A 126,106-nucleotide genomic window follows, 5' to 3' on the forward strand; every position below is an offset into this window, starting at 1 on the left:
TGATCCGTAATTTTTTGTAATTATTGCCCTATTTCCGTACTTTTTTTTTAGGATTTTCACTATAAAGAAATTTCTAAATTAATGAAAAGGAGGATCATGTAAGCACCAACATACGGGGACTCTATCTTCGTTCTGATAAAAAGGGGTCTCTTTCCCACCCCTTTTTAAGAATCACACGTGTTTAATAATTACTTTTAGCTGCATTTGTGATCCGTAATTTCCAGTAAATGATGCCCTCATTCCGTACTTTTTTCAGATTTTCTCTTCAAAGAAAATACTAAAATGATGAAAAGGAGAATCACGTAAGCACCAACATTGGAGGACACTATCTTCATTCTTGTAATGTCATTAGGGTATTGGGGTCTCTTTCCCTCCCGTTTTTGAAGAATCAACAGTGTTTAATAAATACTTTAATAGGCACCTGTGATTCGTAATTTTTCGTAATTAATGAACTCATTCTGTAATTTTTCAGGATATCTCTAGAAATAAAATACTAAAATAATGAAAAGGTGAATAATCTAAGCACCAACATAGGATGACTCTTTCTTCGTTATGATAATGTTGAATGGTTATTAGGGTCCTTTTCCCGCCCGTTTTTTTAATAATCACCCTTGTTTAATGATTACTTTTTTGGGTCACCTGTGATCCGTAATTTCCTGTAACTATTGCCTTCATTCCGTACTTTTTTGAAAATACTAAAATAATAAGGTGGAGAATCATGTAAGCACTAACATAGGAAGAGTCTATGTTCGTTCTGATAATGTCCTAAGGTTGTAGGGGTATTTTTCCCACCCTTTTTAAGAATCACCCGTGTTTAATAATTACTTTTAGGGGTACCTGTGATCCGTAATTTTCCTTAAATAATTCCCTCATTCCGTAATTTTTCAGAGTTTTTTCTACAAAGAAAATACCAAAACAATGAAAAGGAGAATCACGTAAGCACCTACGTAGGAGGATACTATCTTCATTCTTGTAATCTCATAAGGGTATTGAGGTCTTTATCCCTCCCATTTTTGAAGAATCACACGTGTTTAATAATTGCTATAATGGGCACCTGTGACTCGTAATTTTTCGTAATTAATGCCCTCATTCCGTAATTTTTCAGGATTTTCACTAGAAATAAAATACTAAAATAGTGAAAAGGTGAATAATGTAAGCACCCACATAGAAGGACATTTTCTTCGTTCTAATAATGTCGTAAGGTTGTAGGGGTCTCTTTCTCACCCCTTTTTAAGAATCACCCGTGTTTAATAGTTACTTTTAGGTGCACATGTGATCCGTAATTTCCCGTAAATAAGGCCTTCATTCCGTACTTTTTCGAATTTTCTCTACAAAGAAAATACTAAAATAATGAAAAGGAGAATAATGTTAGCACCAACATTGGAGGACAATATCTTCATTCTTGTAATGTCATAAGGGTATTGGGGTATCTTTCCCTCCCGTTTTTTAAGAATCACAAGTGTTTAATAATTAATTTTAGAGGCACCCGTGATTCGTAATTTCTCGTAAATAATGCCCTCATTCCGTAATTTTCAGCGTTTTCTCTACAATGAAAATACTAAAATATCAAAAAGGAGAATCACGTAAGCACCAACAAAAGAGGACGTTATCTTCATTCTTGTAATGTCATAAGGGTATTGGGGTCACTTTCCCTCCCGTTTTTTAAGAATCACAAGCGTTTAATAGTTGCTTTAATGGGCACCTGTGATTCTTAATTTTTCGTAATTAATGCTCTCATTCCATAATTTTTCCGAATTTTCTCTTGAAATAAAATACTAAAATAATGAAAAGGTGAATAATGTAAGCACCCACATAGGATGACTCTTTTTTCGTTCTGATAATGTTGAAATGTTATTGGAGTATATGTAGAACATAGGAGGAGATTGTTGGGTATATAATATAACCCTATTATGTTTTAATATAAGCACAATAAGATAATGGACTGGTGTAGTGGGCTTATTTGGGCTAGAGCTCATTAACCTATTAAAACCCTAGTGTATCTCTATATATAGGGGCTGGAGGCAACAAACTTGGTATTCGAAACTAGATACCTTGGGTGTAATGCTTCAACCAACCTCTTGCTTGACCTAATTTCCTCTAACATGGAATTGGTCGTCTCAGCTCACAACTAAAGTGGCTTTTAAGAACCTATCCATGTGGTCACATACTCACATGGGACCTGGATCTCCCTAATGCCATTATGTCAACATGTTTGTGGGTTTTGCCACCGAGTCTGACAACCAAGGGGTCCACATGAAATCATACATTAAATTTATTTATTTGGTAGTGGCACTTGTAAAATGCATGGGCTCCTATGAATTTTTTTTTATATTAAGAAAATAACTTAGATGGAGATTATGAGCACGATAAAAAAAAAACGCTTACTCGATTCATATATGTATCAACCTTTAGGCCATGTGTTGGCAACCATGAAAAAAAAATCCATGGAATACTTGTGGGGCCAATTGTGAGATGGGGAGAGACATCTTCAACTCGCAACCTATTCACGCAAACATATGGACTAAATACTTAAGCATCCTTTCATGCTTCTTATGTTCTCATATTTGAAAAATATGTACATACATCAGTAGGCCCCAGCATAATTGGCTACACAGAGAGAGAGAGAGAGAGAGAGAGAGAGAGAGAGAGATGTGACTTATCCTAATTTGGGATAACTGACAGGCTAATGGGGTAAGTCATGTACCCCTCACAAGGGGTAAGTCGTGCAACTTATGGCCACCGGAACAACTAACATATTTTTTCGAAGGGAGTAAATGACTCTTTTACCAACAATTTTCCCCAATGTAACATACCCTAAGGACCATTCTGGTTGCTTGCCGGAATTTTCATGAGAAGTTTGGAAAGGAAAAATATTTCAAATGTTCCTACTTATTTTACATTCTAAAATGGTAACTCGAACCAACCCTATTCAATTTTTTCTTACACGGCCTACAACTTATGTTAATATCCCTCTAACTTAATCATAATCATATCATTTCTTTATAAATTATGGAAAGAAAAAAATTTCCCAAGCAAAATTTTCCGTCAGACAAATTTTTCTTACAATCCAAACCGGACCTAAAATAGTCCACCGTTAGGCCTTTAAAATTGGAGGATCTCAAACCCTTTAAAATGGGAAAGGATACATGACTCCTTTTTTTTTACTTGGGACAGCCCTCTCGAGTGTAAAAGAGTAGTACTACAAGTCTACTACTAACTACTAACTACTAAATAGCCTGGAAGGGGCTGTCCGAAGTTAGTAGTAGACTTGTAGTACTACTCTTTTACACTCTTTCATTCTTATCAATTTCATATGTCAATACATCATATCAAAAAGGAAATAACATTTGTTTTATACTTACTATCTCGGTACATAATCTCATGTCAATAAAAAAAGAAGCAATAATGGCATACTCATATTGAATTTTGAGTTGTCATGGTTGTATTACTTATTAGCCATATTTCATATGACGAGAGTAGTCTTTTTTCTCAAATAAAAGCAGATTAAATCAACCATCAAATGAAGAATCAAGCCAAAAATTAAGATACATTATGGGAAAATGGAACTTCCATGGAAGAGAAGCACATGTAACACTTTCGAGGAGGAATTTTGCTTATAAAACCTTTCTAAAGCATAAGTGTTTGACAACCATTAAGAAAGTGGATTTAGCAGTTAAAGTATACGGTGTAAGGGCTTACAACAATAAGGCCTTTGTACGGTGGAAGTACCATCCTTGATATCTGATCCAACAACAGCTCCTCAAAAAATGAGCTGCTGTTGGATCAAATATCAAGGGCGGTGCCCCTACTGTTTTGTTGTAAGCCCCTACACCATATAAAATCTCTTTTCTAATTAAAAGATCGTGAATTTGCCGAATGCGATTCTATTGTCAAGAGCACTCAAAAAAATACAATCCAATTCTTGATTCCAGGACGAGAATAATCCATAAATAGCTTTTTACATTCTTAAAGATGTCATTTTTTACAAAAAAAACTCCCACCCAGTCCCATATCAATCAAAGGCGGTGTTACGGTCCACATTGGGGCCCGCCTAGATGTGGGACTGGGGTGGGAGCTTTTGGTGTATTGCTAATGGAGATTTTATACTGTGTAAGCCCTTATAGTCCCTTATTTTTCAAAAAAGGACTCTACGGACCACACTATAGGATGTTCCAAACCGTCCATATGATGATGGGTCATAACGTAAATAGGTTGTGCCCAAAAAAATCATTTCCACAGGATGATCCCAACCCTCCGATCTATAGATGAACTGCATATTTTGGAAACCTCTATAGCTCAGAGGGCTAGGCTCATCCTATGGAAATGATTTTTTAGGCACAACCTATTTAAGTTATGGCCCATCATATGGATGGTTTGGATCATCATAGTATTGTCCGTACAGTACTTTTTTGAAGAAAAATAAAATAAGGGACTATCAGAGCTTACTCCGTATAAAATCTAAGGATGATCCAAACCGTCCATAAGATACTAACAGATGTAAATTATGTGTGATGGCAATTCTGTAGTTTAATTTTTCCGGAAGGGTTAATTTGATAGACTGGTTTTAAGTAAAACCCTGGATTTCTACTCTCTCAATGTAGATTGTAAAGAGGTAGAAGGAAAATGGGGTTTGGAAGGGAAGTAGTGATAACATTGGAGGGTGTTCGAGACAAGAATCTGATGCAACTGAAGAAACTCAACACTGCCCTTTTCCCCGTTCGCTACAACGACAAATATTACACCGATGCCCTTTCTTCTGGAGATTTTACTAAGCTAGGTTTGATTGCTTTCCTGGGTTTTTTTTTCCCTCTTTCTCTTGATTCATCTAGGGTTTTCCTTATTTCATTTTTTTCTTGCTATTGAGTATGGGTTTTGTTTCTGTTATCTTGGTTTTGGTTCTGTGCGTTGGAAGATAAAATTACAGGCTTATTGTGAATTTTTTTAGGAAGGTTTGATTTGGCATAGAAAGAAAAAATTTTCCCAAGTAAAATTTTCCGTCAGACAAATTTTTCTTACTATCCAAACCGGACCTAAAATAGTCCACCGTTAGGCCTTTAAAATGGGAGGATCTCAAACCCTTTAAAATGGGAAAGGATACATTAGTCCCTTTTTTAACTTGGGACAGCCCTCTCGAGTGTAAAAGAGTAGTACTACAAGTCTACTAGTAACTACTAAATAGACTAGAAGGGGCTGTCCGAAGTAAAAAAAAAAATGGGGCGAATTTTGTTTGCCAATGGTAGAAATGAAGTGTTTTGGACACAAACGTGGTACACTCTGCACCAAACAAAGCAAAGCCTCTGTTCTAAGATAAGATATCAAAGAAATATTATTCAAGAAAGAAAGGAAACCAAGCATCACCAAATAGGCAAATACCCATAAATCCTAACAAATGGCAACATTTTCCGGCCAGCTTTTCCGGTCAATTCCCGACTTGAGTGTCAGTTTCCGACGACATGTCACCCCAAAGCCCTCCATACTTTCTTTACCTCCGTTCAAAATTTCCAGAAATGGAAACATGACCGTTAAAAACGGTCGGAATTTAATGTGGGCTATTCGACTAAGCTTAGTGGAACAGAGCCCACAAAAATCGACCGTTGATTTAAATGGGTTCGTGGATTTCTTGTATATGGATCTCCCCCATCTCTTTGACGAACAAGGGATTGACCGTACAATGTATGACGATCGTGTCACATTCCGGGATCCAATCACAAAATACGACACCATTGATGGGTATCTTTTTAATATAGGGCTCTTGAAACAAATTTTCCGGCCTGATTTTCAGTTGCACAACGTGAAACAGGTGATCTTTACTATTTTCTCACAAACCCATGTGAAAATTTTGATTTGATTAGTACAGAAGTTTCTATTCTAACTGAATTATTTATTAGATATTGGTTTGGAGAAATTTACATAGGCAAGAGAATTCCAAGTTATGTATCAATCCACCACCATAGGAAAGGTTATCAATGGATTTTTCATCATAAAATGGAGATTAGTATTGTAAATTTGGTTCAATTTGCTGCCATTTTCTAATCTTAGGATATGGATTTTCTTGTGAATGCCCAAAATGCTTTCAATTCCAATTATATAGGGGCAATATTCCATGGATTATTAGTTGTATTTCCCATTAAAAAGCACAAGGAAATAGTTGATGAGGGAGATATTTTAGTTTACACCTAATAAAACCACCATATTTAAGTGTCCTTAAGTCACTTTCTTTTTCATGAGTGATGCCTTCACTTCCATGTTAAACCCCACTATTGGACTTGTTCATACTAGGAGTAGCTTAATGAGGAATGTAGTCTATTTCTAGCATTGCGTTCTGATTTTCTCTTGGTTTGGTTCAGATTTGTTCATTCCCATATATGATCTTCCAACTTTTTGATAGGGCAAGTTTTTTGGCTTTAGTTGATTGATTTGTTATAGACAGGACCTTATGAGATAACAACAAGGTGGACTATGGTAATGAAGTTTCTTCTTCTACCTTGGAAACCAGAGTTGGTCTTCACAGGAACTTCAATCATGGGAATCAACCCAGAGACTCAAAAGTTCTGCAGCCATGTGGTAAGATGCATTTTCTTGCTACAAACAAATGTTTTTTTTTTATTGCTAAAAATACGTGATTTATTTGTTGAACCTTAAATAATGTATATGGTTTTGGACTACTTATTATTTTGAATTAAAATAGCTTTTTTCTTGCAATTCGGAACAAACTGCCTTTATGTATAAACATGCCTACCCTTCCACTGTCTCTTCATAGGATTTCTGGGACTCCATAAAGGAAAATGAATATTTTTCACTTGAGGGTTTTTTGGATGTTCTAAAGCAGGTAACAAATATTGTGTTAACAATCTATTTTAATTCATACATTTGGTTGGATTTTACAAGATTTAATTGTTCTGATGCATAACTTGTAATTCCTCACAGTTGCGCATTTACAAAACTCCGGACTTGGAATCACCAAAGTACCAAATATTGAAAAGAACTTCAGATTATGAGGTAAGTTTGTCCTCCCCCGTAAACATTTTCCTAATTTCCTGCCATTGCCCATTCTCTTAAATCATGAATGAATTCATTGTATTGTTTTCATGATTGCAATCAAAATGAATCATTTTAGTAATAATAGGTTATGTGTTATTGTGTTTTTAAAGGTTACAGGATTACCTTTTTTTGTTTCTACTGGTATGAAAGTGCAAAATTGAATGTTTTTCTAGGTTTTCATGTAATGAGTCTCTGTTTATACACATTATATTTGTTATTTTATGGGTATTTATTTTTGCATTATGTGAAAATGTTTTAATAGCCCAAATTTCTTAGCTATATAAAGAACTCATAGGCTACTTATTTTGCAAGTCTATGTATCCAAACTTTAGTTTCTGCTAGTTGTTGGTATTTCTTCTTCTACAAGGGTGCCTAACATCAATTTTATTGATTTGTTGGGTCCCTAAATAATACTGACTTCCTTCTAACTTGGAGGAGACTATATGATCTTGATTAGTTACTGTATTCAATTAAAGGTACGGAAGTATGCTTCTTTCTTGGTGGTAGAGACGAAAGGAGACAAGCTCTCAGGGTCGGCTGGTTTCAATGATGTTACTGGGTAAGTTACTTCCTATACACTTTAGTTGAGTATTATTTTGTTTTGCTTGTTTGCTAGACAGTTTGTATGAAGCAGAAATGGTTTTGAGAGATAATGATATTTCTCTAGGTATATATTTGGGAAGAACTCCACGATGGAAAAAATCCCAATGACTACCCCTGTCTTCACTCAGGCCCCTGATGCTGAATTATCCACCATTTCAATCCAGATAGTTCTACCATCGGAGAAAGACTTAGACAAGTAAGATCACCCTGATATTCGATCAACTTTGACCAATTTATTTAAATGAAGTAATTGTGAATGTGACAGTAAAACTAGAAGGATTAACAAATATTTTGTATTTAATTTAGAAATAGTGTAATATTTTATAGTGAAAAACTGAATGCTAAACAAAAATATATAATTTAATTTTGTGAATTCTGTATCTATCATGCTCAGTACTAATTTGTGAATTCACTATATCTTCATCAGCTTGCCAGCTCCAAATAAAGAGACAGTTACGGTGAGAAAGGTGGAAGGAGGAACTGTTGCTGCAGTGAGATTCAGTGGAAGACCCACTGAGGACATTGTTCTTGAGAAAGAGAAATCCCTGCGGTCTGCACTTCTTAGAGATGGTCTCAAGCCTAAGGAGGGTTGTTTGCTCGCTCGCTACAATGATCCAGGCCGGACATGGGCCTTTTTAATGGTACGTTATCAATAATGCATGTATTTATCTGATAGTTCTACTGTCTTACTACTTGGTACTATTGGAAATTTCATGGGAAAGCAATATTTTCTTCAACTATATTAAGTATACCGAATTCATTTTATCACCATTACTTTTGCTTGGAAACTAGCCAATCACCATTTCCAAGAGCTCAAGCACCCCATTCTATGATTTTGCGACCCCCGAGTATGGAAAACCCATCTTGCCTTTGCTTATCATGTTTACCAATTCCCTTTTTTTTTCAAATCTTCATGGTTTTAAATATGGTTTGTTCTCTTATTTATTTATTTTTGGGTAGGTATGTTGGGCTTTGGTGGGATCCCTATCATTTTACTAGTAAAAATGTCATTACATCAATGTGTATTCTTTTCCACTAAAATCCACTACGGTAATTGGGGTTGAATAACGACTCGGAACGTTTTCTGTGTCACAACCATGAGTTGTGGGTTCAAGCCCAGTTTTCCTATAAAAAAGTGAAAAAATAAAAAATCATCTTAAATAATTGACTCAAGGTCATCAAGAGAAAGAATCTGATCATCAGTAGAAGAATGATGAGGAAAATATTGGTTAGAGAGTTGATTTGGAACTGGAATTATCTCTCCCCGAGTGGATGATTCTCCATAAATGATACTTTCTTAAAAGATTTTGAATATTATTCAGTACAACCAATGCCATCACAAATAAACATTTTCCTTTATTTTATTGAACTAATAGTATCTTTATAGGTCAACATAATCTATCTGTGTGCATGTGAATGCATTTGTGATGCTATTTTGAACCTTGATACTTGCAAAAGCTGAGATTCAACTGCATTTTCTTTATTTATTTTAGCTTGGATTTCTAGCTTGCAGAATATTGAAACTGTTCTCTTCCTTTGTCTTTTGGATTCATGATTGCTTTGACATTAAAGAGGAATGAGGTCCTGATATGGCTTGAAGAGTTCACACTTGATTAGAAAAATGCAAATCATGAAGACCCTTTCTTCCCTTAACGCTACTTGAGTGGATGTGGTGACAGATCAAATTCAGAAGAACAACATGGTTGCACCTCTAGAGTTTTGTTTTTAACTGTGCTATTTGTGAGGAGTTGTAGATTATTATTTTACTTGCCATAGCATGGTGTGCATCATTCAAAGTTTATTTATACGTGGTACAGAAAAATCTTGTGATCTTATCTTCTTCTTTTCCCAAAACAAACAACAACCCTTTCAACATGCGGCACCCATTTCCCGATATTCCCTTTTAACCACTAATCTTTCATGTTGGTTTGAAATTTGTTTATTCTGGCGTATTATCATGAATCATCCGCATATTGGTTTGCAATTTGGTATTGCACCGAACAAATCAAGTAACCTAGGTTTGGGCTAGAATTAAGAGGAAATATAGTTATTTTTAAGAGAAAAGTGTTCCTGAGCAGCTGCGCAGGGAGCTTCCTGCGCTTAAGTGGCTTATAAAGCCTCCCATTGGTCACTTTTTGTCGACCCGCAAAGGTGGACCTGCTGTACAAACCAATGGGAGGCTTTTTAAGCCACTTAAGCACAAGGAAGCTCCCTGCGCAGGGACACTTTCCTCGGGCTTGAATATGGGTTTACATGGGTTGCTCAAAGAAATACCATATTACAAAGTGGTTTGTTAGCGTGACACCAAAAGGGGGACGCTAGGCCAGGACGTGCTTATGGGCTAGATGATGCAGGTGTTCTTGCCGACATGAACTGATTCAAATATAACTCATTATAATTTGCCAAAACTAGTGAGTTATGAATTAACATGAATGGCAGGCAACTCAACATCAAATTTTGACATTCGACTTTCAATCTTTACTCTTCACCTTTGAGTCTCTAAATCTCAGTTCTCACCTTCCATACAATTTTGTAGGGATTTTAGGAGGATTTAAATGGTTTTGATAAGTATACGAAGCGACAATGTCAAAGTAAACCAAAGAAGTTTCGCCATACTGAGTTCATGTAAAAGTTGTAAACCCCGAACCTAAACTCTGTGGAAGTATAAATGATTAAATAACACCAACTCTAAGAGCTTAAGCTTTTGGAGTAATTGGTTGTTTCTTAAAAATTCGGTTCTTTCACACCCTCGAACCTAGTGAAATGATGAACAAGTTATATAAATGAGCCAGTTTTGTACGAAAGTTGCTACTCGAGAACTTGAACCAACCTAATTGATGAACTGGTTAACATAGGTTTAGATCATTGAACAAGTGATTGTGATGCAGGAGCATTTGGTCATTGGAACTGTGTTCCGTGAAGAGAATTTGCTCTCACATTTACCCATTGGTGGAGTTTCCCTCCAAAACGTGAGTTGGCTACCTAGCCTCACGATTGTTCTTAGCATTCTATTGTTTGTTTTCTTCTTCTTTGATTGTCTGTGGTTACGACGTTAGATTGTCTCCTGTAATTTTATACTATCATATGGAGTCATTATATAAAAAAAAAAAAATTATTATGAAGTTACCACAAAATTGACTAAAAAAAAATTGCTGTGCAAAACAGGCAAAAAAATAATAATCTGAGCTGATCAAATCAATCTATATGTTACCCAGGTTGACTTCACAATCAAAATGGAACAAACAATACAAAGCAAAAACGTATTTTGCTCCAAAAGGATTCCCTTCTTTGGGATGGTACATTCCTGGACTTATGAAAGAGAATGATTTTGACAATAAGAAGATTCTTTGGTCTCATTCTTATCCATTTCATATGTCAATACATCATATCAAAAAGGAAATAACGTTTGTTTTATACTACTATCTCGGTACATAATCTCATGTCAATAAAAAAAGAAGCAATAATGGAATACTCATATTGAATTTTGAGTTGTCATGGTTGTATTGCTTATGGGGTTGATGTTTCTAGTCGGCCGACTAGAAAAGTTTTCTAGTCCGTCCGCCAAAAAATCAGTGTGGACCCACAATTTTTGTGTGATCCGAAGCATTCATTTAATAGGCCCTGACATGGATAGGGTGTGCCCAAAAAATCAGCTCCATAGGATCATCTCAACCCTACGATTTGTGGAGGTTAAATGGGTATAAAACTTCACTAATTTGTCCAATTTTTAGCTCCACAAATCGAAGGGTTAAGATGATCCTATGGAACTGATTTTTTGGGCACACCCTATCTATGTCAGGGCCTATCAAATGAATGCTTTGGATCATCCAAACATTGTGGGCCCACTGTGTTTTGGGTCGGCGGACTAGAGAAGGTTCTCTAGTCGGCCGACTAGAGACACTTTTCTCATTACTTATTAGCCATATTTCATATGGCGAGAGTATTCTTTTTTCTCAAATAAAAGCAGATTAAATCAACCATCAAATGAAGAATCAAGCCAAAAATCAAGATACATTATGGGAAAATGGAACTTCCATGGAAGAGAAGCACATGTAACACTTTCGAGGAGGAATTTTGCTTATAAAACCTTTGTAAAGCATAAGTGTTTGACAACCATTAAGAAAATGCATTTAGCAGTTAAATTATACGGTGTAAGGGCTTACAACAATAAGGCCTTTGTACGGTGGAAGTACCATCCTTGATATATGATCCAACAGCAGCTCCTCAAAAAATGAGCTGCTGTTGGATCAATTATCAAGGGCGGTGCCTCTACCGTTTTGTTGTAAGCCCTTACACCATATAAAATCTCTTTTCTAATTAAAAGATCGTGAATTTGCCGAATGCGATTCTATTGTCAAGAGCACTAAAAAAAAATACAATCCAATTCTTGATTCCAGGACGAGAATGATCCATAAATAGCTTTTTACATTCTTAAAGATGTCATTTTTACAAAAAAAACTCCCACCCAGTCCCATATCATTCAAAGGCGGTGTTACGGTCCACATTGGGGCCCGCCTAGATGTGGGACTGGCGTGGGAGCTTTTGGTGTATTGCTAATGGAGATTTTATACTGTGTAAGCCCTTATAGTCCCTTATTTTTCAAAAAAGGACCACACTATAGGATGTTCCAAACCGTCCATATGATGATGGGTCATAACGTAAATAGGTTGTGCCCAAAAAAATCATTTCAACGGGATGATCCCAACCCTCCGATCTATAGATGAACTGCATATTATGGAAACCTCTATAGCTCAGAGGGCTAGGCTCATCCTATGGAAATGATTTTTTAGGCACGACCTATTTAAGTTATGGCCCATCATATGGACGGTTTGGATCATCATAGTATTGTCCGTACGGTACTTTTTTGAAGAAAAAAAAAGGGGACTATCAGAGCTAACTCCGTATAAAATCTAAGGATGATCCAAACCGTCCATAAGATACTAACGGATGTAAATTATGTGTGATGGCAATTCTGTAGTTTAATTTTTCCGGAAGGGTTAATTTGATAGACTGGTTCTGTTTTAAGTAAAACCCTGGATGTCTACTCTCTCAATGTAGATTGTAAAGAGGTATAAGGAAAATGGGGTTTGGAAGGGAAGTAGTGATAACATTGGAGGGCGTTCGAGACAAGAATCTGATGCAACTGAAGAAACTCAACACTGCCCTTTTCCCCGTTCGTTACAACGACAAATATTACACCGATGCCCTTTCTTCTGGAGATTTTACTAAGCTAGGTTTGATTGCTTTCCTGGGTTTTTTTTCCCCTCTTTCTCTTGATTCATCTAGGGTTTTTCTTATTTCATTTTTTTCTTGCTATTGAGTATGTGTAGAAAGTGAGAAACTATTGTTAAACGTATATATTTTCTATTCCAATAAACAGATGTATATATACATATTACAAATAATATCAAATCCCTTGATTATGGGATTGACGAGGAAAGAATGGCTATACATAGAAACTTGGAATATACATGAGAAACGAATCTTGTGAGGCTAAATGGAAACCCATATTGCCATAAGGCATGTGAAGATAAATGGAAACCCACATTGCTAAATTAAGAGATTGTCATATGGGATGTTGCTGTACGAATGCTTGAGAATCTAATCACGTGATTTCCGGATTGCTATGGCAACGGTAATACTCCCCCTCAAGGTGGTGCATGTATGTCGATCATGCCCTGCTTGCGTATTAGGCGATGAAAATGGTCCTTGCCAAGTGGCTTAGTAAAAACATCGGCCCGTTGTAGAACTGAAGGAGTGAATTCAGTTTTGAGCTGTCCAGACTGAACCTTTTCACGAACGAGATGACAATCAATTTCGATGTGTTTGGTTCGTTCATGAAAGACAGGATTAGCGGCAATATGTAAAGCAGCCTGGTTATCACAGTGAAGAAGAGACGGCTGGGGATGAGGAACGCCTAAGTCACGTAGTAAATAGCGCAGCCAAGATAATTCACATGTGGTGTTTTGGCCATTGAGTGATATTCTGCTTCAGCCGACGAGAGTGAAACAACTTGTTGTTTTTTTGGTCTTCCAAGAGATTGGACTGTCACCAAGAAAGATACAGAACCCAGTAGTAGAACGACAGGTGTTAGGATAGCTCGCCCAATCAGCGTCACAGTAGGCTATGAGTTGAAGAGTTCCATTAGAAGGGAAAAATATGCCTTTACCAGAAGAGTTCTTCAAGTATCGCAAAACACGCATGGCAGCATCAAGATGGGGTCGACGAGGCATGTGCATATATTGACTCAACCGATTAACGGAATATGTAATGTCCGGCCTCGTTACGGTGAGGTAAATTAGACGACCAACTAATCGTCTGTAAGATGAAGGATCTGAAAGAAGCTCGCCATCAGAATCACTCAATTTCAAGTTTTGCTCCATCGGAAAATCGCATGTGCGTGCTCCAAGATAGCCAGCATCGTCTAAGATTTCGAGCGTGTATTTCCGTTGATTGAGAGAAATACCTTTTCTTGAGCGTGCGACCTCAATGCCCAAAAAATATTTAAGCGCGCCAAGATCCTTTAAATGAAACTTGGCATGTAGAAATGATTTAAGGTCGGAAATGGCAGCGCTATTATTCCCCGTGACAATAATGTCATCAACATAGACCAAAACAAAGGCGACCTGACCCTTTGACTTTCATGAATAAGGAGTAATCAGCTGTAGATTGGCAATATCCTGCTTCTTGCAGGGCACTTGATAATTTGGCAAACCAATTTCGGGAAGCTTGTTTGAGCCCGTATATGGATTTATTAAGTTTGCAAACACGATACTCCCCCTTACGAGAAAAATCCGGTGGAAGTTTCATATACACTTCCTCATGGAGGTCTCCATGAAGGAAGGCATTATTTACATCAAGTTGATGTAGAGGCCATCCTTTGTTGGCGGCAAGAGCCAAAAGGCAACGGACAGTGACTAATTTGGCCACTGGGGCGAATGTTTCATGATAATCCAGGCCCTCCTGTTGTGTGTATCCTTTAGCTACAAGGCGGGCTTTGTATCATTCAATAGTGCCATCTGCTCGATACTTAATCTTGTATACCCATTTGCAACCTATGGGTTGTTTGTGAGGGGGAAGTGCAGCTAAGGTCCATGTATGATTATCTTCCAACGCCTTGATTTCAGCAGCCATGGCATCTCTCCAATGGGGTTCTTTGATTGCTTGGCTGAAAGACCGGGGTTCAAGGTTAGAGGAAATGGTGGAAATGAAAGCAACATGGGAAGGCAAAATTTTGTCATAAGATAAGTAATTGGAAAGCGGATAAACCGTACCTGAAGAAGGCGATCTAGAGGGGTCAGTGACAGCAGTGGAGCATTCATAATCTGCCAGATACTTAGGCTGGATGTGAGCACGTTGGGGCCGACGCAAAGTAGAAGGTGGAGCATCATGAACATGGTAATCAACAGTGGGAGAAGTTGACCTAAGTGGTGGTGGTGGTGGTGGGGAATAAGATGGTGATGTGGGTTGAGGGGATGAGGATACAGAGGTAAGGGGTGGGCTAGAAGGCGTGGTGTTTGGAGAGCTAACAATTGGGGTTTCAGGATCAAGGACGGGTAATGGGATGACAGCATGCGAGTCATTATCAATGCCTTGCTTGTAAGGAAATATGTGTTCATGAAACTTGACATCTCTACTATTCATGAAACTTGACATCTCTACTAACAAAGATAGTGTGAGTGTCAAGGTCATAGAGTCTATATCCTTTTTGGCCATATGGGTAGCCAACAAAAATGCAACGCCGAGCGCGGTTATCAAACTTGTGCCGGTGATGGATATTATGAGCAAAGCACAAGTAACCAAATGTACGAAGGAGGGTGTAGTTGGGCGGCTTTTGCATTAATATTTCATGAGGACTTTTATTATGTAAAATTTTGGAGGGCATGCGGTTAATGAGATGAGTGGCAGTGAGAATACACTCGCCCCAAAAAGATAATGGCAAATTTGCTTGAAGCCGCAGGGCACGCGCAACTTCAAGTAAATGCCTATGTTTCCGTTCTACCACCCCATTTTGTTGGGGGGTTCCAACACAACTATGTTGATGTAATATCCCATGTTCATGAAAAAACTTGCGCATTTTATCACTAAAGAATTCGGAACCATTATCACTTCGAATTTGTTGAACAGAACGATTAAATTGGTTGTGAATCAAAGCAATAAAGGTTGTTAAAATGGAAAAAGTTTCAGACTTGTAGCGCATAAAAAAAACTCAAGTGCTTCGTGAAAAATCATCAACAATAGTTAAAAAGTATTGAGCACCAGAAATAGAAGGTATGGAAAAGGCACCCCAAATATCACTATGCAATAACTGAAAAGGAACACTAGATGAAATAGAACTATTAGGGAATGGAAGTCGAGATTGTTTAGCCAAAGGACAAACAGTGCATAAGCACTTATTAGAAAAAGAAATAGCATCAAAATTTCTAGCTAGAAATTGTAAACGTTGAAGTGATGGATGTCCAAGACGCCAATGCCAGAGATCAAATGACGGTGATGATGAAACAGAGAAGGCAACCGCGTCTGGATGAAGCAGATATAAACCTCCATGCCGTTTAGCCACTCCAATCGTCCTCTTCATGTGCCGGTCCTGAAAACGACAATGATCAGAAGAGAAGATAACATCACAATTATGAGAAGATGTGAGAGCACTAACAGAGAGTAAATTGTGAGTAAATGTGGGGACACAGAGAACATTTTCAAGATGTAAACCATTTGGGAAAACAATATTACCAACATGCGAGACAGGTAATAAAGTGCCATTGGGTAGTCGGACAGGTTTCAAGGAAGAAGAGGCATGAGATTTAGAAAAAGCAATAGGAGAGCAAGTCATATGATCGGTGGCTCCAGTATCGACAATCCAAGGAATTGAAAAAAATGATGATGTGGAAGCCTTACCAGCCAAGTTTGCAGAGTGTGTACCATGATCTATGAGAGAACCTGAAGTTGGGTCCAAGGGGTTGGAAGACGATGAATTTGCTTCTCGTGTAGGATATCCATGCAGACCATAGCAAGTGTCGATCGTGTGGCCAAGTTTGCCACAGTGGCGACAACGTGGATGGTTCCGGCGAGCACTATTGTTAGGGTTTGGGCGTGGGGGATTACACACGGTGTTAGTTGGTACGGTCCGTGCACGTCCAACAACAGCTGCAACAGTATCTAGCTGTGGAGAAATCTGCAGAGCACGCTGATGCTCTTCTTGAAGAACCAGAGAGTAGGCCTTTGCAACTGTAGGGAGAGGGTCCATCATGAGAATCTGACTTCTCACGGCAACAAAAGAGTCATTTAATCCCGTCAAGAATTGCATAAGGCGTTCTTGCTGATGCAAATCAGCGATAAGTTTCATGGCACCACACGAACAGGTGGGGAGGGTGGTGTAGGAGGAGAGTTCGTCCCATAAAGCTTTCAGCCGGTTGAAATATGAAAGAACGGAATGCTGGTCTTACTGCAGGTTAATGAGTGTGCGCCGCAGCTGAAAAATCTTCGCAGCATTTCCTTGAAAAAAACGGTCATGGAGTTCTTGCCAAACGTTTGACGCAACGTCAGAGTAGATGATGGTATCGGCTAGATCACGAGTAATGGCATTGATAAGCCAAGAAAGAACCATGGTGTTGCATCGTGTCCAGGATGTGAAAGAAGAATCTGAAGGCGCTGGTTTTGTTATGGTACCGTTGACAAAACCAATTTTGTTCTTTGCTGTAAGTGCAATAGACATGGCACGCCGCCATGTGGAGTAATTCTCACCATTGAAAAGATTGGAAACAAGGATGTTTCCAGGATTGTCAGAAGGATGAAGGCAGGAAGGATCATTGAAGGTGAGGGCAGGAACCATGTCAACAACTGAGGTTGAATTCGATCCATGAGATTCATCAACGATATGAGAAATGAGGTTTTTGTTTCCATCGCTGGCCATATTGAATGATGTAAGAGGAGATGAAAAATGAACAAAACTTAAGGAAGAATTCAGAGAAACAAAACGAACAGAACTTGCAGGCCTAGAAGAGATGGATCTTCTTTGGCTCTGATACCATGTAGAAAGTGAGAAACTATTGTTAAACGTATATATTTTCTATTCCAATAAACAGATGTATATATACATATTACAAATAATATCAAATCCCTTGATTATGGGATTGACGAGGAAAGAATGGCTATACATAGAAACTTGGAATATACATGAGAAACGAATCGTGTGAGGCTAAATGGAAACCCATATTGCCATAAGGCATGTGAAGATAAATGGAAACCAACATTGCTAAATTAAGAGATTGTCATATGGGATGTTGCTATACGAATGCTTGAGAATCTAATCACGTGATTTCCGGATTGCTATGGCAACGGTAATAGTATGGGTTTTGTTTCTGATATCTTGGTTTTGGTTCTGTGCGTTGGAAGATAAAATTACAGGCTTATTGTGACTTTTTTTAGGAAGGTTTGATTTGGCATAGTTGATTAGTTTTATTTTCCTTTTAACTAATATGATTTTTGTTTTGGGATTTTGGTTGTACGTTTTGGGTTTGATTTTTTTTTTTTATCGAACTAGTTTAACAGACGTTTGGTTTCTGTGCGGTTGGGGGATGAAGCTCAAGGTTTAGAGTGGTTTGTTGGATGGTTTGGTTTTGATCTGTTGATGGGCCTTTTCTCATATGTTTGTTACATAATTTTTGGGTCTTACCATTTGAGTTTTGGTTCTGCTTTTTGGGGCATGCTATTGATGAATTCTGAGTGGGATTTGAGGCATCTTGAAATAGTTTTGATAATTTGACATTTCCTCAATGATGTTCTATTTTCCTTTGTAAATTTAGTTCTGATTTTGGTTCTGATTTTTATTCGTTCACATTTCTGTGATTCCAATTATGTGTTCATGATCATTAATCTTTTGAACTATATATATATATATAGAGAGAGAGAGAGAGAGAGAGAGAGAGAGAACATTTCCTACACACTTGTGTAGGTAAGTTACCTACACACTACCTTAAAATACAGTACAGTGGGGGCCCACATTGTTTGGGTGATCCAAACCGTTCATTTGAATGATCCTCACATAGATAGGGTGTCCACAAAAAATCAGATCCATAGGATCATCCTAACCATTCAAACTATGGAGGCAAAAAATGGACTAATTTGTGAAGGTTTATACACGTCCATTTTACCTCCACAAATTGTAGGGTTGAGATGATCCTATGGATCTGATTTTTTGTGGACACCCTATCTATGTGAGGACCATTCAAATGAATTGTTTGGATCACCCAAACAATGTGGGCCCCCACTGTATTTTAAGGTAGTGTGTAGGTAACTTACCTACACAAGTGTGTAGGAAATGTTCTCTCATATATATATATATGAGGAAAAGGATTGTACGCTCGAGCGTACCAAGCTTATGGTACTCTCGAGTGCCCCAATCACATGGGTCGCACATTTTTTGTGGTGATCCAAAGCATTCATTTGCAAGGCCCTATCATAGATAGGGTGTGTACCAAAAATCAGCTCCATTGAATCATCCTAACCCCTCCAAAAGTGGAGGGCAAAAATGGGCAGATTTGTGGTCTGTCCATTTTGCCCTCCACAAATGGATAGGTTAGGATGATCCTATGGAGCTGATTTTTGGTACACACCCTATCTATGATAGGGACTTTCAAATGAATGCTTTGGATCATCCTAACAAAGTGGGCCCATACGTGATTGGGCACTCGAGCGTACCATAAGCTTGGTACACTCGAGTGTACAATCCTTTTCCTCTCTCTCTCTCTCTCTCTCTATATATATATATATATATATATAGAGAGAGAGAGAGAGAGAGAGAGAGAGAGAGTTTCAAATGAATGCTTTGGATCATCCTAACAAAGTGGGCCCATAAGTGATTGGGCACTCGAACGTACCATAAGCTTGGTACGCTCGAGTGTACAATCCTTGTCCTCTCTCTCTCTCTCTATATATATATATATATATATATATATATATATATATATATAGAGAGAGAGAGAGAGAGAGAGAGAGAGAGAGAGAGGGAGGAAAGTGAAGCTACACACTCGTGTAGCTAACTTAGCTACACCGACCGCTTAAAATACTATGGGCCCACATTGTTTGGGTGATCCAAACCATTCATTTCATAGGCCCTCACATTGATAGGGTGTGCCCAAAAAATCAGCTCCATAGGATCATCCCAACCCTTAAAAATGTGGAGGCAAAAATGGACAGATTTGTGAAGGTTTTTACACGTCCATTTTTGCCTCCACAAATCGTAGGGTTGGGAATTTGGGATGATCCTATGGAGCTGATTTTTTGGGCACAACCTATCTATGTGAGGGCTCCTCAAATGAATGGTTTGCATCACCCAAACAATATGGGGCCCACTGTATTTTAAGCACGAGTGTGTAGCTACACTTTTCTCATATATATATATATATATATATATATATATATATATATGAGAAAACGGTTTCTACACACATGTGTAGATAAGTTATCTACACACTAGCTTAAAATACAGTGGAGGACATATTGTTTGGATGATCCAAATCATTCATTTGATTGGCCCTCACATAGATAGGGTGTCCATAAAAATCAGCTCCATAGGATCATCCCAACCCTATGATTTGTGGAGGTAAAATGGACGTGCATAAACCTTAACAAATCTGTCCATTTTTTGCCTCCACGGTTCGAAGGGTTAGGATGATCCTATGGAGCTGATTTTTTGTGGACATCCTATCTATGTGAGGGCCAATCAAATGAATGGTTTGGATCACCCAAACAATGTGGGCCTCCACTGTATTTTAAGCTAGTGTGTAGAAACCGTTCTCTCTCTCTCTCTCTCTCTATATATATATATATATATATATATATGAGGAAACTGTTGGTGCGCTTAAGCTCACCAAGCTTATGGTGCGCTTAAGCTCACCAAGCTTATGGTGCGCTTAAGCGCCCAATCACATGGGTCCCACATTTTCTGTGGTCATCCAAACCATTCATTTGCAAGGCCCTATCGTAGATAGGGGGTGTACCAAAAATCAGCTCCATAGGATCATCCTAACCCCTCCATTTGTGGAGGACAAAAATGGGCAGATTTGTGGACAAACAATGTCTGTCCATTTTGACCTCCACAAATGGCTGGGTTAGGATGATTCTATGGAGCTGATTTTTGGTACATCCCCCATCTATGTAAGGGCCTTTCAAATGAATGCTTTGGATCATCCTAACAAAGAGGGCCCCCATGTGATTGGGCGCTTAAGCGCACCATAAGCTTGGTGAGCATAAGCGCACCAACAGTTTCCTCTCTCTCTCTCTCTCTATATATATATATATATATATGTTTCATCATGTTAACTGGAAATAACTCAACTCAACTGAACTAAGCCTTTGTCCCAAACGGCCAAGCTAGTTGGGGTCGGCTAATGAATCCTTTAGAAAATTTTTAAGAAGAAAGTGAACGGATCTACCTGGTTCAAATTGACTAAGTCTAATCCTGACACTAGTTGGGTTTGTCTACATGGATCATTTTCTTCCATTCTATCCTATCCAAGGTCATGTTCTCTACTTCTCTGTTATGTTCCTAGCCCTCAAGTCTTTCCTCACCGTTTCTACCCAAGTTAACTGGAAATGACCTTGAAAATTGTGCAACCCAGCTATATCTGGTAACGATGGCAAGTGATATCATGCCATTGAGGGCCGTAGAATTGAGTTGGTTTGGTTCATTCACTTAGCATTGTAGAAGTAAACCTCAAGATACCTTTGCTGGCATTTGGGGTCCTTTTTGACATTTGGAGCCTTATATGGTGGAAGGAAATTGTTTGAGAAGTCTTTCAAGTCATTTTTTGTCATATTAAGGATCCATTTCCCTTCAGAATGGAAGGTTAATTAGATTAGCAGAGATCATTGTTTGTGATTTGTAGAAGACATCGTTATTTGGTCTGTCTTAATAGCTTTTACCTTCAGCCAGTGATTTCTTGGCACTACTTTATAAAATGTTAAAATTGAACTGCCGGCTTCTTATCTGGTCACTTTATAGAGGGCCCAAGATATTTGTCGTTAGAATCTGGAGTCTTTGTAAATGGACTGAAGTATTGTTTAGAGAAAACTTTCCAAAATGTTGGATCTTGTTTTGTCCTCGTAGGGATTTATTGATTTTAGAATTGAAGGCTAATTGGAATAACAGAGATGTGTAGTCAATAAATTTAGGATCACTTGCTGAAATATAGGATAACTTTCAACTAACCCGGTCTAAAGTTACGCCCTTTCCTCTCCAAACCTCCATAACCATTTACCCAACAAGGCTTTATTAACGCTTCTCAGTCAATAGATCCCAAGGCCACCAGCTTCAATAGGTTTGCACATCTCCTTCCAACAAACAAGATGCAACTTCTTCTTTATCCACGGAGCTACCCCACGGGAAGTTCCATTGAATCTGCTCGATACGCTTGGCGATTCCTATCAAACATCTGAACAGAGACATGTGATAAATAGGGATATTGGCAGGCACACCGACTTGATAAGAGTGATCCTTCCCCCTAAAGACGCTAGGTTCCGCTTCCACGTGGATATACTTCTTTTCACTCTTTTCACTATTAGATCTCAAGCCCTCTTCTTAGGATGGCCATCAAGTGACTGGCCTAAATAAGTAGGAAACTTTTCCAGAGAACTCCCTAGAAAAAAGACCAGCCGACATGATTTTTTCTTCGTCAGGGAGATGAATACCAAGGAGCTTGGATTTCCAAAAATTAGAGCTTTGACCCGTCACTTCCTCGTAACATCGAAGAACGGCATTTAATTTCAAAATTTGGCATCGTCAGCCTTGCTAAAACTCAGAGGCTACCACCTCATAACATCGAAGCACACTGAAGCATGGTTTTAAATTTCGGCTAAAATACCGAAATTACTGAAATTTAATAATTTCAGCCGAAATTATAAGATTTTCACTGAAATTTCCACCGAAACCGAAATTGCCATCCTTGCTCCGAAGGTGAGATATTTCCAAACCCTGAGCCCCAATATTACCCTTGGATGAGACCACATCTTCTACCTTTATCTAACATTCTATTGAGAGTTTCCGCTACGACCACAAAAAAAAGGGATAAGTCTCGAGAGGACATAAAGAACCCCTGGGGGATCCTTTTACATGCTTGCTGATCTTAGAGAAAGAAGGAAGTTGAATTGGTTGTAATTTTTTGTACAAGGATGGATCATTTTTTTCTTGAAATGTTCATTGTACTAGGATGGATCGTTGCTAACATAAATGCTAATTGCTAAAAATGGGAGTGGATTATTTTCTTTCACTTTTCAGTTCTGGGGTTTATTTTCTGTGTTCCTACTTTGTTAGGAAGAGTATAAAAAACTGCTTATTTAATTCATTTGATTCCCTCTGTGTTTCTTAGAAATTTCTTCTTTTAATTCGTTTAATTGAAAGATTACATGCCTTGGAAGATGTGTCTAGGCACTGCATTGTTTTATTTGAATGCCTCGTGCGTATATCCTATGGGACAGAGCTGAGTAGTGTTGTTCACTACTTAGTACTCCCCTTGAGTTAGTCAGCTTGTGGAACTTTGATAGGGTGCCTGTGCAAATGTTCTACTCAGACAATAAAAAAATCCCTTTAAAAATGGCTGAAACCTCTAACAGTGGCATCTTGATAATATTCTAGTAATAGCTATTCTGAAACTTGGGGTTGAACCCTGGTGGCCATGTCAGGATGCAGTTCATTTAACAGAGCTGATTTACTTGTGGAGTTAGGATCTGAGTGTGTCAATATTAAGTCTCGTGATTGATTTATATTTTACTATGACATATTCAAGTCTTATAAACTATTGTTCCACATCCATTGTGAAGTAGTTAATGGACATCTGCATGTCAATATCATGATGGGAAAGTCTGAACGCACTTATCCTATGGATGCCTCATTGTCAAACTGTACTAATTATTGCAATGCTCAAATCATGGACTCTAAATAACCTGGTCTAGTAAAAAAAATCATACTGAGTGGTAACAATTTCTGGAGATACTTTTGCCACATCGGTTAGAAGCTTTTATATTTCTTTTAAAATATTGCAAATGTATTGGCATTCTATCCATTTCCAATAATATAATGCAATTTCAATAATATCAGAGTTTGTTTTTTGCATAGCTCATGATAAATGCCAAAGTTGACAGCTGTGTTTGTAATCAATGCTTACTTCCGTTTTCTATGGGTCATAATTTCTCAAGCATCTTTTGTCCTTTTGCAGCGTATTATAGTGACATTTGTGTTGGTTCAATTGCATGCCGTCTTGAGAAGAAGGAAGGTGGGGCTGTTCGTGTTTATATTATGACACTGGGTGTTTTAGCTCCATACCGTGGACTAGGAATAGGTGAGCCTATGGATTATTTTGAGCTTATTCAAGCCGCTTTGATAATGGTGTATCCTATTCTTGCTACAATTTTGTAGATTTACAAAACTGTGTTCATGCTCCTTTCTTAGCTGATATTGGTTCCCATATATTCAAAAGCACTCCATGTTTTCCCTTTTGACAGCATCGTAAGTTCTGTTATTGCAGTCATGGTTTGAAATTTCGGTTTCGGCATAAATTTCAGACCTAGCCAAAACCGAAATTCGGGAAAGACACAAAATGTCGATTTTTTGGGCCGAAATTTTCGGCCCAAATTTGGGAAAGGATTAAAATATTAAATTTTTTTTTTTCAAATTCTGCCGAAATTGATCGACCGAAATTTGGTACGTTTCGCCAATTTCGGTTTTGGTCTTGATCGAAATCGGTTGGACGAAATTTAAAACCATGCTTGCAGTAGACAATAGAAGCGTATGTCCCTAACATATCATAGCTTTCAGGATCTGGTTTCTTTTGTTCCCTGCTGCTATTGTACGCAACGATGGAGTTAAAGCACTTTTTTGGCTGCTAAATGTATTATTGGAATTGATTATTTGGGGAGAAAACTTGGTATAGAATTTCAAAACAAGCAGTAAGGAATAGAGACCTTGATTTCACACACATTTTTCATTCTAGCGGATACTGGCAATATATTCAATAAAGAAACAACATTCCAACGTAGAGATCTCCTACACTCATTACATCCCTATTTGCACTCATTTCGTTAATAAGTCTGCCAAAATTGTAGCTTCTCTACGAACATGAAAGAAAGAAAGAGGTGACAAGGAATCGTCATTCAAAAAACAAAAACAAACAAACAGGGGTGACAAGTCCTTTAGATATACACCGTTGTTGTCATCTATGATGTCAGCAAGACGCCAAGGATCTTGATTTTGCACTGTCTTGGTGTTTCTATATTTTCTAAAGTGAGATTGATTATCTGCATGGTAACCATGGTTACCAGAAGCTCACTAGAAGGCTCGGAAGATCGCTTCCTATGTAAGTGATTACTTTTTTCTAGATGGATTGCTTTTCTCCTCTTGGTAATGCCAAAAGGTGTATTTTCTTATTTAAAACTTGAAATAATCCTTTTATATACAGTTTAACATCAAATTTAAAGATCGCTTCCTATGTAAGTGATTACTTTTTTCTAGATGGATTGCTTTTCTCCTCTTGGTAATGCCAAAAGGTGTATTTAAAACTTGAAATTATCCTTTATATACAGTTTAACTTCAAATTTAAATGACTAAAAATCCAAAATTGTAAAACTTTAAAAATTTGTAACTCTAATTGACCTTGAAGTGCTCCTTAACTTGTACCCTAATCTACTTTAACCCTCCCTGTGTAAACTACTGTAGTCTTGTCTCTTTCTCTACTGTTCTTGTTTAATTCATATTCTTCAAAAAAAAAAAAAAAAGATGGGTAATTTTGCCCGTTCAGATGAGTTGCCTGCAGTAATTGATATGGGGCCGGTCTTCTTATTCTGTAAACCAAACTCAGGCTGTGCTTTTCCTATCTTTCGGGGGTGGGGTGGGGGTGGCTATAACCTCTAATTAAGGCTGCCTTCGCAAACTTACCCATCGACTTAATTTCTCTGTTTTTAATCCCAAAAGAGGTGGCAAAAGAGATTGCAGAGGGGTTTCTATGGGAAGGCAGGGAGGTTGACAAGAAGGTGAAACGTTTGGTGAGATAGGAGGAAGTCTGCAAATCATTGGAATAGGGTGTCCCTGGCTTGGGATATATCGGGTTAAGTAATAAATATATGTTAGGGGAAGTAGGTTTGTAGTTTTGGTGAGGAGCAACAACAAGTAGCCCTTTCTAGGAAGGTTACTGCGGAAAAGTATGAGAAGGGTGGATATTGGAATGTTAGGTAGAGGTTTGAGGATCAGGCGTTTGGTAGTCCACCTGTCAAGCTAGCAAGGATTTTTCTTAGAGATAAAGAGATTAAAATTGTAAAATGTTACGAGTAGATTGAAAGATGATGAGGTGCTGCTTTACTGAAACTTCTTTCCCTATTGAAAGATATTTTCACTTTTTATATGCCAGGTTGAGGAAGACACATATGTTTGGGAAGCTGATTCGATTGGTCAGTTTTTAGCCATGACCTTTTTTGCGTTTTCTAAAAGCGGTTGTGTCTGAAATGTGTGTTGAACATATGCATGTCAAAACACACGCAGACATGTAAAACATAAGGACAGTGGCTTATCTCTTTTTCTTCTAATATGCTGTTTACATCGATTTAATCTATGGTTCTGTTCATCTAGCTATTCATAGATTAAATCTATATTTATATTCATCTAGATATAAGTCCTTCATCATCGAATTTTATAAGCTAATATTTCCGAAATAAGGTGTGGAACTTGGTGCGTAAGTGGTTTGGGAATGTGTTGGTTTTCCCATCGCTGCCTTGGTGACAAACTGACAATCATTGCATTCCTTGCTTGATTTTAATTTCTGCAGTTCTATGGAAGATTAAATAGCAGGATTATTCAGGAGAGCTATATTTGGTGGAATTAGAAACCACATCTTTAGATGGGTGTTGCTAAACAAGGTTTCAAGTTTTGGTTTCGGTATGCCTTTTAGTTGTGATGGAAATGGAAACATGTCGGTATCATATGTAAATGTTGTTAGAAATCCTATAAAATTACCAATCTGTATGGAAACATATGCAAATAATAGACATTTAAGATTAAACTTTAGGAAATGCTAGAATAAGTACAAATACGCATTAAAGCCATCACATAATAAAAAACACCCACGGTGTAACAACATCGAACATCTCTTAGGGGATCCTAGGCCTATGGGATGAATGGGGTGTTAAAGATAATAAAATCTGAATGCCTACCCGTAATTGTTAAACAACATCGAACATCTCTTGTTAGTGTGTGTGTGTGTTTTTTTTTCTGGGGGAGGGGTGGTGTCCTAGGCCTATGGGATGGATGGGGTTTTAAAGATAATAAAATTTGGATGTTTTTTAATGTTTTTCTTTTGTACTTTACGTTCGAAGGATTCAAATGAAGCGAAAAGTGGGAGCTTTGCTCTCCACTGTCCATACTCCATTATAAGGAGATTGGGGGTTGGGGCGTTTGAGGGTGTCTGTTCTAATGCAATTGTATGCATTGTCTCTTTGTGGATTTTTGGGTTCTGGTCTATTAGCTCACATATTAGACGAGATTGAGACAATTTGTGGGTGGATGTTTTCTTTCTGGTCATGTTAAAGAGAAGGTAATGAGATTGTGGATTCTTAAGGTATTATGCGAGGGGCGTCTCTACTCCTTTGCAAATTGCCCCTTTGTCTTTTTATTATAGTTTTGCTATCATTAGAAATAATCTCATATTTCTATTATAGTAAATTTTCCAATATTAACATCTACTGTACACTGTACAGATGTTTCACTATGTTGGGCTATCTTGCGTTGCTATGCCCTACACCTCTGATCTGTGTTCAAATTTGATATACTCGTAAGGATGCGCTACATTGTTAGATTTCAGTGCCATTTATAACATGTCATGAAACCATCGTCTTTTTTCTACATGTTGGGCTGGTGAGCTTGGATCAAACAAGAGACACTGTTGCAAAGAGCATTATCCAAGGCTAGACCCAAATCTCTCATGAACATCCCCATTCTGTTAACGCCTGTGAATGCAAACCACACCGAAATCACATTTCCCATCTTCTTGTAAGATAGATATATCTTTCTTGCACAGTGTAATGCATTAAACTTTACTGGTATTTAGAAAGCATTTACTTTTGATATGATAAATTTCAAATTATGCTGGAATGACCTCAGAAAGAATTTCAGTCCCCGGTGACTGAAAGCTAATGGTTACTATGCTTTACAGGTACTAAGCTGTTGAATCATGTTCTGGACCTATGCTCGAAGCAGAATATCCCAGAGATTTACTTGCATGTGCAGACGAACAATGAAGACGCCATCAATTTCTATAAGAAGTTCGGGTTTGAAATTACAGATACCATTCAGAACTATTATCTGAACATTACTCCGCCCGACTGCTATGTTCTTACTAAGTTTGTCACCCAAGCCCATCCAAGGAAATGAGTTCCAATACCCTTTTTCTTCCAAAACCCATAAGCTTCTTCTGCATCAGTTTAGGTTGGAAGAGATCCAAAGGTCTAGTTTTGAGGGTATATAAATTTTAAAATTTATGAAAGTTATGGTTCAATATTTATCGTTGTCATTGATTTCCATGTGTCTTTTGCACTCGATTCTAAACATGTTTGCTGGTCTGCAGATTGATCAAGTGTTTAAATATCATGAACACGTCGCTTTATTCATCCAAAATTTCTTTGATTATGTTTCTAATAAATGAAACAAAGTATATGACACCTCTAATAAGATATAGTTGATGAAGGCTACCATATATCTACATAATCGCTGGTACTGATCCTTCCCCTGCTGCATTTCTTATTATTATCTTTATAACTTGCCAATCTAATGGTTTTTATCACTACCAGAGCTCCCTTTGAGAGTTCAAGAACTGTCTCCTTATCCACTGAATCTAAAAACAAAGAAAAATCAAGAATTTCTTTAGTTCGGCCCATGTGGAACATTTTCAAGTGCATGAACCACTGCTTTTAAGCGTGATCGACACAAAACCATTGTCAGAAACCTTATATGTCTTAAAGCATGTCGACACCAAACAATCATCGCATACGTAAATGCCCTGTTTGTTTTGGGTTTTGACTCCAAAACTGATTGTTTACCTCCTACGCTTTTTCAAGTGATTGTAAGCTCGGCAGACGGGGAATAGGGACTAGGAAAACGGAGGTGAGAAAATGGGTTTAATCTTTAGAACTAGGGTAAAGCTGCAACTTCATAAAATAACAAACTAGAAACTGAGGGAAGCTGATTTTAGGAATGCTTTGGGAATCACTATTTAAAATACTTACGGGCCGCTTGGATATGCGGATTTTAGAATCCAGGTTTTTAGTTTGAAAACAGTGTAAAAGAGGGTTCATGATCAAGCTGATGTATGCTGTCCTGACAGCGTTTTTTGGATTTTAAGTTAGAAATTCAGGTTTTTAAAATCTCTCTTGCATCCTGAGATTTCTAGAAACTTGGAAATATGGGAGGATCTGCTACTCTCTTGCTGACGGAAAAAACGGTGAGAAGTTAAAAACGAGTCCAAAATGACTGCTGGTCCGCTTCTTCTCCTGTCTCTTAGCTACAACTTTGAAGAAATCCTATATTCTAAAATCCACGTATCCAAACGGCCCATTATCTATTTTTTTAGGGATTAATTGCAAATTAAGGGCTATTGGCAAAAGTCCTCCTAATTGTGTCTGACAATAGCTATCACGCTCACTGTTCCAATGCAAAAACAAGATTTGAGTCGTGCGAAGAAACCAGAGGCAATCCGATGGTAATAAAATTGAGGGACATCTTTTATAAGTATTGAGCACAACCCTTAGTTCACCCAAACCACATAGATAATAAGCTCTATTTTAGACCTACAATGACCCCTAAAATCATATATAAATCGGACACTCCTAATATCCAAATATAGGTTTTTGATCCTTGAATGTGTACCGTTTCAGATTAGTTTTTGGCTGGCCAGAAATACATTTAATTGGATGTTAAAATTGTCAAAATAGGGCCGATAACTGAAGGCAAGGTCAACATGCAATAGCCAAGTGCTGTAAATATTTGGGAATCGATGTTGTAAAAAGGTTACACTTACGAAATCCAATGGCTGTGGCAATGTGAAAATAAACGAAAGGCATAAATAAGGAAACACAAGTGAAAACAAAAGTTCCATGCTTACAATGCCTCTCGGGTATTTGCAATCAGCCCTAATAAATGCACAAATACACATGATATTTTCCAATTGAGGAAAATAACAATGCTCAGTAGAACAAACATTACAGTAAAAATAAAATGGTAGGAAGATTAAAAAAAATAAAAATAAATAAATAAATATGTGGAGCTCTAAGACCCTGAGAAATAGGGTCAGGCTCCAAAACCCACACATCTCAACCCCTCCCCACAAATTATCAAAGCAGAGAAGTGAGAGGTTAGGCTCAACCCTGACATTAATATTCATTTTTCCTAATGAAAAAAAAAAACCCAAAGAAGTAGGAAAGAAAAAAACTGAATATATTATAGTCTTTGCAAGCTCTCAGGATGGTTTGGTGATGATACCAATCTGGTTATGAAGGGTGAGAGTGCCGCAAGTAATGCCTTGGGGCACTCCTCATGTGGAAGATGCCCGCATCCAGATATTGCAACTAGCCTCTGCGATAAAAACAAAACATTAGAAACTAAATTAAACAAAAAAGCCTTGACTACTGACCTGCAAGATTTAAGTTCAAGCTTGTTTGGAAGTTTGTAATTCACAGGCATGTAATGAACTCGGTTCATCTAGTTCTGTGTGTCATTCATTCGTTCAGTTCGTGACATTAGTTTGCTATGCTCGCACACTTCAACAGTTGGAGGGATGATAATATGTTTACAGATGATTTGTCTAAATTTCTTCAGTGTAATCCTGTGTTTCAAAGCTTGAACTCGGTCGAGAAGTCGTTCAAGGTAAAAGGGAATCCAAGTAGTCCAACTCCCACGAGTCGACAATTGACACGGGGAGTTTTTAAAGGCCGTAAAGTCATTTGTCAAGATAACAGATGTATTTTTCTAAAGTTTACAGTTGTCTTAAATTAAAACTTCCAAACCCTATTTTAGTATCTAGTTCTCATAGAAAACAGATTCAGGAAATGAATACAAAATTTTGGAAGATAACCAAAAATGGCTAAAGTCGCAACAAGGTAGTGAATTGTTCACTCTACACAATCTTGGGACTATATGTCATTCACATTTATAAACTTGGGCTTCAGATGAACTGTATACCGGGCGAACTATGGTTGTGGTTTTTAACTTTTATAGCTTCATCTCTGTTCACCATACACAATCTTGGGACTATATGTCATTCACATTTATAAACTTGGGCTTCAGATGAACTGTATACCGGGCGAACTATGGTTGTGGTTTTTAACTTTTATAGCTTCATCCCTTGTAGAGGAGAAATAACTGAATGGTACAAAGGAATACTTACAGAATTTACAAGATTTGAAGCCATAGCTTGAGCAGACTTCAGCGAGACAAGCGCATCCTCAGCACCTGTGACTACTAAAATTGGAAGGTCGTCGACTGATTTCAGCAATGCTGCTGCATTTTGCGATGAGAGAACTGTTGAAAATGACAACCTCCCTATCTCATGAAGTGCTTCATCCCAACCTTCCACACATAATGGTGCCTGATTGCACAATGGATGAGTTTAAGATCGCAAGTGAAAAATGGAGGTGCATTTCAGAACCTAAAAGATGGAAGTAATCAAGTAAAATCTAGTGTAGTTCACATTTCACATGCATGCATGAACATCTAGGAAGAAATACAAAGATAATGGACAAACCAACCAAAAGATTTGAGGAATATATTCATGTGATGAACAGAGGTGAAAAAAAGAGGTTAGATAATTTGGATTTTCATTAAGGGCCCGTTTGGATGCCGAGAAGATTTTGATTTGGAATTCTCACATTTGCAGCCCTTTTTGCATTGTGATTTGGATCCAGATCAAATCCTTGAATTTCCAATTCAGCGACTGACAGTGAAAAAAATCAGATTTCCAAATAAGCTGTGTAAATAAATATTGGAAATCCACAGATCTGGCGGTTTCCTTCACCCTCTTGGCTCCTCAACCGCTCCCCTGCAGTAGGAAATACCCCCTTCACTCTCTGTCTCCCTCAACATGAGCTGGCAGATCTATTCATTTTGTACTCAAAACTCAATTCCAAATCCAAATACAAAATATGAGGTATCCAAACGGGCCCTAAGAGTGTCGTGAAAGACTTGAATAAAATGTACTATCATTACAGTGAAGATCTAGATGGTGTTGAATCTCTCATCCCTAGTGAAAATGTAATGTCTGTCAGAGACTGTCACCATGCCTCTTCCCAAACTAATTCATGGCACTCTTTATGCTGGAACAAAAATAAAGTGGTAGGGGTTCATAGTATAGACTGTACAATCCTTATTCCCTTCTCACATGGGGAAGCACATTACCTTGTAGAGATTTAGAACCTCTGTTGTTAGCTTGGTAGCATCATACCACGCACGGCGATTAACCACTTGAGTAATCTCAGCACGCAGAAGAGGGCGGACCATGTGCTTCTTCCCCAAGGAAGTATGCAGGAGGATCTTGGCAAAGGCAGGAACAACTTCTCTTGACAAGCTGACGCTGAGCAACACCACTCCCTTGATCTCCACCTGGAAGATGCATGAACAGAACAAATTAATGAATTGTGGGAAAGCAGAGAATGAATTCCTACTTTGGGATGATGTGAGATCTAATGCCCCTGAAAATGACTCGATATTCGATAAGAGGTTACTGAAAATGCTCCACGAGTTTTTCTACAAGTTCCATGGGGGATTCCAAGAGAGCCTTTGAATTTCAGCCTGGTTGAGAGGTTTTGCTTAGGAATAAGAATATCTCATCATGTTAGAACAAAAAAAGGTAATCTGATTGATTAATGATGAAGGGAGAGTTGTTGAAGTAAACAAACAATGAAACCATGCAACATGACATATGCTTAATCCTATGTGACTGCAAAAGAAACACCTGACTCAGGTCTCAAGAAATTTAGAAAAAATGTGCTTGTAATGAAGCTAATCCTATGTGACTGCAAAAGAAACACCTGACTCAGGTCTCAAGAAATTTAGAAAAAATGTGCTTGTAATGAAGCTACTTTGACAAGTATTACCTAGGTTATTGATTTCGTTTCGTTTCGTATGGAAAACTAGAACATAACACCCCCATATTCTGTTTTGGCCAGCGTTTCGTCTCATTTCAGTCCATTTCAGCCGAAACAGGGTGTTTTGTCCTATTTGGATTTACTAAAAAAATAGTTTGAAGACCCAATTCTAAAAGGATAAAAAGTCAACTTTCAATTCTAGTACAAAATTCGACCTTCCTCGGTCATTTGGGGCCGGGTAAAAATCTTAACTTTCAAAACGATAGGGTATTTTTCCAATTTTAAAAATTCATAAATTATATCATGTCCAAGCACTAATAAATCCCAAAAATCCGGTAAAAAAAATCTCATAAATTGGTCTGTTAACTTTTTCATCTAGTCAGGGACTGGTCAAAACAGGCATTTCAGCATATAGTATATTTTTTTTAATGTAAATGTTGGATCTTTACAGCGTTGATGTTGTGATTGATTGAGTTACAAAGGATGACCATGTTGCTCCAATTTTTACTAAATTTTGATTTTTTGGATTTTTAATAGATTTTTAAAAATTTTAACTATTAAAAAAAATTCTCCAGTAGAGTCTTTTTCGAAACGAAACGCCAAAACAGCCGAAACGTTTTGTTCCGTTGGCCACAAAGAAACAGCGAAAGAAACGGAATCGATAACTAAGATTATTACCAACACGGCAATTTCCAATACAATTGCAAATTTGCCTCGAGAGTCGAAGAGAGGAACATAGAGAAATAATTCAATAAACAGATCTCGATGTTCCGGAATTTTGAAACAGAATCTACTGTTGTCTTACTTACATGAGCAGAGTTTGCAGATGATCGGACTCTCTCTGCCGCCTTCAAAACAAGCAGTCCTCCATCATCATGACCAACAAGTACCACTGAAGAAAAACCCATCCTCGTACAGAAAGAAAGCAACAGATCAACCTGAAAACATCACAACCATGGAAACAAAAAATTCTTCAAACTTCACATCACAAAGCAAGTCTTGAGAAAGCTATGTTGCATTATTATTATGGGTACGAGTGCCAGAATCCGACAAGAGTATCGAATGTCGAAATTGGCAAATATCATAAAGAAAGATTTGTAGATTCGACAAAAATACTATTATGTAATTTTTTACATAATAGTATATTTATAAGTAGGGGTTTCATTATTCGGTTTTAACCGAATAACCGAACTGAACAGAATTGATTCGGTCGGTTCGGTTCAGTTTTTTGCTAATTTGGTTCGGGTTTCGGTTTTTATTTTTGGTTAATTCGGTTATTGGGTTTCGGTTATCTCGGGAAAAAAATTCGGTTAACCGAAATTAACCAAAAATAAACATTATTAAAAAAAAAAAATGATGTATGGGCACTCCGTAGGATGATCCAAACCGTCCATTTGATTGATCACAAATTCAATAGGTTGTGCCTAAAAAACCGTTTCGATAGATTGATCATAGCCCTCCGATCAAACCGTCCAAATAGATATTTTTTTTGTCTTTTTCTATCACTATTCGGTTATAACCGAATTTTTCATCGGTTCGGTTTCGGTTTCCGAATTTTGATAACCGAAATTATTTCGGTTATCAAATTTCGGTTATTTCGGTTCGGTTATAACCGATTGAACACCCCTATTTATAACAAGTAATATATTGAGAATTTTAATAAGTTAAGTAAATATAAAATTTCATTTCCACATAAAAAACTTACTATTAAGATGGATGAAATGCAAAATATACGGTAATTGTAAAATTGTGGTAGTACTATTCAGGAAAAAATAGAGATAGAGATCTACAATTGTCGCAGCTCTGAAGTATTGGAATCGGACACATAAGTATTGGAATCTGACACGTGTTTGACACAGGTACTTCGCCCATTTAGAAGAATCCGTGAAACATGGTGAGAAAGTGAATATCAACTTAACAAGTTGACAACAAGTAAATAGTGCAGAAATGTATAAACTTATGATAGAAGCTTCAAATAAAGCAAACATGTAGAACAAGGAAATGCCACACGTTTTCAATAACCGACGAAGCAATGATTTCTGTCAACAATTACGACGGTGAATGATTTCTTGGACTTTTGCAAATGCCCATAACAGTATAAGTTTGAAGAAATGACTAAAATTTTTAAGAATTGGACAGGAGGGTACACCATGTTGAAATGGTGTGCACTACTTTAGCAGAGGAAGACTAGTTAAATTTAGAAATTTATCCTGACAAATTTGAAAGAGGTTTCGAGGTAGTCTCACGGGCTCTCACCCATTCACATCCAATTAAAAAAAAATCATTCATTGCTCTCACCCATTCACATACAATTAAATGCACAAAACATTAACATTTTGTGAACATAATACCATCAATTGTTAGAAATTTGTGTTTCCAAAAAGGTTTGATACATCAAAAAGGAATACAGTAAACGGTAAATAAGGCCCAGTTCCATCAAACAATACTCACTCAAAAAAAGTCACAGAGATACTTCTCTTCATAAGAAAGAATTTAGAAGCACCTTAACCTATGAAGTCCACAAGTTACAGATTTTAGTTTTCAAGATTGGCTATAATAACTTCTCATTGACAAGAAACAACTAGTCTTCCTCTCAGAAATAGCCAAAGCAAAACTACTTCTCTCCAAGTTAAAAGAACTAACCTTTCTTATGCCATATTAGGGATGGAAGCCGTACAAACCACATAGTTTTAGGCCTAGAGCATCAACCTTAAGTAGAAGATCCAATTATAGTCATTCTAACCACATACAGTGAATTTTTTTCGACTAACGGAAAATTAGCAAGGCAATCACCTGAGATTCAAGCTTATATGGATTTGGTAATTGCTTCTCCTCCCAATCCTTCCTGCGGAGCCGAGATGTCAATCCCCATCCTGGCCGATCAAAGGCTGCAACCGTGCATCTGACCTGTCGAGCTAGCACTCCCATCACGTGCCTCCAAGAGAACACCCCTCCACCAAACCCATGCACTAGAACAATACCAAATTTCCCAACTCCCTCTACACCTTCTTCTGAACTCGCAGAATTTGACAAACCCACTTCTCCATCACCATCTAGTCTCAAAGCTGGGATTTCATATGAGAAGAAATTAGCTGATTTTGCAGAACCAGCCAACAGTGGTGCATATAGAGAAGAACCATGGAATTGGTTACTAAAGCTCCTATGGAGATGATACTTGGTCTTCGATGGAACTGTTAAAGTTGGCTTGTCAACCTTAAGCCTTCCCATAGTGATACATGGTGAACTGCAATTGGGATAGGGGTCAAGGAAGCTTGTGGCGGCCAGAGAACGAGAGAGAGGTGATGATTCAGGGAGGGTGAGTTTGTAATGGAGAGTGAGACCTTGGCAGATAATGAAGAGGCTGTCGCTGTCAGCAAGTAATCTGATTGGAAATTTCCCTTCATCACATGCTGACGGGACATGTTTTCTTTTTGTTTCACTGTCGCTCTTTGAGTTTTTTCCTGTGCACGGAGTTGGAGAACGTGGGACCTTATGGTAGCCCCCAGAAAATACATTCTTGCAAACTAGAACCTGTAAGGTATACATAGAGAGATAGAGAAAGAGAGGTAAGAAAATAATTACTAGGTTATTAGTGCAAGGCAAAAGATAGTGAAGTTCCTGAAAACTCTCAAAGAATTTACGAAACACAATACAAAATATGAATTAGAGGAAATCTAGAATGCAAGTATAGGATATTGAGATCAAAACAAGAGTGTATCAATTCCAAAATTTAAAATATTTATGCAGCTGATAACATGAAAAATATTTACAATTATCGTGACTTTTACATGAAAACTATATCACATCATATGTAAACATGAATATACGTGTGCGTGTGCGTGCGTGTGTGTGTGTGTTCGTAATTAAGATTTGAATATCATAGAAGAAAAAAAAATTCAAATTTCAGATCACAAAAGAGATACTTTGAAAACAGTGTAGCACTGCAGGGTACAAACAGCTTTGTATTCATAAAAACAAATCGAAAAAGAAGAATATGATGGGACTTACTGCTTCAGGGTCAACTCTATGAAATAGGAGCTTCCTCCTTGCTCTGCAGCTTGTTCGATAAGCAACCACAATATGGCCAAGAGCAAAAACCAGTGAGGATAGGAAAAGAACAGGCATCCCCCATGACTTCTTCAAATGGAGCTTCTGCCTTGCCAAAGAATATGAAGCTTTCAGTTCAATGTCTGAAGTTGCAGTGAAAACACAGGCCTTCACAGATAAAATGACAATTGAAACTAAGGAAAAGAGTGTTGTTGTTCCAAGATAAGGCCCATGAGAAAGCCCAGGTCCATCACACAAAGAGTAAACACCTGCAGGTGGAAAACAGGAACCCACAATAAGGAGAAAATTACTGTATAACCTTGAACGAATCAATTATTGAGGCTATATTTGACATTAAAAGAGTTTTAGCAAGAATCAGGCCTGCAATATTTTGCACTCTTTTCCCTTTTTATAAGTTTTCATAATAGGCACAAATCTGTTCCAAAACAAAAATCAGTCATTAACTCAGAGGTTAAACAGAGAACAATTCTCTTAGGGCCCGTTTGGATACCCCTTGGATTTGGATTTAAGGGTGAATTTGGATTTCCAAAATCCATGGATTTGAAATCAAGAATTTTAAAATTCACAAATTTATAAATAATGCCGTTTGGATGACTACATATAGATTTGGATTTCAAATCTAAATTAATTTTTGTTTGTTTGGATGCTCTTTGGATTTGAATTTGAAATCTAACAAAACCAAAATGCCCTAAAATACTTGATATAGGGGCATTTCAACCATTTTCCATGATCCAGGGGTATTCTAGTCATTTTACCCTATATGGGGCTGTTTTGATCATTTTTTATGTAATAAGGGTGTTTTAGTCATTTTTCATGACTCAGGGTATTTGGTCATTTTCACCCGGTATAGGTATATTTCAGTCATTTTGCGTGACCCGGGGTATTCTAGTCATTTTACCTAATATGGTGTATTTTTATCTCATGAGGGTATTTTTAGTCATTTTAGTCATTTTTCATGAGCCATTGGTCATTTTTACTTGATATAGGGGTATTTCAGTAATTTTTCATAACTTGGGGTATTCTAGTCATTTTACCCTATATGAGGTTATTTTGATCATTATTATGTCATAAGGGTATTTTAGTCATTTTGCATGACTCGGGTGTATTTTTTCATTTTTACCTGGTATAGGAGTATTTCAGTCACTTTGCCTGACCCGGGGGTATTCTAGTCATTTTGCCTGATATGGCATATTTTGATCATTTTTATCTTATGAGGGTATTTTTAGTCATTTTGGTCATTTTTTATGAGCCATGGGTCATTTCTACTTGATATAGGGGTATTTCAGTAATTTTCCATAATTTGGGGTATTCTAGTCATTTTACCTTATATGAGGTTATTTTGATCATTTTTATGTCATAAGGGTATTTTAGTCATTTTGCACGACTCGGGGGTATTTTTTTCATTTTTACTTGGTATAAGGGTATTTCGGTCATTTTGCCTGACCCGGGGTTTTCTAGTCATTTTACCTAATACGACTTATTTTGATCATTTTTTAATGTCATGTGGGTACTTTAGTCATTTAACACTTCTTTGGTATATTTTGGTCATTTTAACCCCTTACCCCCTTACGGGTCACATTTAGATTTATAAATAACCTCTCGCATAGAGGATTTATAAATCCAAAAAATTACACTAACAAGAGGAATTTGTAAATCTTGTGGATTTCACTCAAATCCAAATCCAGATGTCATAAAGGCTTGCCAAACGCCGAATTTGGATTTAAAAATCCAAATTCACCTCCAAATCCAAATCCAAGGTGTATCCAAACGGGCCCTTAATTCTTTTCAAAATTCTCATGAAACAGTGTTCTATCAATTATAAAAAATTCACTTACCAAGATAAGGGAGGTTATATAGATATTTTCTAAGTACTCATGAAGATGGCTTATGACCATTTGCTAGCAGGACATTCATCAAATTTTCTAGTTCCTCCAAATACCAAGGAAACAACAGTTATAAGGAACCGAAAAAAATGCATTTTACTTTTTACCCTTCTCATTTGCAGACATAAAGAAAACACTTTCCCCTGCTTCTCTATAATTTTCATGAAACTTAGCATGCACATGATTCTAAAGAAGGATAATGGTTCAGAAATTTTTTTATCCAAAACATATGCGTGGGCTAGGAGAAAAACTTTTTCCACTGCCCAACAAAAAGGAAGTTAAGTCTTCCAAATTCTTCATGAAACTGCATTGTCGTTCTCAAGTTCTAGTTTTTATGAAACAATTATTCTCAAATTGCATCACTTAAAGGAGAGAAAATAAAAGTAAAATCAAACATATGCAATAGCATGACTTTCCCGGTACCAAATTACTCTCAGTTCTCCTATCAACATGTAAGCGAATCCTTGTTCTTTCGGTAGAAGCTATGAACAGAAAAAATTCACGAAAATTATTTCTAAATTTTCTTCTAGAAAACCTAGATTCATATTTTCCATCCCAATAAAAAATCTATCCGTATAATGACCTCAATTAATAAAAAAAATGCGAACAAACCAAGCTCCTAAACACAAAACCGACTATTCCACCCTCCAAAAAAAAAAAAAAACCTAAAACAATTAAATTCTTACCGAAAACCTTATTTATCAAGAGAATAAAGAAAAAATGATTTCTATATAATATCAGAAACAAATTCCTCGAAGAAAACACGATTTTTTGCCAAAACATCAGCACAGCGAAGGACAAAATGTAAAGAAATCGGAGGAGAATAAAGGAAAAAACGATCTCACATGTGATAACGAGAGATCTGATGACGGATACGAGAGGAATATCGATCAAAGAAGTCCTGAAACCGTATCTCACCATATGATCCCTGAATCCATGGCATCTAACGCAAGTAAAGCTCGAAATCAACACGCTCAGCACAAAAATATCACAGATTGCAACGAGAATCGGGGCAGAGAATACAAGTAGCGAAGCCACAAGCGTCAACATGAAGAAAACCGTCCGGATTCCTCGTCGGATCTGCTCTAAATTCCCTTTTCCGGCGGCCATGGCCGGAATCTCCGTTCGAAAACCTAGATCTAATTCGATTTAATACTCTTCTCCGGTCGATCAATCAAATCTAGTTCTCGAAGAACAGAAAAGATGAGGTTTCGAAGCATCTGGAGATCGAGAGCGAGATGAAACCCTAGCAGTCGTAAGAGAGGCGGTTCCGGTTTCCGACGAAATATCGGCCATTCGACAAGTATCGGAGATTTTTCGGTTAGAAAAATCGAAGGCTTTTCGGAAAACCTGCCATGACTACTAGGGTTTGGAAATCGAACCAGAGATTCCTTCTTCTTCTTCTTCTTTTTTCTTTTTCCATTGTGTTTGGAGAGGTTATTATTGGGCTTCTAATTTCTATTTTTAAAATGCTTCGTTTTCATCTCCTAATTGACTGTGGAATTAACTGAAAACTCGGGGTAATAATTAATATCTCTCGCCTTGATGATGACACATCTGTTACATATCTGGCAAACCAGAAATGGACATTAATAACCTCGTCACCTCTGATAACCATGGTTTTAAATTTGGACCGGATTTAAGTCAATAACGAAACCGAAATTCCTAAAATTTACCAAATTTCGGTCGAAAATTCCAGAAATTTGAGATGAAATTTCATTAAAATATTATTTTAACAAATTTTGGCCAAAATTATCGAAGAAATTTCAGCCCGAAGAAATGAGATTTCTTAGCAATTTAACATATTTCGGCCGAAATTTGTACCGGAAATTAAATTTAAAACCATGCTAATAACACGGAGACTATATAGCCCTTTCAGGTGCAACCTGGTCAGGCAGAACCCGAAACGACAGGTAAACCTGATTTTTTTCCCATGTTTTCAGCCTTGTTTTCTGTAAGATTACAAAAAACCGATTCTGAGTCCAAAAGCAATCATGTAATTTTGGGCATAACAATTGCTTTCGGACACCATCACAGCTGTTAAAATCTTAAACGAAACAGGGCCTTAGTTCTATGAAAAGAGTTTTTATATGGTGCTCTCTACGGTGAGGTATCATGAAAGCGATACCGCCCTTGATATTTGATCCAATAGCAGTGCACTTTTTAAGAGGCTGATGTTGCATCAAATGTCAAAGCGGTAGGACTTCACAGTCGACCACCATATAATTTCTCCCATGGAAAAAGAAAAAAAAAAAACTCTCATGGTTGCCAAACATGGCCCAATGACTTGTTTGGGCTGCAAGAAAATTATTTCTTAAGAAAGTTTTTTCTCGGTAATTTTTTTTGTTTTGGAGAGGAGGACAATGATAAATTTTAGAGATATCACTGTAATTTAATGGTCCCCATGTAAACAAAACTTGTTTTTAATTTCACTATTTTCCATATGTAATCAAGCAATGAGATGAATGAAGTGTTTTTTTAAGGTTAAGTCGATTAAAATCTTGCCATTTACATGATGATTTTTGTGATAATATTTTCATCATTTTAAATATTCTTGTGACTGTAGAGAGCCAAAATAGGGACAATTTCTTGAACAATTTTAAAACGATAGTGGCATTATTGTAATTCTCTCCGAGAAATTGAATTTCGAGGGGGAAGACATTTCGAGAACGTGACCGTTAGCTGGTGGGGATCGTGGTCGGGACCAAACCCAGAAATATGCTTTTTATATTAATTAATTTATTTATATTTACGATATAGGACACGTCACATCAGGTAACCTCGGGGGTTGACGTGTTAGTAGACAGCCACGTCAGCATATGAGTGAGACGTGGCGGTACTGAAAAAAGATGATATCATTAATTTTTTAAATAAAAGCTAAGTAGAAGTATAAAATTACCTGCGGACAAGTAGCACGAATAGTGCATGAAACATGGAGATTTTCCACATTAGGAGGGAAGCTGACTCTCCTGACCTTTTATCCAAGAGGAATTGGCCGGGGAAAGGTGAGCCTATTCCTCCCCCCCTATGCTCCGGGGCTTGTTATCTTGCCTCAACTCTGAGCGAGAAGGCACCTTGTATATCAGATTATAATTCTGTGTTGCTCCCCTTCACTTTTAGACGATGTGTGCATTTGGCTCTTCTTCTCTTGCTTATCTCTGCTTGATGGTATTATGTTGGAGTCCTCTCTTTTTTGGAGCATGTTCCCCTCTCTTTTTCTGGCTATTTAAGCCCCCCTAGTTGTAATTCTTCTTCTTTTCAATGAATTATGGTAGGGGTCTTGCCTAACCCCAGCTTACCAATCAAAAAAAAAAAAAAAAATAGGTTGGTGAGAAAGGGAAAATGATTTTACTTTCTTTACCCAGGGAACACTATTTCGGTGGCAACCAAATGAACCCTTGGGAAAATGGGAATGGGTCACGGGTCACGGGTCACCTATCCCTTTCACCACCTTGTAGTTTTTTTCCAAACAAAAGAGGGTGCAAATGCCAAAAAAAGGTAGAAATATCATTTCCCTTCCCCAATAGCTCTTCTGAAATGTAATGAAGTAGCTTCAGAAGAGTTACACCTTTAAATTTCTCTATCCTTTACATGTTTAACTCACACACACATACTAAACACTCACAGTTCCCCAACCTTATCATATATAATGCTTCAAAGAATCCATTGCCTTTCACTACCAAAAAATAAAATAAAGTCCTACCACCTTTTCAAGGGGCACCAAAAGCACCCCAAAAAACTTTTCCCCAACATCACCCATAGCTTGCTGACTGTTCATGTGGGACCACACATGGCATGCCAGCGCAGCGCCACATTTTGGCAGCGTTGTGCTTTTTGCACGCCCTTATGCATCTCTGCACACTTCCCTCGTGGTTGCCCTGCGCTCACCACCTTCTCTTCCATTATATAAACAAGTTAACCACCACCTCCTCATTCAAATTCCACAAAACTATTGAAAACCCATTTCCACTACCTTTTTCTCCTTGCAATCCAAGTCTCCTAGCAAACTGAAAAAGGAAAACAATTTCCTTTTATCCCTTTTCAACTCTTTTCTTACCCCTACATTTAAAACAAGGGAAGATGGTTCTCATTTATATCTCATGGTGCAAGAAGCATGGTGATGGGGATGATGATGGGTATGATTATACGCCTGCTGCTTCAATAAGAGGAGATGGTGACGACGATGATGACGGGGATTACGATTATGCTCCTGCGGCATCAATTGAAGGTGATGGTGATGGTGATGATGATGATGATGATGATGATGATGGAGATTCTAGTTATGATTATGCTCCAGCCGCGTAAATGAAAGATACCATTTACAAGTGTTTAATGAGTCATTGGTTTCCAAAACCCGTAATTTTGATTGCTAATGACTAGTTGAAGGAAATATATTAGTGGGTCTTTGTTGAACACTTTGTTCTAAGGATGGCATTGCTCAATTAATGGACCACTTTTTTTTATTGATTGTTGATGGTTAATAAGGAATTTTAACAACTACTAATAGCTAATTAGAAAAATGCACATGAATATAGAGTGCCATTATTGAAAAAAGGGTGTGGATATCATTTCCCTTATCTTTTTGTACGGAGGTTTGAGCCCATGATGCAAGTCAGCTAGCAGCTCTGTTTGGTTGCCGGGTTTTTTTTGGTTCCTAGGATTTATGTGGGAGAAAAAAATCCGAGGCGATTGGTGGGAAAAAAAGTCCTAGAAGTATCCCGGTAAAAATAAATTCCCATGTTTGGTTGACCGGACTATGGTGGGGAAAAAAAAAAACTTTGTTTGGTTGCTTGAACTGTTGGGAAGAAAAAAAATTCTTCTCAAGCTTATTTTTGGTTCCTCGGATTATTTTGGGGAGTTTTTATATGATGCCCGACCGTCAAATTGCCACCTTGCCCATTTGATTTTTGATCTAAAAGATGGTTTGACCAGATAGAAAATCAAATGGCAGGGGGGTAAAAACCCTACCCCCCTGCCCTTGTAAATCTGACGGTCGGCCACCATATAATTCTCTATTTTGGGATGAGATGAAAAGGCAATCATTATAAGAGTGGGATTAAAAAAATTCACCACATAAGCAATCATTACAAGAGTGAGATTAAAAAAATTCTAGTGCTAAAAGGCAACCAAACATGGGATGGGACCAAAATTTTACTAAAACTTCCTAGGACAAAAATGTTACTGGCAACCAAACGATGGTCCTTCGAGTATTTTCAGAGTCTGCACGACTCTTGTTGACTATATTAACTCATCATATGACCTAATATTCTCCTTAGTTTGACGACGATGGAACATAGTTATTATTATATGAAAAACACTTTTAGAACAGAATCCCGTCTAGAAAATAAAGACCTGTATTAATTCTGATTCATGGGGATTCGATCCCTCCCAATGGCCTTTTTTTGTGAAAGTGGCATCAATAATTGATCCCCGTTTTTTTTTTTTTAACAAAACGGATTCATGTTTTGCTAGCGGTGCTCTTATTATATTTATTGGGTTCTGATATTCGAGCGACAATGTTTTGATAATGGCACTTTGTTTCACATGTTTTAACCAACTGTCAAAGCTATTACAATTCACAAAAGCTCTAGTTCTCAGAAAAGTAGAAAACAAAGGGAGTCGTCTCATTGTCAAAACTTTTTATCCTCAACTCCACAAGGGCTTAAACGGATTTTTCTTTTCCTTTCCCTTCAATGCAAGGGATATGATAGGTAAGGGACTTTCGCGGATGCATAATATGGTGGAAGGCAGTGGAAAGGAAAACCTTTTTTCCAAATTTTCCCCACTTTTTCTTTGTTTGGTTGCTCAAGGAATTGTTTTCTAAGCTGGAAAGATGTTGTCTAAAAAGGAAAACACTCATTTTTTGTACTCTTTTTAAAAAAAAAATTTAAAACCCCTTATGTGGCATTCATTTCCATCTATAAAGAAGCATTGGGTAGCATCCACGCATGGTGAGGTCCACTGGTTCTTTTGCCATTAATATATGACTTATTAGTTATTATGATATATGTGCACATGCACATAGGAATTCGAAATTACAAGTGTGTGCCTTTTGTCCTACTGTGACTGTTGACTACTTGACTGCCTTCATTTTAGGTATATTCCGAAACAATGCTTTACAGCATAAAATAGTGAGGAAAACTCTATGGTTTTAGAGTGCTTGAGCATGAGTGAAGGGAAGAGTGTGTTTTGTAATGGAATGGCTTCCATCAAGCTCAATCCAACCCTAAAATAGCCCTTGTTATTCTTTAATTTCTAATTTTGCAAGTTGCAAAAGGTCAATAGGACATGGCACCACTTGCTATTCATAGAATTTGCAGCCTATGTGAGGTCACCTGAAAAATGGAAACATTCTAACACACCAGAGATTGGTTCACCAACAACTGCCAATGTGTAACAGTTTTTATTTTTCGAGTATAATGGCAATGGAAAGATCACCTTCCTAAATATACAGCAAAACAAATAGACCCTAAGAAAAATTGCACAACATAAAATCAGCATTTCACGAGTCAGACGAGATCTGCAATTAGAGAGGATAATATGGTTATTAGGGGTTCTAAAGGGTCTGCTCACCTCATTTAATGGGTTCTGTCCAAGGTTACACGGGCGTTCTTGTTACTGTACATGTCTTCTCCATCATATATTTCTTCTTTTGATCAATTAAAGTTTTCAGACACATTTAAGAAAGAACAGGCTGCATTTCTGCTAAATGGTAGTATCATCCAAATTTCTGATCAAAGAAAAACACAAAATTTATTATCCAAAGTCAATACACAGAACCACATCATGTCTTTCTTTACATAAACCTAATGCATTAGTTCCTTCCAGAGTTCGACCACAATACAAACACAATCCTTCTTGATCAGTAAAATATATAAGACGGGGAAGTCCCGTTCTGATGGCATACTTATGATCCTGTTGAAAGCCATGTTGCTTGAGCAGACATTATTATCCCCACGATCACTCCAAACAACCCAAGTGCACCACCAAAGATTTCGCTTACCAAAATCTTTACAAAAAGGGAGGAATTCTGGGCATCAGACAGAGCGCAGCTGCTTCCAATTATTCCGACACAGAGCCTGTTGGCAGAAAACACAAGGCTCAACAGCAGATAAACCATAATATTGTCATACTTGCCTAAATAGCATATAAGTATATATTGATTAAATTGGTAAAAAGTCAAAAACCAAATCACTTTCACATACCCGCAGACCAGGTTTGCGAACCCCACAATGATCCCGGAAGCGAAGATTGCATATCCAGCTCTAAGAGACTCTGGTGCATATAACTGGGTTGCTGGCACACTCTCTAGCTTTGTTTGTAAAATGATTGCTACAATAACGCCATATATCGCAACAGCCTCACAGAAAATTACACTGAAAAGAAGAAAAATGACGAAGGAAGCCCATAAAAAATGTTTCTAAGACCATACTAGAAACGTTGATGTATATAAAATGAGAACAGGACATCAGCATACACATCTCATACAAACGTGTGCACCATGTTCAAGACCCATAAATGTGTGTGTGATTCTAGCCTTTATTGTAAGCTTGCTAGCTTCCTTTTAGTGCAACCTTCTGTACCTGCCCTTGCATCAACATTAGTTGGGTAGCTGGTCTGCTCAAATAGCTGCCCTTCCTAATAATAGTAAATGCTAATGTGCCATATGTAGCAAAATCGAGTCTCCTTCCTTTCTCCATTGAATGATCCAAATTGCCTTTCAGAAAAAAAGAAGCTCACTGATGACAGACAAACTTCAATGTTTCCTTTCATTGGAGCAAGTGTTACTTTGTGTTGATTCACCTCTGTACTCATTCCCTCTACCAACAATATAGTACCATGTTGCTAGTGTTTAGAACTCTTGTTGGAAATTTTAAAAAATTTGAAAAGCCAAAAGTGATTTTTGCCTTGTCTTTAAAATTTAGAGAAAAAGATTTAAATTTTGGTTTCCCTCTTATTTCAAAAGCTAGTGACTTTTGAGTGCTTTTTTAAATGAAAAGATTCTTTTTAATGCCCAAAACGGTTTCCATTTTACCCCATTAATTGCTAAATGGTTATGATAATAACACATATTAAAGTTGCAAAACCGTTTCATCTCCAACGGTCACAAATATGAATGTTAGAAGAAAAACGTTCGAGGCTCTTAATGGTGGCTTTTCTCAACATTAATACCCATAAATGGTGGCTCTTTCCAACAGACACTTTGGTGTCTATAAAAAGGAAAAGAGAATACGGTTTGGGTAAGGCTAAGAGTTTTTGGGGTCTGCAATTGGGGTGGCTTTTGTCAACAGAAAAAGAAAGAGGTTTACACAGAAAAAAAGGTTTATGTTTTCTAGTTTTGCTTCATTTCTTTCTTTATGTTCCTTCCGTGTCTGAGCACAGTTCTAAGGTGGTTCTGGGTGGACCAGTCAACGAATGCACGTGGATTGGAGCCATATTTGGTTGTTTTATCTTGGAGCGTCGATTCGCGGATCCCGGTTGCACCGGTAGGGAGTGGATACGATTCTTAAGGAGAGTGACCAGTGGCACGACTCAGCCTCCTTCTCTCTTCAAATCTGATTTTTCTAAATGATTTTCATCAAAAGAGATAAGTGCAATCTATTTTTCATGTTTTATTTCAATTATGATTTGATTTACAGTACATGGATTTTTGGCTACGAGTTGCACTGTTTTGAGGTCGAGTAACATGTTTTCGGTTCAAGTAACCTGTTTTAGATTCGAAAAACTTGTTTTGACTTCAACTTTTTGTTTTTGGGTTCGACTAAGCCATATATCATTTCTTCATTATTTGTTTATAAGATCTGTAGAAATCTGGTCCGTCCATTTTATCAAACAATCTTAAGAATCATAATATTTGGGCTTCTTAAATGTGGATTTTTTCAACAGTCTTAAGAATCGTAATATTTGAGTTACTTAAGATATGGATTTTACCAACAAACTTTAAGAATCGTAGTATTTCAGATTTACTACTTTTCATATAAGGGTCAAACTTGTTACTGATCTATGATCTATGGCTTTCTATAAAAAAACCCAATTTTGGTGCAAACAAAGTCAAAAGATATGTTCAGATTTTTTAAAAGAAAATAGAACATTTTAATGATTTTTAGCCTCATGTTATGATGTTGATTGTTGATCCGTTTATGTTTGCTCTTTAAAACATGAAAAGTTCCATAATTTATTTCAATTATAGTTTTGGAATTTTACATGCTTGGTTGAAATTCATATGATATTTTTTTCATCATTCAGTTAAAACTCTTTTGATGTTTGGAACTAAATGGATCACATGGATGGGGTTTAGGAAACACCTTACTTTTAAATTGGTGTAAAAACCCATCTCTTATTTGGTTTGGCAAATTAAAAGGTTGAGTACCTTAGGACTCAATATTGTTATTGGCACCTAAACTAGTAGATTATATTTGTTTGGCTTTGGTGATGAATTTTCTTATTATATCTTTATAAAATTGCCTCAACATGTTAAATTTCTGTTTTTAAGAAATTTTGATGGTTTGTTAATAAAAAAGAAGAAGGAAATTCATGGTTGATCATCATAGGGGCTTGATATTTGGACCGTTTGTGGTGGCTTACAAAATCAGTAGCCTATGTTTTGATATCAACACTCATTTATCTAGTTAAATGTTTTGACACTCATTTGTTTTGATAATGGTACATAGTTAGAAAATGATGCTTGTCAAGTGTTTGCTAAAACGCCTTTAAGAGATAAGCTTGTCTTGTTGAATGCTTGTAAATGAATCTAATAGCAATATAAGTAACGATTCATTTTCAATGAGAAAAAATCTGCATTACTTGAATGGGATGCTATATAGTTCATATACTATCAAAGTTTAAAGTTCTTGTTCTTGTTAAGGAACTTGGTGTATTGCCATCATGTATTGGAAATGATGTTTTATGTGTACTATGGCATGGGAACTCTAAAAGCCAAATTGGGTTTGGCATTACCCTAACTAGTTCATTCCATCTAAAGAAGAATTGATGAAATTCATCAATATAATGCATGTTAAAATGTCATTCTAATTTTCTGTGTCTTTTTTTTGAAAAATAAGTAGATTTGGCATATTGGAACAAAATTTGAACAATATATGCAATGATGCATGTAGTGTATGGACATGATTTTAAATTCTTGGTTGAGAGGCTAACCATAATTTTTGGAGTATGGAGGCTTAAAATGTAAATTTCATATACTCACTTATGGTTTGTTGCCTGATAGGTACATGCGTACATTAGATTGTGATGGATTGTACCTGGTCACTCAGAATTGAGAGGTAATTGTTCAAATTGTGGGGTCCTACTGTTCAAGAAGGTTAGGTTGTGCTAATTGGATCTCTAATTAAGAGAATCTGGGTATACCAGTGGGTACTTATCCATCTTAAGTGGTGGAGCGATTTCATGAAAATCGGTTACACAAATGTGTTGTAAAAGTCCTGCTATATGATAGTAAGATTATAATAGCCTTATCCCTAGCAGGAGGTGGAGCCAAATGGCACAAGTTATGTTTTTGTGGCAGATGGACTGTTATGGCCAAGACTGGTTCCCTCGATAGTGACTGCCAAAAATGCTTTAGCCAAGGCCAAATGTAAGACCTTAAATGGCAAAAGGGCATGTTTGCTTAAGGCATAAGTTGGTAAACCATACGAGAGACAGTAACACTTGACCTTGTAAAGACGGAGAGGAGTCTGCAGATCCTCTGGTAGAGCCACATAAAGTGGTGTATAAGGCATCAGAAAGGAATGGGGTTAAAGCCCAAGGCATTAACCATTAGTGATGGACACCCAACCTATGTGAAAGGAGATCCCTAGAATTAGGTTCAATAGGTACTAACAAGTCACCGGATGGTTTGTTAACACTATCACCCCCTACTCGATGCCAAATGTTGAAGGATAGTGTTCACTGCAAATGCGGTAGGATGAGTTTGAGACTCTTAATCAGTTCATAACCTGAATTGGGTGGTGTGTTACTTACGGTGCACACTTGATGACTGACCTAAGTGAATGTGGAGGTGAGGCCGCTTCCTATGAGAATTTAACGGGTAATTCTCTAGAACATTCATGAGAACCAAGAGGGAACAAGGCCAAAATGTTCCAATACTGTGAATGAATCACTAAGGAATCGAAGGTAGGGTGTGGGTAACAGGTTAGCCAATTACACCTACGAGGAAAGGTTGAAGGAGTCTAACTCTACATGTACTCGGTAACGTAATCTGTTTATCCTAAATATCGCTTGAAGTCCAAAAGACACCGGTATGAATCTACTCTATTTTTCTAATGTGCTCAGATGCTTCCGTTTTCAAATTGTAACTGTATTTTGAATCTTGTGGGGGATTATTGGAAATTTTAAAGAATTTGAAAAGCCAAAAGTGATTTTTGTCTTGTCTTTAAAATTTAGAGGAAAATATTCAAATTTTGGTTTCCCTCTTATTTCAAAAGCTAGTGACTTTTGAGTGCTTTTTTAAATAAAAAGATTCTTTTTAATGCCCAAAACGGTTTCCATTTTACCCCATTAATTGCTAAATGGTTATGATAATAACACATATTAAAGTTGCAAAACCGTTTCATCTCCAACAGTCACAAATATGAATGTTGGAAGAGAAACGTTCAAGGCTCTTAATGGTGGCTTTTCTCAACATTAATACCCATAAATGGTGGCTCTTTCCAACAGAAACTTTGGTATCTATAAAAAGGAGAAGAGAATATGGTTTGGGTAAGGCTAAGAGTTTTTTGGGTCTACGTTTGGGGTGGCTTTTGTCAACAGAAAAAGAAAGAGGTTTACACAGAAAAAAAGGTTTATGTTTTCTGGTTTTGCTTCATTTTCTTCTTTCTGTTCCTTCCGTGTTTGAGCACAGTTCTAAGGTGGTTCTGGGTGAACCAGTCAGCGAGTGCACGTGGACTGGAGCCATATTTGGCTGTTTTATCTTGGAGCGTCGATTCGCGGATCCCGGTTGCACCGGTAGGGGGTGGATACGATTCTCAAGGAGAGTGACCAGTGGCACGACTCAGCCTCCTTCTCTCTTCAAATCTGATTTTTCTAAACGATTTTCATCAAAAGAGATAAGTGCAATATGTTTTTCCATGTTTTATTTCAATTATAGTTTGATTTACAGTACATGGATTTTTGGCTACGAGTTGCACTGTTTTGAGGTCGAGTAACATGTTTTCGGTTCAAGTAATCTGTTTTAGATTCGAAAAACTTGTTTTGACTTCAACTTTCTGTTTTTGGGTTCGACTAAGCCAGATATCATTTCTTCATTATTTGTTTATAAGATCTGTAGATATCTGATCCGTCCATTTTATCAAACAATCTTAAGAATCATAATATTTGGGCTTCTTAATATATGGATTCTTCCAACAGTCTTAAGAATCGTAATATTTGGGTTACTTAAGATATGGATTTTACCAACAACTCTAGCTCATGTTGCAATAAGATACTTATTTTAGCTGACCACAATCTGCTACCTACTTTAAAGTCCATGGAAATTTAGCATTTCCTACACTGTTTTGATTGTAAGAAAAATATTTCTTGTAGTTCTAAGATTTTTATTTTTTATTTTTATTTTCATTTTCACCACCTAGTGAGAAATGATACGGTTCTAACTCATTTAGAGGGATATAATTATAAACTGCAGTGGTTCAATTTACTTTTTTCATGTGTAATCAAACAATGGAAAATCATTATAAACCTGTACCGGTGTGGCTCTTTGGCTTAAAGTCTTGGGTATATGCCTAGAGATGAGAGTTCAAATCCCCATGGGCTTACTCGATGCACGTGCTTTACGGGTGATTACGTGCGTCCGGAGGGAATTAGTCCCACTCCACAAAGTGGGGTGGGGACACCCAACTTCACAAAAAAAAAAAAAAAAAAAAAAAAAACAATTGAAAATCAGGAAATTTTGGAAAAAAAATTCTCTTCCAAAATTTTTCATGCAGTCCAAAACAAGGGATTTGCTAGGGACAATCGCAGAAGGCATTTCATGGGCCGATTGTTGCATGAGAGAGCAACCACATAGGCTAACTTTTCAACTGATTTTGTCTTATTCATTTATGCATCTGAGGTGGCTGCTCTCTCATGCAACATTCGGCGCGCAAAATGCCTTCTGTGTTGGACCCTAGCAAATCCCCCAAACAAATATTGTTAGTGTTACCAACAAAGCGTGTAATGGCCGAGGTTCGAAGAGACGTGTTGCGATATGGGATTTCACATTTCTCGAGGCATACGACGTATTATATTATTTTGGAACGTGTAGGGATCTGAACCACTCATTTGGTAGAACCTGTTGGAGCCCGAGACCATAATAGGACAGTGCTAAATTTTTGGAGCATTAAGCAAGTTGAGGAATTATACAGGACTTCGGAATCTTCCCTATTTCTACTCCAGCTATCCATAGACCAAATAACAGCAGGATCTTATTTTGGAGTTGAAATTTGGAAGAGAAAACGGTTTCCACACACAAGTGTAGATAAGTTATCTACACACTAGCTTAAAATACAGTGGAGGGCATATTGTTTGGGTGATCCAAATCATTCATTTGATTGGCCTTCACATGGATAGGGTGTCCACAAAAAATCAGCTCAATAGGATCACCCCAACCCTACAATTTGTGGTGGTAAAATGGACGTGTATAAACCTTCACAAATTTGTCTATTTTTTGCCTATCTATGTGAGGTCAATCAAATGCATGGTTTGGATCACCCAAACAATGTGGGCCTCCACTCTATTTTAAGCTAGTGTGTAGATAACTTATCTACACTTGTGTATAGAAAACGTTTTCTCAATTTGGAAACACAAGAGTATAAGACATAAAAGTCCCCACTCTGATTACAAGAGGAACGTACGTGAATGTCTTTTCCATGCAAAAACACTCATTCATTTCAAACACCAATATCTTTGAGCGATATTTAGGGGCTGTTGGGATACACGGATTTTCCAGGTTTAAGTTTGAAAATAGTGTAATAGTGGTTTCATGATCAAGCTGTTGTATGTTGTCCTAACAGCGTTTCTTGGATTTTAAGTAAGAAATCCAGGTTTTAGAAAACTCTCCCGCAACCTGAGATTTCTAAAACCTATAAACATGGGACGATCGCTTGCTCTCTTGCTGTCGGAAAGAAGGGCAAGAAATCAAAAAACGACGGCTGATCTCTTTCTTCTCTCGTCTCCCATTCTACAATTTTGAGGTCCAAGATTCTAAAATCCTCGTATCCAAACGGCCCCTTAATGTTGGCCCTCAACCATTGATACAGTATTGTGCGGCGTAAATAGAGCCATTGATCTTATGGAGTACTAACATTCAACATTATTTGGTCCCCACAGAACAAACAATCCTAACCGTTCAATCGTAAATGTTTTGCCAAATTAAGTCTGGGAGCAAATTTTCAGAAATGACATTCAAATCCACATGTTGTGGATTTGAAGCAGATAAGAAGGTATTTTCTTAAGGAGATCTTTTTGGATACAGCCATAATCAGTTCTTATTTGCAGATAAGATAATTTACTTATAATCTTATTTGCATATAAGGCAGTTGGAAACCATTAACTAAGATAGATATTGAAGTTTTACAACCATCGCAATTTTCATATAAGATTATATGCAACTAAGGGCATGTTTGACAAACATGAAAATAAATTTATAAAATATTTGTCTACCTAATGTAAGAGGGAGGCAGAGAGATGGAAGAGAGAGATATTTGATGAGGTGGTTTGTGAGGAGAGCATGGTATGGAGATGGAAAACAGGGAAAACAAAAAGCGGAATGTTAGAATGAAGGGTGCCCTTGCAAAAATCAGCTTCAAGAGCTCTCTGTCCCTATTGGTTGATTTATGCAAAGTGAAGGGCAGAAAAAGTGGATAGTGCCTAAAAAAGTGGAAATCATGTTGACTTTGCAGAAATGAACCAATAGGGAAGCCCTTGAAACTGATTTTTTCAAGGGAAGGGGGCCTTCATTCTATCATTGCTAAAAAAAAAATTAAAAAATCCTATGTTAAACATGGAATTTTTTTCCTTTGTTTACCAACCCCATCACATGCTCTCTTCACTCGGCCCCCCATCTATTTCTCACCAGCCCCCTCTACCCTTAATTTGGCTAATCAAGAAGGAATGACAGTAAACTGTGTTTGAAGGACATTCAACCTCAAAGATTCAAATGTTACTCCAACAAATTAGGCTGTGTTCTTAGCTTCGAGAATTCAGTGCAAAATCAGATATTTTGCTGCATGAGTCTGAAATTAGAGGAACGGGCCAAGTGGGTTGGGGTTTCCAAGTGGGTTAGTGCCCACTAGAAGTTAGAACAAATACTTGCTAAGGCCTGTTTATTTTTTATTTTAAGAACCGATTGTGAGTCTAAAACTTACAATTTTTTTTTTAAACTGAGCCCTTCACAAAAAATGTGAATGCCGATTTCAAAGCAACAGTGAGTCACGCTGGAGGTGAGACAATCTCTCTTTCTCAACTAGCTAGAAAAATATTTCATAGAATATTAGTCTGCCATTTGAGAGGGAAGTGATGGAGAATGCGAAGTCTCAAGAATAAGAAAAACAAAAAAGGCTGATTAGATTAAGAATTGTTTCTCCAATTGGCAATTGCTTAATTCCCTCTAGCGTCCTCCGTACCATAGTTAGCAAAATGTGATTCCGCAAAAAAAAAAAAATGGGACTGCAAAAATTCGAGTTTAATATGGTACTAGTTCAAAAAAACATAGTAAAAAAACAGAAACACAAGAAAATGAGTTTAGAATTTTGTCATTTACAAAATATGCTAGAGGCAAAATTGGAAATTTGGCCGAAAAAAAGTATTTTAAAACATTTAAAACGTGTTTAAAACTTTTGCTTCTAAAAAAATGGAGTTTTTTTATTTGTTGTAAAAGTTTCAATTGGAGTTTTAAACTTCAAACCAATAAAACACATTTTTTTCCTTCAAAAGACGCCATTTTAAACAGAGTTTTGCTAACTATGATTCTCAATATTAATAGATAAAGGTTTCTGAGCGATACCTCAGATAGCTTATTTGAGCAAGCTCATATAAATAGGGTAGGTAGCTATGTTGTTTGGGTTATGTTAGATATTGATTCTATAGGAGTTAACATAGATAGGGTAATTGTAGGAAATCATCTCTATAGGATTATGCCGACACTTGATTTGTGGACGTTTAAAATGGACGGCTATAAAATGGGTGCATTTGTGCCTCTGTAGATCGAATGGTTAGGATGATTTCTTAGGAGCACCTTATCTATGTTAGGTTTTATGGAATGAATGATTTAGATGAGTCAAACAGCACGGGTGATATGCTATTTATAGTGGCTTGCTCAGATAAGCTTATGTGAGGTATCGCCCCCATCCCTAATTGGCATTTATACTCAAACTGTTTTTGATAGATGTCATTTCCGTTCTTTTACCCCCCACAGCACAGCTCTTCAAGAAGAATGGATGAAATACCTATGGGGCTTTTTGGTCATTTCGTTCAAAGAGCATTTTTAGGGTATTAGGGTCACTTTCTATGTGTTTCTGCAGTCGTCTGTGCTGTTAGAAAGATCTTTTGTTTCTGTCTTCTATCTGGCCTTGCTTGACAGAAAGACTATCTGGAGTTTGGATTCTTAATTAGTGCTTTGAGAGTTAATAAACCCATGCATGAAATCTCACTACATAACTTCATTCTGTTCTCTTGATATAAGCATGATGCCATCATTATCCACAGCCTTTTGAGCCTCTCTCCAATCCTTTCTTCCATGCTCCTTTGAGGCTTTTGGGTTTTGAAGATTTTGTAGGTATGGAGGCTGTTATCCAACCCAAAGGGCTTCTATCTTTGCCTTCAAATCCCAAACCCAAAGTTTTCCACCCTTCACAGAGGTTAACATACCGATTCAACACCAAAAGCAACACACCTGTTGGTGGGTTATCTTTTTCTGTCCATGCAAATAAAAAAGCTAGTGACTTTATCTCTAAAACTCATGGGTTTTTCAAGAAAGAGAGAAATCTACAGATCTGCAGAGCAGAATCTGCAGCTGCAGCAGATGGGCAGATTTTTCTTGATGATGTAGAGAAGCCCAAGTTATTGGGTGTTGAGATTTTGACCCTGAAGAAGATTATTCCACTGGGTTTGATGTTCTTTTGCATTCTCTTCAATTATACAATACTAAGGGATACTAAAGATGTTTTGGTAGTGACAGCAAAGGGGAGCAGTGCTGAGATAATACCCTTTTTGAAAACTTGGGTGAATTTGCCTATGGCTATTGGGTTCATGCTATTATACACAAAGCTCTCAGATGTATTATCCAAACAGGCTCTTTTCTACTCCATCATTTTCCCCTTTATTGCCTTCTTTGGGGCATTTGGTTTTGTTCTGTATCCCCTCAGCAATGCAATCCACCCAACTGCCCTTGCAGACAGACTTTTAGCTGCCCTTGGGCCGAGCTTCCTTGGCCCGGTCGCGATTTTGAGGATTTGGAGCTTTTGCCTGTTCTATGTCATGGCTGAACTTTGGGGGAGTGTGGTGGTATCAGTTCTATTTTGGGGATTTGCCAATCAGGTAACCCTATTTTGAATTGATATTCTTGTTTAATCAGTTTAGCAGATACTACTCTTTGATTGGTTCAGGTTTTAGTATCTCCACATGGATATTTTAATTTTCATCCCCTGTTAAGTTTGTAGTTCTTTGTTGATCTGTTTGCTGCTCAAGAGATACAGGTTTTAGTATCTCCACGTGAAAAGGTATCTTGATTTCTGAATGTATGTCAAGAAATACTTTCTATTACTATTTAGCTCACAATGTTAAATACAATTTTCCTTTTCTTCTGGTCCTGTTTATGGTATAGAAATTTGTTGGGCTTTCTTTATATTTTCTTCTACCTGGGATTATCTCTTCTTCTTGCAGTGGGTGACATTTGTGGGATCTAGTTAATACTGATCATCTCTTGCTCGAATTTGTGATACTTGGTATAGCTTTTCACTAGATTTACCAATTTTAAAAGTTGCTTGAACCTACTATTTTCTTCTTTATTGTCAGATTTTAAGCATGATTTTATTAATTACGAACACTCCTATCGTTTATTTTTTTCCCCTTATAGGTATCCGGTATTGGATCATATTTCTAATCTTCACCCGTCCAAGTAATGTTTTCTTCTTGACTCGTGCCCCTACAATTTCTCAGGTGTTGTTCCTGCCATATTAACAAACATGTCCTTCCTTCTTTCAACGGTTACTTTTCTGTCATTGGTTTCATGCAGAGAACATACGTCCCACACCTAGCAAATTTCCCTGGTCCTGTTTTTTTCTGGTCTAAAAGTTTTCTATGTGACCAATTACAACTCTATAATCCTATTTTTAATGGCACAACTCTATACAATCTTGATCTTGTCGTTGCTGAACTCTAGTTCTAAATGCTTTTGTTTGTATGAGATTTCTGGATTTCAAGATCCACTGTCATCTGTCAAATATGAAGGGAAGACTTTTATTTGGGTTCTATTGTTGCTGATTATTCTTTAGAGTTCGTAAAATCAATAGAAATATGGAGAAGTTCAGGGTCGAACTTGCTAGGTAATCTCCCAATTACGATGTCCTTTTTTTTTCATATTTTTTGTAACCCTGCTTTGTGAATATCCACGTTGATGAACTAATAGTTGGAAATACAGAGTAAAACTGAGTTCATTCTTGCTGCTGCCAACTTTATGTGTGTTGAAACATCAGTATTCTAAACTTGTGGCAGGTATACAGATCATAGTTACTGGATTCACCATCCACCCTCGGATCCGTGATCCGGGGTCGCACGATCCGAAACGTGGGTTCACTAACGACCCGGATCGCTAAAAATGACGAACCGCGGCGACCCGCGGGAGAGAAAGAGAGAGAGATGCATATAGACTAGAAGAGAGATGGAGAGAGTTACAAATTTTATATATTTTGGGTTGAATTGGAGCTAGAGCTTTATTTTGAAAAAAATATATATATTGCATATATGAGGTTTTTTTATTTTTTTATTAAATGGATGTAGTATGGACTATGGAAGGATATTCATATATTCCAACGGGAACTTTCTGTTTGAAAAAATATGTATGAAATACACGAGGTTTTTATATTTTGTGTATTAAATGTGTGTAGTGTGTACTATGGAATGACATTCTTGTAAAAATATATGAAATTATATATAGGGGAAATGATATATCCGCCCCTTTTGATCACTAGGAACACCCCCTATCAGTGCATCAGTGACTAAAGAGGGGCTGTTGTACTTATGTCGGAAGAATTCAATGCCCCTGATTGCCACAAACACTGACAGGGGGTGTTCCTAGTGATCAAAAGGGGCGGATATATCACTTCCCTATATATATATATATATATATATATATATACCCTCATCATACCTCGTACCAGACTACCATCGTACCCCGTACCCGTTCCCATACCGCGTATCGGAACGAACCGCGTTCCAGGTAACCTTGATACAGATTACCGATTCAGTATTTATGCTATCTGGTAATGAACTCCTGTTTGAGGGCTTTCTCTTAATCAAATAATATCATTCACAGTATAACTAGTAGAATATGTGTCGACAGCAAACTGTGGACCTGGTTTCACTTGGGTTCTCCATGTCTACAACCCCCGTCTTTTTTTTACTATAGTCTACAAACCAATTGACCGTGCTGCTCACTTGATTGGAGATACAGGCTATGATAATGGTTTACTTATGTTCCTCATAATGGATAAGTTGATACAGGATTTTCAAAAGTTTAGAATCAGGATTTTCAGTAACTGTTCCTCATAAATGGTTTACTTACAGGGGTAAGTTGATTACACGGAGATGTAGTCCGCATAAATCCAATCCCCCCCCCCCCCCCCCCAACCCACCAAAATCCCCACACCCACCCACCCACCCCACGATCAACCATCAAACAACTATTCTCTGATTTTATGAACCTCAAACCCCAACCCTAGCACCTCAATCTATTCCCAGCAGTCCCTAAACACTTTGAATCTTCATCTAATCCTAACCCTAATCCATCTCACATATCTCTTCCTTTGCTTTGATGGCTTAAACACTCACCCTTGACATTTTTCATCTTTATTTGTTGGTTCTGGAGTGATGTTTGGTGATTTCACCTTGTTGGTGATGCTTTTGTGTGTTGTTGGCGTATCCTTCCATCCGGGAACTGCATACTGATGTATGGTGGAGATGGTTATTGTTGTTTGTGTTGGACTCATTTGTTGGCGACTTGTTAGTGATATGTTGTGATTTGTTGGTGATTTATTGGTTTGTGGTATTGGTGGTTAGTTGGTTGTGTTGTTGTTGGTTCTTCGTTGATTGGTAGTTTGTTGTTGGCTCTTTTGTGGTCGTTGTTGGAGATTGTTGTTGGTGTTGTGTTGTTACTTGTTATCGATATTCATCATGAGCTTGCCTCGCACATCTCACCGGTCAGCAGTCACCCAGATTGTGAGATATCTTAAGAAAGCTTCTAGTAAAGGACTGTTCTTCAGAAAGCTTAGTCACATGAGGATTGAAGGGTATTCAGATGCAGACTGGGCAGGATCCCCTGTAGACAGACTGTCTACTACTGGTTACTGTACTTTCATTGGAGGTAATTTGGAAGCATAGGTTCTAAGCTTATGGGTGTAATGAAGTACCTCTTCAAATACAAAAGCGTGACTTCGAAACATCATTTGTTTACAACCTCTGAGTAGAAAACGGAGATCTACACTTCTAGATCACAACTTTATAGTTAAAACTCGTTTTTATTCTCATTGCTATTTTATTCATTTGGACTACAAAATTTCTTAGTTGAAGCTCTACAATCAAATTACTCCTGAACACTGTTTTTTCCCCAACTTTTTTTGTTTGCAATCCTGGTTCATAACTGTATGTTCACTTCTGTTGTAACAATTTTCCTCCTTTTTCAGATCACTACTGTCGATGAAGCAAAACAATTCTATCCACTATTTGGCCTTGGAGCAAATGTTGCCCTTATCTTTTCAGGTCGTACAGTAAAGTACTTCTCTAACCTGCGCAAGAGTTTGGGACCAGGGGTCGACGGTTGGGCAATTTCCCTCAAAGGAATGATGAGCATTGTGGTACTGCTGGGGCTTGTAATCTGTGCAATCTACTGGAGTGTGAATACCTTTGTTTTGAGTGATTCCTCTCTTCCAAAACCCAGTCGTAAGAAGAAGGTAGGCCTCTGGAAGGATCATTTCAAACGTTTTCTATTGGTTGTCTTCTTTCTGTGTTTTGTCACATAACATTAAATTTCATTGTAGGAAAAACCCAAACTAGGCTTGAAGGAAAGCTTGAAGTTCTTAATCAATTCGAGATATGTGAGGGACCTTGCCATGTTGGTGGTTGCATATGGTATTAGCATCAACCTTGTCGAAGTCACGTGGAAATCAAAGCTGAAGGCTCAGGTAAGGAAATTGCCTCTATTGAATCTTCTTGTTACTGTCTGCCTACCAGTGCCACCCTTTACAGACTCTCTCCTTCTTCATATTGCAGTTTCCCAGCCCAAATGAATACTCATCCTTTATGGGTGATTTTTCAACTGCCACTGGGATTGCAACATTCATAATGATGCTCTTAAGCCGAGTGATATTTCGCAAGTATGGGTGGGGAGTTGCTGCCATGATCACACCTACAGTGTTACTCCTTACGGGGATAGGATTCTTCTCTCTGATTTTGTTTGGTGGGCCACTGACCCCCTTACTTGGGAGTCTTGGGATCACTCCTCTACTTGCAGCTGTTTATGTGGGCGCTCTGCAGAATATTTTCAGTAAGAGTGCAAAATACAGCTTATTCGACCCTTGCAAAGAAATGGCTTATATCCCCTTGGATGAAGATACAAAGGTCTGAACTTACGACGTCCTGCATTCATTGTTCTTACTCAATACTACATGTCCATCCCTTCTATCATATCACCAAATAATTCATTCGGCTTCAATTTGCTTGTAGGTAAAAGGGAAGGCGGCCATTGATGTTGTCTGCAACCCTTTGGGGAAGTCTGGTGGGGCTTTGATTCAGCAGTTCATGATTTTGACATTTGGGTCACTTGCAAATTCGACTCCCTACCTAGGGGGAGTACTACTGGTGATTGTTTTTGCATGGTTAGGCGCAGCAAGGTCTCTGGATTCCCAATTCTCTTCCTTGGCTAAGGAAGATTTGCTGCAGGAGAAAGAACCAAAAATGGCTGTTAAGCAAGAAGCAATAAAAGTGTCCGAGGGAAGAGGCTACTAATGGGCCAGTTGCAAATAATTTAGAGGACCAAAATAAAGAGACGGAGATTAGGAATGGGTCTATTCATGAATCAGTTGCGAGTGGGAAAAATTCATTGAATGGGTCAGCGCTCAAAGAACCAGCAGCTGAAGGGCCTGAAGTTTCATCTGGGACCTCGAACCCCCATGTCCAATAAATTCTATTTTCAGCAGAGGAAAATGAATGCTCATAGGAACGATGAGAAGTTTTCTTGGTAAGTTACTGGGTTGAACCTTGTACTCTATTTAGAAAATAACAGGCAGGTTGTAGGATGCAGTTGATTAATTTATCATTTCTTATGTTGGTTATTAACCGTATTTTCTATTATAATTGCAATGCTCCTACTGAACATTTACTGGAATCTGCCCTCCTGGTCAGAATTATAGAGTTCATTGGTTTGAATAGATATAAGAGCATTTCTTTTTCATGGGAAAGGAATATGCCAGTGTTTGAAACTGCTGCCCAAAGCGAAACTCACATTAAACTCTTCTCTAAGCCTGAATATATCCAGATGAATTATCTTCCAGGTTGGTACTTGATATCCTTGTTACTTCCTAACAATTTTCTAGTCATATTTTCTCACCATTAGCTGTTCTGTATCTCAATGGGTACATATGTCTATGTTTTTATTTTAGTCTATGGGTTGGAGATTGAAATTTATGCATTCAAGTCTTTATGTTGCTAGAAGAAGAAACAACGGAATTCTCTTAGAAACCTTTTGAAACTTGCCTTGGGATTCTTGGGAGGACAATTCTGTAACTCTCCCTCTTCCTAACAGCATTGGGTCTTTTAGTTTAAGTTGGACTCGAAAGTGCAGCTCAACATTCTGCCGCTGCTTGGCAATCTTGAAGGTTTCTTATTGCAAAGCTTCACGCAAGTTCATGATCATCTACGAAGTCAGATATGTGGGTTAAAGAAAATTATTAGATCTTTGAACAAGGTGGGCCCACTCTATTTTTTTTTAAAATACGCGCACTTATATGATCCCAACTTTCCCCCAAAATCATCTCCATGCGATGATCCTAACACTCCGATCTGTAGAGATTTCTATATGGTATAGTTTATCTACAAATTAGAGGGTTAGGATTATCCAATGGAGATGATATTTGGGTAAAAAACTAGAAACATTGGGGCCGAACAACGGAATGGTTTGGATCTTCGAACAAGGGAGGCTTCATTGTATTTTTCAAAATCTATGCTCACCTACAAACGGACATAATACACAATGGGGCCCATCTACTATATGGCACTAAATAGATCATATAACCCATATTCTCTAAAAAATCACCGGGGCCACTTTGTTGAAAGATGCAAACCGTTCATCTGTTGAGCCTCAATGCAAATAGGTTGTGTCCACCTTCTTCAAAGATCTAAACTATGGTTGTAACTTGGGTCGGGGTTGGGGTCAACCCTTTCCGACCTGATGAACCCTTTTTTTCCAGCCCAAATCCGACCTGATTCGATTTCCAACCCAGCCCAACCTGAGGAACCCCTTTTTCCAACCTGAACCCGACCCGACCTGAGTTTTTAAGCTTTAAAAAAAAAAAAAATCATAAAAAATGTCGGGTTTCGCTCGGGCCGGGTTGCCCCAACCCTCAACCAAACCCGAGTTGCACCCAATCTAAACCATCCATTGTTGGGCCCCACTAAGGATTCGTGTTCAAAGATGAGAGAGAGGTGTAGGTGGGTCCTACCTTATTCAAAAATCTAAACAATTAGTTGTTGGTTGAATTTAATCCCTTTTGAGGGATGAAGGGATGAATTTAGTCCTTACAATTTTGTCAGGTAATCTAACATTGCTGTAGGAAACTCAAGTCGTGAGTAAAGAAAGGATCTAATCCCGACAAGATGAAGCTTAGTTCTCCACTAGATTTGTTTCTTAAATTGTATCCATAAACTAGATAAGTCGCCCAACAAATCGGATTTTTCCACTGCAATGCTTTAAAATCCCGAATCTTCTTTTTAATCAACACGACCAAACCCAACGTACTGAGTTAAAAAAAAACAAACTATGATCTGAAATTTTGCTTAAAAGATAAACCCAATCAAAACCCCCACACAGAAAGACCAAAGCAATGCTCTCTTTCTCTTCCAGAAATGGCGGTTTCTGCAAACAACCCTCCGAATCCTCCTCTAAATGGCCTTCTTCGTCCTCTTCCCTCACAACCCAAAAGACCCAAATCCCTCAATTTCTCTCCCAAACCACAAAGTCTCCAAACCTCCCTAAAAAAGATTCAACAAATATCTGCTCTCAACACAAGCTCCATAAACTCCACAAATTTGAATTCAGATATATGCGAGCTCTGCATCCATGGGAACTTAGACCAAGCTCTTAGCCACTTATATTCCATGAAAGACACCCAAATTCCCATTGATGAACAAACCTACATTTCCTTACTAAAGCTCTGTGAATGGAAGCGTGCGGTACGTGAAGGTGCACGTGTCTACGCTCACATCTCTTCTTCTTTGACCCCTTTGAGTTTACGCTTGGGTAATGCACTCTTAAGCATGTTTGTTCGGTTTGGTAATCTGTTCGATGCGTGGTTTGTGTTTGGTAAAATGAAAGAGAGGGATATTTTTTCATGGAATGTTATGGTGGGTGGTTATGCGAAAGCGGGGTTTTTCGATGAAGCCTTGAATTTGTACCATCAGATGTTGTGGGTAGGAATTAGGCCTGATTTGTACACTTTTCCTTGTGTTCTGAGGACTTGCGGTGGTGTTCCGGATTTGATTAGGGGTAGAGAGGTTCATGTTCATGTTGTTAGATTTGGGTTTGAGTCAGAAGTTGATGTAATTAATGCTTTGATCACAATGTATGTGAAATGTGGTGATGTTTGTAGTGCACGCCGGCTGTTTGATAGAATGTCTAAGAAAGATAGAATTTCGTGGAACGCAATGATTTCGGGTTATTTTGAGAATGGGGAGTGTTTGGAGGGATTGAGATTGTTTTTTACAATGCGTGTTCTTTCCATCGAACCGGATTTGATGACGATGACAAGTGTGATCTCGGCTTCCAAGTTGATGAGTGATAGGAGATTAGGGAGGGAAATTCAGGGTTATGTGATTAGAATGGGGTTTGGCATTGATGTTTCGGTTAATAATGCGCTGATTCAAATGTATATTAGTGGTGGGAATTTGGAGGAAGCGGAGAAGGTTTTCTTCAGGATGAAGTCTAAGGATGTGGCATCATGGACGACAATGATATCGGGTTATGAGAAGAATGGGTTTTCTTCCAAAGCTGTGGAAGCTTATGAACAGATGAAGTTAGCGGGTGTAATGCCTGATGGAATTACGGTCGCCAGTGTTTTGTCTGCCTATACTTGTTTGGGACTTCTAGATAGAGGTATCAAGCTACATGAGTTTGCGAGTAGGAGAAGGCTTATCTTGTACCCTATAGTTGGAAACATGTTCATCCACATGTATTCTAAATCCAAACGCATTGATAAGGCTTTGGAAGTCTTCAATCGAATGCCTGAGAAGAATGTTATATCTTGGACTTCGATTATATTAGGCTCTCAGATCAACCAAAGGAGCTTTGAGGCTTTGAATTTCTTTCGGCTAATGCAATTTGATCTAAAACCCAACTCTGTTACCTTGATTGCTGCCCTCTCAGCTTGTGCCAGCATAGGAGCTCTGATGTGTGGAAAAGAGATCCATGCCCATGCACTAAGGAGAGGATTGGGATTTGAGGGTTTTGTACCTAATGCACTTCTATACATGTATGTCAATTGTGGGAGGATGGAACATGTGCACACACAGTTTAGCATGCATGAGGCCAAGGATGTGGCATCGTGGAATATAGTTCTAACTGGCTGTGCAAGGCGAGGACATGGAGATCTTGCAGTTGAACTGTTCAATAAAATGAGAGAGGTAGGGGTGAGTCCGGATGAGATTACGTTTATTGCACTCCTGTGTGCTTGTAGTAGGTCTGGGATGGTGAGTGAAGGCTGGGAGTATTTTAATAATATGAGTGAAGAGTACTTTGTAACGCCAAATCTGAAACATTACACCTGCATGGTGGATCTAATGGGTCGTGCTGGGCAGTTGGAAGAAGCACATGATTTCATAAAGAAGATGCCCAAGGAGCCAGATGCTGCCGTTTGGGGAGCTTTGTTAAATGCATGCCGTATCCATCGGCAGGTTGAGCTTGGACAAATTGCAGCTCAATTTATCTTCGAATTAGACTCGGAAAGTGTTGGGTATTATGTTCTTTTGTGTAATTTGTATGCTGATGATGGTAGGTGGGATGAAGTGGCGAGAGTGAGAAGGTTGATCAGGGAGAGGGGTCTAACTGTCGATCCCGGTTTCAGTTGGGTGGAGGTCAAGGGAAATGTTCATGCTTTTCTCAGTGGAGATGAGTCACATCCACAGATAAAGGAGATTTATGCAGTTTTGAATAATTTATATGAGAGAATGACAGTGCTTGGTTTTGATAAGCCAGAAACCAGTTACATGGATGAGATTGAGGTGTCAAAGTTGGAAATCTTTTGTGGGCACAGTGAAAGGTTGGCTATTGCTTTTGGGCTCATCAATACGACACCTGGGATGCCTATCCGGGTAACAAAAAACTTGTATATGTGCAGTATCTGCCATAATATTGCTAAGTTCATCTCTAAGGTTGTTCGGCGAGAGATAACGGTCAGGGACAGTGAACAATTCCACCATTTTAAAGATGGGACTTGCTCTTGCGGGGATGAGGGATATTGGGGGAGATACAAATAGGACTGACAGAGTGAAACTTTCTTGCCAAAACATTCTCAAATTCCTCGCATCCTCTCTTGCTGCCAAATCAAGGGAAAGATCCACTTTGAAGGGGTCCAAACAGTGAAAATGGAGGAGTCACACACCTTGGCTTCAGAGCAAGATAAAAATTACCACTGATCTACTCTTTACTCTTTATTGCTGAAGGCCATGGTTCAAGTGTTCTGGGTCTAGCATCATAGGTTTCAGTCTCCTTACCGCCCCTTACACCAAATTCAATTCAAAATGTGACATAAAAAGATGGCTCGTAGAGTATTTCAAGATGTTGTACAAGTATGATTAATACAAAGCTTAAAGAAAAGATGCATACAACTGTACCTGAAATTTTGGAGAATTGATTAACATGCACAAGAGATGTCTTATATTCCTTCTCAATTCAATGATACCACAATGTACTGTTGTGCCACTAAGCCTAGAGTTCAGTCTAGTCTGTTGGGGCTTCAGGTCATCACAGAAATTCTACTAAAATCAACATTGATATCATACAAAGGTGACGAAATTGTTCCCCTCTCCTGATATGTATCTCTCTGTACAAATGCCAATTGGGTTTATCTCAAATGTGAAGTTGGTCTTGAACTTGTTTTAGTAGATAAAGAAACTATTAATAAAAAGTTTGTTTATAGAGTTTTTATTATCATCTTATAGCAATTTTTTTTGAGAGAGAGAGAGAGTTAGTGAGAGAGGCTCGAACTATTGACCTCAGGATTACTCGGAAGCTATGAGACCTACGCGCTAGCCAACTGCTCGGTGTTGAGAGAGTTATTGAGCTTTTATTATTATCTTATAACAAATCTGATAACCCAGTGTTGAAAAACTCCCCAAGTAAATCAAGGACTCGCCCGAGTTGACTCGGTTTTGGCCTTTCTGAATCAATGAAAAACACCTTGAATTCACTTGATTAAATAAAAAACTCACTACATCGATCATTAACTCACCAGATCCGACAAGGTTTTACCTTGGGCAAGTTTTTGTTCTGGGGATTAGAGGCCTCCTCGACGCCTTCATCCACTGGAAAGTCTCTCACACATGGAGGAAAGCCAATGAAGCTGCTGATTACTTGTCTAAGACCGATTGCTCATGTAAAGGGATGGATATTAGTTTGGCAGCCATTCCTCCTAATCTCTTAGATAATGTGTCTAATGATTCCAATGGAGACCTTCATACTCGATTGTAATTCTTTTTTTTTTTTGAAATAGCACTCGATTGTAATTCTTATTCCTTTAAAATTCTGGAAAGGGGGTCTTGCCTAACCCCAGTTTGCCCACTAAAAAAAATGTTCTTGTTCTGAGTTAGATTTTTCAAACACTGCCTTGAGGCCCGGGACCATGACCTCCAATGACCATCCACCCTAACAAATAAGTATCACTGTCTTGAACCAGTTCAAACAAGTTATACTTCTTTCAGTTATTTTAACTGAATTTTTACTAAACTTTGAAACCATGGACATCCTCCCCCCTGCTCTTACTCTTCTTCCTTCACATCTCTCTGCTTCAGAGAAGAGCCCAAATTCCAGAACAAACTTTAACCTGAAACTCAACCACCCTCTCCTCTCCCGCTTGGAGCAATGCACCAACATGGTCCAACTCCGACAAATTCATGCTCAGATTATAACCACAGGCCTCATCCATGAGACCTTTGCCGCAAGCAGAATCATTGCTTTCTGTGCCTTCTCCCTGCATGGGGATCTCAACTATGCTCTGACTCTCTTCAACCAAATGCACAATCCCAATCTCTTCATATGGAATGCCATGATCAGAGCCTTCTCTAGAAGCAATCACCCTGAAAAATCCATACACTTCTATGTCGATATGTTGCAATTCGGTTGCACTCCAGACAGTTATACATTTCCCTTCCTGCTGAAATCGTGTTCACATCTTTCTGCTTTCTCAGAAGGGCAACAGATCCATGCCCATGTTCTAAAAACGGGGTTCGGTTCTGATTCTTTTGTTTCGAACTCATTGATTCATATGTACGCTGAGTTTGGTTGGATTGAATTCGCAGCGTTAGTTTTTGATAAAATGCCCGAGGGAGAAAAAAATGAAGTTTCTTTGGCATCCATGATTGCTGGATTTGTCAGTAAAGATCGTCCAAAAGAGGCATTAGCTATGTTTCTAGCTAGGGATTGGAAGAAGATGAATTTTGACCAGGTCACATTGGCAACTGTTCTTTCGGCTTGTGGGCGACTCGGGGATTTGGAGCTGGGGAAGGATATTCACTGTTACATTATAGAAGAGGGGATTGAAATGGGCCTAATTCTTTGTAATTCACTGATGACTATGTACACCAAGTGTGGGTGCATGGAACTTGCCCGCACACTGTTTGCCAGCATGCCTGAGAGGGACTTAACATCTTGGAATATTTTGATTTCAGGGTACTCCGAGAACGGATGTTTCCGAGAAAGTTTAGAGCTCCTCTCTGAGATGAAGTCGAGGAATGTAAGAGTAAACGAAGCCACCTTTTTTAGCTTAATTTCAGCTTGTGAGCAGCTAGATTTCGGCCTGGTCATTCATAATCATGTGAGAGAGATGTCTTTCGAATCCAACGTCTCAATCTGTAACGCACTTGTTGATATGTATTCCAGGATTGGAAGTCCTGAAAGGGGGAGAAACCTCTTTGACAATATGCCTATAAGAGATATTGTCACTTGGAACTCTATGATTGCAGGCTATGCCCGGTCTGGATCGATGGACACTGCTCGAATTCTTTTTCACCAGATGCCTGAAAAGGATAATTTCTCTTGGAGCACCATGATTCTGGGTTATGTCAGGCAGGGTCAACCAGATGAAGCAATGAAATTCTACAAGTGGCTTTTGGTTGAAGGTATAAAACTTGATAAGATTACCATAATTAGTGTCCTTTCTGCGCTTTCTCATCTGGGTGCACTAAAGGAAGGAACATCAGTTCATCTCTACTTAGAGAAGATAAAAATGCAGATTGATACAACTCTGGGTACTGCTCTGATTGACATGTATGCGAAATGCGGGTGTTTGGAGAAGGCCATTGAAGTTTTTGAAGGGCTATTGGAGTGTGATGTGTTTGCATGGACTGCACTGATTTCAGGTTTGGCCATGCATGGGCGTGGGAAAGAGGCTCTTAATGTCTTCAAACAAATGCAAAGTGTAGGGGGGGAATCCATCAAACCCAATTCAATTACCTTTCTAAGTGTTCTATCTGCGTGTGCTCACACTGGATTGGTTGAGGATGGGCAGCGAGTCTACTATAGTATGTTGTCAGATTACGGTATTGAGCCCGAGATGGAGCACAAAGGATGCATGGTTGATCTTCTTGGCCGTGCCGGAATGTTAGAAGAAGCAGTAGAATTTATAGAGCGCTTGGGGTCGGAAGTTGATGTTTGTATCTGGGGTGCTCTACTGGGTGCCTGTAGAATCCATGGAAATGTGGAATTGGGTGAATTTGCTACTAGGAAGATACTTGAATTGGAGCCTATGCACCATGGAGCATATGTTCTTATGTCAAACATTTATGTCGAGGCAAAGCAAATAAAGGACGCAGGGAGGCTGAGGAAGAAGATGAAGGATGAGGAGATCTTGAAGGAAGTTGGCCGGAGTTGGATAGAAGTGAATGGAATCCGGTATGAATTTACCGCTGGGGACATATTCTAGTGATGATCATGGAGAAATGGCTACTTCTAAGTTCTAACAGTGTGACATCTATGTTAGTATCATATGTAACTTGTTGATCAATTTCAACTCAGGCGAGTTGACTGGGCTTGGGGGTAACAATTCCGCGCCAAACTTATAGAAGAAAATGTCCTGATTCATTCATCATTCCGTTTGCTGATTATATGTAAAAGTCATGATTTCTTCTGTCAACCCAGCCGAGTTGAACTCAAAAATTGGAAGACTGATTTTATTAACCAACAGGACCAAGTTCGGGTAAAGTGTATAATACTATCTTGATGGTCAATCACAAAGAAAAAATAGTACAAGAGGGGGGCATGCCGCCTAACCTCCAAACCCAAAGATATACAATCAACTTACTATCGATCTCGATGTTTCATGTAATTTAAACACATGTTATACGTGTGGGTCTTTTGTGAACTAGTAGGTTAGGAAAGTGTGGCGGGTTTATCATGAATAAGATAAGTCAGCAGTTGTTGAGTCTTTTTTATGGATTTATGGAGATAATGTATGGAAGGATATGGCTTAGAAAGGTTGATACCACATCTCCTCACTCATACCTCTATATTCCATACGTTTAAAAAAATTCCATGGCTTCCAAAGGTGACCTGAAAGTTGAAGGGCAGGTACCAAAGGGGTCTGAGGCTTTTGATGGAAAGGAGGACCACTCAAAAATATCTTTTTACTAATCAGATAGACCACTACAACTCTCACATGTATCCTTCTCAACCTTATTCTTCCTTCCCCTCTGCACCCAGCAGTCTCTATTTGCTTTGTTCAGTTTTATGTATTTGGTGCAGACAAAGGGCGGAAATGGGTCGATTACCCTCACTAGGGCATTTTTCGGCGTTAAAAATACACTTGTTGGGCCCGTATAGTGCCACATTTTGGGACAGTTGATTTCACCAGTGACTACAACATGTCCGGCCAAATTCTGCTGAGAGCACCTTGATCGGATGATTTACACCCATCATCCATAAGGCCAACATGTCTAGCCATTAATTATTCATTTTACTTTCACATGTTTTAGTGCAATTATAAATGCACTTTGATCACCTTAATCCCGTAAGGGCGCCCTAGCCGCTGATTTTTGCAAGGGCACCCTTTAGTTTAGCATTTCTCTTTATTTATAAGCTATTTAATAGTTAAAGCAGACTTTACAGTTATAAGGTCTTAAATAACCTAAGGGTTTCTTGTTATATAAAATATAGATTATTACAGGTTAGTTTCTCTGTATCTATTAAATACTATATAGATGTTAAATTCTTAAATGCTATTAAATATCTAAAATTAGTCTTAAAAGCATGCACTTTTTGAATCAATGTGTCATTTTCTACCCAAATTAAACAAGAAGAAGCCCAGTTTTCAATCACCTGTCTTCATCCCTAGTCGAGAACCAAAGAAGTTGGTAAGGTTACTAACCTAATGGGGGTTTTCACCACGGGGCCTGAGATTTCAACCAATGCAAGTTTACCAGGAAAATAAATCCTCACAGTATTTGCAACAAAGAAATGGTATGAGAAACTACACATAAGAGCTATGTCAAGACACACTTCCCCAAAAATTGTAACACACCCTCTCTCTACAACATAGAATACAGCATTCATGTACACAATTTCCTTTTTGTTCTTTTAACAGTAAAACATGACTTTCTTCACCTTCTCCTTCAATGCAGGTAGTTGTCGTATGCTTTGAGATAACGAGTTATCTGAAACTTCTGGCTCCATATAGAATCGGGCTCGATATGCAGCTAAATGAGCATAATAAGCAGGTGGCACTGCTCAAGAGTGAAATAAAACCAAATCAACAACAGTAAAAAAAAGCCTACAGTGAAAGTTTAGCATCATGGAAATGCATACATGATATCGGCATTCCCCTGTTTTAATAATGATACTTATCACTTCATTAAGCACTTCTCATTGGCTGTTCATAGTTTTTTGGGCAATTAGGAAGGTGTAAGCAGAAGATATGGATGCCATTATTAAAACAGCTGAGTGCAAATATCACTTCCCTTATTATCGATAATATACACATGTAATAAAACAGCTGAGTGCAAATATCACTTCCCTTGTTATCGATAATATATACATGTATAGGGAGTGATAAACGTAGCCCCACTTTTAAGTAAGAATAATGGTACTTACCTAAATCATTTCCCTATACATGTATACATTTCCCTATACGGCGCTGTCGTATCATTTCCCTATAGTATACATTTTACATAATGGTCTGAGTTGATGATTTGAATTGCCCAATCTTATGTTTTGGCAAGTTTTGAAATTCGTTTTTAAAATCAGTTCCAACTTAATACACAGACCCAACTAAACCAAATCAACTCAGCCAGGTCCCAGGTTGATCAGGAAACTATTTGACCACTCATGAAAATTAGATACATACCTACAGAAACAGACCGTGTGCACCGAGCATACCTGCAACCATAAATCAACCTTATTTAAAGAACAAACACTTTAAACACAAGCAGCCAGGAATTTTGAATGAAAGAACTTACGTGTAACATAGATTGTTTGTCAAAGACTGCATCTCATCAGCAGTGAACTTATTTTCGTCCCATAGAACATGATAATGAGCTGGTCGACTGGTGCCCTGGCAGATATGGCCGGAGGCCAAATCCAACATAAATGCATGCAGATAATCAGTTTACGTCTTTTTCTTTTAAACTGAAGACTACTCAAGTCTTCTTATTTTCATTCTGGTCAGCAAAGGAAACCATTGTTTTTCATTCATCCAGAATGCAAACATAATAACTAAATGCTTGTCCTACTATGTTTGTCAGTGTTGGTGTGGTACCATTATATGGGTCCAGTTCATGTGTCCAATACAGATGTAATGTAAGCATGTTCTTTCATTGATTTACAATTTTAATATGACATACTGTAATGCCAGGGAATTACGGAACATTTTCTGACAGGTTCATCATTTCTCATTCTTCATTTTATCAGTTTCTTGTTTTGCCATCATCAATCTTTGTCACTTAATTCTAACAAGTTACACAAGATTAGTCTTAGTTTACCCTTCAATTTTACAAAACCTGGAAATCAGCTGGAAATCATTGCACTATTCACTTCACTCAAGTGTACTTTTGATTTTGTTCGTTTCCCATGGATTTTCCAACTCTTCTCAGACAATTTTGATGCAAAAGATATGATTCTATTTGTCAACAAGATGTAGAGATTTTCTTGTCATCAATCAAATTAAGATTGGCAACCATCTCATGGTAGACCAGCTTACGGTACTTCAGAAACAGGTGGTCTATTTGTCAACAAGGTGGAGAGATTATATTTGTCACCAATCAAATTAAGATTGGCAACCATCTCCTGTAGACCTGCTTAAGATACTTCACAAACAGATGGTCAAGATGACGACCACATAACTCCATCAGTTGATAGTTCACAGTTTTGTTACACCATAATTTCATTAGGAAAGAAAAAGCTACTACAGTTCATCTAAACATGAGCCCTATCGCTTGCTATCTTGGCAGTTTATGTCACAAGTGTATATTAACTGGGAGTTAACCTGGCAAAGAACCTGGTGGAGAGACATCTAGAAGAGTTGCAGTGATGAAGGAATTGCTCCATTTTTTATGAACTCTTCTAAATCATCCATTTGCAGGAAACTGAATGGATGGCTAAGATGACCTGATCACTGTGACCAGAGGTATGCCACATCCAGGAGTTGCCTGCTAGTTCAACAGTCCTAATCACCAATTAACAGAACATTGCTGCCACGTGTACATTGGATATGAGAGCAGCAAGACAAGGTAAACTGTTCTAAAGTCTTTGTTCAATTAAAGAACCAAAGTTCCCTATTCATTCTACTTCAAGCAGTGGGGTAGAGGTTTTTGTTGTTTGGTGTATGGCCCGCACCATTTGTTTCCCTACTCTAAAGTGGGATGGCCCTTGATGTGAAACTGTTGTGATGGCATACAGTCCACACCACGTGTTTCCTCACTCTAAAATGGGATGGCCCTTGATGTGAAACTGTTTGATGCAGTTATAAAACTACAGAAAAAAAGTACAGTTTGAAAAATGGGAGAAAAAAGAAGGGTTAAAAAAACACTAGTGTTGTGTTGTGTGGTTTCTAGGTTTGGTTTTCTTGGGGCTAAAAACCAAAGGGTATGGAACTCTCTTCTTGAGGACAAATTCGATATTTTTCAGTGCCTTTTTTAATCCTCTTGATGTATGGAGATTGTATGAGGATTTGGTTTCTCCAAATTTGAAGATTGGAATTTCTCCAAATTTGAAGATTGGAAGGCACAATTGTGGTGAGAGATAGGGCTTGTTGGTCTAAGAAGGCATGCCATGTATTCCTCAAATTTCTTGTATTTCCTCAAGTTTTTTTAAGGAACAATTTATTGATAGAAATTTCTTGAACTTAGTCAAATTTTAGGCAAATATTTGAGAGACTTGTATTACCCATTATTTTTTTTTTGAAAAATGACAGAAATATATTGATTATTCATACGAAAATTACTTGTAGAAGGGACAAGGAGTCCCCCATGAGTTACATCGTATGAACGCCTTGAAGAAGAACTCGAAGGCCCTAGAAGAAAGAACCAAAAATATATGTGCTATATCATCCCCTTCACATTCATCATCTCCTAACCAAATTCCGAGTTCTACATCCTAGCTGTAAGATCAACTTCCAAAACTTCTTCTATCCTCCAAAAGCTTTTTCGAAACATCCAAAAAGCGAAGCCACCAAAAAGAGTACTTCACGAACTGGAAAGCCAGACATAAAAACTCGCCTTGATCACGAGCATTTCCTCAGGTCCCTCGTAAGAAGGCCAATCTGGAATTCCAATTCCTCTTCTCTGGAAAAAAGGACAGAAGCGAACTCCGGGGTAGGAACCTCTTCCATTGGGTCCGACAGGCTAGCAATCAGCTCCTCTGTCTTCGTAATACAAATGATTTGCTAAGCTTTCCATTCTAAACGATGCGATTTTCTTTCATTTTCCAAACAACCTTTAAAATAAGGAAGTTTGTACACCGGTATGCAGATATCCTTAACATTGTGAGTTCCTGTTAGTGGAAAGAGTTCTTCCACATTGTTTCTATAGTCCTCCCTGAACTGCTTCCATTGTCTTTTAATGATTCCCTTGACCGATTCAGCTAGGGTGGGTGCTTCCACATTGTATTACCCATTATAATTACTGAAGATATTCCTCCGATACGCCCTGTCATTTTTCTCTCTTCCTTCGAGGCTTTTCCACGTAAATCTTTGGTGTTATCATGTGATTGATCTCTTGGCGTTTGGTTAATTGTCTCACATAGACTTCCTCTATTATGTATTATTATTATTGTTGTTGCTTCAATAATATTATCACTTGGTGTTTGCACATTTTGATACTTGAGTGTTAGTTGGTTCTTTAACTAACACAGAATTGCTTCATAAATTTTAACCGAACAGTTTTCCAGTATGATGAAGCAACAAGTCGGACGTTTTCATGGGCCATTTTGATATCAACAGAGAAGCATTAATAAAGTCATTCATTACTCGTTCCAATTCATGACAAATCTAATAAATGTTTAAAATATATCCACACCATACCTGGATTCCTGCATGACTGCAAAGGAAAAAGTCAAACTCTGTAGGGTGACAGATCTTAGAATCCACCACAGTACCTACAACATCAAGTATTGAAATTTAAAACAAGTTTTCATGACCATAACAATTACAGCCGAGTCAGTAAGGGACAAAATAAGACAATTTACCAGGCAAAATATTTCCACTCTTATCAGTGCTACTTCTATCCTTGTGGTTGTTAGCAAACAGTCTTGTGTGATGACGCTTCTGGACTACCACAAAGGTCACAGGGGGCTGGTAATTTGGCTCTAATGATGCGCAAGCCTGGAAAATCAGATGATAAGTAACCTAATATAAATATAATGAGCTTTATAGCACATGCAAATTGGATACACTAACCTAACAAAATGCATATAATTCATCCATAAAGTTAATCATAGAAAGCAGGTAAGTTGACTTAAGATAGATAACCCATGAAATCACCTAATAAGTAATGTAGTGCAACTATATTCAGGTTAAGCTCATGCAAATTGGACATTGACTAACCTTACGAATGGCATCTAATTCAAATAGTAAGACTTGATAAAACTGCCCTTCACTGACACCATCCCTACAAAAAGAATGATACATAAATATGAGAAAAAGGATTTAGGCCCTGTTTGTATTGCAGAAATTTTTTGGAACAGTTTGAACATGAAAAACTTTTCCAAAATTTCTTTCCATTGTTTAATTACAAAATGAAAAAAGTAACATGGACCACATCAGTTCAAGTTATAAGGGGAATTCAAATTGTTATGATATCCCTCTAAATAAGCCATAACTATATCATTTCCCTGTAAATAGCGGGGATGAAAAAAGTTTCCTAGGAAAAATTTTCCACAGGAAATATTTTTCCTGCAATCCAAACAGTGACTTTTTTGTAACTGGACCCAATAGACTTAACAAACAAGCTACACGCTGCAACCCCCAAAAGAAAACAAAAAAACAGATGAGTACCATTATGAAAAAGTAACTAGATTACAACACCTGTAAAAGATAATTCTCAGTGGCTTTTGTCCAGTTGCCTTCCTAAAAGATATTAAAAGCTCCCTGCAGTAGTAGAGATTTGACAGAACACAAATAAGTATAATTTTCACTAATACTAAATAGTAAAATAAGAAACTAAATTGCGGTTTGTAATTATTTTTCCAAAATACAAGAAGCACACCTTTCATCTTGATTAGCAGATCTCTAACAACTAAAGATAATGCAGTAAAATAAGGGCATCCAAAATTGGAGGTCCCGTGGATTTATAGAAGGTATTAAATTGAGAAACTTAAACATTGATCGTTATCTAGTTCAGCAGTAAAGAAAGGAAAAAATCAATGTTAAAAGAGAAACGGAACAGCAGGCTACAACTAAAATAATCATTAATGGATTTCAAGTGTTGATGAAGATGCCCTGCAATTTTCAAAAATCCTAATAGGCAAAAAATACATACATATATATTGCACAATCCTAATTGGCACCGTGCAGAGGAGCACATTCCATCATGCACATTGCATCAGAAGTTTTGGTTGCTTGAATGGTGCCTCCTCTAACCAATCAGGAGTAGCTGCAGTTAAAGCATGACTCCCTACAATGCAATGTTCAGAAGTTTTGCATCCAAATTGGATATTACAGAGACCTGGACAAGTAAAAATGGCCAAGCATTCGGACTACATTGGCCAACTCCTACAATAAAAAACTTGGTTTAAGAAAATGGTAAAATTAAGTAGATACAATTGAAAAAAAAAATTAAGGGGAAAAGGAAGTTGTCCTGTGAGGACCAACCCAAATTATAACCTCCAGTCCACAATAAATTTGTATAGTAAATTGTAGTTTAGTCACCCACTGAGCCCCTTACTGGTTGTTCATGGTGCACAAATTTGAGAAAATAAGACAATCGTAAGTTCCTAACCATCCAAGTGTGATCTAAGAACATATGGTCTAAAGAAATTTCAGTCCATTCATAGCGAGGTTCAACAGATGGGTGACCTGGATCATCTGATCAATATGGCACATGCTGGTTTGTGATGGCCAGGATATAGGTTGAGTATAGGAACTGGTGATGGGCAGGATGTAAGTTGTGCCATCTTGAGTGAAAATAAATCTTCAAGGGTTTGGCCATGAGAAAAGAGGAAGCGAAGGAGAGAAATAAGAAGAAAAAAAAGAGAAAGAAAAGGAATAAGCTTGAAGTGAAGGAATAATATATTAATATGTTTGGTGTATGGGCAAGTTGCATCAGTGAGGGTATGAGTGTCAGAATCCGACACGGGTATTGAGTGTCAGACTATACAAACCTCAAAAATATAGATTCGTGGATTCGCTACAATATTTTAAATTATTAAATTGTAATTTTTTTAGATGACAATAAGGTCATGACTTATGACACATATTATATTGAGAATTTTAATAGGTTAAGTAAATATAATGTTCCATTTTCTTATGCAAAACCTACCATTAGGATTGATAAAATTCAAAGCATGTTATAATTATAAAGTTGTGGTAGTAGTATTTAGGGGAAAAAAAGATAAAAGAGATCTACAAGTCACTCAGAGAATCCTAAAGTAATGGAATCCAACATGTGTGACAGAGCTACTTCGCTCATTCAGAAGAATCATTTATCTGCGCCTTGTACGTTACCTGTGTCTAGGTTACACAACCTAAATCAAATCAGATTCTACCATTTTGGTAGGTTCAATTTGTCCTTCCAAGTTAAACTTCACTTCAGTTGGCATAATAACTACAGAAAATGGAACGCAGGAAATGATAAATACTTGATCTGAAGATAAGGAGCATAGGATGGGCATTTCTATCAACTGTTCATAACTCCTCTCATAGACCCATACCTAGCACTAATCTCCTCAGAAGACACCATCGGTGTACCTGTACAAATGTATACATAAACCTGTCTTTCCGTGGAAGAGGGAAAAACAAACACACCTGATCATGCCTCCAGCGACTGTACCCCTCTGGGGATCATGCCAGGTCTTGAACAAGTCCTGAATAAGCTCCTGCCGATGTGCCTGAGCACATACCAATCCAGCATATTGTGTAACTTCAGGCCAATCTTGGGAAGCAACAACCTGTACCAGTTAAACATCAGCATGAGCTTCCGACTGGGTCATACCACTACTTCATGCATGATAACGTTGAAAAAATGGAACTTTATAATTACAGCAGCAATTGATGGGCTAGAGTCTTCTCCCGTCTCTGGATGAGTAACATCCGCCCCAAAAATTATGGTTGGTATGTCACTGACCAAAGGTATTTTCCAACTTAGGGCATCTAAAAGCACTGTATTTCTTCCTCCCATCTGTAACAAAATATAAAAACAAACAAGTACCAAATTAAGAAGGATAGAATGCAGGACAACAGTTCTCCCACATCTTTCTCTGGATAAAGATAGGCTGAAGAGTGGTTTTCCTCTTCCTTCTATCTATATCAAAGAATATAGTCTATATGGATGTGCGACTACAAAGAAAACACAAAAAGACAAGCCTATTAAAATGGCAGACGAGAAAGACGATAATGGAGAATCAAATCAGGGAAGTCAAGAACATACTTTCACATTGATTTTAAGTGACACATTTGCTAGGTACTGTTTGTTTATCCTAAAAACGTGTTTTGTTAGACAGCACTGTGATATCAACCCCAAATCAGTCTCACAAATTCGCTTGAGATCACCTGAACAGAAAGAGAACTGTTCAATACCAAAAGCAGCGTGTGCATATTTATACAATTAAAGGCAGGGATTTATGAGGCATTTGGTGCCATTAGTGAAGAACTGAATCCTACTGACATAAACTGGCAGAAAGCCACATACCATACAAAGAACCATTGTTGTCAGGAAGAATCGCTAAAAGTAACTCCAACTCTTTCCCTTTCAGTTTGTTGATCGCTGCATTATAGACATACTTCAATGCTTTCTCTACTTGATCAGGCCTTGCTGAGTAGATTGGAATTACAGGTTCACGGTTGAATTCCTACAAACAATATCAAGGACAAAAAAGTTAAGTTGTTTTGTTGAAGACAATCAAGTACAGTATGCCCAGAAGGTTATTCCATATGCAAACCGATTTCGAGATAACAACCACAATTTTACAGGATGAAGCACCTAAAAACCTGCCGAAGAATAAAGATTATTGGATCAGGAATTTACCATCCCAGAGATTTGACACATCTGTGCCAGCTCCTGACAAAAACCACGAGCAGTGTTTTCTTGAACGCTTCGTGAAAAGTTGATGCATGCCCAGTAGTTTACAGTGCTTCCATTTATCATTTTCTGTATTGAAGCAAACAATATTTTCTTTGAGGATATTAAAATTTTCTATGTTTTCCACTAAAATGTGGAAAAGAGGTCATACATTTCAAATGATTTGAAGAAGGGCTTTCAAAGTGAAGACATAAAATTACCTTGTTCATCATATTCCATTGACCAACCTGAGGCAGACAATCTTTTTCTTTCCCCGCATCATGGTATTTCAACTTTTGAAAACAGAAAACATAACATGCAATCAGCCTCCAACACTTGGTAAAAAAGAAAATAAAACATGTGAAAAAACAGGAAAAGAAAAAGAGAGAGAGAGACAAACGAATGCCATGCTTTAACCCGCTAACTTGAACATTACCCATGGTGCGGGAAGAACCCGGGCTTCAACGGATGTAAGCTTGTCACTAATATTGATCCCAAATTCCTTAGCATAAGGATCTTGGTCATATCCATTTCGGTGAACTGTCTAAAAAATGGAGAAAAGAAAAAGAGAAATGTGACGGGATGTTGTCTTGCTTTTGAACATTATCAACAAAGGGAATTTATTACACTTGTGAAAGACGTAAAAGAAATAATTTCATAATTTATGGCTAGTTTGGGTGTGTCATCTAATTGGATTCTTGCAATAACAAGATTACATAAAATTGATCTAAAATCCAGTTAGAAGGAACACCCATACTGGCCTCATATTTTTGAGATACTTCAAGTACTAAATAATTTAAATTATGAAATTACAACCCCAGATTTTATTACAACTGCGCAATTTCAAGAAGCGATTTCACATTGAAGGATTTTGATATTGAAGACCTGCAAAATGTCCATTTCTCTTTCCCTGGGTCTCTGGCAAGTAACTTTAAGCAGGGAAGTAATTTGCTTTTCATTCAATCTCATTGTATATCGCTGTCCCTCGACAATCTTGCAGGCCTGAAATATTAGAATTAAAAAGAACCTAAATTAGCAACAAACTAAACGATGGCATGTACAGTGAGTTATTACAGATTTTGAGCTCACCTCCATCGGCAAATAATTTGCCTTTTTTTGATTTCCGACTTGTAGGCAAGGAAGATGTGGGTGCTGAATGGTAAATCCGTACATCTCTTGAAAGTATTCAACAACGGATTTCATGTTCATTTGGTCGTCAACGGGAAAACTACAGAAGGAAAGAGCGAGAATTGGTAAAAGTAGCATCAAAGACTGGCATATGCTTGAAAGTGAAAAGTGAATTCATGAATTTTCTTATATACCGCAATGGTGTGAAGGAATAATATTTCACTAATTTATCTTGGATGCTTACATTAGCCATAACCTGTGCTTATATGAAGTAATTACGAATAAGAATGAGATGATAAAGATAAGCATGGAGGCAAGATGATCCTAATTTATTTTGCTTAGTTGCCTAATCTAATACTTCTAACACCCTAGGCCAATGGTCAAATCTTACTAGATCAGATCTATTCTAACATGCCCCCTCAAACGTATATGGATTGAACATTGACATACGTCAGAATGTCAGATTATAATAAAATATTCCCAATAAGAAATGTAACTAAAACTGCCAATTTGATGCATGCTATTAGAAGTTGATGACAATGTCTGTTGATGGTGGTGCACAGCGCCTATTGCCATATGTCCATTGATTATAGTGAATGCTGCTGATTGCTGAAGAGAATGTCGCTTGCAAGACGAGCAACGAAGAGGGGCTATCAAAAATCAATGGTCATAATAGACCATTACCATTGCCTTAATAGATGGGAAAGCCTCGATGTGCGAGTCTTGTTATGCCGATTTTGGATATGAGTCAATAAGTCATCATGAAAATGGGTTAGTATGGATCAGGCCTCGATGGGTAAAATAGGCCCCAATTGGCAAGTATACTCTTTCAGGCAGGCACTTCAAAGAAATGATGTGCCTCAACTAAATAGAATTGTTATTGCAAGCATACACCTTAAATGAGGCAACTCAATGGAAATATACCAAAGATACGAGACTATGGTTTGAAAAGGAAGTGAAAATTAAGAGAAAAGGAAAAATAAGGAAGGAAGCGACACCTCCCAGCATAGGACAATGATGCCAATTATCAACAATAGCACGAACTTTGAAAAAATTTGGACACTCTGTGGAGTTTCTTATTATTACTCTTAGTATGGTGTGGACTAGGGGTGGACATGGTTCGGTTCGGTTCGGTTCGGTTTTGGGGTATACCCAGAACCGAACCATATATAATCGGTTCCTTGAAATTGGAACCAGAACCGAACCATATATGTTTGGAACCGAACCGAACAAGAACCATACATAATCGGTTCGGTTCGGTTCTGGGTTTACCCAACCTTCACCAAATGTAGATATTTTTCCTAATCGTATTTATAATCGGTTCAGTCCTATTTATATATGAACTACAAAGACTAACATGCACGAATTTGGAATAATTAGGCACAAATTTGCACAAATTTGGGCAATGCAAAAATTATATATGACCTACAAACATGCACAAATTGGAATAATCAAGCACAAATTTGGGGGGTGAATTAAAATTTTAAAGGCAAAGCAACACGTTAAAGAGGGGTGAATTAAAAGGGGGTGGGGTGATTTTATCAAGCGATGAGGCATTGGGTTTTAAGGTGAGGGTCGGTTCTCGGTTCGGTTTTCGGTTCCGGGATCCCAAACCCAAAACCGAACCGAATTTCCATCGGTTCCAAGATATCGGAACCGGAACCGAACCATATAAATATGGAACCAAACCGAACCGAACCGAACCGAACCATATGTGCCGGTTCGGTTCGGTTCTTCGGTTCGAACCGGAACCATGTCCACCCCTAGTGTGGACATCAAAGTTGGGAGTGAATACTGGATACTTCACTTCGAACGAGAGGAAGGGGTGTGTGCAGGAAAACGAGGGATAAGCCCGTGGGTATAGCATACCAATATGTGTTACAATTATATTTGTATGAATTGCATATGAAATTTAGCGTATGTATTATGTATAAATATTTATATGAATTACACGTGAAATGTGGTTAAGTACTGAACTATCAAACATGCAAGACATGACACCGCATGTCAATGTGTTTGATGTCGTTAAACCATTGTGTAGTTTTTTTTCCTTATGTGATGATTTTTTTAGTGTGCGCGTGTATTAATAGTACTTCGTGAAGTTTCATCTTAAATGTTCATCACTTACAATTATTTTCATATGTTTCTATGACTTTACAGAATTTTCATCAAATTTCCATCCAAAACTGACATGTTTCCATCTCCTCATGACTGAAACACATACTGAAATCTAAAACCTTGGACTCTAATATAAATAATTTATTGGAGAACATAATGATAATTCTCGTCTAAATAATCACTTGTATTTCTTGACATTATAAAAGCAACAATACTAAGCCAAAGCGCCATTTGTCAGTGCCCCATTAGTGAGGCATAGCACACTTTTGAGCAACTAGGACCACCAATTGGTGGGCCCACAATGTATTGTCACCTCAAGAATCATATCGCTTAGACTAATATTTATTGGGCATTGTATCCTCGTGAATTTATTTTCATGTAGCTGCCTGCATAAACGGGGAAGTAAAAGTCTTTAAGATAGAGCCTTAATTGGCTTGATTTGCATAGGTCTTTGTTTTTGTTCATTAATTAATAGTCTAGAATTTTGTATCTAATCCATAACCATTTTTTTGAATGATAATCCACAAACAAAATTTCAGATCCTTCATCTTGTGTCTCCTACTTTGATCATTGGCATCTATGTAATTTGGTCATTCATCGTATCAATTTCACCCAGCACATGTTATGTTGCGATGCCATGACTGCCATGTCTAAGGTCGACAAAGATGTTCACATGCATGTTGAATAGCATAAATAACTCCAGTCCTCCATTTGTTATGAATTGGTTCTGACGAGATCAGAAGGTGTTTTAAAGTCCAAACCGACAAACAAGCGAGGCTTATGTTGCAAAATCAAATCTAATGAACCATAGCCTCTCAATGTCAGAAAAACATAAGCACCAAAATACTACCATGCATGCCAGATTAGAATAATATTTATTAAAAAACGCAACGGAACGTGACAAAAGATGGAGAGCCAATGGCCAAAGGCAGGAATTAGGCTAGAGAACTCATCAAATGCTAAAGCACGCCTGTAGCATTTCAAGAAGGAAATGCAAAAAAAAACCCAATAACCGAAGCTTAGCTAAAGCACTTCATCCAATACATTTAAAGCATGTGAAGCAATTATATCCAATAGAACAGAATTCAAAAGTCATACATATCCCTAATGTACACAAGCAGGTATCTTCACACCCAGTTTACAAATTACAGCAGAGATCAAAAGATTTTAAAAAAAAGAAAAGAACTAAAGATAAAAGCAGAGCATTATAATGTATACAGATATTTTTTGTAGTTAAATATAATTTGAGCCCATTGAGCAATCCAATGAATTACATCCATCGTACGGCAGGTTGGTGTTTTCATCAATGATATAGCATTGCTGACATCTGTTAAAAGACAGGCTATTTAAATAGTGAGAAAATATCAATAAATTGTTTAGAAAACTGGGCTGCAAAGTTTACTTCTTGTGTCCTGATAAAAAATTTAGGTAAAGCAAGTGAGACCAAAAGTAAACAATAATATACAGAAAATTTATCATACAATAGCTCCCGTGTAGGCTGTGATGTCAAGCCTGAAATACGGTATTTCCGCCGAACATTGCCTCTGTGAGTGACATCAACTTTGACACCTCTAAGAGCCTTCTTAACCTGCGCAACATCAATAAACACAATTGAAGTCTTCACTTGTAACTACAAAGATATTAAATAAAAATTTGATGCTTGTAATAGGCTTTAAGAGCAGTTAGTAGTAACAAAAAAAACGAAAAACCTGACTATTCGAACAAAGAAGAGTCTTTCCCAGATTTTATCAATGTACAAATAAATTTAAAAGAATAGAAAATTGGATTGCATAAAAAATGAATAAAAATTGCAGACTCATGAAAATAGCTCCCAATAGGCCAATAGTGTCCAGTAAAAGTGCTGGATTTAATGCCCACATTTTTTCTGCATCATAAAAATGGGTGGAGGCATACCTTAATACGATCAGCATCAGACAACGGCCTTGACAATACATCCTTGCTCAAAATTTGAGCTACAAAATCTATTACGGGGAGCGGCTCAATGAAAGCAATCGAGGACATGTCTGAAACGGAAGTATCCAAGTAAATGTGAAAACAGATTGCTGCAAAACACAATTTATGAAAAAATAAAAGAAAAAAAATTATATAAAGAAATAAGCTGCGTAGAAGACTTCCTACCAATATTAAGAGACAAGCCCATCTGAGTTGGTCTTATACTCTGATAGAAGCCACACCATGAATGTAACCCTTCACCGAGTCGCTGTGGTTTTCTAAAATCAGGGGAATAGAAGGATCTCCCGACTGATATATACCTAAAGGTTAAGTAGTGAGAATTATATCGTGTCCAGACGCAATAATAAATGTCACTGAAAAAAAAAAAACGAAGCACACACCTTTGACTCGACAGTTCTCTTAAGACAATATCTAGAACCTTAAGAGCTTCCTGAGGAGCATGAGCTTGCTTTCCAGCTAGGAACTGACGCAACTCATTGAGGTCAGCTCGAGCTACAAACTTGATTACCACCTTAAACTCTCTCGCTTTCCTGTTACGAGTATTTTCAATTTAGTACATGACTTTTAGGGGCCGTTTGGATATGCAGATTTTAGAATCCAGGTTTTTAGTTTGAAAACAGTGTAAAAGAGGGTTTTTGATAAAGCTGCTGTATGCTGTCTTGACAGCGTTTCTTGGATTTTAAGTGAGAAATTCAGGTTTTAAAAATCTCTCTTGCATCCTGACATTTCTAAAACCTGGAAATATGGGAGGATCCGCTACTCTCTTGCTGACGAAAAGAAGGGTGAGAAGTCAAAAACGGCGGCTGGTCGGCTTCTTCTCTTGTCTCTTAGCTACAATTTTGAAGAAATCCCGCATTCTAAAATCCGCGTATTCAAACGGCCCCTTAAGGATTAACCCTAAGATAATAAAATCTGATAAATGGGGAAACAATTCAAGACATGACTAAACCAAGAAAGTTCTTAACAAAAAAATCAAGTCAGTACAAGAAAAACAAAGAACAAAACACCGACTTTGCGACCTCCAATCCATCATCTTCGTCGACAAGCTTTATGTGAAACTCCTTTGAACTAAAAGGTAGCAGCCCGGCTGTGTAAAGGCTCTTTTTTCCATCATAAGCAGGAAGCTTCATACCCAAATCAGTTTCTCTATAATGCTTCACCAACTGGGCCATGATAGCTCTGTTGATGCTCCGGGAGAGCACTTCAGGTATGATCGTCACCTGCAGTTAAACCCAGACAAAATCTCTAATAGAGTGAGTATACTCAAAATCTTCATTCCGTATCGAAATAATCATATGTGGGTTCAATCTATTGTTCATCCCGTACAAAAAGGACAAAAGAATTGGACTTACATCATATTGGATCAAATCCTGGTCTGGTAATTCAGCCAGGAAATGATTGGCTTTAACAATGCATTTGGTACCTGCTTGGCCATAGCCAGGCCTTTGCTGAAATCCCAACCCTTTGCTGGAAACTGGAGGCCTAATAATATCCAGATCAACTGTTGCTTGTGGGAACATCTCCATTTGGAGGCCTTTTGCTCTCCCTCTCCCTCTCCCCCTTCTCCTTCCTATGCTCTTATTAACATCTTGCTGGGAAACTTCCACAGAGTTCTGAGATTTTTGGGATGAGGGTTTCTGCTGATTCATGGAGCTCTGCAGTGGTTTCTTTGAAACCACATGCTTCTCTTGGGGATCTTTCATCTGCCCTTGAGGCATTTCGGCAAAAAGAGGCCAAGCCAAGATATCTGTAAGCTTTTCTGTGTACTATCCAGCTTTATTTACCCTGCGAACGGGACGAAGTAGAAGAATGTCAGTGGACTTAAAGAAGATACAAAGACTTAATGCGTTATATTGTTGCATAGGAGTACTGGCACGCCAGTATTGCTATCTTTAACAGCACTATGAATTTATATCTCGTTGAATGACATTAATCACCAATCCATACCTACGCAGGAACAGGGTGAAGTAGCTAGAAACTGAAGAGGAAAGGGAGAGAAGGGGTGGGTTTTGGAGGCACCCTTTTGACATCTTTCACGTTCTTTCTGAGAAACCTAGAGAATATCATGTTTCTCAGAATAAAACAGGAAAGGCATGATGGGGGTAACGGCTGCTAAAGAACAAAACAAAAGAGCAAGAGAGTATCTAGTTTCGACAGTTTTATAGTGCTTAAAGCTATTCTTTCTGCAAATACTAAAAGCAAAACACCCAAGATGCAAACGAAAAGGAAATCTTGTTCACTAAACCCATGTGAATTTCATGGGTTTTCTGTTCTCCTGCGAATAAACGCTTTATTAAAACCACAGAGGAAGGCGCCAAAGGGAACAAATATTTAGAAATATAAACCCATGACTACACGCTTCGCTTTGTCGTCTAGAAAATGACCAATTTGTTTGAAAAATTAGGATAATTGCTGAACAAAAATATTATTTTAAAATTTGAAGTGTGGGTTTTAGTTTTTACCAGATGCCACAAGATCTCCGATTTGTCTTGTTAGACACCCTTTTATTATACAACATTATTATATGAGCATTACCTGACCCTGTTACAAATCCAACTACTTGTACATGAAACCAACTTCGGCACAAGAATTTTCTTAGAATATAATCAATATATGAGGGATGGAAAGCTGGCTAAAACATCAAAATAACTGAAGAAGAGAAATTGCCAAGAGGAATGATACTGAGTATTTAGATATAAATAAACTACACGATATACTAAAACAGAAATAGGTGTGTGAACTCTGTTCCACCCACTCCGTGTCCCACCTGGCCCACCTCTTGGGTGAGTTAAAGAACCATAGCAGCTTTCAGGCCAACAACCAACTAGGGCTGTAAACCAACACAGCATGTGACCGGACGAGTGGGTAGGAAGGTTTACAGCGCAAATTTCGGTGCATATCTATAGGTATAGAATACAGATCAGGTGCATATCTTTAGGTTTTATCACTTTCTAATGATAAATATGTCTTCTTGTATGTTTTCAACTTTTTGTTTTCTTTACCTTACCAAGTAAAGAAACCTTTTTGCCTTGTACGGGAAAACAAGAGACAAGATAGCACAATATTATCCCAATTACAGTGAACGACAGGCAGAAGAAGTAGCTAAAAAAACATTTTAGGGTTCCGAGCACCTAACAACGAGCTCTTTGTTGAGCGAGACTAATGACTGCATATCAGGTTAAAATACGCCAACAAGAAGACAAAAAAGAGGAGAAGGGATTAAAGCATCCGAAAAGTTCCACAAAACCTTGCACCGGAACATAGAAAGGAAAAAAAAAAAGCACCAAAATCTTTATAGAATAGATAATGCGTCCTTAATCCTTACCGTAGAAATAGAGTAAAATAATTTGTTACAATAATCATATACCCATCATTTTGTTACATGTTAGACAGCAATTCTCATCCCCACTACACCCTTCAATATCACTCGAAATCTTCTTTTTTTCCTCAAATGATTATCACTCGAAATCATCAGCTTAAGGGACTATAAAAAAAGACGTTTAATCATTTGTTTTCTTGCTTTTTCTCTTTTCTTTTGAGTTTTTTAGTATGCATTTGTCTCATTTTCAGGATTCTTTTATGTCTCATTTTACTATTTTTAACCACTCACAAAAGGGCGCGCCTGGTAAAATTCATCCTCTCCCAAAAGCAAAAGTTTCACGAAAACATGGTCACGTTTCAATCTTAAAATGCAAGAAAAATGTTAGGGCAGTGATAAATCCATCCCCTGGTATCTTAAATCGACCCCCACATCTCTCTCTCTCTCTCTCTCTCTCTCTCTCTCTCTCTCTCTCTATCTCAACATTGGCTGGAGGTCGATCTATCACTGCCCAAAATGATATTTCCACATCCAAAATGCTAAAAAAGGCACTGACCTTCTGCATCATAAGAAACCTCGCCAACCCTCGCAGCAGCCTAAAGAAGATTTATCCCAAAAGACTACAAAGAGAACAATATCCGTTATAAACACGCAAAGCGTGCAAAACCTCTCCTTCTCTATCCCTATCCCTTTCTCCATCTAACCTATCACGTGGAAGTAATAAATGCAATAGAAGAATATAGTAATTATCTCAACTGTACCAGATATGGGCGAGAGAAAAACGCCAAAGACTAAACAGCTATAGCAATCATGAGATAGAGAAGAAAAAAACAAAAAACGGATGTCTGAAAACGCCGAATACGGAAAACTAAAGTTATGAGAGGGGCCTGTGTCTGAAGTCTGAAACCTACCTTTTGCTCTACACGATTCATTGCCGCCTTGGCGCATTCAAAACCCTCCGTTGAAAAAACGAGTGCCTTCTTTCAATGCCTCACTAAACCTGCAACGCCGAGAAGGAAATCAAAGAAAATGTAAATAAAATATCAGCTTCTGCTCATCTGCAACTGCCTAATAATAGCAGAAAATTTAATAAAGTGATCTGGAGCTGAAATAGTTAAAATTTCACAAAATGCAGTGGCCTAATAATAGCAGAAAATATAATAAAGAGATCTGGAGCTGAAATCTCACGAAATGCATAAAATGGAATACTATTGCATAGATCTGTCATGAAAACAAACCAGTAACCGAGATTTCGAGCTAAAAACTGGATCAAAAGTAGAAGATGATCGAACTGAAAGAAAAATAGAAGAACAAATCCGTCGTGCCTCATAATATAAAAATCGGGAAATTTTACAGATCTGATTCGATATGGCCGCACAAAATCGTTTTAGAACGTGAAAAACAAAAAAGAACTTCAAAATTAAATGAGATTCGGAGCGGAAGGACAAAAAAACGAGTTTTGAAGAAGAAAATGCAGAAACGAACCTTCAAAGCTCGGAAACGAATGGCAATGGTTGATAAACTCCGAATCCTCGGAGAAAAGACAGCGGATAAGGAAATAAGAGTTTTGGAAACGAAGAGCTAACCAAAAGGAATATGCTCTCTCTCTCACGTTTCATTTTTTTTATTTTTATTCTATTCTATGCAGAAAAAACTATGGCTTTAAAAATAAAAGGAACTTGAGAGCGTGCATTGAGAAATCCATATCTTTTTCCAAACTTACAGTGGGAAAAAGTAAATAGAGATTCCACTACTCTGTCACACGAGCACTTTTAGAGAGGAATCTTGCCGGGATCTAACCGGAATGAACGCCGCCGGTGAGGAAAAGAAGCCGGAGGCGGGAGGATCGAGGTGGAAGCAGGAGGGAATGTCTCAGGGCTCGAAAGCAAATGAAGTCTGCTTTTGAAAAAGGGCATGGAGGCGGGCACCTCTCTCGAGGGTTTTATATGCGCCCTTGACGGCGACGTATTTTTTTCTTTTTTCATGATTATATGACAAGAATTTATATGATGGGTGGCCGTGAAAACACGTGAAGTCTAAAAATGTAGGTACGGCCCACTTTTTTTGACGATCCAAACCGTTCATCTGTTTGGGCACAGCGTAAATAGGTTGTGTCCCAAAAATCAGTTCCATAAGATGATCCTAACCCTCCGATCTGAACTGATCTGAATATGGAGATTTCTAAAAATCATTTATGGAATCTTCTACAGATTGGAGGTTAGAATCATCCAATGGAACTGAATTTTTGGGCAGAACCTATTTACGTTGTGCCCAAACAGATGAACGGCTTGGATCATCAAAAAATGTGGGCCGTACCTACTTTTTTCTAGACTTCACGTGTTTTCATGGCCACCCATCATATAAATTCTCTTATATGACAATAACCTATCAAAGGGGGAGGGGGGAAGTGGTAAATGACCAATGCAGAGTTTTTTGGACGAGAATGCCCTTAGTGTACATTTTTCTCTCCCCTCTCCCTCTGTCTCTTCCCCTATCAAATTAAATTGTAGGTGATGATTACCTTCAGATGTACTATTTTGAGAGCCCCAAACCACTTTTCACCCTCTTCTCTCTCTCCCTCTCTCTATCTCTCCGGCGTTCTCTCTCCCGCCTCTCTTTCCCTCTCTACGGCGTTTTCTCTCCCCCTCTCTTTCTCTCTCTATGGCGTTTTCTCTCCCGCCTCTCTCTCTCTCTCCGGCACTCTCTCTACCTCTCTTGACGGCCCTCTCTCCCCGTCACCGGCACAAAAGAGGGCGCTCCCTACACGGCGGCGCACTTCTCAGGCTGGTACCCCTCTTACTGTCAATTTCTCCTTCAGTTTTTTCAGTTATTGTTCCCATAAAGTCTAGAAAATCCCTAATTTTTTTCAGTTATTGTTCTCCTTCAGTTATTGTTCCCGTAAACAATGGTTTAAACCAAAAATTTGGAACACATTATTGAAAATATATATGGTTTAAACCAATAATTTCTCAGACATTATTGGTTTAAACCCCTAAATTTTGGAAAATCAATGGTTTAAACCAATAATCTGTGACAAATCATTGGTTTAAACCATAAATTTTTAGAAAATCAGTCGGAAATTCCCTAATTTCTGAAATATCAATGGTTTAAACCTACAATTTGTCATAAATTATTGGTTTAAACCACTAAGTTTTGAAACTATTAATGGTTTAAACCAATACTTCGGGAGAAATATCTGGTTTAAACCCCTAGTATTTTGTAAATCAGTTGATAAAGACCTAAATTTTCACAAATCAATGGTTTAAACTTATAAGTTCACATACATTATTGGTTGAAACCCCTAAATTATGAGAAATCATTAGTTTAAACCCATAATATTTTTGAAACTACTTGAGAAAATCCCTAACTTTTAAAAAATCAATAGTTTAAAACCTATAGTTTCTAACCCATTATTTGTTTAAACCCCTAAAGTTTGAGAAATATTTGGTTTGAAGCAATAATTTTTAGAATTCATTGGGTTAAACCCGTAATATATAACAAATCAGTGAAGAAATCCCCTAATCTTTTAAAGATCAATGGTTTATACAAATAATTTCTCACACATTGTTGGTTTAAACCCCTAAAGTTTAAAAAATCAATGGTTTAAACCAATAATTTGTGAGATATCATTAGTTTAAACCCATAATATTTTAAAAATCAGTTGAGAAAACTCCTAATTTTTCAAAGATTAATGGTTTAAATCAATAATGTCTCAAACATTATTGGTTTAAACCCCTAAGTTTTGAAAAATAATGGTTTAAACTGATATTTGTGAGAAATCATTGTTTAAAACCCTTGATATATCGAAAATCAGTTGTAATTTTTCAAAGATCAATGGTTTAAACCAATAGTTTCTCAGAAATTATTGGTTTAAACCCATAAAGTTTTAAAAATCAGTGCTTTAAACCAATAATTGTTAAGAAATCATTGGTTCAAATCCCTAGTATTTAGGAAATCAATTGAGAAAACCCTTAAACTTTGAAAGGTCAATGGTTTAAACCAATAATTTGTGAGAAATTATATGTTTAAAGACATAATATTTCTGAAATCAGTTGAGATAACCGATAATTTTTGAGAAATCAATGATTTAAACCTATAATTTGTGACACATTATTGGTTTAAATCCCAAAAGTTTGGAAAAAATAATGGTTTAAACCAATAATTTGTGAGAAATCAGTTGTTTAAAGCACTGAAGTTTGAGAAATCAGTTGAGAAAGCCCGTAATTGTTAAAAAATCAATAGTTTAAACCACAATTCTATTGCTTCCTTTGTAGGGGCATAAACCACAATTTCATTGCTTCACTCCAAAGCACCATTCCATTGCATTGCACCAATACTAACCTCCCTTCCATGGAAAGGTATTTAGTTCCCTTTCCATTCTCCTCTCTTTCCATTTTTAGCACGTTTAAATTGCTTTAAACAACTTCTAATCATTGTTTAATTTTGTCTTAGCAGGAGAGAGGAACGAATGTCTTCTTTTGTCTTACACGTCGACGACATTCTAAAGGATGCGGTATCATTTGAATACATCGACGGGAAGAAGTTGCCTCTTATTGTGGGTTGGAGAACAAAATATAGAGATTTTGACAATCTAATTCATAACAAAATAGGGACCAATCAAAGTGAGATTTCTCTATTTATAAAGTGTCGATATATTTTAGACCCATCTCAGATCGTCTTATATGATATTCGAAATAATGACGACCTTGATCTGGTAATAATGCTCTTTGATAGTACAATCATTTACTCTTTGAGCCTATATGTAACTAAAGAGTTCACATTCAAAGCAAACAATTCGAAGGACCCTACGAATGTCGGTCAGCCGTATTTAAGTGCGAACACAGAGGCAGTGGGTCCCAGAGTGGAATGTAGAACCGCACTACCAGCGCTGGGAAATCGCTGTAGAGTTCTCCTGGCGGAGGAAGATGTTGTCATGGACATACCAGTCATAGGTAAAATAGCTGACTGTTTACAATCCATTCCTGAAATTGCCTTTCCTTTTTGCTAAATTACATTTGCGCAGATATGGAGTTGAGTTCAGTGAAGTTAATGAAGATCCAATCTGTTACCGGAACGTTGGTGTCACAACGATTCCTTCCTCATTTGCAGAGGCTTTGAGGCCGAATATTAGTACCGTTCACGTGCTTCCTGCATCACCGAGTCTAACGGCCGTTGCTCGAAAAGAGAAAAGAACGCTTGACGGTATTCATACCATACATCGGTAAATTATAGTATTGAACAATTGTTGGGTGCGATTCATATTCCTTCGTTTCATTTCTAAATCAATTACTTTATCTCTAATTGGCTAGCAATCTTTGGTTTAAACCAAACTTAGAGGTTTAAACCAATAATTTGTGAAAAATTTGGAGAAAATTAGGGGTTTGAACCAAACTTTATGGCTTTAAGCCATAGATTTCTAAAAGAATTAGGGGTTTAAACTAAACTTTAGGGCTTTAAACCATATATTTCTAAAAAAATAGGGGTTTAGTTGCCGATTTTCGTAGCTGAAAGAGAGAGAGTACTGATTTTCCCAACCATAGATTTCTAAATTGATTTTCTCAAAACCCTAACATAAAATCTCAAAAAACAACTGAGAGGGAGAGAGTGCCAACCTGTGAGAGGAGGTCCGCTCAGAATCAGAAGCTACGGAGAGAGAGAGAGAGACAGAGAGAGAGAGAGAGAGAGAGAGAGAGAGAGAGAGAGATAGAGGGCCGCAAAGAGAGAAAAAGGCCAGAGAGAGAGAGAGCCGGAGAGATCACACCAGAGAGGGCCGGCGAGAGAGAGAGAGAGAGAGAGAGAGAGAGAGAGGGGTGAAAATAACAAGGTTAACGTTTGTGAAAAGTAAAAGCCACGATTTTGAACTCAGGGATAGTTTGGTCTTAAAAGTCCCAAATCAGTCACTATCAGTCTAAATTCATCATTTTCATATCTCCCCCTTTCACACGTAATTATCATAATAAAGCCCATTTTTTGTCATTTTACCAAAAATAAAGTAACTTTTCATATATTTTTTCTTTGGGATTTTATTTTTTAATGTTAAATTACGAATTTAGCCATACTAATCCTGAAAATTATTGTTTGTCTTTGGCTCCAACGAGGCAGACCATTCGGGAAGCGCGAGAAGTGAGATATTTTGCTCCTTTTCCGCAACTCTTTTTATATGGTTGGGCTTATCGAACGACACGTGGCACAAGTCATGTCTGCCAAAGAATATTTTAAAAGCTGGACCCGAAACGAAATGGGTCTCGGTTCGGTCCAAACAGGTCTAACCCCGATACAATAAAAATTTATTATGAAAAATAAATAACAATAACTTAGAAAATTAAGAAAATATTATCCTTTGATTATTTTCTAACAAGTCGTAAGTAATTAAAGGATAAACATATAACAAGTGATAATCGTACAATAAATCCTCTGATTATTCTTTGGGGGATTTGCTAGGGACCATTGCAAACTGCATAAGGCATTTTGTGGGCCGGTAGTTGCATAAGAGAGCAGCCACATAGGCTCACTTTTCGACGGATTTTGTAATGTTCATTTAATTCATCTGAGGTGGCGGCTCTCTCATGCAACCGCCGGCCCGCGAAATGTCTTATGCTATCGTCCCTAGCAAATTCCTTACTTTCTATTGATTAGTTGATTTTACTCTTCTTTAAGGGCCCGTTTGGATATGCGGATTTTAGAATCCAGGCTTTTAGTTTGAAAACAGTGTAAAAGAGGGTTCATGGTCAAGCTTCTGTATGCTGTCCTGACGGCGTTTCTTGGATTTTAAGTGAGAAATTTAGGTTCTAAAAATCTCTCATGCATCCTGAGATTTCTAAAACTTGAAAATATGGGAGGATCTGCTACTCTCTTGCTGACGAAAAGAAGGGCGAGAGGTCAAAAACTACAGCCGGTCCACTTCTTCTCTTGTCTCTTAGCTACAATTTTGAAGAAATCCTGAATTCTAAAATCCGCGTATCCAAACGGCCCCTGAAAGTTTGAGATTTTAAAAACTAAATTCACATTAATCTCTCCTTAGTTTATGGAAATCAAAGTTGAATTCCCATAAACTCTATTATTCTTCAACCAAACACATGAAATATCTTGCAAATTCAAAAAGTATGATCCTACAAATAAGTACAAAAAAAAACTTGCTAACTGGAAGTTGCTTTTAATTTTGGGAAAAATACACTTAGACCCCCTGTGGTTTCAATTTGGGTAAGGTAGACCCCCTCGGTTGACGGTTCGTCCACGGATTGAAGGGTTAGGATGATCTGATGAGCTGATTTTTTAGGCACAACCTATCTATGTCAAGGCCCATCAAATGAACGCTTTGGATCATCCAAACAATGTGGGCCCATACCCGAATCCAAACAATACCAAAAACAATGTGGGCCCACTGTGTTTTGTTTGTTGTTGATTTGAATGTGAACCACGTTGCTCATAGGCAGTTTTTTGACGTTTCATCTTCCACAACCAAAACACCAATGATATTTTCACTCCCCCTAAGTTCGCGCTCCCCTTGGAACGTGAATTGACGTCAAAAAGCGTTAAAGTTGCCACTGTTCACGTTATAAGGGTGGCGCATGAGTACTGCAGGGGAGTGAAAATATCATCGCCCAAATTATCTATCTATCAACGTCTACGTATCTACCTGTATGATTTGCTAGGGACCATCATAGAAGGTATTCTGCGGATCAACTGTGGCATGAGAGAGAAGCCACCTCAGATGGGGAATAAATGAATAAGACAAAGAAAAGTATATCTGTTGAAAGTGAGCCTACGTGGCTGCTGTCCGGTGCAACTGCTGGTCCGCGAAATGCCTTCTGCAATGGTCCCTAGTAATTCCCCGATCATATATACTAAGCACTTTTCTTTCCATTGTCGTTTGCTTTAATTCCAAGAATTTTCTTTATCGGAAAAACTTTTCTTTGTACCGCATGTTTTGTTTTGCTAAGGTGGGGCTAAACTTTAGACCGAGGGTGGGGACATCCATTTCACTCTTGATCTGATGGGCACACCATCTCCACCCAAACTGGGGCCTACCATCACTTCTCATGTTATTGATGAGATGGAGCAGGTTTTACACCTGTGTTTTATATAGGATGGGGCATGCCATTTTAAGTTTTGGTGGGTGGGGCCCACCGTCTCTACTCGAACATATGCGTAGGGCGAGCCCACCATTTTATCCCTAATGTTATTGATGAAGTTGGGTCCACCATCTCTATCCCAAACCGTGCATTTGGGTGGGCCCCACCATTTTACACCTTGCGTTTTAATGTTGTGGGCCCATCATTTTACACCCAGGAATAGCATGAGACCATAGGGTCCATAGTACTAGTATATAATTAATGGTTAAAATCAGATTATTGGTCTGATTTTTATTTTTATTTTTTTTGGCATAGAAGATCTAAAATCAAGGCCTATCAAATGGACGGTTCAGATCAATCAAATGTGGGACCCACCATGCCATTGTTGGGGCCGCCACATTGTATCATGAGCCCTTGTCCCATTTCTCCATGCTGTTATTAAATTTTGCTTCCTTTCTTTTTCCTTTTCTACTACTAGTAAAAATGCACGTGCATCATTAAATTATCCATTTAAAATTGTACATACCACATCATAGGTTGATCTAAACCGTCCATGTGATGGAACACAACATCAATAGGTTGTTCCCGTAAAATCATTTCCATAGGCTGATCCTAGCCCCCCAATCTATAGAGGTTTCCATGATTGTTGTTCCTCTTAAGGTGCGAAGAATTCGTCAATATTTTAACAGGTGTCTTGCATTCGTAATATCAACATTTCTATAATTTGACCCGCACATAGTGAACAAGGAACAATAGTTCTTTCGTCGTCGTTAGGGGTGCAACACCCGACCTAATTCGGGTTGGGTTGGGTCGGGCTGACCCGATTTGATATGGTACCAATTGTTGACCATCTCAACTCAAGCCGGGTTGTTTTGGATTTTGAGAACTAATAGTGAGTCACTAATAATTAGTTTTTAACTCACAATCAGTTCGCAAAATCCAAACCAAATAGGGACTAACAATTAACAAAGGGGAATATTATCCTCACTACTATATTTTGATGATCACACTCCTCACTTTATTCAAGTACGGTATGGCCCGCACCACAGGATTATCCAAACCGTCCATTGTGGACTGTGGAGACTATTTCAATGTTGAAAAAGAAAAACACAAATATACAGAACTTTTTCAGATGAAACCCAAATTCAGGTTTCGGGTGGGGTCGGGTTGCCCGACAGCCCAACTCGACCCAACCCGATTTCCAATTGGGGTTGATTTTTCCCAACCCAACCCAACCCAACCCGATTTGCAAAAAAGTTTAACCCGACCCAACCCAAATTCGGGTTGAACCCGACCTACATTGGAACATCCAAGCAACAATGATGGTTTGAAATTATATATAGTGCTAATGTCCTGACTACCATATTTGATAATGGCACTACTCACCGTATTTTGATGACCGCATTCCTCACTCTATTAAAATGTACGGTATGGCCCGTACCCTGTGTCGATAGATTTCGTATGTAGATTACGATTTTACCCTGAAATAATTTTTCATAGAGATAGATGTTAGATATTAGCAAAGGGGTTAATAGTAAAAGAGTAATGCTGACGTGTAAATCCCAGATAAGAAGAAAAAAATTTCTTTTGGATGGGCCACTTCCTACATAGGTTGTGCCCCAAAAATAATTTTCATAGGTTGATCCGAACCCTTCGATCTATAGAGGGTTATATGCATGGTTTTAAATTTCGACCGAAATCCAAAATTTCAGTTGGGACTGAAACCGAAATTTCATTTTTCACCGTTTACCAAATTTCAGACAGAAATTTCGGTAATTTCAGTTCGAAATTTCGATTAAATGCCATTATTTATTAAAAAAAGAGTGTTACAAAATTTCGGTCGAAAATTCGGTTCGGAATTTCGAACCAAATTACCAAATTTCGGACCGATCGGTTTTCGGTGGGGTCCGAAACGGTTACCGAAACCGAAATTTTAAACCTTGGTTATAGGTTGATCTAAACCGTCCATGTGATGGAACACAACATCAATCGGTTGTGCCCGTAAAACCATTTCCATAGGCTGATCCTAGCCCTCCAATCGATATAGGCTGATCCTAGCCCTCCAATCGATAGGGGTTTCCATAATTGTTGTTCCTCTTCAGGTGCCCGGAATCCATCAATATTTTGCAAGTGTCCTGCATGAGTAATATAAAGTAGTTCTTTTGTTATTGTCATATGTTTTTACCTCTTCTTGGTAGTTTTTTGCCGTAATTGTCATAGACAAGTACCCTGTCTGTACTTTTCGTATGTAGATTACGAATTTACCCTCAAGTAATTTCTCATAGAGACAAATGTTAGATATCAGCAAAGGGGTTAATGGTAAAAGAGTAATGTTGACGTGTGGATAAAAAAGGTGGGGCACAAGCGGAAATAACGGTAAATGATACAAATGCCCTTACATGTGGGATACAATTAGAATTATGGCAGTGAGACACAAGTGAAAATAACGGCAAAGGGTGGAAGAACTTAACCCACGATTTTGCTTTTATATATAGTAGTTAGATTAGATTAGATTAGATTCTCCGTTGATAGAGTCAGAAAATGACGATCGACGATGATAATTCCATCTACGTTGGAGGGATACCCTATGATTCCAGCGAAGTAAGCATTCGCAGTGTCTTCGATTTCTATGGCGCGGTAGTTGCCGTCAAGGTCGCCCCTCTTTGCTTTGCCCTTTTTAGGATTTTTGTTCTTCTATCGTTAGGTTTTTTCTCCCTATTCTAAGATTTTTTTTTTCTTATCTATCAAATTTCTATTATTATGCCGCCTTTTGTTACTTTGACACTCTAAATTAAACAAGCTGCATAACATCGGACGGACTATTATCATGCAGCCCTTGTAAGTTCTAACCACTTCTTTGAACTCAACTTATCTTAAAGATTTTTATTTCTACATTTTTGTCAAAAATTCAAACTTACCCATCTTGGAGGAATAGGGCCCATTTACGGCCATTATCACATTCTGGCAATCTTTCGATGTTAATAGATGGTAGTTTTATTTATTTTGAAATTTGCAAGGAAGAAAATCTGTTTTGGTGGATATCGTAAGGCAATTGGCCTACCCATGGAGATGGCTGGCCTGTTGGAACCATAGAAAGTTTTAATATAACAGAAAAGAAAACGAAATGTATGAAAGAATATAGGAGGAAAATAAGAAATTGTAAAGTAAAAAGATAGTAGATTTTAAGGCATCTTTGGGAGAAATGATCGAGTACTCTGTTGATGCGATCATAACTCAGAAGAGTCAAAGGAGTTTTGATTGACTTTGTAGGGAAAAATGCTGACTCAGACAAGAACGCGAACACAACCAAAGTAAAAGGTCTTCGACTCGATGATGATGATGTATGGGAGATTGGAAGCTATGGCTTTAGTGGGATGTGATTAACACACATGCCAAGCCATGTCCCAATTTGATTGACAAGGTCTGGCCCATCCTAACTTGGCTTGGCTTGGCTTGGCTTGGTGCGCGCGTTGTGAAGAATTGCCTGATGACCAAGCTTCTCTTCCTTGGATCCCTAACCTTAGAAAACCAACCCCTTATAAATGTCACAAAGTTTTGTCTCCATTTTCTGTTGTGGGACTTAACTTTGAAGGTCAAACACAAAGAAGCAAAAAAAAAGAAGCAATGGGCTACCAACAAAGGTGTCTTTTGGAATTTAACCTTTTACTAGGTGTAGATGTGCCATGTTTATAGAAGTACTTGTTGAACTCAACGTTAAACTAAGAACTTTGAGTAACAAACCAACTCAACATATTACACTCATAAGAATTTTGCATACATTCATACTCTCATAGGTGTGTTTTGGCCATTTGCTTTATCATGGTTTTTATGAGCACTCTAGAGAATGAGCCCGCATTTTCATAAGAAGTGGCCCTACGTCCATATTCATATAGGTGCGTCTATCAAGGGTGCCTTGGATCTAAACTCAATTGTTGATAACAAGATATAGACTGATTTAAGAGTGAAAAACTTAATCCCTTATGTTGCAGTCAACGCTATCTACATCTAGAGAGGGCTTAAAGATGGAAGTCTCGTTGTAAGGGAAGTAGTGCCTTACTATATCAATCAAATCATTGAACTTGGGATCTCTAGTTCTTTAGGTTGGTTTTCCTTTATTGGTAAATCGTACATACCCTAATGCCCTAACTAAATCACTCCAATGATCATATCCTTGGCTACTAGTTTTGATACTTAGCATACCTACAATCAAGGTTTTAAATTTCAGTTTCGGTGCCTATTTCGGACACCAACGAAATCCGAAATTTGGTAAAAATTTAAAAAGAATATTTAATTCATTTCAAAAATTCGGACCGAAATTTGGTAACATTTCTTTTTCTTTCTTTTTTTTTAAATTACATTTTCTCGAAAAATTTAGGAACGAAATTTGGTAAAGTCCGGAATTCCGGATTTCACCAAATTTCGGTTTCGGTGATTTCGGTCTAAAATTTCGGATTTCGGCCGAAATTTAAAACCATGCCTACAATGTCGTCTAGGCTATGCCTGACACCTACAATGTAGGTTACGCCTGGTCTAGTACACTTCGTAAGTACATTAAATTTCCTATTACTGAATATTCCAGTTGAGATAACCCCTGCCACCTCCTTATTTTTTACACAATCTAGCTAGAATCATAGTGTGTTTCATCGAATTACATTCACAATGATTAAATTTTCCATGTTTTCAACTTCTTGTTGTGCATTAAAACAAACTCTTCTTGATATTTGAGTTTTAATCCCTAGAATTACTCAATTACATCAGCTTTACCCAAGTCTTACATGTCAAAGTTCTCTGTCAAAATCTCTTGGCATCATTTATAATTTCTAAATTGTAAAGATCAACATGTCATTGACATGTATACAAATTATCACCCTATTAAATTTCTCATGCCATTGTACTTGTTAGTTTCGTTTCGTTCCGTTCAGCATTTTGTTTTGGTCTGTGAGATGTGACGTTTCAGTGTTTCGTCCATTTTGGTATATTGTTTCAGAAATATACTATGACCGGAGAATTTTTTCAATATTTAAAATTAAAAAAAATTAAAAAAAAAAAAGTTAGAAAATATAAGAAATCCCTGTATCAACCAAATTTAATAGAAAACACATTTAATACTTAAAAACTTCTACCTTAGGCATTATATTGACTCTTAATGTACCTAATTAATATCAAATTTAGTGTAAAATATAAGTGAAGCTAACCATTTATTATACCAAATGCTAACCATTTATTACATCCGAAACGGACTGAAATGGACAAAACAGAAGAAAATGGACTAGTATAGAATGGATTTTTGACCCGTACATTTCGTTCTTGGTTTACGTACCTGTTCTGCTACCACTACGGAACGTTCCATTCGCTTCAGTCGAAACAAAACGAAATGAAATCCACAGAGTACACAGTAGATTCCTCAATTGCTCAACCGATTCATCACAAAAGACGATGATGTCGTCCATGAATTGGAGACGGGGGATTTCCACCCCATTTCTTCACACAGAGAAGCCCAAAATGAGACCCAACTCATTAGCTGTTGTAACCATTCTACTAACACCCCCCTCTCCCCCAACCCCCCCACCACCAATGTGAAGAGAAAAACGGAGAGTGGATCACCTTGTCTCAGACTCTCAGCCCTCTGGTACTCTTGAAGAAGCTGATGACTTTGCTGTTGATTAAAATGGAAAAATGATGGGATGCAATACAGCCCGCAATCCACTTTTCCACTAGTCACAAAAACCCAATTTTTCAAAATGCAGTTTACAAAACCTCAATTCTATGCTGTCATAAGCCTTTTCCATATCCTCCGTGCAAATGTCCCCTCCTTCCCCTTTTCCTTGATTCTAATTATTCATTTGCAATTCGCACACAATCAAGAAATTTTCGACCTTCCACAAAAGCCCCTTGGTTTGGTGAAATTACCTCACCAAGATCCCTTGCAGCCTAGTGGCTAAGATATTGGGAAAAAGCGAACGTGCCCACAAAAGTCCCAATTTCTTTGTCTGCAGGCCTTTTTTTTTTTTGAAATGGTAATTTATATATTGAAGGAAGAGAAGCCGAGATGGTTCTCAATGATTACATTAAAAGATAAATAACAAAATAAAATGACTCAAGGCGGAAAATAGTCGAACCATTCCAGACCCAACCTAGGCACACCCGATCTACCTAGAGCATCTGCTTCACCATTAGCAAATCTCCTTACATGATTAAAAGCTATAGAAGATCCGAAGGTTAAGTCTGAGATCTCATCAAAGAAGGAGAGAAACCTCCAAGGAGGGTCAACCTTTTCCGAGGGCCAACTGATTCAGGTCTTACTATCCAACTTCAACAGGAATTCTTCAGAAAATTCTGGAAAATCACTCATAATTTTCAACGGCTAAAAATCAACAGGATCTGGAGCTTTTCAGTCCATTCTGATCATCTGGGACCCTCTTGCTGACATCAGCTGATGTCATGCTGCTGTATGGCTTCCCTTGGGTCCCTTTCCTGCTTCTCTCTCATTTTTCCACTCCTAGAATATGTTTTGATAGTTTTCGACTGGGTTAGGGGATTATTTTTTGCATCTTTAATAATTACATTCTTATTATTGATTCATTCTGCATGAATATGAGGCAATCAAAATCATGATAATCAAAGCGAATTCACCAAGTAATAAATAAGTCTTGGTGAACAAAGTAGGCATAATTATCCTCATAATATGATAGAAATGCCACATCAAGGTCTATATAGGAGGGGCTGGGCCTGTAGCTCAATGGTTGAGGCTTTGTACTCAACCTTGAGGTCATAGGTTTGATCCCAGCTTACCCATAAAAAAGGTCTATACGGGGAGAGGTGTTTGGGTCGAGGTATGTCAATACTTCCAATGAACGTTGCTACCTTTGTTTTTATTGTACTATAAAGAGAAGGGTTCTGCAGAACTTTGTTACTCTTTCTAAAGGAAGGGCCTAGCACTGTCCTCTTCTTTTCCCAATCATTTTCTACATAAAAGATCTTACTGTCTAAAATCATATTTATTGATTTGATCTATCAGATTCAATTTCCAGAGCATTTTTAACTATTTTATTTCTAAAAATTAACTATCAAAGGATACTTTCAGTATAGCATGCTGGCATATATGCATATGAAAGTTCATTCATATGTCGTTTCTAAAACACCTATTTGCATGAATGCTTGGTGAACTACATATAGACATGGACGATGTAGTATTGGAAAAATTCCTTGGGTTTACTTTGCATGTGGAATTATGCTTCTGCTGATCGCTGAATCCTTTCTACATGCAGATAATTAATGATTGTGGAGTTGGGGGAAAATGCTATGGATTTGTTACTTTTACCAATCCCAGATCTGCAATTGATGCTATCAATGATATGAATGGAAGGGTATGTACTTCTTCACACTCTTTGAGTTAGGGGAATATTCATAGTTTACATACCAAAGCAGATTTGGATTTTCTTCCTACATTTTAGTCCCATTGACATTGCGACTTTAAATTAGACCATTGGTGGGAGAATTGTAAGAGAAAATGAAGTGCGGACCAGAGGTGGAAGGCTTACTTCTAATCGTGAAACTTTCCATCGGGATATGGAGAGGGACATTAGCTGGGATAGGGACAGAGATAGAGGAAGGGATCGTGATCATACTAGAGATCGCCATCGAGACTGTTACAGTGATCGATCTAGCGAGCGTGATCGGGAACGAGAAAGAGAATATGAGCATGGGCGCGATCATGACAGTACAAGAGACCGTATCATGGACGAAGATCGGGATGACCAGGATCAAGAACATAACAAGAATCATGACCGAGATAGGGACAGGGATCGCAACTGGAGCCGAGGTAGAGAGACCGATAAAACTAAAGATGATAGAAGCTGAGATAAGGATAAAGAGCAATTGTCAAAGAATCAGCTGCGGTAAGCTCTAGATTTTATTCATTTTTACTTGCCTTTTCCTTTATTCACACAACTGTTAATGCAACATTTTTTGATTCATCATTGCTTGTTATATAAAAATTTGTATTTGCTTGTCTTTATAGATTTGCATTTCAGACACCTTAGAGAGTTTCATACTTGATCATTGAAGTTGTATCTTTCTGTGAAGGCTGTAACATTGGTTATGATCTCACTGAGGTTGGCAGCAACCCCCCCACCACGACACCCATATAGTGCTTCAAAAAAAAGGGTGGCCCAGTGCACGAGGCTCCCACCATTGTGGGGTCTAGGGAGGGCTAGGTGTACGCAGCCTTACGCTTGCTTTGCAGAGTGGTTGTTTCCGTGACTCGAACCGGTGACCACCATGTCACAATGGAGCAACCTTACCATTGCGCCAAGGCTCGCCCCATATACTGCTTCAAACATGACCGCAGATTGATTTTATGCTGAAGCGACAAGTTTCAAGTAACCAATTCTTATTTTTTGTAAATGCATATTACACTGAGTTTGGCCAATAACATTTACTATTTCTTGTACAGTCCATCCCTTTGTACTGCTCCACCTATAAACCCACCTACCAGTCCCATACACCCCTCTAAAACCGACTAGATATTTTACCTATAAACTATAACCTTTATAAAGCCACTTCCATTGACTTTTATAAAATCCTAGAAATCACCCCCAACCTTTCTTGGCACTGGTCAACAGCCTTGACACCTTTCAAAAGTTCTTGACATATGTCATAATCTATTTTTATACCCGTAGCAGTCCACTTTTATTTAAACTTGCAACAATCATTAGTTCCCATATCACCTGCTTGCAACTTGAACCTCTTCCCTATCTTCTAAACCTACCAGTTGCTACATCTAATCCAGCTTTTACCTTTACCTCAGTTCTGTTATAGTTTATCAGGGATTTCAGATCTATCACAATAGTCTATTTCTCTATTCCTTTATTTCTAAGTTTTCCTAAACCTATTTATTCAACCCTTACCTGAGGTAAACCTATTTCTAAGTTTACCTCAGCCCTGTAGATACTTATTTCTCTTGGCTGTCCTACATCAATTGGTATCAGAGTTACAATATATGGCGCCTTTTCTTATCCATCCCGTGTCACGCATTTACCGCGTCAAACATGGTTGCAATATGTAGAACTGAAGACATTGAAAGCAATGCTGGTATCGTAGCAAAGCAGTGCTAGCATCATATGCCCTTAAAACAGTCATTCAACGGTCACTAAATAAGGGGAAAACTTGTAAAAATGCTGAATCATTTCCAGTGGAATACAAATTCTTGTTTGTTCAAGGGTGTGATGCTCAAGGCTTATTTGGTGTGATATGTTATCTTGGCTCTGTAGTTACCTAATTTGGCTAAAATTCGAAAAAATTGCCGACAGTTCATAAAATTTTTCCAAGAAATCAAGGATTTAACAAAGAAATCCCGATCAATTTGAATACCCAGAATGAAAACCTTAATTAGTTCAAATATTTTGTGATATAAGCCCTTTAATATAACATAGTCGGCATTGAACCCATGGCTTTTACCTTCACGTGAATGTACTTAACTATTCTGCCTTTCATTTTACTAGTGTTGCATTATTGTGAAAAATGTACACATCCATTTAACACACACACATTTTTAATCAGAAAACACTAATCTTTTTCTGGAAATTTCCCAAACATTTTTTTTCATCGCATCCGAACTTGGTAAGTGAAATGGATTTAATTACTACCCCTTTCCATTGATAAAATTTCAAGAATTCTTATTCCATGAGGTGATTGGTGCATCTATAATTAAGAATCCATTAGGAAAGTTGAGCTGTGCTAGGTTATATTACTTCAACATTACAATGCATATTTGGCTTGGGAAACAGTGTATAGAAGTTGAGATACAAAGATGCATGCATTATTTATAATAGTTGAAAGTAATATAACCTAGCAAATATGCATGTTAATGTTGAATTGCTAGGTTATATTACTTCACATCAAATATGCATGTTAATGTTACTTCACATCAATTAACATGCATATTTGATGTGAAGTAATTTTACAGTATATAACCTCAGTGCATTAATTATACTATTTGGCTTTGTTTAATATCTTCAAGATATTTAGCATAGTTAATGCATGCATTAGCATAAGAGAACATCGTGATAAATTGGAGGAAAAATTGAATCATTTATTGCTACATTGCCCCTTCGCCCGTCGACTGTGGTCTACCGCTTTAAAATCTTTTGGTATGACATGGGTATTCCAAAAGAGTACTAGGAGGGTAATAAACTAATAATCAACTGGACCGGAGGTATATTTGGGGACACAGGGCAAATGATGTGGAAACTACTACCTTATGCGATTGTCTGGAACATATGGAAGGAAAGGAACTCCAGAATTTTTGAAGGAAAATCGAAACCTGTGGAAAGAATCATCATCAATACTAAAGTGGAATTAATCTCAAGGGTGAAGGAGAAAAAAGGAATACATTATGGGCTGGGGGAAATCCTAAGGAATTGGCGTGCTGTAATTTGGGAAAAGAAGGTATCTAACAAGGCTTTACCAAAATGGATGACTTCACCTATGGCGTGGATGAAATTGACTTTTGAAGGTAGTTCAGTCGGTAATCAGGGTAAGGCAGGGATGGGCGGTGTCATCCAGGACACAAATGGTTATCAGATGATATCATATTCCGAACCTTTAGGGATCTGTGATGCAAATGAGGCTAAATTGAGGGCACTCCTATTTGGCCCTCCGCTGGTTTTATGAACACAGTTCAGGAAACTTGATAATAGAGGGTGATTCTAGTAATGCTATAGCATGGGCATCAGTGAAATCGAAGCGACCATGGAAATTGCAATGTTATATAGCGGAGATCAGAGACGTAGTTCGTCTTGTGCTGCCTAAAATCGAACATCGTAGAAGATCGGTGAATGAAATGGCGGATCAACTTGCTAAAGGAGGTGTGCTACGGGAGGAGTTGCTCATTACATCTTCAGTCGGGGTGGCTGATCAGTGTGTTTTTCAGCCTCTGTAGGCGGAAATTTATTCCTAATGTTTTGTAAATCCGTTTTTGGGGCACTTACTGTGTATTGGGGGACCTCGTCCCATGGATGTATCTCATGATTTTCGGATTAATGGAATATCATCGAGAGAGAGAGAGAGAGAGAGAGAGAGAGAGAGAGAGAGAGAGAGAGAGAGAGAGCACATAAACAGTGATGAACAACTTCATCAAAAGTATCACGCAATGGATCGTCATTCATCACAACGCCTAATGCATCCATATACTTCAATAAACATGTCATGTTTCGGGCAGTAAACAATTTTTTTATAATGAATTACCACTTTGTGTCCGACCACCAATCGGTCATAGTCGAGCATTCCGACATGTCCATGATCGTTTAGTATCTTCACAATAATCATTTGTGTCCAGGTACATTGTTTCTCAAAAACCATTGTTTATCTTGGCCCAATTGCAGCTACTGCATCCACCATTGGTTCTAGAAATTTTGGTCAAAGTTTGCTTTTTCTCCAGAAAATTCAGAGCTGATAAGTTAGCTAATTATGGGGTTGATTGTACACCTAAAACTGGGGGATGTGATGCCCGAGTTGTGGTGCTAGGGCCTTTTTGTTTATATTTTGTTGTTTCTATGGCTTTTACTTCTGGTTCGAGGTCGTGTTGTATTTGTGCTCTTTTATAAAACGTGCTTGTTAGAAGAAAAAAACATCAAAACCACTCAACCGCTAGATTACCCCTGATTTATTTGAGTGGCTGACATCTAGGGGTCATCTATGAAGCAAAAAATCTTTTGACGCCCTCTTTTCTTTTTGCTACTTTCTCCTCTCCTTATTTCTCGCAGAACTAGATCTAGTTTACTTTAGGGCTAATTGTTGCAAGTTCTTTGTCCTCCATTTGAGTAGGTCTGCGGACTGCGGTGTGGATTCCCATCTCAAAAAGAGTTCCATCTGTTTTTTTGCCCTTAAAATATCCCAAAGTCATTCACTTTCATCTGATGGAACTTTCTACATTATATTGCATCATTGTCAACTTCCTCTAGATGCACTAGATATGGGTTCCTAATTATCTAACCAATGTGATTTATTCCGAGAACTGAACACAACTTTGCTGTTAGCCCATGTTGGATCATCCGATTGCTCAGCAGTGGAGCCACTTCTGCCATTGACTGAACCCGAACTCATTGTTTTTTACGTACAAACATGGAAAGAGATATGGAAAGTAAGATGATCTACATCGTATAAATCAGTTGTTGGAGGGCAATAAAGTGGTTTTCTCTACCTCTAGACCTCTGCTGTTGATGAAAATAACGTTGAAATCCAATGATTGTCCTTGGTTAAGGTTCGGTACAATTGAATAAATCCTTTTGTTGAGAAAAAAGAGAGATGCTTTTGATTTCAACCCCCTATTCGATTGTGGCAGGGAATTGACACGTCTTTTTTAAAGAAACTGTCTTAATTTGAATGGCGAGTGGTGTGCTATAAGGGTATCATGTTGCAAAGATTCTACATTTATTTTGAATGGTAGTTAAATACTCACTAAATTTGTAGAGTTTTCTTAGAGTAATGTAAACGGAAATTAGTTATCTCTACGTTGAAGAGCATTGCTTGATTTTGCTGTGGGGTATTTCCAAAGCAGCTTTCATGTCATCGATCGTCGAAGTAGGGAGCTCTCATCAAATTCCAGCAATGAATATCTTGATCAGGTAGCATCTGCAATGGTAGGCTGACTCTGAAGTTTAGTACATAGAACATATTCATTTTGTTTGATTGATTGGTGGTCGTTCTCATTTCAATTTGATACTTTCATGCTGATCAGGTAAGGGAACAATTAGAGATATCCGTTCAAAGACATGAGGAGCTACAAAATGAGGTGTGTTTTACTTAGACTATCCAGTTGAATAAGCATGTGGATTTTTTAAAAAAATTTCAGTAACAAAAAAATGAATATCCATTGCATCATCAGATTGATCAGATTAAAGAGAAGTTTGAGGAAAAACAACAGTTTATTTCAGATTTACAAAAGAAGTATCAGGTAGCTTTTCTATGATTCCAATAACAACTTATGTTTCAATTTTGTCTTTTGAACTGCATTTGATGCCTCCATTTGGTTAGCCAAAATTTGACTGGACTAAGCTCAGTGACCCACCTAATTCCCTTCATTGTACTGGTTGGAATGGTTTGATAATGAGTGCAGAAGTTGGAGGATGCCTTGGCTACTGCAAAGAAGATATCTTCTCAACGAAATACACAGTTAACGAAGGTAATCACAGGTTTCCAAAGTTAAATATGTTGTCAGAGAATTCAAGGGTGGTTGCACTTTAATTTCAGAACTATGAATTCATGGAAATGGGCGTTTGTATTTTTCTGTTCATTTTGCAGGTGCAGAGATGTTTTTCGCAAGTGAAAGACTGCACCGAAAGGCTCAAAAATTACGAACAGGAACTCCAGGTTACTTTTGCTCCCTTTTTTCTCCCTAGGATCTTAGCAAATTTTGCTTGCCATATATTGGCTGTCAATGTTTGAGGCTCCATTGTTGTACTGTAATTGGGTGTGCTGGTGCATGTGCGCATGATAAAACCTAGCTAGTTTTAGTGAAAACCTGTGCATGACTGATCATTCACATGTACTAAAAGACACTATTGGGCCCCACTTCTTCCTCATTTGCATGATTGGATCCATTGATCTGAATCAGATGCCAATGAGAACACTTTGATCGGATGATCTTAATCCCTTGATCCATTGAGCCTCGTTTATGGTTACACCAAGAAAAGTTAACCATAATTTTTGTAGTCGTTTATCCTACACATGGGATGCCCATTAGGGATGGGACCAAGACCATGTGGATCACTCAGATGATATTCTACAAGATCGATGGTCTAGCAGAACATAGTTTCAAAACTCTCCCGTGTCGTCGTCCACTCGCCTGAGTCGACTCCCTTTAACTTGGCTGCATTCTTGTGCTAGACCACATTTGCCCTACAAAGTCAATTAAAACTCCTCCGACTCTCCTGAGTTGTCTGCGTCAACCAAGTACTCAATCACATCAACCAAGTACTTGATTGCTCTGCACCGAGTTGAATAGGTTTTGCTTTGGTCTTGTTTTGACCAGCATCCGCGTTTTGAAACAATGATGGATCATAGTGATCGTCTGTATAGTTCTTGGGTATGAAAACAATGCCACATTTGCATTCTAACTATTCATTCATGCATGAATTCATATGCATGGATTCATAAAGGGATCGTACAAATGTGTTTATGCTTGTCACGTCATCAATTTACTCATCTTGCTCTTTACAGTCACATGTTGTCGATATGAGAATGGTTGAAGCTGATGACGGAGAGGATTCTGGCATAATGGTCAGTGCCGCTCTATATGCAAATGGGAAGATCTGAACCCCTTATCTAAGTTGGTATTGCACCTTGGCAGTCATAAGTTTTGAGGTTCAACACCTGCTACAAGGATCGTCTGTCTCTCTCCTTTTATATCTGGTTCTTTTACTACACCAAATTGCTGTTTTCAGTTATCAGCTCCTCCTTACCTGTTGTATATGAACTGTAGATTTTCTATATTTTTTGATTTATGGAACATGCCATGAGTTTCGGTCCTATTGTCTTTTGGTGGGTATGCTGAGTTTGAGCCCATGACCTTAACCTCGTGCGCTGCGATCTTATGCCGAATACTGATGGGTGTCTGAGTTCAAAGCTAGACCTCTAGATGGTAGCCTAGAGAACGAGGAGGAAGGTGAGAGAGACGAGGGATTTTTGGTTGCACACGCAAGAAGTGAAGCTTAGATGAGATTCTATAAACTGCATGAAGGCTTTTCTTGCTGATTAAATTTTGAAATAACAAGCTTTCTAATCTTATGTTATTAATAAAGTTCGACTAGTAAGAAGATATTGTTAAAGGAATTAGGTCAAGCAAGAGGTTGCTTGAAGCATTACACCCAAGGTATCTAATTTGGAATACCAAGTTTGTTGCCTCCAGCCCCATATATATATATATATATATATATATATATATACACACACACACACACACACACACACACACACACACACACACACACACACACTAGGGTTTTAATAGGTTAATGGGCTCTAGCCCAAGTAGGCCCACTACACCGGTCCATTATATTATTGGGCTTATATTAGAACATAATAGGGTTATATTATATACCCAACAATCTCCTCCTATGTTCTACATATAGCACAATCCAATAGATAGTTAATGTGATCTCCAAACAAAATTATTGAATCATCTATATCACCATATCAATAAAGATTTGTAATCCAACTGAAAACAAGAATACTTTATGATTAACCAAGAGTTTGATATATAATCTAAACTCAACCAAAGGTTGTTTCACATATAAGTGAACCCCACTGATCTTAGAGGAATTCATTCATGGGCTATGATTCTCATCGAGATCCAAAATAAAGTTCCACAAAAAAGTGAACTCGATACATACTGAAATGAAAGCATAGGTTTTATGACTTTAGAAGATTTACTCATCAAGTAAGTCATCCTCATCAAAGTCCAAATCAAGACAAGCTCCTCCTTTTCGCCAATCCCTGTGAATTATCAAATATGAATTTCATAAAAAAATGAATCCAACCAATATTATAAACATGAAAGTATCTAGTTCTACATAAAGAAGAACTTAGTACAATTCCATAATCCACAAAAGTATCTAGTTCTACTTGAAGAAGAACTTAGTACAATTCTAAAATGGCTGAAAAAGTATCAGTATCACTCTCATCATAAGCATCATTGTCAAGTTTCAATAAAGAACAAGACCTAAATAGCTTCTTTTGCAAAGAACCATTCCTAATTGTCAAGTTTCAATAAAGAACAAGACCAAATAGTTTTTTTTTTGCAAAGAACCATTTCATGTTTCTTTTTGGAATGTTACAGTCATCTTATCCATATTTGAGTTAAACTGTATCATCAAGTTTGGAATGTACAACCTTTCCCAAAAAATGACATGTCATCAAATGTGGAATGACATACAACAACTGTAAACATTATCGAAACATATCAAGTGCCTATCTTGGCCAAAACAGAGGGAGATTCAAAAAATTCAAAATAACATGGATGTAGGTTAAGACATGTCTACACGGTCTTTAACCCCATCTCTCCCACGATTTTAAATATTCGATCTTTGGTCAGTCCCTGTTGTGAGAGCTTCAGCCTATTATCCTTCGATTTCGTATCAATCAAAGTGATAATCCTATGTTCTTAAGATAATTCAGCATATGGCATGTTGCAGCCTGAGATGTCTCCTCTTACCATTAAATAGTGAGTTCTTCAAAACCATTGTTGTAGCTTGATTATCATAGAACACACATAAGGAAGTAATCCTTAACCCACTAAAGAACTAATATTTAACCGGGTCAGTGGAATGCCATAACCATAATCAGATTCTTTATCCCTTAGCTTTCATCTACAGCTGAAGTTAGGGCATAAAGTTCCAATTCAACTTCCACACAACAACAATAAATTTGTTGGCCTCTGATTCTGAGCCCCATGATACATCAGAATAAACTTCCACAATAAGTGGATGGCCACCATAGTTCAGAGCATACTCTTGAGTACACGAAAGGTATCTCATCAGCCTCATAAGGGCATGTCTATGCTCATGGCCAGGAGTGCTAGTAAAATGACTCAGCATGCCAACTATAAAGGCTATGACTGGCCTAGTGCAACACAAAACATACATGAGACTACCAATCAGTTTAGAATAATCTAACTGACTCACACTGTCTCTTCCTTAGAGATCAGCTTCTTGGTATAATAAAAATGGTGTCTCAATCGGTTGGCACTCACTGCATCCTCAAAAGGAAAGTAGTTTGTCATATAATGGGCTAGGCAAGGGTAATTCCTTGCCTTTCAAAAATGTACTTTCATACCAAGAATGGTGTTAACAACACCCAGGTCTTTTCATGTCGAATTCTTTACCCAAGGTTAGTTTCACATTATTCACCACAGAGAAAGATTGAAAACAAGAATCAACATCTACATACAAGCAAATAATCATGACCTTATTTGACACACAATGATAGTAAAAGCATTTATAAGAGTAATTGATCAGAAAACCCAAAGCTCTTTACGACTTTGTCAAATTTTTGATATCACAATTGAGGTGTTTAATTAAGACCATAACAAAATTTTGTATAAGCACATACAGATATCTACTTACAGCCCATAGTCTTAGCCTTTTTGGCAAATCGACTAGCTGTCAAGTTAGATTTTCTAACAGAGAGCTCATTTCATCATGAATGGCTTCTGCATATAACAAAGAGTCTCCCTAGATCTCATCACTTCCTGATAGGATGATGGATCATTCTCCAAAGGGTAGGTCACAAAGTCCTCACCAAAATTCTTGGGTACTCTACCACATATAAATGAAGTGGATATACCAAAATAATAGTAACTACTTTAACATCTTATAAAGTTAGTTGTTTACCTGAAGAAGGGCCAAGTTCGCAGTACCAGTGTGAGTGACCTCCATGTCTGCTCCACCAGCCACTGTATCAGTCTCCTTTACTTCGATAACACCAGTGAAAAATTTCTTTGAGTTGTAAGCATGACAAATGGCTTCTGTATCCGACCACTAATCTGAGGAAGTACTGGCCTTATCTTTTCCCAACATTGCAGTGAAACTTTTAGGCTCAGCCTTATCTACCAACATAGTAGCTTCCTTATATGGTGTGTCCAAACGATTAACGTTTGACCATCTGAAAGGGAATCGCAGTCTTGTCCATTTTAGTCTAATTTACCAAAATAAAATATCGAAAGAGTGCACCTGATTTGCGAAGCGCGATAACCAAATAAGAATAACTAAGTCGCGAACCAAATCCAAACTCGAATCCGAGATATCCAAGATGAAGCCCAACAGCAAGAGATTACTACCAAGGAAAAACCCAAACCCAACCTATTGGGACTTACAGGGGGTGAACCAAGAACAAAGAACCAGCCAAGGCGAAACCAGAGGTGAGGGTTGTTAAGACTATCCAACTGTCTTGCAAATCTTGTCCAGATTTCTCGCTAGAAACAGCCCTGCGGCAAAAACACCAACTGCCGTGAGTAAACCCCCAATATGAGCAACAATCCGAGCCGTGAGAAAACCCCCAAATTCCGAGTGATCTATGGCCGTGAGTTAAACCCCCAAATTCCAAGTGATCTACTGCCGTGAGTTAAACCCCCAAATTCCGAGTGATCTACTGCCTGGAGAGAGTATTTGCAGAAACCCTCACTGGAACCCACATCTCACGTTTTGAGAAGAAACCCACGTCAAACGATAAGAGAAGGAACTCAAGCGGGTTTAATCTGAGTTGCTGTTGGAAGGAAATTCACAACCAAAGAATAGATTCTGAGCAAGATCGAGGGTTCAAAAATCCCCAGACCACCACCAAATTTTGCAGAGAAGTGAATAACGAAGCCTTCAAGAACCCAATTCAAGAGCGATTCCAAGAATCGAGTCAATAACCAAACCCAAAGTCTGCTGATTGTTGGGCGTAATCCACACCCAAACGATGTTGCTGGTGTGATAACCCACGCCTAAACTACTGTTCTGAGGATGGCTCAAAGCAAAATAAAAAAACATGAGAGAGGGGGCTGCAAATCTCCGTTTCCAAGTGGCTGATTGTTGCACCAAAATACTCACGATGGAGATAATGCCCACGATGAATAACAATCCACTCCCACGCGTCTGTGAATGCTCGGATGATGATGATGGCACCATAAGAGAGAGAGACAAACCCATAACCAAATCTGTTTCTTTGTGGGAATAACTCCACGCCAAAAAAAAATTCGTTTGTATGTGGGAGAGAGATGGTCGATTATAAAAAATTAGGGTTTGGTAATATTGCTTCAAGATTGTTAAAGGAATTAGGTCAAGCAAGAGGTTGCTTGAAGCATTACACCCAAGGTATCTAATTTGGAATACCAAGTTTGTTGCCTCCAGCCCCTATATATATAGATACACTAGGGTTTTAATAGGTTAATGGGCTCTAGCCCAAGCAGGCCCACTACACCGGTCCATTATATTATTGGGCTTATATTAGAACATAATAGGGTTATATTATATACCCAACATATCCTCTTATGAATAAAAGGGCAGCCGAAGTTCTCATACTTCTGTCTGGGGACCCGCTCCAATCCATGTAATCCCTTCTTTAGTTTGCATACAATTTCCTATGCACGAGAGTAAAGTGGAAGTTAACATAAGTAGTGGAAACGCTTTATCCCATGAATGGTCAATGAGTCGGGTGCAAAAGATCAACTGCATGGAATTAGCACACCCTCTTTTTAAGGCTAATAAGAGCATGCATTAGTGTAAACATGGCATACGCTTGGTGATGATGATATGGGGACATGCATGGTTGGTTGAAAGTCTAATGCTGAATAGAGATCTCATTCTTAAGATTAGGGTGCGCTTAAAGAGATGGTTTAAAGAAATATCAAAGGACATCTTTTTCATCAAGCTTTGTGAAACAAGCTTAAGCTGTTAGAGTTGGTACTTGGTGTTATTTAATCATTTATACTTCAACAAGCTCGATTAAAGATCGAATCATCTGATGATGGTGAGACCAATGGCAATTTGCTGAAGGATTGTTTTGGTATGTAAGTTGGGATTGAATCTCTCAAATCCAAGTTGAAGAACAAAGCCTTGACCAATGAGCTAGAGTCCCCAATCAAACGATCCTCATGGACCCGATCAAGAGAGAGAGGATTGGTCTTGTACTGTCACCTTATAAATTAATGGCAAAATATATAAAGCGTGGCCTATTATCCTAAAATGAGAGACTCTCACATATCAAAGTCTCAATTCCTCGCTTCTACATTCCAAAAAGGGTAAAAATAGCCATCGCATCCTCCCATAAACGAAAGGGCAAATTCGTATTTTTAATTTGCAAAGAGCCAAAAAGCCCTCTAAACGCCAAAATCCACGTACAGCCAAACTGCATATTTCCAAGCAACGACCGAAAAAGGAAGACAAACACTCGCTTTCGTTTTTTCTTTCTTTCTTTTTTTGTTTGTTTTTGTCTCTCTATCATCTTTATCCTCTTTATCGTTTCAAGATGTTAAAAAAGGAAAAGCAATCCTCAAATGGGAGAAAAATAAGGAAAAACCCCAACACTAGAATATAAGGTCAAGGAAAACAACCCTTCACTCCCTCTTTCTCGCCTCTATCTCCTTTAACCCAGCTGCTGCTCTCCGACTTTCCCTCCTCATCAATGCTCTCCGACCGATCTCCGGCACCCCTGACGTCAGATTCCGGGGAACTGTGGGTCTGGGACGAGGCGTTGTACATGTGATGGTGGTGGTTTGCGTGTAATGGCGGTTGAGATGGCACAGGATAGAAGTCTTGTGGCATGGGCGGCGCACAGTAGTGGGTTGAGGTGTGTGAGGAGGGATGTGCGGTGTAGATGGAACCGTGAGCCGCTGCGTACTCAGATGGGACCCAGATGCCACCTAGGACTACGAACTGAGGTGGTGGGGTCGTGGCTGCTTGGGGCGTTGGGCTGGGCCTTCGGGTGTGGAGTCTGTATTTCTGTAACCAATCCAACGTTAGTCATACATCTCTAACGTCCATCCATGCATGTTGAGAGAGAGAGAGAGAGAGAGAGAGAGAGAGAGAGAGAGAGAGAGACCTGTAAATGACTTTTCACCTCATCATTCGTTAACCCATCTACCTTCATCAACTCCCTGATTTGTTTTGGGGTGGCAACTGTTTCATGAAAATTAATATATTAATGCCGTCAACCAAAAAACCCAATAATAATAATAATAATATAGAAATAATATTAGTGAATCCCGAGCGTGGTGGACAGAAGAACCTGGGTGTGTCTCAGTTGCAAATATTCTTCCTTTGTTCCTAATTAATAATAATATGCTACCATATTTTAATAATGGCACAAACTCAGCTTGTTTTTTCTTGTATAAATAGCTGTCAAAGATTATTATAGTTCCCATAAAGCTCTCATAAGTCAATTAAAAAAGAAAAAAGACAAACTCAGTTAGTGCAATTACTAAAACATGGCAGTGCCAATATCTCTAGCCTCTTAACATTAATAATAATAATAAATACTATAATAGTAATAAAAATAAGGGATTAATGTCTAGGAAATTTTGCAAAAAGCCATTTCATAGCTCACTCTTGCAGGAGAGGACACCCACCTCATATGAATTAAATGAATGAGAAAATATGCTACCAGGCATGGGCTGCAAAATGGTTTTAAGCGAAATCGCCTAGACAATCCCTAGTAGTAATAATAATAAAATAACAACACGAATTAATAAAACTAACAAAGTTGTAGAATTGAAAACAAGGAAATTTTCTTTATCCGATATTTATTCCATTTTTTTCTAATACCTTGAGACCCACCCAACATCTGAAGAGCATTCACAAACCGCCGGTGCAAATCCGGTGACCAACACCTCCTTGCTTTTCTGTGTGACTGTATTGTTGTTGCTTGTGCTTCTGCTGGAGCATTCTCTCTCCTTTGATACCCCATTCCTTTCTCAGATTCATTACATTTCTTCTCATCAATCTCTTCATCGATCGGAGCCAGCCCCAAATCCGGAAGAGCTCGTAATATAGAACTAGCACCGCCATTCTTTTCTTTAGAGAAAGGAATAAAAGCTCCTCCATTTCTTTGCTTATTATCTAATGACAAATTCGGGCTAACAATAGAGTTATGCTCAGTTTCTTTCAAAGATGTAGTCACAATTTGGTGCAAGTTCTCTTCGTTGGCTTGGCTCCATAGCTGCGCCGATGTCATCCAGCTTGCCTTCTCAGAGTGGTTCGATACCTTGTCCGAGGATTCGGAGCTTGAGTGTCGAAGAGGTATGAATTCTTCGAGTACTGGTGTCGGTTGTTGGTTTGTCTGATAAGTTTGTAGCTGCTTCCTATAAGCCTCCATGGCTGGAAAGGACCGAAAATAATTTAGAAAAAGAAAAAAAATATTTGATATTTTCAACAGCTTCAAAGTATAACAAAGATTATCATTGAAACTGTTCGTCGTTACAGACTATAGAACTATAACTCTAAATAATTATTTAAATTTCATATATATTTTTTTGAATGACACAAATTTTACTTTTTTTCCCCAAAAAACGAATCGATGCGACGTAGGGCTGAATCTATTTAAATTCCATATTAGCTAGCCAGTTATTTTGATAAATTATATAAAATTTTCTTCTCTAAATATATAATGGGCAATTCTAAAATATTTAGAAAGGTTATATTCACAGAGAGATTTGTAAACAAATCAACAAAAATCTCAAGTCACAATGGAAGACCATACTAATAAGTTGCACTACTTATGTTCAGTCCAGATTTGTGTAATTTCTTTGGTTACTGATTTGGGCTTGCTTATGACCTTTGTTGTATTTTAGTTCTCTGGGCTTGCTTATGACCTTTGTTGTATTTTAGTTCTCCCTTTTCTTTAATCAATTATCCTTATCCAGGAAAAAAAGGAAAGAAAAGAATGAGCATAATCGGTTAACAGTAATTATATGGTTACCATTGTTGAGAAGTTGCATGCAGAGGGGTAGTTCGCGTTTAAAAGCATCAATCTTTAGCCGTTCTTCTTCAAGGCGAGAAAGGAAGTCTTCAAGCCTCTGGGTTTGATCAGACTTATCGCCAAACAATTTTAGAAGCATTGAATAGTTTGTGGGCTTCCAATCTAGGCTTAATTCCGAAGGTGAACCCATTTCCAAATACTAACGTTTCTCTTCAAGTACTGGTTCTCGTCTTCATGATTAACATAATGCTCATGAGAGAGAGAGAGAGAGAGAGAGAGAGAGAGAGAGAGAGAGAGAGAGAGAGTAGAAGAGATGTTGTGAACACAAAGAGGATCAGAGGGGATCGTCTTCTTTTTAGGGGTGAGTTCGAGGGGAGAATAAAGTTGGGTTTTGGGTGAGGAGAAAGAAAAGCAAGAGATAAAGCAAAGGGGTGGTAACTTCTTGCAAAGAACAAAGGGAAAAGCTATCGAGGTTCTCCCCAAGGAATCAAGGTGGCCATGGGTCATGTGCTTAGAGCTCGGTTTAAGAATCTTTTCTGTCTTTTGTACGAATTCAAATCACAACGGAGAGAAAACAATCTTCTCTCTTTCTTCTCCTTCCTACTGCTCACCCATTTCACCTATTTTTAAGATAGACGAGGTTACTTATAACGACATTTTGAGACTTTGACGAACATTTTGAGGTTCAGGCAATTTCGCAGAAAGCCATTGCGCGACTCTCTTTTTCACAAGGGAAGAGCCACCTTTGTCTTATTCTTTTAATTCATATTAGGTGCCACTTCTATTCCGAAAAAGTGGGGCTGCAAAAATTGCTTTTTGCTAAAGTACCTACACCTTAATTAATTAGTAGTAAATAGGGGTGCAACATGGGTCGGGCCCAATCCAAGCTCTATGGTTTTAGCCAGTAGCTTTGGTTGGGTTGGGTTGGGTTGGGTATAGCCAACCCGATTATTGGGTTAGGGTTGAGGCCTTGTGCAATCTGACCCGAAACCCATCACATCCCCCTAATTTTATTATGATTTTATTGCAACCCGACCTGACCCAACGTGGAACCCATTATCTATTTTGTCTGTATTTTTTCGCCTTTTTGCCCCGGGCCAACCGAAACCTGAACCTGACTCATTTTGAAAAATCAGGTTAGACCGGTTGGGTTCGGCTGTAGAAATTTAATGGCAGGCTAGGTTTGGGATGAACCTCGTTAATTTGAGGTTCGGATTGTGTCGGGTTAAGGTTGTGGTTATTAATGCTATATTGGGTTGGGTTAGGGTTGCACTCAACCCTACCCAACCCGGCCCGAGTTGCACCCCAGGACTATCATATATATGCTGTACAAGTAAGCTTTAATTATAGACTACCTCTGCGAACAGTTCCTGCAGGCCTACTCTTTAATTTATGAACCGTCGATTTTACGAACCACATGTTTAAGGATTAGGTTCATCCAATGGAGAAGATTTTTGCGGATGGCTTATCTACACCGGATACCTGACTCTGCTTGGTTGTCAGTATTTACCTCGTAGAATAGTGGTGTAAGTAGTCAACAAGGAGGACCTGGAACTTACTCTTAATAGTGGTAAGCTGTGTTTGGTATTCAACCTCATAGAGTAGTGGTATGGCATTACCAATATGAGGAGAGAAGGAGAGAAAAAACATCATTCCCAGGCAAAATTCCACCTTTAATGGTTAGCTAGGATGCAATGGAGACTAGTATGTTCAAACAAAGAGGGGTTTTTGCAGATATGGTACCCAAATGCAAAGCAAACTCCTGAGCTATCCAGGCTTTTATGCAACCAAAAACAAGTAGTATCCGCCTATACATTTTCCCTGCCTTCTTTATTTTTCCTTCTGAAAAAAAAAAACAAAGGAATATAGAAACATATTCGAAAGAACAGAAGCCCTTTATGCTGTATAAAAGTTAATTATATTATATATACCACGTTTACACGGAAGAATATGTAATGGCAATTTGAGCTTTGTAGGTTGAGAAATATGTGAGTCCGAATTCAACGACTGTAAACACAAGACAAAGCTTAATAGGAAAAATGAAGGGAGAGTGCATCTTAAAGGGGAAGAACCTCTACCCAAAAGAAAGATAAAGGAGAGGGAGGTGGGAATCTTCATGTGCTACTAACTTTTTTTAGTGAAATGGGGAGGAAGGTAAGAAGATTCGTATTATACGATAATAGGAATTTGAATGGAGAGTGCATCGAATTCCCCTGTGCAATAATGAGGGTTGGTCGCTTTCTCATAGCAGTCTTCTCATACAAGCCTCCAATCCTCACCTTTTGTGATGATTCTCTCTATCTTTCTCTTTTGCTGAGGGTGGATTCTCCTTGTGACACGTGAGTTATATTCCCACATATCGTCCTTGTTTTGAATATCCTTCTTGTCCGGGTGTAAAACGAGGAATATTCTCTTTCTGGAATATCAAGTGTGAAAATTCGAAGCCGGGAAAGTTCTTCCCCACCACTACGAAACTTCTTTCATATCACTCTTGACTTTCTTTTTGTTTCTTGCTTGTTCATACATAAATTTGGAAATGATATTGGCACTCTCTTGTTTTGATAATCTACCATCCCCTTTGTAAAAATTCAGGAACTTCTTTCTTATCACCTTTAATTGATCTCACCCGTCAATTTTTTTATGCTTTGAATCTCTTGTAGCCTTGCAATCATAGTATCAAATAGTGTTTACTTTTGTCAATGAATCTGAATTCGTCCAAGCTGATGTTAGAAAATCCAAAACAATGCCCATCAAATGGACGGTTCAGATCAATCAAGTGTTGGACCCACCATGCCGTAACGAGCATGTCATAGTACATTGAGATTTCCCTCTTCTCTGGGAATTTATATTTGCACTCCCTTGTTTCAGTAATGACACTACTCCTTTATACTTTTTTAAGGGAAATGATAAATGCGCCCGTTTTCATAACTTGAGACACCCAGCCGAATTGTACGTGGCAATCAGGTCCGTTCATTCCTTCAAATGTGAAGTACATCAGCCCCTTTGCAGTGATAGATGCACTGTTGTTGGGTGTCCCAAGTGATGAAAAGGGGAACATTTATCATTTCCCTTTTATTAGTTTTACAAAATTGATTATAATTCTTAACATGGATCTCTTAATAGCCAATTAAAAAGGCGGCTAATATAACGTTGAGTACCGTTATCAGAACAGGGGAGTGCTGATTACAAAATGTGACAAAATCACCGTCGTTGATTTATGATCTATCTCAAATTACGATACCAATGGTAACCATTCCGCACTGAACCATCGTTGATTTATAAGGTGTATGTGCTTAATTATATTACAAAGTTCATTAATCAAGTGAACCCCATTTTCCATTGTATAATATTGATTTAAAAAAATGAATATTTGCTGACATTTTCTAAATATTAACAAGAGAAAGTAATCTCTTGCTAAATTTTTTGCAATGAAGGCAAGAACATACAATGATTCTTTTCCAAGTTATGAGTTCACTGTTCACACGACTTTTAATTTTTCAATTTTAATTCTTTTAATTGGTTAAGAATATTGTGGTATTAATTTTAATTTATATTATACCAAATTATAGTATAAAATGTTTTTCTTATATTAATTACCATTAATTCACAGCTCACACACTAGGCCCTATTTGTTTTGGATTTTGAGATCATTATGAGTCCAAAACTGATTATGGGACTCAAAATTAAGGTTTACTTTTGAGTCCCATAATCAGCTTTTGACTCAGAATCGGTTCTCAAAATCCAAAACAAACAGGTCCCAAGTATCTGATCATGGGGATATGTATCATAATGGTCTCTTGGGCCTTACATTTGAGGCTAGGCCCAAACGAGGGCTACAATTTCAGTTTCCCTAAACCATTTTGCCCAGCACATGCCCATGGGCCTTCTAGTCCTATCAGATCCGACAAAACCAAGAACCAAGGACAAGGTGATATAAGCCCATTGGTTGGCCATGACAATCCTAGCTAGTTACGTGTGAGCTCCTCAATGTTGTAAAAGTGTTATATTTATAGGGCAGTGATAAACCGACCCCCAAATATCTTAAATCGACCCCCTATATGTGTCTTTCTCTCTCCTCAGGGTTAGAGAGAGAAAGTGGAGAGAGAAAGACACATGGGTCGATTTAGGATATATATATATAGAGAACATTTCCTACACACTTGTGTAGGTAAGTTACCTACACACTACCTTAATTTGTGGAGGTAAAATGGACGTGTATAAACCTTCACAAATTAGTCCATTTTTTGCCTCCATAGTTTGAATGGTTAGGATGATCCTATGGATCTGATTTTTTGTGGACACCCTATCTATGTGAGGACCATTCAAAGGAATGGTTTGGATCACCCAAACAATGTGGGCCCCCACTGTATTTTAAGGTAGTGTGTAGGTAACTTACCTATACAAGTGTGTAGGAAATGTTCTCTCATATATATATATATATATATATATATATAGGAAACTGTTGGTGCGCTTAAGCTCACCAAACTTATGGTGAGCTTAAGCGCCCAATCACATGGAGGCCCACTTTGTTAGGATGATCCAAAGCATTCATTTGAAAGTCCCTTACATAAATGGGGGGTGTACCAAAAATCAGCTCCATAGGATCATCTTAACCCCTCCATTTGTGAAGGACAAAAATGTACAGACACAAATCTGCCCATTTTTTGTCCTCCACAAATGGAGGGGTTAGGATGATCCTATGGAGCTGATTTTTGGTACACCCCCTATCTATCATAAGGCCTTGCAAATGAATGGTTTGGATCACCACAGAAAATGTGGGACCCATGTGATTGGGGAGCTTAAGCGCACCATAAGTTTGGTGCGCTTAAGCTCACCAACAGTTTCCTCATATATATATATATATATATATATATATATATATATACACACATATATATATATATATATATATATACACACATATATAGGGCTCAATTTATCACTCCCCTATTTATATCTGGAATCATATTTATATTCCTATAGCTTCCTATGATTACAATATGGGCCAGAGGTCTCTCATCTATGATTACAATACGGGCCGCAGGGCTCATGTCTAAATGCGGTCGGGGTGTCCATGGACTAGGCGGCTAGCACTTCTTTAATCTCTCCTTAGGTGAGGGACTAGGGCTATTCTCCTGAAGCACATAATATGATTACGATATGGGCCTAGTCTATGATTCCGATATGGGCCCAAAGGGTTCACCTCTATAATGCGTGTTAGGGCCCCCTAGTTGCACCATAGAAGAATGATCCTCGGATGCATCCAATTCTTATGCTTACATACCATTAGGGCTAGTGCGGTTTGACTGCTTAAACAAGTGATTTTTTGTTCTATTTCTGTACGTGAATGATATTATCCTCACTGGTGATTCATCTGATCTCATCTACGAATTCATGGTTAATCTTGGACATAAGTTTGCACTGAAAGATGGCTACAGATATTAGCACTACCATGTTTGATAATGAGACTAACTCAGCTCTCAAACGCTATTACAATTCCCAAAAAGCCCTACACGGACAAATTAAAAAAGAAAAGACCCTGGGGTTCCCTTTTTCTTATAGGTCCGGAGCCGGAAGCAGTTTAGAAACTTGCCTTCCGTTGAGTTCGGTGATGGGCTGAGCTTCTAGAGGAGTCGGTTTCGCGCCCACGGGGTTACTATTTTGAAAGGTGGTTGCTAAAGTTGGGGCCATGGTTTTAAATTTCGACCGAAATCTGAAATTTCAAGTTTTGGTCGAGACTGAAACCGAAATTGTGTATACGCGAAACGTTACAAAATTTCGTTTGAAATGTAAGGAATTTCACCCAAAAATCTTGATTTTGTTCATTTTTTAATATTTTCCCAAAATTATGTATGATATAAAATATTTTTTTATTAGATTTCATTGGATTTGGGCTGAAATTTCGGTCTCGTGGAAAATCTTGATTTTGTTCATTTTTTAATATTTTCCCAAAATTATGTATGATATAAAATATTTTTTTATTAGATTTCATTGGATTTGGGCTGAAATTTCGGTCTCGTGGTGAGGGCCGAAACGCCAAAACCGAAATTTGAAACCATGGTCAGGGCACGGAGAGGAGGCAAAATGACCTCCATGCCCTTGGTTGCCGTTTGTCTGGGCCCTTTGACCAGCTCGGCGTTGCCGATGCCCTATTGGGGAACGATTTTCACCCTAGCAATTACCATTATGTTCTAGAAAGAGTTGCACTAGGGCTACTAGTTGCACACGGAATTTCCTCTGACAGATTGGTTATGCTGTTCACGTCTGATCAAACTGGGCATTTGTTCTTCACCAAAGTCCAATTTGACGTAAATTCGATAACCAAAATAGTCGATATGACAATGACACCGGGCCGGGTCAACAAAGGTTGTGTCTCTTACATGCAAGACCACAATTAAAAAGGCAACGATACGTACACTTCACACACGCGCATGCTCATACTCTCACACATAATATGTATATATCCAATCAACATTCTTTTATTCTTTTTAATTTTCTCTTGTTTCCTATTATGGTTATAGAGGGTGAGCCTCGGTGCAACGGTAAGGTTGCTCTATTGTGACCCGGTGGTAACAGGTTCGAGTCACGGAAACAGCCTCTGCAATACATCTAGCCCTCCCCAGACCCTGCAATGTCGGGAGCCTCGTTTACTGGGCCACCCTTTTTTTTTATGTATTCTTGAGGGCTAGTGCAGACCTTGCTTCTACACCTACCATTTCTCATACACAGACACACACGTGTGTACACACTAGAAGTGGGTGAATAAGTAGGATTACGCCCTACTTAGAATCATCCTATGGAAATGATTTTTGGGCACAAAAAACGTACACAAGATCATACTTTTTGTTGAGTTATATTTTCATCAGTGCACTTTCACATATTGTAAATGAGTGTGACCTTGCATGTGACACCCTATGCACATATCCATGTGTTTCCACACTCTCACAATGGAATCAAGGAGAAAATCCTTACCAAACACGTCCTAGATCTGGTTAGAAGCTATAGGCTTAGCTCTTTGTTCTTGAATGGCCAAAACATTCATTCTTGGAAGCAAAAAAAAATGTGCTTCCACGAGCCATAGTAACACATTTAATGGTCCATACAAATGTTAAAAGCGTGATTGGCGATTAAGTAACGATTAATGACGAAAAAAAAACTGTGTAAGATAAGGAAATTTTGAATGACATTTTATAATCCCAAATGAATGGGAGAGAAAACTGTGAATGATAACTGATAAACCCAGGTGACATTTGGTATTTCTCTTTGTTTTTTCAAATTTGTATTCTACTCCGAATTAAATTCTAACTTTGAATGTTAGAAGAAATCTACATCTCTAATCAAGATTCTCTGTAATAAGTATGTTGATACTAAATATTTTCTGCAGAAAAATTTTCCCTATATATATTATAAACTTCTCTGCTTGGTTGTTAAATGGAAAAATCCAATACAAGGGAGTGAGTGGTCATGGCATATTTTTTTTGTTTTTATTTTTTCAATGATTTATATAAGGTTTTCCTGTTGAGATTACAGGGGTTTGTGTTAGTCTCGTCATGAATTAGCAAAATAATACACCGTGTAGTATAAGATTTGTTCACGTGCATAGCAGAAATTAAAATTTTAAAACATCACATTGTTACCCGAATTACACCCCACAGCTAGCCTAGACCACATGGTGCCTGTAACAAAAGCAAAACTTTAGATTTTAAACAATTTCTCTCTTTCTCTCTCCCTCTCTCTCCACATCTATTTGTTAGTTTTTTTTTTTTTTTTTCAGGCAAACAGCTTCATTTTCCCTGTAAAATTCAAACAAAAGGGAGTGAAAAGACAACCATTTTCAGGAAAAGACAAATAAAAGGTGTAGAAATAGTAGAGAAGGGGAGGAAATATCATTTCCTGATAAGAGCAACCTAATAACAATTGATGCTAATCTCACAGTCCAAAAT

At 37.9% G+C, this 126,106-nt stretch overlaps 7 protein-coding genes and 3 pseudogenes across 18 annotated transcripts; 6 read left to right on the forward strand and 4 right to left on the reverse strand.

Annotated features, from left to right (window-relative positions):
- The first annotated feature begins 4,591 nt into the window (after window positions 1–4,591).
- Window positions 4,592–9,477, forward strand: HBP5 (SOUL heme-binding family protein). Of its 4 annotated transcripts, none has more exons than XM_077355552.1 (8): window positions 4,592–4,777; window positions 6,431–6,564; window positions 6,761–6,829; window positions 6,928–6,999; window positions 7,518–7,600; window positions 7,709–7,840; window positions 8,072–8,285; window positions 9,217–9,477. In XM_077355552.1, exons 1-8 carry the CDS (start codon window positions 4,624–4,626, stop codon window positions 9,259–9,261), a joined length of 903 nt encoding a protein of 300 aa, XP_077211667.1. In that variant the 5' UTR covers window positions 4,592–4,623; the 3' UTR covers window positions 9,262–9,477. The 4 variants fall into 4 exon arrangements, with proteins under 4 accessions (XP_077211667.1, XP_077211668.1, XP_077211666.1 ...); XM_077355553.1 differs by having other exon boundaries at window positions 4,636–4,777; window positions 6,427–6,564; XM_077355551.1 differs by lacking the exon at window positions 4,592–4,777 and adding an exon at window positions 5,271–5,800 and having other exon boundaries at window positions 6,427–6,564.
- Window positions 9,478–12,691: 3,214 nt separating this feature from the next.
- Window positions 12,692–28,182, forward strand: LOC143846940 (uncharacterized). The gene is made up of 3 exons (XM_077355559.1): window positions 12,692–12,878; window positions 23,856–23,978; window positions 27,837–28,182. Exons 1-3 carry the CDS (start codon window positions 12,725–12,727, stop codon window positions 28,052–28,054), a joined length of 495 nt encoding a protein of 164 aa, XP_077211674.1. The 5' UTR covers window positions 12,692–12,724; the 3' UTR covers window positions 28,055–28,182.
- Window positions 28,183–29,756: 1,574 nt separating this feature from the next.
- LOC143846941 (uncharacterized) lies at window positions 29,757–40,213 on the reverse strand. The gene is made up of 7 exons (XM_077355560.1): window positions 39,554–40,213; window positions 36,766–37,073; window positions 35,551–36,288; window positions 33,567–33,695; window positions 32,069–32,272; window positions 31,062–31,262; window positions 29,757–30,250 (listed from the first exon to the last, which is right to left on the reverse strand). Exons 1-7 carry the CDS (start codon window positions 39,816–39,818, stop codon window positions 30,116–30,118), a joined length of 1,980 nt encoding a protein of 659 aa, XP_077211675.1. The 5' UTR covers window positions 39,819–40,213; the 3' UTR covers window positions 29,757–30,115.
- A 5,173-nt stretch (window positions 40,214–45,386) lies between these two features.
- LOC143891970 (V-type proton ATPase subunit c''2 pseudogene) lies at window positions 45,387–46,408 on the reverse strand (annotated as a pseudogene). The gene is made up of 3 exons (XR_013255430.1): window positions 46,292–46,408; window positions 45,914–46,128; window positions 45,387–45,787 (listed from the first exon to the last, which is right to left on the reverse strand). The product of XR_013255430.1 is annotated as a V-type proton ATPase subunit c''2 pseudogene (transcript).
- Window positions 46,409–55,100: 8,692 nt separating this feature from the next.
- On the forward strand, window positions 55,101–61,296 carry LOC143846942 (ADP,ATP carrier protein 1, chloroplastic-like; annotated as a pseudogene). Its single transcript, XR_013234883.1, has 5 exons — window positions 55,101–56,234; window positions 59,597–59,863; window positions 59,951–60,094; window positions 60,183–60,530; window positions 60,636–61,296. The product of XR_013234883.1 is annotated as an ADP,ATP carrier protein 1, chloroplastic-like (transcript).
- Window positions 61,297–62,744: 1,448 nt separating this feature from the next.
- Window positions 62,745–66,327, forward strand: ECB2 (Tetratricopeptide repeat (TPR)-like superfamily protein). Its single transcript, XM_077355563.1, has one exon. It carries the CDS (start codon window positions 63,033–63,035, stop codon window positions 65,655–65,657), a length of 2,625 nt encoding a protein of 874 aa, XP_077211678.1. The 5' UTR covers window positions 62,745–63,032; the 3' UTR covers window positions 65,658–66,327.
- Window positions 66,328–66,696: 369 nt separating this feature from the next.
- Window positions 66,697–73,751, forward strand: LOC143846946 (pentatricopeptide repeat-containing protein At3g22690 pseudogene; annotated as a pseudogene). Of its 2 annotated transcripts, none has more exons than XR_013234885.1 (2): window positions 66,697–70,053; window positions 70,138–73,751. The product of XR_013234885.1 is annotated as a pentatricopeptide repeat-containing protein At3g22690 pseudogene, transcript variant X1 (transcript). The 2 variants fall into 2 exon arrangements; XR_013234886.1 differs by having other exon boundaries at window positions 72,968–73,742.
- Window positions 70,791–89,555, reverse strand: LOC143846945 (protein argonaute PNH1-like). 5 transcript variants are annotated; one of them, XM_077355565.1, is made up of 24 exons: window positions 89,360–89,555; window positions 88,548–88,636; window positions 85,670–86,102; window positions 85,329–85,537; window positions 84,698–84,847; window positions 84,483–84,616; window positions 84,258–84,367; window positions 83,825–83,931; window positions 80,187–80,325; window positions 79,983–80,099; window positions 79,534–79,641; window positions 79,319–79,390; window positions 79,065–79,187; window positions 78,729–78,888; window positions 78,468–78,589; window positions 78,081–78,218; window positions 77,846–77,988; window positions 75,908–75,970; window positions 75,428–75,491; window positions 75,070–75,205; window positions 74,906–74,979; window positions 71,847–71,941; window positions 71,735–71,766; window positions 70,791–71,114 (listed from the first exon to the last, which is right to left on the reverse strand). In XM_077355565.1, exons 3-24 carry the CDS (start codon window positions 86,033–86,035, stop codon window positions 70,969–70,971), a joined length of 2,808 nt encoding a protein of 935 aa, XP_077211680.1. In that variant the 5' UTR covers window positions 86,036–86,102; window positions 88,548–88,636; window positions 89,360–89,555; the 3' UTR covers window positions 70,791–70,968. The 5 variants fall into 5 exon arrangements, with proteins under 5 accessions (XP_077211680.1, XP_077211679.1, XP_077211682.1 ...); XM_077355564.1 differs by lacking the exon at window positions 89,360–89,555 and adding an exon at window positions 89,122–89,279; XM_077355567.1 differs by lacking the exons at window positions 88,548–88,636; window positions 89,360–89,555 and adding an exon at window positions 88,193–88,309.
- Window positions 89,556–98,249: 8,694 nt separating this feature from the next.
- Window positions 98,250–110,024, forward strand: LOC143891972 (uncharacterized). The gene is made up of 10 exons (XM_077396457.1): window positions 98,250–98,360; window positions 102,977–103,075; window positions 103,191–103,530; window positions 106,394–106,628; window positions 108,268–108,334; window positions 108,448–108,501; window positions 108,595–108,663; window positions 108,826–108,891; window positions 109,011–109,079; window positions 109,929–110,024. The coding sequence occupies exons 1-10, from the start codon at window positions 98,250–98,252 to the stop codon at window positions 110,022–110,024; spliced, it is 1,206 nt and encodes a 401-aa protein (XP_077252572.1).
- A 5,356-nt stretch (window positions 110,025–115,380) lies between these two features.
- On the reverse strand, window positions 115,381–118,777 carry LOC143845809 (myb family transcription factor EFM-like). Its single transcript, XM_077354216.1, has 4 exons — window positions 118,164–118,777; window positions 117,011–117,562; window positions 116,289–116,365; window positions 115,381–116,188 (listed from the first exon to the last, which is right to left on the reverse strand). Exons 1-4 carry the CDS (start codon window positions 118,351–118,353, stop codon window positions 115,787–115,789), a joined length of 1,221 nt encoding a protein of 406 aa, XP_077210331.1. The 5' UTR covers window positions 118,354–118,777; the 3' UTR covers window positions 115,381–115,786.
- Between the last annotated feature and the right edge of the window lie 7,329 nt (window positions 118,778–126,106).

Source organism: Tasmannia lanceolata, unplaced genomic scaffold, assembly GCF_043159265.1.
Source record: "Tasmannia lanceolata isolate RefF3 unplaced genomic scaffold, GAP_Taslan_0.1 ptg000015l, whole genome shotgun sequence".
NCBI classification, from domain to species: Eukaryota; Viridiplantae; Streptophyta; class Magnoliopsida; order Canellales; family Winteraceae; genus Tasmannia; species Tasmannia lanceolata.

Coding starts and splice junctions, on each gene's coding strand:
- HBP5 (XM_077355551.1), top strand. CDS start 5,390: ATGGCAACATTTTCCGGCCAGCTTTTCCGGTCAATTCCCGACTTGAGT. Junction 5,801..6,426: donor AGTTGCACAACGTGAAACAG/GTGATCTTTACT, acceptor GATTTGTTATAG/ACAGGACCTTATGAGATAAC. Junction 7,601..7,708: donor GGTTTCAATGATGTTACTGG/GTAAGTTACTTC, acceptor ATATTTCTCTAG/GTATATATTTGGGAAGAACT.
- LOC143846940 (XM_077355559.1), top strand. CDS start 12,725: ATGGGGTTTGGAAGGGAAGTAGTGATAACATTGGAGGGCGTTCGAGAC. Junction 12,879..23,855: donor TGGAGATTTTACTAAGCTAG/GTTTGATTGCTT, acceptor GTCCTTTTGCAG/CGTATTATAGTGACATTTGT. Junction 23,979..27,836: donor ATACCGTGGACTAGGAATAG/GTGAGCCTATGG, acceptor TATGCTTTACAG/GTACTAAGCTGTTGAATCAT.
- LOC143846941 (XM_077355560.1), bottom strand. CDS start 39,818: ATGGCCGCCGGAAAAGGGAATTTAGAGCAGATCCGACGAGGAATCCGG. Junction 33,696..35,550: donor CATATAAGCTTGAATCTCAG/GTGATTGCCTTG, acceptor TGATGTTTTCAG/GTTGATCTGTTGCTTTCTTT. Junction 30,251..31,061: donor CTTCAAATCTTGTAAATTCT/GTAAGTATTCCT, acceptor TTTTTATCGCAG/AGGCTAGTTGCAATATCTGG.
- ECB2 (XM_077355563.1), top strand. CDS start 63,033: ATGGCGGTTTCTGCAAACAACCCTCCGAATCCTCCTCTAAATGGCCTT.
- LOC143846945 (XM_077355565.1), bottom strand. CDS start 86,035: ATGCCTCAAGGGCAGATGAAAGATCCCCAAGAGAAGCATGTGGTTTCA. Junction 71,767..71,846: donor ACAAACAATCTATGTTACAC/GTAAGTTCTTTC, acceptor TTATGGTTGCAG/GTATGCTCGGTGCACACGGT. Junction 71,115..71,734: donor CACACGGTCTGTTTCTGTAG/GTATGTATCTAA, acceptor ACTCTTGAGCAG/TGCCACCTGCTTATTATGCT.
- LOC143891972 (XM_077396457.1), top strand. CDS start 98,250: ATGACGATCGACGATGATAATTCCATCTACGTTGGAGGGATACCCTAT. Junction 98,361..102,976: donor GCGCGGTAGTTGCCGTCAAG/GTCGCCCCTCTT, acceptor TTCTACATGCAG/ATAATTAATGATTGTGGAGT. Junction 106,629..108,267: donor TCAGTCGGGGTGGCTGATCA/GTGTGTTTTTCA, acceptor TTTCCAAAGCAG/CTTTCATGTCATCGATCGTC.
- LOC143845809 (XM_077354216.1), bottom strand. CDS start 118,353: ATGGGTTCACCTTCGGAATTAAGCCTAGATTGGAAGCCCACAAACTAT. Junction 117,563..118,163: donor CATGCAACTTCTCAACAATG/GTAACCATATAA, acceptor GGTCCTTTCCAG/CCATGGAGGCTTATAGGAAG. Junction 116,189..116,288: donor AGGTGAAAAGTCATTTACAG/GTCTCTCTCTCT, acceptor GATTGGTTACAG/AAATACAGACTCCACACCCG.